A 114,785-nucleotide genomic window follows, 5' to 3' on the forward strand; every position below is an offset into this window, starting at 1 on the left:
ATATACATCGTGTCATGAAGGAAAATTTGATTTAGGGGGGAAAAACGCATTTGGCATTCTTTTTCACATGGAAAAGGTTTACATTTTTTAAATGATTAAACGATAATTGATCGTTAACATTTCCAAAGATCGATCAAGGAGAATACTTGAAATTTACATCCCTAATTTAATGAGTTTTACCTTATTTGTTTTAAGATTTAATACTTTCATTTGGGAATCATTCACTTTCCATTTCTCTATAATTGTTCTGAAAATGTTCCAGCAAGGTATTTTTGTACAGTCATTTTTAGTTTTTTTGCAAGGTACTGAAAAAAAGTGTGCCATGGTTTTATTTGAGTTACAACACACCTTAAAAATGAAAAAGGAATATTTTGTTTACAAGGAGATATAAGAGAAAAAATATATATATATTGCAACTCTCCATATCTGAGAATTGAAATAAAATAATAGTTATTCAAATTTTGAGTTCAATCCGGTTTTCTTGAAAATCATGAGAGAATTGTGAGTGAATCATATCGTAAAGCAAAAATCAGGATTCAAATCGAATCGTGGGTTGAGTGTATGTTACATCCCTACTCCCTATATATCAGGGGTTCCCAAAGTGTGGGTCGGGACCCCCTGAGGGGTCGTGGGACACCAATGGAGGGTCACAAGATGTCTTCCAGTTCTTTCTTTTTTTTTAAGTAATCTAAATGTGCTTATTTTACCCATTATTGTAAAATTATTGACAAAAATTGTAGTTACATTAGAAATAAAACCCTGCAAATAAGTAATCTATTAGTTTTCTGCCTTTCTTTGTTGCCAGATTACTCCTAAAGGTAGGGTTAGGGTTAGCTAACAGCTAATTAAGGTAGGTAAACTAATTTTGAAGTTGAGGTAAATTAAGTAAGAAGCAACATTTAATCACTTTGAGGGACAGTAGGGGTCACAAGTCTTTAGTACCTATATTTTGGGGGTTGTGGGCTGAAAAGTTTGGGTACCCCTGCTTTACATGATATATAAGTGACACAGCATCTCTCCTGGTGTTGTTAAATAAAAATGATGCAACTTATCATTACATTGTGTCATCTTTAAACACTAAAAAAACACAGCAGTTCATAAAAATATTCATTTTAATGTGACTCAACAGAGAGTAATGTAATGTAAGGCTGTTACATAACAGGCTGATCTGGTCTCTGTTGGTACCTGATCAACTGGATCTGAGAACCAGGGTTACATCAGTCCTCTGTGCCCTCTCACTGATGAACACATTATTAAACAAATACAGAAAATATAACATTTAAAACTTAGCAGATCCTGCTAGCAAGCTAAAGCTAAAGTTAGCAGGGTCCTGAGAACTTGAGAGTCTTCGGCCAGCGTGGACATAAGGCTGACACGTTCCCAGAAAGGATCATGTTTAGAGTCAACCAAAATCAGGATGAGTGACAGCTGTCAGACTAGCTGTAGGAAAAGAATGGATCCACGCAGTGAGTTAAAAACATGGAGGCACACAGAGATAAATATCAGCTAACTGGATGTCTTGACCGAGCTGAGGAGGAGGCGGTCGGTCGGTCGCTAGCTGCTAGCTAAGCACTGAGAGGTCGCAAACTTACCTGCGTCCGTCGCAGCTGGTGCCCCGATAAGAGCCACCACCACAGTGAAAAACACCACCTTCAGGAACATGACTGCTGCCAAGTTGTTGCTCTATCTGCTCCAAATGGGAAAGAGTTATCTGCCTAAGAGACGTCGAGAGTCAGAGTTAGGAGATTTGAACGCTTCCTCTCGTCTTGTGTTTCTGGCCGCTGCTGGCTGCTCCTCGCTAGCTCTCTCCACTTCCTATTTGACAGGTCATGTGGCACTTTTTCTGGGAGGAGTGAGAGAAAACTAAGAGTATGGACTGTTCGTACTTTACATGCTTTAGATTGGAAGAAACTCAAAACTGACGGCTGTCACTTCTTCTTGGTGGAGACACACGGCGCTCAAAAATACATGTCATGAAATGCACAGTCTGGATGTTAAACAGGCTAAAAATAACCTGTACTATCCATGGCCTGATTTATGATATGAAGAGCCCAGAGGCAACATTTCACAATGCCCCCACCCAGGGGCGTCGTGGTGGGACTGACTACCTAGGGCAGGGGTGTCCAAACTTTTTTCAAAGAGGGCCACATATGATGTTGTCAGAATACCTCAGGGCCAGTGACTCCTACTGAGACTTAGGAATCATAAAAGTTCTACATGAAATATCTATTTAATAACAATTATTTTAAATGTTTTCTCAATATAACAGTAACTAGGAAGTACCATGTAAAGATTAGAAAACGTTATCTTCTTCTGGGGGAAAATGTTTTTCATTAGGGTCGGGCAATGTTGGAAAAAATATTGCATCAGTATTTTCCTATGGCAGGATCACAATCTGTATTTCATCACACTTCTTTTTCATGTTAAGAAAAAGAACATATTAAGAACAAAATATTTATTTACCTGAGTTCTGAAGATTTTTTATGCACCACATTTTGCCTTCTCTGTACAATTTCAAATTTTTGATCTTGTCTTGTGTCCTCTTTTGTGTCTTCTGAACGTTTAATGTTCATCAAGAACATTTTCACATCTTGATAAAAACATTAATTTGAAAACCTGTCCACTTTAAGAGTTCTTGTGTTTCTTCTTTATTTCCGTCTTGCAGAATTCCCAGAGCTTTGGCTTTAGACAGGTAGTCCATATGAAGCTTTTTGAGACGTTTCTGGATTGACTTTAGTTTTGTTTGTGCACTTGAAAGAAACTGCAAATGTACAGATGATTCAGAATGTGATTAATTTCTTTGCTATGAATAACACATCTTAAGATGGAAGCTTGGGGCCATAAATAAATGGACCTTGGGCCGCAATTGGCCCCCAGGCCATACTTTGGACGTGCCTGACCTAGGGCCAGTGGTGGACAAAGTACACAGCTTCATTACTCAAGTCAAAGTATAGATACTTCAGGTCAAATATTACTCCAATACAAGTGAAGTTGTTCAGTCAGATTATTACTTGAGTTAAAGTAGTCAAGAATACATAGGAGTACATTCTGTTACATCATGTTTATTTAGAAACCATTACTTGAAATCTCTAAAAACTATACCATGGAATAAAAACAGAAACTAAGTTACTCCAAGCACAGACAACTTAGTTTGAAATGTTCATCTGGAATTAAACAAATGTAACGTAGCTCAACACGCTTTCTCAGGTTGGACAGTGAATGTTTGTATGTTTGGGCGGAGTGGGAAACGGGAAGAACATTTCAAACGGTACGTATCATTCTTCATTTCAAAAACCTCTAACACGGGCTGAAGATATGGCCATGGGTGCTCAGGTGGAGAATTATAGCCATCATTACCACCTCTACATGAACTGCCTGATCTGAGTGAAATCTGCTAAGTGTTTGATATACAGGTATGACAAAACCACTGAGACAAACAGAACTACACAAACACATTTTACTGTCTTAGGGAGCAGATTTCAGAAAAGAGGAGGAAATTCATGAGCTGACTTCAAGGCAAAAGTAGTGAGTAACTAGAGCATTGATAGAAATGTACTGGAGTCAAAAGTAAAATTAATGTCTTATAAATGTAGTGGAGTTAAAGTAATAAGTTCTAGTAAAGTACAGATACTCCAAAAATTTACTTAAGTACAGTACTCAAGTAAATTTACTTTGTTAATGTCCACAACTGGTTGAGACACACAGCGCTCAAAAATACATGCAATGAAATGCACCTGGATGTTAAACACGCCAAAAATCACCTGTACTATCCATGGCCTGATTTATGATATGAAGTGCCCAGAGGCAAAGTTTCACAATGCCCCCACCCAAGGGCGTTGTAGTGGGGGGAAAAGTGGGACTGACTACCAGTGGTGGACAGTAACAGAGTAAATTTACTTGAGTACTGTACTTAAGTACATTTTTTGAGTATCTGTACTTTACTTGAGTTTAATTTTTTGGGGAACTTACTACTTTTACTCCACTACATTCAGCAGACAATCATTGTACTTTTGACTCCACTACATTTCTATCAATGCTCTAGTTCAGGGGTGTCAAACTCATTTCAGTTCAGGGGCCACATACAGCCCAATTTGATCTCAAGTGGGCCGGACCAGTAAAATCAATGCATAATAACCTATGGAGAAGGACAACTCTAAATGTTTCCGTTGTTTTAGTGCAAAAAGTGCAAGTACATCCTGAAAATGTTCACATTACATGAACTATCTTTTTAGAAAAACAGCTGTTGCATTTTTCGCCATGATGAGTCTCATAGTGGGACCTATGACGTACACACATGTATGGTAAGCATGTGCACGACATGTGGCTCCTTTTTTCGAAAAAGGTGGATCCACCACTCCCTACTCCCTACATTTCCTGTCTCTTTTCAGCTGTCCTATAAAAAAAATAAAGGCAAAAAGGCCCAAAAAATATAATTAAAAAAAAAAAAAAAGGTTATGAATTTCCACTGGATTATGCAAACTGCAAATATTCTCCCAGAGCGGCATTCAAGTGCGCTCCATCAGCACTATGATTTTATGTGACCCCCAGAGAACAAATCTGAAATAGTAGTTACTATTATTGAAATATTGTAGCTATTGCTCTAGTTACTCACTACTTTATCTTTGAAGTCAGCTCGCGAATGTCCTTCTCTTTTCTGAAATCTGAGTCCAAAGACAGTAAAATGTGATTGTGTAGTTCTGTTTGTCTCAGTGGTTTAGTCGTACCTGTATGTTGTGCATCTCCACGGTTGAACGTGGAACAAGCAGAGCTAATTTCACTCAGATCAGGCAGTTCATTTAGAGGTGGTAATGATGGCTATAATTCTCCACCTGAGCACCCATGGTCATATCTTTAGCCCGTTCTAGAGGTTTTTGAAATGCAGAATGATACATATAGTTTGAAATGTTCTCCCTATTTCCTACTCTGCCCAAACATACAAAAATTCACTGTCCAACCTGAGAAAGCTTGTTGAGCTACGTAATTCTGTTTCATTCAAGATGAACATTTCAAACTAAGTTGTCTGTGCTTGGAGTAAATTGGTTTCTGTTTTTATTCCATGGTATAGTTTTCAGAGATTTCAAGTAATGGTTTCTAAATAAACATGATGTAACAGAATGTACTCCTATGTATTCTTGGCTGCAATCATGCTTTGTGAAAATACAAAGTTTTGAGATATTTTAAAAAGTAATTTGAATACTTAAGTATTTTTAAAAGCAATTACTTCAGTACTTTAACTCAAGTAATAATCTGACTGAACAACTTTCACTTGTATTGGAGTAATATTTGACATGGAGGATCTATACTTTGACTTAAGTAATGAAGCTGTATACTTTGTGCACCACTGCATACAGGGGAGAGTTGCTTTAGATTTGATGTAAACTCAAAACTAATGGCTGTCACTTCTTCTTGGTTGAGACACACAGCGCTCAAAAATACAAGTAATGACATGCACCTGGATGTTAAACACGCTAAAAAATAACCTAAATTATCCATGGCCTGATTTATGATATGAAGAGCCCAGAGGCAAAATTTCACAATGCCCCCACTCCCCCACAGCCGGGAGTGCTGCCAACACAGTTACCACACTTCCGCCTTACATATGGCCCATCATAGTATTAAATGACTTTATTGCATGCTGTTAAATATTTGACTCTGATTGATCAATAGACATCCTGTAAAAGCTGTGTGTTATTCCTCACAGTAAACTATTGCTACATTGCCAGGAACAACCCAACCCCCCACATACAGAGTAATATAGGACTCTCTTTAGACACCCTATTAACCCCATAATCTCTACATAATGTTGTGTTACAGCCTGAAAGTTGGGGATCAATAGTTACAAGAAGCATTTCCCCATCAGCAGCTGCAGTCACGTTTGTTTTTACAAACACTTCCCATTTTACACCTCAAAATATGAACAGGAAGGTAGAGAGAAGTACACACTCTATTTCAGACTGACTGCCTTATACTCTCTGCTAAACGTGTCCCTCATCTATAGAAGTTACCTCAACACTCTGTTGTCACTATTCACAGCTAAATAAGGTATTAAAGCCAAGTCATTTTGTTTAAAGTCAACAACATACTTATTTACTGCACTTTACATTAATCAATGAAGAATAAATTAAATGTAATTTTTGCACCTTTATGCATTTGAAGTGTTTTTAAGCATTTAGCAGATTTTTTAGTCCTATATGGAGAGGTTTTGATTGGAAGGTTAATGTTCGATACCTCAGAACTCCCTTAAGTTGTGTTTGGTTTGCTGGAGGCTCATCACCTTTGTGTTGTAGAGGGGATGATTGGTTGTTATGCACACATTTTCTGGGATGCCCAAACTGCATTAGAGGAAGGTTTACAGAGGTTTTATAAGATAAGATAAGATAAGATACTTTTATTTATCCCCCATTGGGGAACCTTATTTTGTTACACCAGCGTACAACAATTGACAGTAATCATAGACTTGCCGTTGAGTCCACTACATGATATGCTGGGAAGTATTCTAACAGCTTAACTTAACAGGGATTAACTGTAAACCCTGAAAATATTATTGTTTATAGTAAAGAAAATTATAAGTGTGTGCTGAATGCAAAATAAGTCTCCTACAGTGGAACAATGGACTAACAGACTGAGACATGTATTCATAATGGAAGAAGTCACCACACAGCTGTAAGTGAAAGAGGACGTATTTGAGCAAAGGTGGGAAACTGTAAGTCTGTCTGGCTGACGAGACACGGTTTGAATGTTTGTACATACTTGATTTTGATGTGAAGCAAATATGGGCTGTTTTTAATTGTTGATTTTCTCTTTTAACTTTTTTTATTGAGTTTTCCATAGACTTAATCATGATACATTTTGCTTGCAGCATACATTGCTGGTAAACACATACAAACCCCCCCCCCCAAAAAACAGAGAATAGCTGCTGCAGTATTTAAGGTTGCCATTCCCCTTCCATGCCCCATGTCTCATCCCTTCCCACCCCAGCCCTCCCTTCAACCCCACATCCCAGATTTTACATAATATGTAAGAAAGCAAAAGGGGAAATAAGATAATTCATTACTAAAAATATAGATAACAATAATAAATAAGTAAACACACAAAAAAATAAAAAATAAAAATAATAAAAATAAAAAGTAATAAGAAATTGGAATTTGATTTGAAATTGGAAAAGGAAGAGAAAATAAATAAACTAATCAAATTAAATTAAATTAAATAAAAAAAAATTAAAAAAGAGTAACATCAATTCTTCTACTCTGCTATTTTTCATTTTTATTCTGAGGGACTTGTAAGCTATCATAATATTTCAAAAAGGGGGTCCAAGTCTAATTGTTTACTTTCAACTTTGATTCTTACTGTCATTTTTCATCTGATCTTCAAACATGAAATTTTGTTTCACCGTGTTTATTCTGAGAGAGGAGCTTTAAGGTCGAGGAACGTTCAAGAGTGTGTGTTGTCAGTTTATTATCATGACAAACAATACACTTTAAAAAATTAAAAAATAAGTTTTAGGGGCAAAAAAAAAGATGATTCAAATGTTTATTTTCTGCTCATTGAACATTTTTTTAAATCTCAATTTTAAATGTACAGGTGTTAACTCTTAAACACTCCACAATCTGTAACTTTACATTCATACTTCGGTCTTTCATTGCAGGTCAAAACCACTTCTAATCTCCTGAGGATGTCCACACCCTCAACCACCTGACTGTGAAGGAAATAAAAGATATCAGCTTAACCATTCATCATTGGCGCATGAAAAGTACACAAAGGACAATATTAATACACACCCAAAGGCAACATAGGTCCTGTCCATCCAGGTTGTTGGCTGCAGGGTGATGTAGAACTGGGATCCGTTGCTATGAGGGCCCTTATTGGCCATTCCTAGAGTTCCTCGTTTAGAGTGAGACACAGCAAAGCTCTCATCTAAAGAAGAAAGGATGCATTCAGGTACACTTGCAGACAGTACAAGAAATTCACCCATAGTGTGTTCTGATGGAAAAACGGTTTACGTCCTAGACTGTTTTCAAAGGTTTTACCAGCAAAAGTTGGACCAAAGATCGACTCCCCTCCATCTCCTTTTCTTTCTGGAGAAATATCTGCAAAATTAAAAACAGTACAGTTACCACATGACTAAACCAAAGTGACTCTGATTCAAAAACAGAAGATAGTTTTAATTTATTTTCCATCCTGACAATAATTTGAAAATGTTTACTACCCGGTCAGTGCTAATTAGTCACACGAACAGCTCTCATACTAAAATGGTGTCACAGATTACATGTATTCATATTATACCTGTGTTTAAATCATACCTCCACCTTGAACCCAGCCATTGGGCACCACACGATGAAACACAGAGCCCTTGTAGCAAAGAGGGATGCCGCTTTCTGACAGACCTCTCTCTCCTGTGCACAGAGCCTCAAAATTCTTTGATGTCTTTGGACAAATATCTGAGAACAGCTGAGGAGAGGAGGAAGAAGGTGTATTGTTTACATGCTGCTATTCTGTAACAGATATTACAAGATATTACAACATCATCCATGTTTTTCTGCTGGATTAATGTGTGTTAAGTGTCAGAGTTGTCTCACCTCAAACAATAACTTCCCGACTGCTTCTCCTGCTATCTGAATGTCCATGAAGACAAACTGGTGCTATAATAAAAAGACAGATATATGTAGGATTTAATGTTAATAGTTTCATGTCTTATGACATTTTTTTTACAGCAGCTAGATGATTCACTGTTAGCCATGACTGGGGCGTGTTGGTTTAGGAAAAGGTCAGGCAAAGACGTCAAATATCAGCTTCCTGCTTCCCCATCATAAACTGTAAAATGTGTGGATTCTGTCTCTGTGGTGCTGACTTGCCCCAGTTTTCTTCAGGTGTTTGGTGAAGCAGGCTTCAGCTCCAGCCATGAAGGAGGCCGCTGGCTGCGTGAAAGTGAAACTCCACTGATTCTCGGCCCAGCCAGCGAGATCCTTCTCATCACCGAGGGGGATACCGTTGAGAAGGCACATCAGGCTGCTGGAGTACTGCCACACTTCACCACGCAGCTCCTTGAATCACAAGTGAGGGGAAGCAAATGTTTGTGATTCATTCAGCGAGTCACAATAACACGCAAAGTCAAACTACAGCTGGGTTTGTTGTGTGGGTGAGATTAGCTGTTCATAAATTTGCTTCTATTGTTTATAACAGCATCATTAATTTCAGATGAGGTCATCCAGGGTAGAACAATGGGGAATATTACACAATGACTGTACAGCTGATCTTATATGTGCTTATATTTCATTTATGAATTTAATTTGTATGACATGTTATCTTTTATTGTGTATACATAATTTAATATTATTACCTTATGCTTGGAAGCAGCACAAAGAAGCTATGTTATCATATTACAGACCCAACACTATTTACTGTGTATTTAAAGTTATATAAGTAGAGAGAGAGAGAGAGAGAGAGAGAGAGAGAGAGAGAGAGAGAGAGAGAGAGAGAGAGAGAGAGAGAGAGAGAGCGTATTAAATATAATTGGCTGAACAAATCGAACATTGTCTGAGTTAAACGAGATGATGTAATTGAAATACATAAAATGTTTTAAAAGCACTTTGAATTGCTCTTTGTATGAATGGTGTTTTATAAATGAACTTGCCATGCATATTATACATTTTAATACAACCCTGTATGAATATACTGCACTTACATGGGCCATACTGCTTCCTAACAGGTAATTCTACTTGATAATTTAAGAATAATGAAATAAGATTCTCTTGTTAGCTTTACTTGATGCCTGAGGCCTTCATGGTAAATCCACTCAGCCTTACTTAATGTTTATTTTGTTTTATCAGAACCCTACTTAGAACTACCCGTTTCCCTGCAGAGCTCAAAATCAGGTTTACTGGTTTTGAGTTGCTTTCCATGCACTTAAAGAGAATAAAATAATTGTTTAATTTAGCTATTAAACAGTCAAAAACAATGAAGGAGAAGCACAATAAAAGAAAAGAATAAGAGGCAACATAAATAATCAGATTTTATCAAACTACTTAAAGCTGCTATTGGTAGGAATGGTGTGAAAAATGTTACTTTTTTTCTGCTGTGTTTGGAGAAAAGGTCATAATGCCCATCCCTACTCATCGGTAAGTAAATCTCTGCGTTTCCAATGCCTTTATATCAAGGAATTTTATTATTCCCCTCATTCCCGTTATGACGGACCAATCATAGCTAATCTCCAATCCTCTGTCTTGATTGGTTAAGGGGCGGCCTCTACTACGTCCTCCGATTGGTTATGAGTCCAGCACTATCATGACTGCATACGCAGATCTGTGTTGGAGGTCTGAGAGGAAATCTGGTTGGGAGGGATAGTGTTGACATTCGAGGTCCCTCTCTCTGAACAGATGTTTACTCTGTGACTACGAACAGCAACTTTAATTCTGAATTAAATCAATCAATCTTTATTTATATAGCACCTTTCATACAAATCAAATGCAACCCAAAGTGCTTTACAGCGATTGAAAAACAAGAAAGAAGCAGAAAACAATGACAAGACATATTAGGGGAAGAAAATAATAATAATAATAAAAATTTAAAATAAGAATAACATAAAATAAAATAGAGACTGACGCACACCAAAAATAAAATATGTGTAATTAAAATAAGTTAAAGCATCAAAATTAAGAATACAAATATTTAAAATAAATAGATTTAAAAAGGGTAAGGATAAGAGTTGAAAATAAAACTAAGGCTAAAAATATAAATACAACTGAGTAGATCAATTAAAATAAATAAATGAATGAATAAATACATAAAAATAGAATAAGATAACAGTGAAAATTACTAAAATGATAACGAAGCATTTAAATCAATATTACAGTAAAAGGTAAGTAATAAAATTGTTAAACTCTACATAAAAGCCAGACTGAATAAATACGTTTTTAGTTACTTTTAAAAGTCTCAATATCTCTGTCAGCTCCTCTCAGATCCGCATAATAATTTTATTATTATCATTCCATAACTAGGACAACATAATTCGTTCAACATATAAGTACATTTTTTAGTCACATATGAATGAATGAGTTTCACCACAGAGGCTTAGCTGCTATTGTTCATCTTACTAAATCATGACCTCCATCACCAACTCTTGATATTTGGAATGCATAGCAGCTTTTCTTCTTCTTATGAACACTTTGCTGTAAAAGTATGAAATCGGGTGACTTACCATTTTCTTGTTACAAAGATATTCATGCCAGTCGAACTCAAGCAGTGGTTGAACTTTTGGATCCAGAAATTCCTCAGGGAACTTTTGTTTTAGCCCCTGTGGATTAGAGTCAAAACAGAAAACATCATTATAATAAATAAATAAATAAATATCGATCTAAGAAACTGCAGAAAACAACGCCTCACCTCTGCAATACTTTTGGCAACATGAAAATTAGGGTCTTTAATCAATCCAACAATTTCTAACTTTATTTTTGAGTCCATTTCTGTAATAGTTATCTAAAGAAAAGAGAGCAAAAAAAGGAAAAAAAAAACCCTCCACAGTCTGCAAACATGAGCCTCGTATCCATAGCAACAAGCATTTGAAGGCGCTTTAAGATGACGTATTTGTAAAAATGGACGGCTTCGTTCAAATTCGTTGAACATGCTCCCTTCCTGTGGACTTTACTCTGGTATAATCATTAATACGCAGAGTATTAGGGCCCTAACTAATACACAGAAAGCTCATTGAAGTTTTTAATCAAATTCAAACCCACAATTCATTTTGTGTTCGATGTTAATCCAGTTAATAGAGCGACATCGATGTGTAGTGCTGAGATGTCCAGCGGGTTGGGACACGGCCCAACGGCGCCACTGTTTGAAATCTCTGGGTTGTTGTTCCGTGTTTGTTGTGTAGAGTCAAAGTTTTCGACACATTTCCCCGGATAAAATTAATCACAAACCCATTTGTGGGCAGCCATGGGTGTTCAGGATTTGTGGTCTATCGTCGAACCTGTTCGTGAGTCGGTGCCGCTTTACAGTCTGACTGGAAAGACTCTGGCAGTGGACCTGAGTTTATGGGTGTGCGAGGCCCAGCATGTCCAGGCAATGATGGGGAGAGTAACCAAGCCCCACCTGAGGTAAGCATTCTTTAGGTAATTCAAAGTGACGTTAGCTTCATCATGTCGCATATTGTGTTTATTTTCACCATGGTCTTTTGTGTCCAGAAATTTATTTTTCAGGGTGTCATCCCTCACCCTCATGGGGGTAAAGCTGGTCTTTGTGATGGAAGGTGAAGCCCCCAAGATTAAAGCAGAAACCATGAACAAGAGGACAGAAACAAGATATGGAGGATTCAAAAAGGCTCCTGCGTCCAAACCTAAACCCTCAAGAAACCCCAGCAGAGGGCGCTTTAATGCTGTGCTGAGAGAGGTCGGCTGGTTCTCACCTCTTATATTTTTCTTTTTTTATTTCATTTATTTGTTTATTGAGTTGGGACAATGCACATTAATCAACATTATTCCAATGATCATCAATGTTAATGCGCCGGACTTAGCACAGATGCTAAATTTCATCCCTATTCCCAAGGCAGGTATCGACACAACACAGTAGTACTTTCAAACCTCATATCTATAAATGATACGATAGACAATTACAAAACAAAAGACGCGCAGACAAAATCAAGACTAACAAAACACAGGCAGACAAAATCAACACTAACAAAACACAAGCAGACAAATCAAGATTAACAAAACACAAGCAGACAAATCAAGATTAACAAAACACAGGCAGACAATATCAAGACTAACAAAACACAGGCAGACAATATCAAGACTAACAAAACACAAGCAGACAAATCAAGATTAACAAAACACAAGCAGACAAATCAAGATTAACAAAACACAGGCAGACAATATCAAGACTAACAAAACACAGGCAGACAAAATCAAGACTAACAAAACACAGGCAGACAACATCAAGACTAATAAAACAAAAGCAGACAATATCAAGACTAACAAAACACAAGCAGACAAATCAAGACTAACAAAACACAGGCAGACAATAACAACACTTACAAAACACAAGCAGACAAATCAAGACTACCAAAACACAGGCAGACAAATCAAGACTACCAAAACACAGGCAGACAATATTAAGACTAACAAAACACAGGCAGACAAATCAAGATTAACAAAACACAGGCAGACAATATCAAGACTAACAAAACACAGGCAGACAACATCAAGACTAACAAAATATGTCCTATTAAAAGTCACTCATGAAAGACTGCTGATTTTTTTTTTTTATCACTCTTGTCCTGTACCCTTCTTGTCTATGTAGTGTGCAGAGATGTTGGACAATATGGGTATGCCGTGGTTGACAGCAGCTGGAGAGGCTGAGGCCATGTGTGCCTACCTGGACTCTCAGGGTCTGGTGGATGGCTGCATCACTAATGATGGAGATGCATTCTTGTATGGAGCACAGACTGTGTACAGGAACTTCAACATGAACAGTAAAGTATGTTTGAGGTACTTTTTCTAAGAGTGAGTTTGAACACACATGATTCATTCATGGTTATATGTTTGTGTGTAGTTACATCCCTATAAGTCACATGGATGCACAGGTGGAGGAAATAAGTAACACTTACCACGATGACCTGATATTTTACTAACATTTAACAATCATTTTGTAGCTAACTTCAGCTGTAAATATTTAATACAACTCCATGTGTGTGTTTTTGATCATTTTTATCATTCTGCTCATGTCTTAATTTATAAAAAGCTTTTAAATCTTTGAGGTATCCTTTCTCCCTTTCCCCTCCAGGACCCCCAGGTTGAGTGTTACAGGACCTCCAGGATACAAACAGAGTTACACCTCTCCAGAGAGAACCTTGTTGGTCTAGCCATCCTCCTCGGCTGTGATTATATTCCCAAAGTACAAATTGCAGCTTAATCTAAAATTCTCAACATTAAAAATCGACTGCATGAATTCCTTCTATTGACTTTTCACATTATTCTGTATTAGGGGATATTAGGTGTTGGTAAAGAGCATGCGCTGAGGCTTATCCAGATGCTGAAAGGACAATCACTTCTGCAGAGGTAGAAACACACACACACACACACACACACACACACACACACACACGCACGCACGCACGCACACACTTATTTTCAAAGTTTTGTGTTCTTACTCGAGTAACCTTTCCTGATGACCTCAGGTTCATCCAGTGGAAGGAGGAGAATACAGAGGTGTTTGAGGGAGTTGTGAAGAAGGTCGCTCACTGCCACATATGTCGACATCCTGGTGAGTGGTGCAAAAGGAGGAGAGGACATGTTTCACACATGGCTGATTCACAGCTACTGAACCTGTCATGTTGAAACATACACATATGTGAGAGATGAGTTAGTCAGGATACTCCTTCTGACTTTACACCCAGGTGTGTTTAAAAATGTAAAGCTACTTCTCTTAAATGAAATACTTTTTTTTTTTTTTTAACAGAGTTTTATTGTTTTTTGTTTCTACAAACAGAGGAGAATTAAATCAAATCATACATCTTGCCTTCAAACCACATTACACATTTAAAATGATTAAATACTTATTCTGATTCATGCTCCATTTTTTCCAGGTTCAGCAAAAGCACATGAGCGAGGCGGCTGCCTGCTTTGTAACAGTAAACACTTCTGTCAACCTCAGGACTTTGACTACCAGTGTCCCTGTGACTGGCATCGCAATGAACAGACCCGCCAGGCCTTGTCTCTAGAGACAAATATCAGGAAGTAGGTGACTTTCTAAAAGAGAAATAACACTTTACTTTATTGACAAAAAAGTGAATGTTATTGCAGATAATAAAAATGATCAAAAGATGAAAAGCAAAAGGGGAATGTTATGAGAATGCAAGAACATGAAAAGACAGCGGAGACTAGTAGGATCATTGGAAGTCTGTTAATGATTTCATGTCTGTCCAAAGAACTGACTCAGAATTTCTAAGAGTAAGGTAGCAACAAAAAAATAATACTTGCTCATGGATGTGAAAAATGTTAGGTTCTCTTTATTGCCATCATATCAAAGCTGATTTCTTAGGGTTTCAGGCAGGTATTCTGATATGAGCAAGATTTATATAGGCGAAACATTTGGAAACAAATAACTTAAAGAGAAGGCTTTCTTTCATGTGTGTTTTTTTCTTTGTGTATTTTCATTTTCAGAAAAACTCTGGCAAGCCAAAAATTCCCTTTCACAGAGGTACAGCTGTTCATCTTATTGTTTCATATCAGCTATCGAGATCCACAGCATATGCTTTAAGATAATTGAACTTCATTTTGCAGATCATTCAAGAGTTTCTAATCTCCAAGGATAAGCCTGTGTCACATTTCAAGAGGAGGCAGCCAAACATGCTCTTAATGCAGGTAATATTTTTCTTTAAAAGTGAGATTGTTCTTTAAGTTTTCTTTTCATTACATTTAAGGAAAAAACTTTTGTGTTCTTCAGAAATTTGCCCTCCAAAAGATGGAGTGGCCGAAGCACTACACCAGTGAGAAGGTTTTAGTCTTGATGACCTATGCAGAGCTGATGAACAGAAAGTATGGGAGAGAATCCTCCTCCCAAATCAAGCCTCTCAGGTAAGTCCAACAAGTTTAAGTTCAGATTTTACATCCTAGGAAATGTTTGTCTTAAGTGATGTGAAAATGTTGTACCTGTACTTCATTAACACTCCTTTTTCCCCCACAAGAATTTTAAAACCAAGAGTGAGGAGTTCAGTTGCCTGCTTTGAGATCATCTGGAGCACACCAGGTCAGTTTAAATCTTTAACAAGGAAAGCTGCTCACATCAGTTTAATCAGTGACGCCCTCGTTCCTGTTGTCTTTTTCTTCCTCACATTAAAAGATCAGAATAAAGAGTTAGATTTCAGAATGCATGCCCCGGTTTGAGTGACATGACTGCTGCAGTGGGCGGAGGTTGGGCTGCGGGGTGCTCGTCACCGGCTTGTCTGTTAGTGACTTGCTGTGAGGTGAGTTCAGAGGTGACAGATCACTCACAACAGCCACAAGGTGCTAAACTGGCTTCCTCCTTAGGCTGAGAAATCTGCCATATCAAGTCTGCTTCACTAACAAGCCTGCCTGAAGAGACGGCCCCGGGAAAGTCTCAATCAACTCAATCAGTGCGGGGTCACTCATGTTTTAACAGACAAAATATCCCTGATCAGCCTTTTTTGGCAAATATTATTTAAACGGCAGGAAATTCCCTGAATCAAGGCAATGGTTGAAATGTTAAGATAATATGTTGGCTCTACAATGATAAAACATTAAATGCATTTGCATATACTGTATTTAGACTAGTATCTACTGAAAAGTGAGCACCTTGCAATCATGCAGGATTGAATGTAAAGGTCTTAAAATGTATGTCAGGAAATATTTGGCAGATATTTTGCTCATTAAAAAACTAAAGCAGCTTTTAGTGGAGAAGCTGGTCCTCAAAGCTGAGAATGTAATGATTGTACACTGAACTAGCTGGCATGTTTTTTGTATTGTTTGTCTGACAAAATAAGATATTTGGTTCTCAGGGCTCTCTCAGACTTACTTCTTGTGTTTTTTCCCCCCAAACGTTTATTGATGAAAATGACAGTTTTAGTAAACCAGTTGAGGAAGCCCCCCATACTGGAATCTAAGTAAGATTGAATATCTGAGATAAGGATGAAATTTTCTTATTTTTTGCCTGATAAGATAGTTTGTCTCACTAAGCAGTTTTTATGTTAGAGTGATTCACTTGTTTTGAGTGTTTTGGTCCTAAATGATCTCAGTAAGATATTACAGCTTGTTACTGAGATTTTATGACCTATATTGAGTAACACATGCTTGAAACTAGATAACAACTGTTACAAAGCTGTTTCATCAACACTCACAAGTATAAAACTGCTTTTTCAAAGTAATATTTTCTTATTTCAAGCATGAAATAAGAAATCATGACTGACACAATTGTATCTCTTCACACAATTAAAACAAATGACTGCCAAATGTAATCCACTGTTTTATTTTCAATGAAACAATAGAACATATGTACTACTATATATTTGTACAGTTGGCACAGTACTGTAAACTGACACCTAATATTTAAACATTTAACATTTCAAACTGTTTCAAACAGAAATAATTACATTCAGATAAGTTATTCCAAATTACAAGGCAGATAATGATCCTACATAATGAGAAAAATATTCTTAACTTTTGTCTTTCCATCAAGAAAACTAAATTAGTTTTAAGTATAACTTTAGTGGTTTAAAGAAATTGAATGCCTAGTGCATGTCAATATGTCAAGATAATGGCACTAGCATTTACTTAATTTAAGAATATTTTTCAACATATTGAGATAAGAAGTCTCACATATTTTTATTTCTATCAAGAAAAATGCACTTGTTATTAGTGAAAATACACTAATGTTAAGGTATTTCAGGGTTCATTGAGGTTAGATATTTTCACTTGTTTTGGAAAGTCTTGACAGCCCAAATTTTCTTGTTCTGTTGGCAGATCATTTTGCTTAGTTTAACAAATATAACCCCATTTTTTGTATATGTTTTCTTGTTTTAGAAGGCTGGTTTTTTGCAGTGTACTTATTGCACCGGTTGAAGGTTTGACTCCAGATCTTGTTGCTATTTGGTTCATATCATACACAAGGTCAAGGGCAGTACACCCCCAAAAAATTACTTTAAATAATAAAATACTTAGAATAAAAAAGGGAATATAAAAATAATGAAAATAATAATAAAAAAATAATAATGAAAATAATAATAATAATAATAATAATAATAAATCTGCTTTTAAAAAGTCAGCTAACCAGGGCCAGCATTTTTTTTTACCATCAGTGAAGAAAAAAATAAAAGCTTTTTTCTGACTGTGACCCCACTCAGACCCTACCTTGACATTTTGTCCTGCAGATCATTTCGTGTTTCCTGAGGATCGGCCTGCAGACGATCAACACGAGGTGAGGACGGTGGAGGAAGAGTCTCTATTCTGCGTGGCCTTCCCTGAGGTGGTGGAAAAATACCTGAGAGACAAAGCTCAGGCTGAAGAGAACAAGACCAAGAGTAAGACGTGCATAAGAAAAACAACACATACAATAAAAAAGTAGATTAGACGTATTCTGGGGAGAGGTGCAGTAAATGGATCTATCTCTGACAGTAGTTCACATTTTCTAAACAAAAACAAAAGCCTCCCTAAAGTCTCTACAACCTCTAAGACTTCCTATGCTGCTGACAAGACGAGCTGATCAAAGGCTCCTGAAGCTTTGACTTGTTTTTCTGAGGCTGTCTATTGCAGAAGCTCTGACACCTGAAATGTAGTTTGGCAGCTCGACTGTTTCACACTAAAGGCTTTGATGCAGCAGAGAGGCGTCTGGCTCTCAGGCTTAGCTGTCACTTTAAGCAGGTTGTTCTTTGCTCACTACCTCCCTGCTCTTAACTGCTGCAGGGATTCACTTCCTCATGTGTAGGAAAGACTTAATGAAGAGAGTGAATATGTTCAAAAGTGTACAGATTTTGAACACTAACATCAAGCGTTTTTCCTGTTTCCAGAGAGGAAGCCTAGGAGCAAAAAGGAGAAGCCAGCTGCCGTCTCTGATGGTATTTCGGACCTCTTGGCTCAGATGACTCTCCAGAGTTCCTCCAACTCTCCTCCACAAACGCTACCCCCTGTCAGTTCCAACCCAGAGGAAGCAGAAATGCTGGTTTTGGACACTCCAGTAAAACATGATCAGCAACAAAAGTCAATAGACGGCCACAGCGCCATGATTGATTTAACCCAAACTCCTGTTTCTCATGCTGAACCAGAGGCTGCTGCTTCTCCTTCCGTCTCTGTGCTTATTGACGCTCTACACCTGAGCGATATAAACTGGGACGCCACGTCCTTCACGTCCTCTCCGACTCCACAATCGGCTGCAAACCACAAGACAGAGCCTGAGCCAAGCAAAACCACAGACGGAAATGTGAAGGAGGAGGAGAAGAGCCAGAACAACAATAGTGATGTCAAAGAAACTGAGTTCAGATCTGCTCCAGACTCGAGCTACACAGAGTGTTCTCTCAGGGAGAGGCTTTTAATGAGGAACATCGCTAAAGAGTTAGCCCCTCTGAAGCATGTTTCTTCTTTTATCTCTAAATCCAATGGACAGATCACCAGCAAAGAAAGCAACAACAGTAAAATACCCAGGAAGGAATCTGTTGTTTACAAAAAGGAGCCGCTTACTGCATCAAACAAGACTGAAACAGAAACCCACAACTCAAAAGAGCAGCTGGTTTCCACCGTACAAACTCAAATTAGGACAAAAGACTCATGTAATGTCTCCCTAAAGCCTCCTCAGAAGTATAAATTTGTCAAAAAAGCTGCTTCATCATCAGCTGTTCAAAAACAGAGGTGCCAGTCTGACCTCAGTGAAAGGGACAAGGACAAGGGCATGCCAGAAACCACAAAGAAGAGTGTGTGCATGCGTGTGTGCTCATCCAGCGAGGACAGTGATGCAGAGAACCAGAAGTCTGGACCTCAAAGAAAATCCAAGATCAAGACTGTGAACAAGATTATGAGCTGGGCCCTCTCTGACGTCTCCCTGAAACCTGTTTCTGGACCCAAAACAGCCAAAACAGCTCACAGCGTCTATTCATCGCTAATACCAAAACCCAGGAGCCACAGTGTAGACACTGAAATAAACAACCAACCTTTGCCAGCAAGAAGCAAATGTCCGCTTGTATCTCCAGTTAACGTGGATGCTGATATTTTCTCTCCATCTCCGGCTTCACCTGCTGCTCTGTCAGAAAGTGATGACTCGGTTATTTGTAATGAAAGTCCGCTGCCACTCGCTGAGAGGCTGAGACTGAAATTTCTGAAGTAAGCTGCATGATGACAAAAACCTGAGGAGTTTTGTGTCTGGCTGTAAAGGCTTATTCTTAACACTGGAAGCAAAGAATAATGAGCTGAAAACTAACTCTAGATTTCTACAGAGGACCCAAACCTGAAAAATTATGAAGTGTTGTTTTTCCAACAAATGTGCCACCTGTGAATGTCTCTGTTTCTCAAGCATATCATTTCTGCTTTTCTGTGTTTTAATATTAAAATAAATAGAATGTCTTTGTGCGTTGGACTGTTCATCAAACAAATATAAGATGACATTAGTTCAGTTTTCCATTTTGGTTATAACTCTTTCCCAATGATTTTAAGCTGGTCTTAGATTTTCTTGGTGGAAACCATAGACTGTATAAATAATAGACGTAGTATCCGGGACGTCACCCATCTGTTCCTGAGCACTGTTTTGAAGCCAATCGAAGGCGGCAGCCATATTGGAAATGTGGAACTCAACCAGTCAAAGTGTGATGTAAAGGGGCGGAGTTTGAGCCTCCTAGCCAACAGCTGTGTTCCTGTCCGGGAGTCAAGTCAGTCATGTCCTTATTTGGGCAAAAACTCGTAATCTTAATATCTTCTGAACCGTCGCGTTAGAAAAAAATTCACCCCCCGTACAGTGTGTGCCCATAGAGAAATTAGCTACGTAGAGCCAAGCCGTTTTTTTGAACAAGGCTGTAAACATGTTTATTAATGCTGCAAAGATCGTCTTTTTTTGAATTGGTGTCTAAGTGGTTTCCGGTGTTTCTGCAGCCAGCCTCAAGCGGATTCTCGATGAATTGCAGTTTATAACACTTCAGCATTGGCTTCATCGTTTGAGACCGAAGGTTGCCGCTTGGTGGAGACCTTTTCTGTTAATGTAACTAACTTTTTGTTTGTATTGTTTTTGGCGCCCCCTGTGGACAAAGGGACACCTTGTGTCCTGTACATTTATAAATGCTGTTTTTAAAAGAAAAACCTCATCCTGCTTTCTTTAACCAGTCAGATGTCTCACTCTTGGATAGTATTTGCTGTGAAAGAGGAAAGATGCTTTTTCTTAAGCGTAATGTCAGTCCTCTGGTCTGACACCTACCCCTTATAGTGGTTATAAGAATTAAAGACTACAGCTTTAGCAACTGTCAATCTTATTGTTGATGGTCTTGTTTCCATTTTTAGGTCATAAAAAGGCATCAGTGTTAATTTAAGCCTTCCTCATATTCAGTGAAAAACTCCTCACATGAGCTTTAAATAGAGGGAAGAGTTGTTGTCTGAGGGAAAAGACATTGTTATTTATCCCGGGGGGAAATTCAGTTGTTACAGAATGCTCTTATACACAGTATGAAAAAGTCAAAATATTAATAGAAAGAAGGAATAAAATAAGATTTAAATACAAATGAAATAATATAAATTGGATTAATAATACGTATATACAGAAACGCAGAATAGTTACAGTTCGCTTTGTACAAAAGCACTGGAAATGAAGGTATTATATACAGGATGTTGAAGTGGCAGGGATATTGCACAGTGTATTGCACAGTACAGAATATAGAATATAGTTCAGTCATCAGAGGGACAATTATGTGTAAGATGGTGTTTAAAAACTCTGGAAAAAAGCTTCTAAATTGACTTTAAAAAATGTAATCTGCTGAATTGAAAGACAATTTATTTACTGATTCTACTTGCAATGCGTTTTTTAAAGTTCAAAGACTATACTTACGCTTCAAACATGACGTTCAAATAAACAAGTGTTGTGATTTGCCAAAACCTGCTGTGCGACCCTGTAAGGATCAGCTTATGTAAGTCAGGGGACAAGGTTGTGGATTAGCACTGTTTTTAGTATTAAATGCCACCTTAAAATCACAACATGTGCTCGCTTTCTCCCATTGCTGTTTGACAGGCTACATGTCACTTAACATAGACACACACACACACACACACACACACACACACACACACACACACACAAAGTGAGCTCTGGATCTGAACAGGACACACAGAGAGGACACTGAGCTGCTGGTTTTACAACCTGCCAGTGTTGGTCCCCTTGATCATGAGTGAGGCCTTACACACCTTTTCAGACATGAAAGGTCTGGCAGGAGCTTGGTGACAGCTGCATCCTCTGCCCAAATAACAGCTAAGTCCTACTGCTGCCTCCTAAATCTTATTAAACCTCACTTTGTTTAGAGAAATCAGCTGCTTTATCCCTTGCAAATCAACCTGTCTTGTATATCTTGTGAATAAAAATGATGGAAAACAGAGTACATGTAAGTGGAAAGAAATGGTGAGAAGACGATTTTGTGCACAAAGGCATGAAAGATTCAGTAGAAGGACAGTTTTATTACATATTTCAAGCCGTTCTCTGAAGATTTGTACCCTTGAGTGATTAAATCAAACCAAAAACACAGATAAAAAACGCAATGGCTCTAAAGGCATTACTCAGACAGTTTTTACTTGTGTTTTTTCTACTCCAACGTCCAGACTGCAGACACACGCAAGCCTGACTTGGCAGAGAGGTGTGAAGCTCTCAGGTGAAGCAGCATCCTCTCAATCCTTCATTAGACACATCACATCAAACTGATAATTGTCGCCGTGCAGACTTTAAAGAGTGATTCCTCACAAAAGGAATCTAATTATTTTTCTTTCTATCACATTATCCGTCTATTTAGCCTTATTCACACCCCAGTGATAACGAACGACGTCCTTCGGGAAGGTCGCATTTTGGCACTTGAGGATTTCTTTGAACTTTTTTTTAGCCTGAGCTGTGAACCCATAAACCTCCGGAGATCTGCTTCTGTATAAAAACTCGTTGGCTAAAATCACCTTCACACATTCTGTCCGTCTTCCACCCCTCATGTCATCCTTTCTGCGCCTGGGTGTCTCTGGAGATTTCTAACATGGACCTGGACTCTGTTACGGCTAAGATACTTTCTGAGTGGGGCCATGGGGGCGCTTTTGGTGAAGATCAGGACTCGCTTCAGTCCACATCGCCGGAATCCTCCATGGACTCCATGTGCTCCTCACCGGAGATGTGCTACACCAGCGGGTATCAGGAGATGAACGACTTTACCTTTGGCCTCTCGAGACGCAGGGCGACATCGGGTACGCAGAGGCAGGGCAAACCCAAGATGTCCACGAAAAGACGCATGAAGGCCAGCGAGAGGGAGAAGATGCGGATGAGAAGTCTTGCAGAGGCCCTGCATCAGCTCCGGGACTACCTGCCGCCGGACTACAGCAAGAGAGGCCAACCGCTGACCAAAATACAAACCCTGAAATACACCATTGAATACATCAACCAGCTCTCAGACATCCTGAGCCGTGCGTAAAGGACGCACATGGACCATTTTTACGCACCAGGTTTACTCTAATCAGGACACGTGATGGTATAAGAAGGAGTTAGTTTTATTTCTGATGAGTTGAGCAACATCTTCATGATAACTTAATCATTCACTTCTTTGTCATGTTTTGAATTCTCTTTTGCCCCTCCCCTGATGTAAATATTGTTTCTGGGCACTTGGCATTTATTTTTGTATATGAGGCTGCCTTTGTTGAGAATATGAATTAAATGTTTGAAAATAGAGTTTGATGTTTGTTTATATGTTTTCTTCGCTCATGGAACCTTGGTGTGTATGAAATACTGCATTTCTTATATAAAAAAAAATACTGCCAAAGTTCCAATTATTGTTTTACAGGTCATGGTTATTCTATCATAGGATCCTTTGTTTTTTTGGGTTGTTTTTTTTTTACATACATGATTCATATGATTCAACCCAGGTGCTATTCTCAAACACACTTAACAGTATTTCTCAATTACTAAAACTTGTAAACCCTATTGTCTGAACCAAATTCCTTAACGGTCTGAATGTATTGAATCAGTCACTCTTTTGTCAAAACCATAAGCAATTTTCACCTGTCAGACACAACTTTAAACACATTCTCACACACTAAAACACAGTTTGCACTGTGATGCACTTGTGTTGCATAATAGTAAGCACAGGTAGCAAAAGTTCAACACATTTGAAGCACAAGTGTCACAACTTAAACACAACCACTCAAAACTGACCACACTTGTGGCTATTATGTGAGGAAACCAATATACACTAGTTCAGAGAGCACTGGTTGTTGAAGGTTGTACAATGGACAGAAATAATCTAAGAGACAGAGGAAGAGTGCATGAGGTGGTCGAGGAGGAAGAGAAGGGGAGAGAAATCGAGAAAGACAAATAAACAGTAACTTCTGATGAAATCCGAGCTACTCTGATAGACCATGTTCTTCTCATCTATATTAGTTTTTACTTTATTTTTTACTGTATACAGGTGCTACATTCAAAGAAGAGCTTTTCCTTTTTTGCAAAATTCATTTAGCCCTACTATGAATAATAAACATTATTGTTATTTCTACAGCTTCATGTCCTGAGCATTGTGTTTTCCGTTTTTTTGATGTAGTGTGTAATGACTGCTCAGCATTGTTTTAATTTTGATTGACTTGGGGTATGATCTGACAACATCGTTTGGTTTTGCAGGAGAAGTCAGAGGTTTGGTGAATGTAGATTGAAAATTGTGTTTTGTGCTTATAGTGTTGAGAAAAGCGTGGTGGATGTCAAGAAATGTGTTTTAGCAATTGAGAAATACTCTAAATAGCCTAATTCATCCTTTTTAAAAAAAACATTTTTACATATGATTCGTTCAACAAATCAATATAATTCAAGTGTGGTAAATCCAGGTGCTATTCACAACCACACTTTAATATTATCCACGGTTAATTAGCATTCTTATGTGTTGAACTTGTGGCCTAGTTACCCAATGAACCGTCTTTAAGACGAACAGTACAATTGGAACAGTACGTCAACATCCCTAACCAATCAGAGAACCAGAATTCAGGAAGTAGGTTGAGTAAATGCAACAAGTAGCCAATCAGGCACGAGCATTCCTCCTTGTGGGCGTCACTTCCACGTAGTGTTATTCTCACAAAGAAATCTCGACCTGGGTTGAGTCTGTTCAGAAGAAGCCGCCATTTCAAAACGCGAAGAAGCCAAACAAGCTTGCAGGAAATTTTGTACATTTTTATTTTTTTAAAACATATTTTTATTTTCTTAGCAAACAGGACACCTGTGAATCTACCTCGCGTGCATCACCAGCTGCAGTAAGTAACCCGTCTCTACATTTCACCAAACGTTTGAATAACACAGAAACGCCCCTTTTGTATATGACCCACACTTTAATACACGCATGAACGTTTTTAATTCATGTTTTCCTGGAGAGAGAGCGAACATACATTCGTTTTTTAGACACTTTTTGTGCAGAAGCAATTGTTTGGACATAAATAACACCCTCCCTGTCAGGGTGTTTAATCCAGGAATTAGACGGGGCCCTTCCAGCATTTTAATTGAACCATACTCCCATATGCTTAACCGTGTTGAAAAGTATAATGAATGACTAGAAGTGCATTTATCTCATGGGGCCTTTCTGTTGGTCCTGGCTTTACAGTTCAGAGCTCTCTCATCTCCAAACGCCTCTCAGGATAAGGATATAAATGTTTCCATGACGCTCGACGTGCCTTTGGCTCTGCAGGCTTTATTTGATATCACTCTGTGGTGATGGATGTAGAAGTGCAGGTTGTAGGGTTAATGAAGAGGAGCATGAACACAGACATGATTTGAAACATGGGTGTTAAAATTGTCTTCTTTTTTTGTTTTAATCAGCACACTACAGAATACAGAACAACAGACAAACATTTGTATTCTAAACATTCATTCATTCATTCATGAGAATTTGATATGCTCACTTCAGTGTTTGACAACACAACATATTTGTTACTCGTCTTCACAAAATAGAGTATACACTGTCCATTAACAAACAGGAGCAGGAAGAAGAACAATTTATAGTACCTGCCCCTACCCTTAATCACAACATAATCTACCACTAAACCAGATGGCTAACCCGTTAGTAATCACCTTCTCTTTTCACAAAACATCAAATTTAACAATAAACTCTGAAACAATCAAATACAGATTTACTGGATGAGTTTGTAGTTCCCCATTACTTCACCTTTTAACATTCTTTTAAACTGTAAAATATTAGAGCAGCATTTTATATCATCATCCAGAGAATTCAAAAGTTTAACTCTACAAACTGAAACACACATTTACTCTAATGTAGTGCGCGCTTATGGACTTTTTAAAATTAAATTTCCGTCTATGAGCCTCCTCATGAGATGTAAACACAAACAACTTCTGTACGTTTTCAGTTAATAATACGTTTGATGGCTCTTTTCTGTAACACATACAAAGGGTTAATATTAGTCATGTATGTGTTGACCCATACCTACAGCAATAACTAAAATATTAGTGCAAGGAGAACCTTTATAAACTGCAAACAGAATATAAAAAAAGAATCAATTGTAGTTATAAACAAACGATATAAAGCACACATGCATGAATACTGCAGAGCTCATGCTTTAGAAGATTACACACAATCCAACTAACTTAAATTAAAGTGGTTTTGGACAATTTCATTTTATTTGTATTTATTTTTTATTCTATTTTTATACACATGAATCGTTCATTTGAAAAAACAGATAACTCAGTTTTAATACATTTTCAAAAAACACATTTCTTTTTTATATAGATTCCTAAAAAAGTTACATTTTCAAGACACCTCTGATTAGTAAAGTCATTTTGACTCAGTCAAAGCCATCCAAACTCAGTTGATTGATAATACCAACAGCTGGTAATAGAAAAACTGAGTTTTTTTAAATGTTTTTTAATTTTTTTAAAAGTGAGTTCACTCTTCATATATATTTTATTTTTAAAATGTGTTTAAATGTATTTATTTTATGCATTATAGCTTCTTTCTAATTCATGAGTCGTTCCTGTTTTCTTATTTTTAAGATTACTTATTTCAGAACACATTGGATTGGACTCTAGTGGTTGTCATTGTACGATGTGTTCCTGTTTGTTTGTTTATTTATATATATATATATATATATATATATATATATATATATATATATATATATATATATATATATATATATATATAATGGTTTTGGATTTTGAGATTTGCTGAAATGACCAAAAATGGTTAAATAATACAGCAGCAGTAGGAACTCTTAACAAGGACCTCATGTTCACTGTATGATTTATGTCACTGTTATCTTCTCTGCTCCTTTCACAGGAATTCACTCCTAAAGAGATGTATAGTTAATTGTTATGTTTAGATAACTTAGATTACAGATGATTTTAAAGGGGTATTAAGCAAGTTTCTTGGCTTAAATTTTAAAGTCTTAAATAAAATCCTGATTCCCCACATGTTCAATGGGAGGTCCTCCAGTGTGCTCCCGTTATCCTCTTCTATATCACAGAAACATACTCGGCACAGCTGCAGCATTTTATGGAAGTGATCTGAGCAATTTCTCACTATCAGCTCTGACTTCCAGTTGTCTGTGCTAATCCTCCAACCTGCTTCAGTGTGACACATGCACACAGCCTGTCACACCCAGTGATCCAGCAGTGCAGAGAATTCAACACCGAAGTGTCACGTTTCAAAGATCTGCTCAGGGAGAGTTTGAACTGCTGTGGGTCGTATAATGGAAACTCAAATATGTTGTTCATCAGTATCCCAATCAGAGATTATCTCATGAAAAATCAAAGAGTTAGTGTAGGAAACCAGCTGCTTATTCTACATTTAATCTGATAGTAGCGGTTACATCTTTGCATCACTTTATGAAGACACTGTAGGCTTCCTTAGAAATTCACAATCTGTAACAATTGAGGAAGGATCAATGGGAAGTATTTCACTTCAGACCTTACAATTCATTTGAACATGCTTCCCTTCAAAATGCATAGACATGAGAAATAGATTTATCAGGGTAATAATATTCAAAATAATAAACAAACAACATCTTCCAACAGAAACAGGAGTAGCAGTCTTGTGTAAAACATGTCAGCTTAGATTTTGCAGGATATATTTTTTCTACACACCAGGTAGATCTTTGGAAATGAGGTTACCATTTGTTAGAATCATGCTTAATTAACTTTCAGCTGCAGGGAGCGTTTGGCTTATTTCTGCATGAATATATTTTTACACTGGCAAAGAGACCCATTCTGTACGGAAGAGGGTTAGGGCCACTAAAGTAAGAATTCAGACTTTAATCTCAGGATTCTGACTTAAATCTCAGAATTCAGACTTTTTCCTTAGAATAAAAATAGTATTAAAAAATTTGACCTTCATTTTTTCCCCTTTCATTGGCCCCATTTCTTTTCTTTTTTTTCTCGTTGAAGTATTTTTCTTTAAGTGTAAATCATTTCTTCATGGAAAGTTAAAGTGCTTTATTTCCATTCTTATAAAGATGGGTCATGGTTACGTTGTGTTGTATATTAATATTGACCTTTGTCCTTGCAGATGGATGCAGACACAGAAGAAAAGATGACAGAAACTTCAAAAACTTCCAAGGAGGAACCTGAGAAACCAGTCATGGACAACAAAGCTAGGTGGGTCTCCTGGTTCCTCATAGTCCACTCTTCTATTCATAGAAATGATGCTATAACACATAATGACAGAATCAACTGTATCAGCTGGAAACAAAGACTGCTCAACGGCATTTAATGAGGAGTATCTCTAATGTTCAGACTTTTTCTAGGTCTCGTCACACTAATATCTTTTTCTAAATGAGGAAGTCCTGGAGAGTTTTGATTGGTTGACGCAGGGCTCATAGATGCCATGTTTACATCAGATAATTTCTTGGTTTTATATCACTCTGATGAGATAGTGTAAGATAAACAATTATGAACTTGACTTTGTTTCTGTCTCAGGGGTCGTGGGTTTAGAGGCCGCGGTCGAGGGGGTCGGATGATTCGAGGAAGTATGCGTGGAGGGCGTGGGATGATGAAAGGGTTCGGTCCACCTGGGCATGAGAGGGGTCGTTTCAAACAGGGACCAATGAATGGATTTGCACCCATGAGGTACGGATATTAGTAATGAGCTTTATTTAAAGTTCGCTGACATTATAAGAGTAGTACATAGATGAATGTTTGGTTTGAAAAGCTAAAGCCTCACTGTGTTCTATTTTACTTTTCAAATGCTCCATTCTCTTGGTAAAATATCCTGCTCTTCAGAGGAATGAGGAGGATGCGACCTTACCCAGACATGAGAGGTCATAGAGGCAGGGGCAGACCAATGGGCATGGGCCCTCCTCCTCCCCCTCCACCCCACCTACCCCCCATGCACATGAGAAGCCCCTTCCCACCCATGCCAAGGTAACCTTCTAAAACTCAACTGGTTGCATGTTTAGGTGTTTTTTTGACCGCAGGAACTTTACCCCTGAACTACATGCATTTCGACTGGAGGAACCAGGGTCTAAATTTAGTTCAGGGATAGATAAACTCCCCCCCTGTAAAGCCCATGCTTGGGGGCAGTACTTTCCAAAGGTCCTGGGACTTTCGGTTGAACTTCACAGTGTTTACGGTGTTTGCACAGTTGTTGAAACACAGAGGGAGTTCCTGGGAGTGCATACTAGTTTAGTTTTTTATTAAGATTTCAAAATGTTATTTAATATTATTTTTTTTTCCTCCATACGTTACTGGCCTGATTTGCACAATCTACCCGGGACTTCATCTCCCGGTTGAAATGCAGACAACAATGGGGGCACAGGAACCTTTTAGTTCCGGGGAAAGTAGTTCTGGGGGCTAAAAGACCCCGGAACTCTTGGTTGAAATGCACCTTCTTTTGTCTGAGGACTTCAGAAGGATCCAGGGCCGACATTTAATAACTTTCTTTCAACTATTAAGACTTGTATTCATTGACCAGACTTTATCTATGTAGATGTGTGAAGTTACTTAACCCAACCAAACTGTTCTGTATTGATGTGTCTCTGTAGGCACAGACTCCCTCCACCCCCTCCTCGAGGTCATCCTGGGTTCAGAGGGCGTCCACAGCACCCTCGAGGCCGTGGCATGCCACCCCCACATGGACCCCCACACCACTTCCAGCCGCCAGGGCCGAGAGGGTAAGTGCTTTCTTTTTAAATATCGACATCAAACCTACGCTCTGCACGTCACAATTTCTCGGCACTTTCCTTGCACACTTCTTAGAATCCTAAATGGATTTAAATACTTCTGCTAAGCTGTTTAAACGTGCTGACACCGGCTGCATTCCTCTAAATCTGTGATACAAACACACAGCGAGCCAAAAGACTGAGGGTTGTGACGCCATGTACAGTCCTCTTTGCTCCTTTCCTCCTAAGCCTCTTTATAGCTTGACCTCCGTCACGTTAGTGTGAACACTTTTCCTCTTTTTTTCTGTCCAATAGAAGATATAAATTAGCCGTTTGTCCTGGTTACACAAATGTAAGCTCACTAATTTATAAAGATTACACTTACTGCTCATATACTTGAGGGAGCTCATTAAATAGTGCATGAAATGATAAAACTGCAAAAGACATAACTGTATTTTGCCATTAAAAGATTCACTGTAACTGAGAGGGGATAACACCCCTGAGTAGAATACTTCAGCTGGCTGCTCTAATCAGAGTGTGCCCCCTATTGGCCAAAGCCAAGAAATCCAATGTGTGATTTTATCCTTTTACACAGCTACCACAATGGACCCTTCTCTCATCCGCCTCACCCCCCACCTGGCAGAGGCCAGAGGTGGCCAGGGCCCCCTGGTGGCCGACGCTTTTAACACAGCCTGCCCTAAAAACCAATTAACAAAGCCCTTGTTAATGTAGAAGGGGCTTAAAACTGGTGCAGTGAAAGGAATGCCCCTCAATTATGTGTTACTCTAAGTCTCTGAGTACCCTCATGACATGCTCTGTGGCCAAATGTCTGCTTATTGATACTGTCTACTGGCTAAGAAACAATGTGAAACAGAGGAAACAGCTGATAACATTGTAAAAGGCATCCTCACACTCTGTTACAGATGTTAAAACATACTGTTGGTACTGTAGGAACTATTTGACATGGGGGTTAATATTTGTCAAAGTTCATGACGTGTTCTGTGGTTCTTGTTAATGTCACCCTGTGAGCCTTAAAGCTGATCCTGATTCTTCTTAATAACAGTAAAAGTGGGTGACAGTTTGGAGGTGGGGGAAAGTTAAAGAAAGAGTGCAGCCCTCAAGCACTACTGTTATCGTTTAGTTCACCTTGGACCTCCCTAATCTTTCCTTTTGTTACTTTGAAATACATATGTATTATAACCTCACCGAGCAGTGCAGCAAACCCTGTTTGACACATTTTACAAGAGAACAATATTCCACTTGTCAAGTATTCATGAATATTTAATTTTATATTATATATATCGTTAATGTGCAGCTAATTTAAGTTACGAGTACTGCTGTTTGGAACATTCATGTTTGTCTACAGCAATCTTTGTGTAATGACATAAAGGCGAAGGCATTATTAATGAATAGTGTACTGAGATATATCTAGTAGCTTTTATAAAAGAAAGCACATTTCAGTAGTATTTGCTTCAGTTAAGGATAAGACACTACTCTTTACTGTGTTACATTTGTTTGAAGTGTTATAAAAGCTTAATTCACTGTAATTAACATAACTTTTGTGAACCTGTGAATGTGTTATGAAAACCGTCGAGACATGACGTAGCCGTGGAGAACGAAAAATAAAACAAACAAAGAAAAACTCAACTGTTCTTTTTTTGTTCATTTACAAACAAGTTTGAGAGTTTCATTACAGTTATCAACACATCTGTAATTATTAATGAAAGAGATTGAGCTGCAGTGTTCACAAAGCCATTCACACAGTGGCACAGTAACAGGCTTTATCTGATATCTGCAAGATTATTTTAGATTAGATTAGATAACTTTATTGATCCCCTGTAGGGGGAAATTCATATCCCACAAGGGTCTGTTCACAGAATCAACAAACAATAAACAATACAGTCACAAAACACAACAAATAAATAAACAAATAACACAGTCACACCATTTGAGGCATAATAGTTGTTCAAAAGGGGACATCTAGTTCATGTGAAGACCTCTGTAAAGATGCACCAGTCTAAAAAAGAGTGGAGGACCAGGAGCCCCCACACAGTGTACAACTCAGTGGATATTGTTACATGATTTCTGTAATCTTGCTGAGGGCTGAATAAAGTAAAAAGGCTTTAAAGAGTGAACCTTGAAAACAGAATGTGACTTTCTTAGTTTTCATATATTTAATCATAAGTCACAGATCAAATAGAGTGGTAGCATGTCTAAAAGGAGGACATCATCTGCAAAGGATAAAAACTCTGATATAACCGAGGACTGAGGAAATATTTGTGTCAGTAATTCAGATTTCAGGGGAGGAGTTTGATGAATTTTAACACAAAGGGTTCAGACCTTTGTCTTATCCTCTTCATCTAATTATCATACTTTAATATTTGTACACTTAAATAAAAGGTTTACTACGTATGAAGCAGCCAAGACTTGTCATGAATTAAATGGACGATTGTGCAAAATGCTGTGGATTACAATCATGGCACCATTGGAGGGTCACTTGAGTCAAGTTGACTCCAGTTTAAAAGTTTAGCTTCTCAGGTTTTATAACTACAATTAGCCTCTTTTTTCAGGGATGCACCGCTTCATCTTTATCAGTCCTTATACCCTTCATACTTAATACTCTGGCTCATTTTATTGGCTCAAGTGTTTCATGTGTGGAGAAGATTTGGTTTATTCTCTTATACAGTATGCTGGGCAACAAGAGGACTGACTTTAAGGATGCTTAGCTCACTTTGTAACAGAGCCATTTAAAAGTAGGGATGCATGATATTGGATTATTTGCCGATATTCGAAATGCCGATATTTTACAACTCATTTAGCCGATTACCGAGATCATCAATTCTCTTCTGTATTGGAATTAGCGTATAGTATTATGGTGATACTCATCACGTTTTTTTTTCAATATTATTTTTATTATTTTCTTTTTGAATGCAAAACGCTCACACAAAAAAAACACTTTTTACTTCCCTTTAACCCCCCACCCCCTACATCTCTTTGCACATAAATAGAGTAAAAGAATAAAATAAAATAAAATAAAAACAGGCAAAAGAATAGAGGAACAAATAAAATAAAAAAAAATAGGCCAAAGGAGATAATGTGTTCATACAACTGCAAATTTCACATTTCATGTGTATCCTTTTTTTAAAATAAATAAGCATTACATTTTATAAAGCGATAAGCAGCCTGTAAACTACATGATGAAAAAGAAGACTTGGTAAAATGAAAAATAAGAATAACCAAGTAAGAAAAGTTGATCAACATATACACATATATACACATACATACATATATATATACATATACATATACATATATATATATATATATATACACATACATATATATATGTGTATACACATGTACACATATTTATACATATACACACGCATGCACGATATTGTGCCGATTATATCGTGCATCCCTAATTAAACGTATTCAGAGTGAACTACTATGAAAAATTTGGGAAAATCACTTTTACATGAAATCACAATCCAGTCACAAACTGGTGAAACATTTTAACCTTTAGTTCCTACTTGGTTGCAGGGGAGCTTCTTCCTGCCTTCATTGAGCAAAATGGGGGTCTGGCATGCTGTTCATGCATGATGCAGTAAGAACCGGTTAACATAAACAGAATTGAATTGAACAGCTAGGCCAAGGCCCTATGTTTATAATACCTGATCCATCTTTTTTAGCCAGTATCAGGTCGGTGCATCCCTTACTTTAATTTAAGCTTACTGAATATAAAAACTTGGCTGTAATGCAATAGCTAAGTTGTTCAAAGAGGCTGTTATTATCCGTACTGTATGTTTTATGTTCTGCTTGCACAAACAGATTTGTTAATAAAGTTTATCAGTACAAATGCTCCGCAGACCATTCAAACATGGCTGCAGACTACAGCTAGCTTCTGTCATAGAGTCACCCCCGTCAGGTGTTGCCCTCTGCCTCTCCTCTGTCTGTCTTACTCCCTCTCTTCAGCCCTCTCAGTACATTCTGCTGCCTTCTCAGTCTCTGCAGTCCCTTCTTGTTTTGTCCCGTCTATGGTTGATTGTAACAGACTGACTGTTGTTGTCTCCTGAAGGGGGGCACATAGTACAGTTAACCTCCCAGGCCCCAGGAACCCAGGTCCTCCTCCCTCACATCTCTCCCCTCCTTCGCCAGCGGCGTGACAGACACCTGAGGGGCCCGGCACATCACTTGAAAAGGTGAGCTCCCTCTTGTGTCTCACATCCCTAAACTCCCCCCATCTCTGATGCCTGGAGATTCTCTCTTTCAGGACAGAAGTCGCTGAGACACAGAGGACTACAAGTTAAGAGGGTATGGCACTCTTATCCTTTCTTATATTTACGATCCCAAACAATGACATTATAGCTAACACCAGCCAGAACAGTGAAAGAGTGAAAGGTACGGTGGCCCTCAGAGCTCACAGCACTGCAACTTAAGAAAACATATGCAAAAAGACAAAACACAAGCAAATTAAGAAAACATCTTCGTCAATTTGAAAAACACATGTGCAGCATTTAGAAAACACAATGCAAAGACCACAACACAGCACATTTGAAAAACTTGCTGCAAATAGACCGCAACACAATGGAAGTGTTTCCAGAGGGCACTTAAAAGTGATGCACATGTCCGGACACACTTGTTGATGCAGATTGTGAGTCACAGCGCTATTAAGGTTCTCTTACAGTCAGTGGTGTTGGAAAATGAGATTAAAAAAGTAAGTGTTTTTGATTTATTTTAACATTGTGATCACATGATTCAGCCTATTGCAGTGATCTGCTGTTAAACTACAAGCGTGTCCGGACGTGTGCATCACTTTTAAGTGTCCCCTGGAAACACTTGCGTTGTGTTGTGGTCTTTGCAGTGTGTTTTCTAAATGCTATGCATATGTCTTCAAATTGATGAAGATGTTTTCTTAATTTGCTTGTGTTTTGTCTTTTTGCATGTGTTTTCTTTAGTTGCAGTGCTGTGAGCTCTCAGGGCCACCATAGAAAGGAGCACCCTGGTTCATGTTAGAAAAGGTCTATAAACCAGTCTCACTGCATTTATGAGGAAGAAATGTGGACACATCATGACATGAAAGCACAGCTGTAAATATTAATATAGAGGATGTCTGAACTCCTTTTAGATACTTAGGTTCAGAGTATTGCGCATGCTTGCTCACTGGATCCCTGGAGTATAATAGTCATTAATGTCAGCTCTTTAAAGCTGGGCTGAAGTACCAGTCATGTCTGTGCAATAGGAGCGGCAAAGGCCTGCTTGTTATTTTATGTTGATAAATTCATCTAGAGCAGCAAAACGGCAAATTATTACACTAAGTGTTTTCTTCTTCTGCTCAGAGTAAGCTACAGTTCAACCAGTTTCTCAACCATTATCACCTGAGAGGAAAAAATTGATGGCAACAATTTGGTGAGTGAGGATTGATATATCAGTGCTATGCTTTTAATAAGTGAAAATGACTCATTTAAAAGTCCTACTTATACTACAAGAGGACCTTTAGTTCTCTCTTAACTTGCTTAAAAGTTGAAGAGGACAAGCTTCATATTTAAACAAATGTGGTGACCAAAATAAAACTGGAGTTCTGTGCATTTAGACATTTTCTGTCATGCTCTAGACTTTAGACTTTAGACTTTTAGACTTTATTGTCCCCTTGGGGAAATTCTTTTCAACAGCACCTTTCTGCATTTCCACAGACATAGACAATCACAAGAACATACACTGTAAGCTCAACAAACTAAAGTCGTATCATTCAGTGAGGCCTTTCGTTCAGGCTCGCTATAACAGCAGGGATCAGGCTCTTGCCAAGGCGAGCCCTTCTGCACCTCAGTGTTCTGTACCTGCCTCCTGAGGGGAGTGGGATGAGGTGGGTGTTTAGTGAATGTGTGATGTCCTGTTGTATTGAGGTTGTATGATGGCCCTGTTGTTTAAGTCTGTGAGGTTTGGTGTGGGGAGACCGATTATTTTAGAGGCTGTGGTGGTTATGCGTGTGTGTTTGGCCTTGTTTTTAACAGATAACATGTTGTAGAAGCAACCCAAACTAACACATAAGAAAATGTGTACATTTTGTATTAACAATTAGAGTAAGGTAATTTCTAGCTCACTTTAACATGAGGAGCACAGTCAAGTTTACAGAGTTGGCGGTTAGAATTGGACAGGAAAAATGACAGCATGCTGAATGATTTATGCCAGAGGTTCACCTTTGTGACCTTTCTGATTTTAACAGAATAGATGGGGAGAGTCCTCAGCAGTCTTTAAAGGTAAATAGAGAAGTGTCAGTCATGATACATACAAAGAAAAGAATACAAGAATCTATAGAAATGACCGGAAGTATTTGCTTTCAATAATTCCACTTAACTCAATGTTGTTTTCAATGTTGCAGGAGACCGATCATTTTTGCCATGCCACAGATTTTTGTATACAAACTCTTCAATAAAAGGCAATAAAACATGTATTTGTGTGTTGCTCTTGTGTCCTTTGAAAGAAACATGTTCATAATGAGAAAAAATTCCATGTTACTGGAAACAGCCCCATAGAAACGTTTAAGTATTTAGTAGAGGAACTTTGAACTTCAATTCTGGCTTAATAACAGAAAAAAATGTGAGTTAGAGTTGTCATTGAGTGTATTTATTGAAAAAAAAAAAAACATTTACAGTTTGTTTTTGTTTAAATTTCACAGCCATAGGGTTAAACAGATAAAACTGCTAAATAAGATGGTGACATAACATTAAATGCCAAAAACACTAACCCAAGTGACAGCCACATGTGAATATAGCATTTCTACACAGCATTTATCCCATATAATCACTCATGTCCGAGTCCATCTGATGATCACTGGCTGGGCTTGTCATCAGCAGGGTTCTCTTTCCACATGGGTTCAAGGATGTGATCTGGAACCTTCTCCATGGCAGTCTGAGGATTAACCAATGTAATAGAGAGAGACATATACTCAGGGTACTTGAATACAGAGATAAATTAAGCAGATGGTGGGACTGCTGCTGGTGTATTACCTTTGTCACCTCCATGGCTACACCTTCAGGGAGGTTCCTCTGGACGTATTCGATGTACACCCGTGCTGTGGAGCCTGTTAAATGAGACAGCTACCAAACAAGGACAAGAGTCGTGATCCAAGCACCACAAACCACTGTTTGTTCAAGTATATGGGTAGTTCTGTTTCAAATTAGTTATTTATTATATCGTCACCCTATTAAAATAATGGCCTAAGTCATTTTTTTAAGTTTTTGGGAAAACACAAAAAACCTTACCAAATGCAGAGCATATGATATTTATTCATTATTTCAATCAAAAAGGCCTTGACAATGGATGACTGTCAACATACATAGAACGTTGTGTGTCCATTATGTAACATTAAATAATAAAGTGCCTTAGGCCAATCTTCAAACATTCTAGTGTGACTTAGGCAACTTTAAACCCGGCTTAAACTGCCCTTTCATTCCATAGTGCAAACTCAAAACTGAAATGACCCTGAGTTAAATTAAACAAATGTCAGGTAAATCAAATTGGTCAGGAGGCAGTCCCTTTCCTCACTTCTACGGGTCTTCTTTGCTGTGTTTTTATTGAACTTAACCCATTTCCAACATCCAGTTTTGACAACTGTCAGGTTGATAGTAAACTTTATCACTCACTGGTAGAAACTGATTCAAGAATCATGTTTAGAGCTTCTTCTGCACTATAGATTATGTTGCTTCTTGAAGCAGCTGCCATCATGAAAGCTTGTTAAATTGCCCAAGTCAGGCATTTTATCCTATAGAATCAAAAATGCTGATTTAGGACAAGAATAAAATGGCCTAAGTCACCCTCTTGACATAGGCCATTGTCCTATAAGGCATAAAGAGCATAATCCTTTCAACTAAGGATTAAGGCGATTTTACCAGAGTTGGACAGAATCATCAAGAGATGATTTAGGCCAAAAACTCATTTTTGTCAAAAAATTACTTAGGCCTTTATTTTAATAGGGTGACGATATTGGTTTTGGTACCCAAGACAAAATACATTTTATATATTTTGGCTGAACATTATTATTTTTACACCCAGTAAAAACATCTTTTGCATGAAGCCATTTTGAGGTTTAATATCTTCCAACATATAAGTCTTACAGTGGTGAAGTTTAGAAGGGGCACAGATTAAACGGTGTACAATAGATCAAACATTTTAAAAGGCACATGCCAATGTCATGTTTTTCATTTCAATCATTTGAAAATAGGAGGAAACCCTCTCAGAAATTCCACTATGATGGAAATCCCCACACATGTTGGTGGAACTGCTGTAGCCAGAATGCAAACCACTACCATGTTATGTGGGACTGCCTTATTATCAATGACTACTGGAGAGATGTACACAATGCCCTACAAGATATTTTTGAAGATGTGCTGCCTCTTGAGATCAAGATGTTGTATTTTGGGATTATACCTCAAGATTGGTTGAAAAAAGGCTAGTAGCTAATGAACATTCTGCTGGTTGCGACTAAAAAGGCGTTAACCAGGAAATGGTTGACACATGAGAGCACAACTCTAAATGGATGGATGGACAGTTACAACCACATGGAAAAGACTACAGCACTTGTTAATCACAGGTCAGAGCGGTTCACTGCTAACTGGAGGAAATGGGTTTATTTTGTAACCCTCCACAGACCAAATTTTATTTTCACTCCTTTTTAGTTTTATAGTATATTTTAAGTAAAGAAAAGACTACTCCCTTTTTGTAAATAGTTTCCTTTTAGTTTCTGTTATGTTATTTAATTCTGTTGGTATATTTGTGATTTTGAATTATTATTTTAAAGCTTATGTGGAGAATGTAGAGATGATGTATATACCATGGAAATATTCAATGCAAAATTTCAATAAAAAATAAATTATAAAAGAAAAGAAAATAGGAGTAAAAAAAAGGGGCAGGGGGTCCCCAAAATATTCTATTCGATACATATGGATGTTTCTAGTTCCTACTAAAATCAACGATTTCATGTAAAAATTCAGAGGCTACAACATTAATCCCAATCCAATAAATTCTATGAGTAACACGTTTAAGGTTACAATTTGTTGCCTTTTGAAAACTATAAGAAGACACTTTTAAAGTCTAGGTAGCCAGGATCAGACTTTACCTCAATGCAGCGGTAGTGTGTCCTCATTTCATACTGGACTCTGTGCTTTTTGAAGATATGAACTGACTTCAGGAGTGTAAGCCTTTCAATGTCCTTGGTAGGTTCAAAACTGTAGAATCGAAATAAAAAATATATATTGACAGTGAATAAAGGTGATTTATGATGTAGCATTATTACTTAACGGTAGCTCTCCTCCATAAGTACCCACACTTTGTTGATGGTGATGCCCAGTTCCTTGGCTGCCATTGTGGCGAAGAATTCATAGCTGTCCAACACTGCCTTGTCATGACATTTGACCAGCAGTGACACCCTCTGAAACAGTGTATCTGGCTCCTCTGTGACAGTGATCTGACAGGAAACAAATGTAAGCAGACACAAGCACATGAGTTTGTGTGTTTTTTTTATTCTAGGCAGTTAAAAAAAGCAGGTAAAGGCGTTTTTCGACCGCTGGAACTTTACCCCGGAGGAACCAGGATCTAAATTTAGTTCAGGGGTAGATAATCTCCCCACTGAAAAGCCCCTGTTTTGGGGGGTAGCACTTTTCAAAGGTCCTGGGACTTTCAGTTGAATGTAACTGTGTTTTGTGGAGTTTACACAGTTGTTGAAACACAGAGGGAGTTCCTGGGAATGCATACTAGTTTAGTTTTTTATTAAGATTTCAAAATATTATTTAATATTATTTTTTTTTCTCCATACATCACTGGTCTGATTTGCACAATCTACCCGGGACTTCAGCTCGCGGTCGAAACGCAGACAACAATTGGGGCACAGGAACCTTTTAGTTACAGGGAAAGTAGTTCTGGGGGCTAAAAGACCCCGAAACGCTTGGTCGAAATGCACCTTAAGACTATTAATAAGATCTGTACTGATGACTTACTGATGAAGGTGCTGATAAAAACACTGCTGCTGTGTGGAAGGAAGTGCTGGATGTCAGCGGGAGATGAGACCTGCAGATGGATAAATAACAAATAAATAAACATTTCTGCCTGTGTTATCATTGATAACTTAGAACAGTCAATTTCCAGAATCTTAAAAGGTTCAAGTGAAAACGGGCAGTGTGGTAAAATTGTTAGAAAGAAGAAAAAACAGTTGCATACCTGATAATATTACATTTCCGATGAGCTGAACAAGCACCTAGAGCTCTCAATCCCTGTAAATGAATAGTAAAGAATATATAAACATTAGGAAATGACATTTACAGGACAACCATCGTGCTACAACTGCCTTCAGTCATCCAATGGGTACGTTTTCTGATGATTAATCCCAAACTTAAACAGTCACGGTAGTCAATCGTTCATGCGTGTTATTAAAATATATAAAAGGTTAGATAATGTACCGAATGAGAGACTCCGGTGAATATCCTTGCCAGAGAACATAATTCACGTCTGAGAGACACGGAGGCAGCCATGTTTTTGAGAAGGTGGGAATCAAGGGAAAATGAAGATTCAGTGCTGCCCTCGTGTGCACTGGAAGGTAAATGACTGATGTGTTTCATCCACAGATTGTTTAAAGATTTAATTAACTGTAACTATGAAATACTGGACCATTTTCACCATAAACAGATTTATCAGAATACATACATTCAATATATTTGTTATGTCGCAATCATGTACAAATAACACACTTCAGTAACAGCTTTAATGGCAATTGAATACATGAATAATTAGAACTCACAATAAGTTTGTTTTGCCTATTGGTAACACTCTGATTCTGTGCGTAATATTTTAAACTGGAGTAACTGCATGCAGGACTACGGTGGCCCTGAAGGCCAATAGTAATAAATATTTCAAAGGGGCGAAATATATTTCACAGAACAAAAATACATTTTACAGATCACAAAATACATTTCAGAGCCACAAAATACATTTCAGAGATCACAAAATAAATTTCAGAGATCACAAAATACATTTCAGAGTCACAAAATATATTTCAGAGATCATAAAATACATTTCAGAGATCACAAAATACATTTCAGAGTCATAAAATACATTTCAGAGTCACAAAATACATTTCAGAGATCACAAAATACATTTCAGAGTCACAAAATATATTTCAGATCACAAAATACATTTCAGAGTCACAAAATATATTTCAGAGATCACAAAATACATTTCAGATCTCAAAATACATTTCAGGGATCACAAAATATATTTGATTTCCTGATTTTTAATTTATAAAACCAGGAATGGAAGGCTTATATTTTCTCCACTTTGCACAATGGATATGTATTGAAAAGGATTAGGGCCACTTGAAATAATAAATTATGGTCGAACATTTTTTTGATTATTATTATTCTGAGTGAAAAGTCCGAATTATGAGAAAAAAAAGTCCGAATTATGAGAAAAAAGTCAGAATTCTTAGAAAAAAGTTAGAATTCTGAGATTAAAGTCAAAATTAGTCTTAGAATTCAAACGTTTTTCTCAGAATAATAATATTAATAATAAAAAATTGGCCTTATTTTTTTTTTCCAGTGGCCCTAATCCTCTTCCGTAGATATAAGTATTTACCCAGTAATGAAATAATATTCATAATATCTGAAACTGAAATATCCAATCATCCATGTAATTAACAATATAATGTAATTCAAAAGATGGAACAATAGTTATTTTTAATGAAACCCAATATTTTATATCTGACCAAACAGACTGAGAGATAGGACATATGAAATAGATGTTCCAGAGTTTCCTCTTCGTTATTGCAGAAGGAACATAGATCCACCGCAAACAACTCTTCTTCTCTTTATTGATGTGAGCTGAGAAGATGTAATTGGTCTGATCACGTGTCCGTCACGTGACGCAGCTGTCGGGGCCCTGGTTCAGAGTCAGGCTGCAGGCGGAGGGAGAAGCAGCAGATCAGAGACGAGGTAACTATCGCTGCTCATTCAGGGCTCTCCGGCTTTGTTGACGACAGGTTGGATGTTTTTCTGCCCGTTGGTCCATTATGTCATCGACATGGGGTTATTTAAAACAGCTAGAAGCGAATATTGAAAAAAAACAACGTAAGGATAAAATGTTAGCTAGCTGTTAGCTGTAGCGACAAGTGCCAGCGGCGGATGGACGGAGCCTGGATCCGGATCCGATCAGGAGCGTTCGGGTTCAGCTAGTTAGCTGGTCGGTTAGCCGGTCAGCTAACACGGGCTGTTAATCTGTATGAGACAACACAGGCAGGGACAAGCGTTAGCAGGCATCTCTGCTCAGCATTACTCCACAAAGAGAAAAAGGAGGAAAGCTTAATCCTAGTTTGATCCATGGAGCCCACACAGCTCTGGATCTCTATCCAACATCCAGGAGGAAGCTAGTCGGAGCTAGCAGGCGGCTCACAGTGATTCGGTTTTTGTGCAACATCTCTCGGGCTTCAGCAGATTCTGAGACCTGCTAGTGTCTCTGGATCTTTCTTTTTCATCAGACTGGTTTTAATTAAATTTAATGTAACTCAACATTGATGTAGGTACATTTGTTCTGATGGAGGATGAGTTTAAATATGTGATGCACCTCTTTCTGTCTGTCTTCTTTAAACTGGAGTACAGATCATTTCAGTATTTTGGTGACACTGTAATCTAAATGTTGATTTTTATCCAAATTGTTCATTTTGTCTCATTTTATTATCAGTGACAGCATCACGAATCAAACGGTCCGTCGGTATCTACAGGTCTGCCTCAGCCGACCTCGCTCGATTCCATGAGAAAACATTATTTCTTCAATTATTTGATGACGAAATGTTAAATTACCTCTCTTAGGTTGTCTTTTTTGGGTTATTATTCAAAGGTAACCTTGGGTGGCCGGTTGTCTAAATCAGTTTAGCATAATAAAACGGTGTTAGATGATTTATTTAATCTTGATATATGGTTCTTTTCAATAATTCAACAATTAGTTAAATATCCTTCCGCTGAGCAGCATAGTCCTGAAGTGATGGCTCAGTGAGAGGTAATTTTAGGCTCTCTTATTAATATTTAAATTCACGGCTGTGGGTGGCATTGAGAGCTTTGTGTCGTGAGATCCTCCGCCTTAATATCCTCATTTAAAGAAAACATGTTTATTTCATAGTGGTCAGTTTCTGCGTGACAATGACATCCTCTCTTTTCCATTTTTATTATCATCCAGCAGTCCTCCATGGGATCCTCGCAGTGGGTTGAAAAGGCAGACAGGCTGACGTGATGACGTTACCGGGAGAAGCCGCTCTCCTGCTGGCTCACAGCTGATGGAGAGGAGTCCCTGCTCCTCCTCTCACACAGACGGCCGGGGTCGTATGAGGAGGACGCGGAGCCCAGGACTGATACACTGAACTGGACAGTAAACGTTTCTCGCATCAACTGGAAGGAAGCCCTGACCCGGTTTGATAGTTTGATGGAAATGGATGCCTTGCCTGTTGATGAGTTTACAAGATAAAGCTTTTTTGGTTTCACGGATGTTTCTGTTTTGATCAACTGGAGCGAGCGAGTCTTGGATCTGCCACAAAAAAAGGATTTCTAAATATTTTCCGATACTCTCATCTGTTGCCTTGTCATTGATTCAGCATCAACGAGGTAGTTCACAGATCAAAAGCATCAAAATGACTTGAATGAGTGCCTTTTAGTTGTGTATGCAGCCCATTGGCTATATAACACCTTCAGTCCAGCAATGTTAAAACCCACCGTTTTGTGACCTCAAGTTTTTCACCTTTTATTACTGCGAATAACCAGTTAACCGAGGGAAAACGCAAGAACTATGCACCGTTGTCTCTCATCTGACACAGAACCAGTAACCTCAGCGGAGGAGAGGCGCTCGTAAAGGTACCGACCCCTCTGAAAAACCTCCGACCTCCCTCTGGGTGACATTTCATTTTTGGTTTTATACCCACGGGCTGTGTAGAGTGCTGCAGGGATGTTCGCCGCCGTGGAGCATGGTCCGGTCCTCTGCAGCGACTCCAACATCCTGTGCCTGTCCTGGAAGGGCCGCGTGCCCAAGAGCGAGAAGGAGAAGCCAGTGTGTAGGAAGCGCTACTACGAGGAGGGCTGGCTCGCTACCGGCAACGGGAGAGGGGTTGTCGGGGTTACGTTCACGTCCAGCCACTGTCGACGGGACCGGCCCACCCCGCAGAGAGTCAACTTCAACCTCAGAGGACACAACAGCGAGGTAAGAGGACATGGATGAGGATGTAGGGAGAAATCGCAATGTGGAGTCCTAACAGTCTACTAACCAACATTTAAGAGTGTCAATATTGTGTTTTTCAAAAGAAACATATATTTTATAGATTCAAATAATTGAATGGAGTAACCTCCTAGTTTTAGGATTTTTAATTCCCTGTTGTTATTCTTGATTATCTAGAAGTAGGTCACTGATTAAGCAAAAGTAGAGTTTCTTGGGTATCTTTATGACAATAATTAGGGGTGTAACATTCATCCACGGCATCGATGTATCAATTTTATATTCCTATGATCCGACTACATCGATCTGTGCTCGGCAAGTTGGCCTTCCGGACAATTATATGATCTAACATCGTTTTAAAAAGTAATAAATAGGGATGCACCGATCCTGGTATCGGATATCGGCCAGATCGGACTCAAAAAGCTAGATCGGATGGAGCATGATGGAGGATAACTACAAGGCTCTGCAGCTTAGGTGCATGTCACACTTCTTTTGCTAAAAACTCTGCCGTAAACTTGCAGCATGTGCAACGCTAATGTTTCGACGGGTTGGCTAGTATCGGTATCGGCAGATACCAAAGCCCAGGTATCGATATTGGGACCTAAAAAGTAGGATCGATATTGGGACCTAAAAAGTAGGATCGGTGCATCCCTAGTTATAAATCGATTGTACCGATACTAGGAAATAACGCATTGGATTTAAGACTATGTGGATGTGGTTTTTTTGCACTTTTAATGATAAAGACGTTAAACGTTATTCAATTCAGGCTGCCTGTCTGTGATGTCATCCCCACGCGCCAGCAGACAACAAAAAAACATAGCATGGCGGATGGCAGAGGAGAAGCCGGCGAGCGAGAAATTATCAAGCCACCATTCTCATCTCGTCTCATCCCTATCACTTCCCTCTCTTACTCCCCTCTATCCCTCTTTCAAGACCCAACTCGGTCGAGGCATGATGGCTGTCTAACATGAGTCTGGTTCTGCCCGAGGTTTCTGCCTGTTAAAAGAAAGTTTTTCCTTACCACTTTAACTAGCTAAATATTGCGAGGTGCAATGCTCATGATTGATTAAGGTGGGGTCAGACTGAGTCTTATCCTGTCTTGAAGTTGGGTCTCTGTTCATAATTTGACATAGAGTGGTCTAGACCTCCTATGTTTGTAAAAGCATCTTGAGATAACGTTTGTTGTGATTTGGCGCTATACAAATAAAGATTGATGATGATGACCATTGCGGTCCAGTGTGTGGAAACACTTTGGCTTTTGCAAAAAGCGGAGATGTTCTAAATAAGTCGCTCGCTGTTTGTTGGATATGTAAAGGTCAAGTAAAGTACCACAGCAACACAACATATCCATAATGAATTTATACCTGATTTTCTTACAAGAAACAACAGGAATCTAAAACTGTCCAGTATCAAGGTATTTATTTCACAGTCACACTGGTGGAAATTTTTGGCTGAAAAGTTACTGAATCGATTTCAAGTCACTGAATCGTTTTTGATCGTATCGTTCTAAATGAACCAATATCGTCCTTTAATCGTATCGGCAACAACGAATCGTGAATCGAATCAAATCGTTGTTAAAAGAATCGTTATACCCCTAATAAGAATGTATTAAAACACTTGTTATGCTCCACTTCTCCTAGATTTTAATACATCTGTTCTTTAATGATACATAATTGATCTCCTCAATCCTTCTCACCAAGGATGAGCTGATTGCAAATATCCAAGTAATATCTTTTTTAATTTTTACGGTACAGCCTCTGTTGTGTTGCTGTTACTTCACTACTAAACTGCACACTCTCTGGTTCTGGTTAAACACCATTAAGCCTTCCAACTTGTCCTAGTTGTACCACATCAGTGTGTCCTCCAATGATCTCCACCTAAGGCCATTTTTCCAGTACAAATACCAGTTGAGCAATGTCGATGTCCATTGCCCTCCATGTGTATGAATATTCCCCCTCAGTGTGTAGCAGTGCTGCTGGCACCAGTGGAGATTGCACACAGGTTGCGTTTTCTCCTCTAGTGGGTGTAGCTGTTGGTCAGATGGAGCAAGGTGCTGTGTCAGCATCCCATAAGGCAGCTGAGGGGAGAGTGGATGAGTCCCTACAGAGAGTGACTGGAGCGCAGCAGAGATGTCATTTAACTCTGCCCACTTGAATTCGGTCCAAGCAGTGAAATTTCCTCGAGCATCTTTGTTATGATCAGTGCAGTGTGGAGGAGGTTAAAGCTACTGAGGCTCTGATTTAGCAGATAGGAGAAGTGAACTTGTTCTGCCTATTTAAGTACACACGTTTCTATAATCCCATTTTTTTTTTAATCTTTCAAAGATCATAAAGATTGATTGATTGATTGATTGATTGATTGATTGATTGATTGATTGATTGATTGAAAAGTAAATGCAGTAACAATAATAGCTAGTTAAAAAACTGTAGACTAACAAGCAAATGTTTACATAATAAACATTGTAAACAAAAAATAAACCAATACATAAAATAACAAATTCTCCTTTACATTCATAGACATGATAATGAAACATGAAGAATTACATTACAAAAAACAAAAATAGTTTCATGATGGACTCAGGTTTGCTCAAGTGATGTTTTTTTTAATAAGAAAACAAAATAAGTGAATGAATGAATGAATGAAAAAAAACATTAATGAAAATAATTTCAAATAAAATATAAATAAATAAGAAAATAAATAATAGTGAAAAAACAATACAATAAATAGGTTAATATCTAAAAAGTAAGAGGTAAAAAACAACAATTATAAAAATAAACAATAATTATGATACAAAAACAAACTGAGAAATAAAAAGATAAACTCAAATTCCCAGTTATAGTGGTTATAAGTATTGCACCAGTGCATGTCTTTGTATCTGGATCCTCCTGATTGATTTACTTAAAAGATAACACATCTTCTTAAGCTGTAGTATTCTATGTATTTCATCATCACTTTTTTTTGCCTGTATTACCATCAAATACATTTGAAAAAGTGTATCTAAATCTGATTACCAACCCCAGATTTACCTCATAGCTTTGTGTTTTGAACTTTACTGTAAAGCTAGTTAGAAACATATTTCTGGGATGACTCCCCTGAAACCGAGAATGTACACACTTTGCTCAGGTTGAATACAAATGCATCTGTTTGAAAAATACCAGAACAATAATGAAAATGATAACCATCATCTCCACTTCCACTCTAGATTTCAAAGAAAGCAATAAACTGAAGCTTTGAGATATTCAGAATCCACCATTCGTCTTCCCTATGCATAATTTGGGGATCCTGAGAGTGGTGAATATCACACAGACTAATAAATTCTGTCAAGTTCTGACAGATCTGTTCACTTACTCGCGTCATTTTCCATCCCAGTGCTATTGAACAGAGTTGAAAAGAGATTGCTTTTTGCATTATATACTCCAACACAAACTCAAATTTACCCAAGAGTTTGTGCTTTACTTTTTCCATTCCTCTTAAGAACAGGAAAAACTCCACTCAAGCCTTTTTAATATTCAATTCTGAAAGAGCTTTGTCAATACATTTGGGTGACCTTTCCTTGTCTTGAAAAGCGACACACTCAGCAGTAAACGCAGTCGTGTCCCTAGACATTCCTGTCCTTTTAAATATCCGTCCCGTCATTGAGTACTTGTCGTTATTAGTGATGAGTGTCCTCTCACGTAAATTCGCTCCACTCAAGCTATGAAAGAGCCCCCCCCACAAACACACACACACTCACACACACACGCGCATAAAAAATCGCAACATGAACTCAGCGTGTAGGAGTATAGGTCTGCCAAGATCAATACTCATGCCAGCATCCTTAAGTTTGGCCATTATTCCTGGTGATGTATGGACCCAAGTGTCCTGTGATCATTCTAATGTAAGCCAGCCTCTGAACTTATGTGTCTTTTGGACTCGGCCCAATACGTGCTCTAGTAGAGTAAAGGAAAGGATAGATCTTAAGCTGGCAGATCACTGTTGAGAAAAGGGCAGACATGTTGAAGACTATTGTTTATTCAAGGAGCTGCAACGCCGCGCGGCCTGGATAACAGGGTTTGTTTACACACGGTAAACAAAAAAACAGCCCTCATGGCGCTACAGGTTATTACGGATAAAAACATCTTGTGTTGTGGTGAAGCTCAGCTCTCGCCCCGTTCTTGCCCCTCTCAGGATGTTCTTCAGATAATTAAAAGGCTTTTTAGGTCCAAGGTTTGTAGTACAATCTCTGATGAAGGTCCATCCTCCTCCCTGTGTCTCATTCCCTGTCATCCTGGGTAAAAGATAATTACAAGGTAACAGCTTCAAAGGGAGCAAGGTGTATGTATGCAGAGCCAAGCTCCTTTTGTTCTGTCTCACACGGCCATTTTTTCACAGAGGGGAGTGAACTACTTTGTATTCTGTGCTTTTCGTAGAGCTTTGTTGCTTAGCAGAAATGCTAATAACCATATCTCATAATCATGTCAGCACACGTTTGTGACATACAGTATGATATATACATATGTAAATCAAAATGTGAGATGTTTTTTTTGTATTCATTTCAACTGGATCGACCTTTAATTATTTTGCTAAATGATTATTTACAGTATGTGGGCCTGTTAGATTGAGATGTGGTATTTCCAAATAGTTGTTATTATGGCTTCGACTTTTATTATCAATGATTCTGTTTTCAGAGGTTTCCCAATATCATATTTTAATTGAAAACTTAACTGAGCTTTTCTTCTTCAAGTTATATTTTTTGGGGCATTTTCACATTTTTATTAGATGGGAAGCTTGAGATAGAGCCAGGAAATGAAGGGCGTAGAGAGCGGGGGGAAGACATGCAGCAAATGGTCGAGGCCGGGAGTCAATGTGACCGCTGCAACAAGGACTATATAGCCTCTGTATGTGGGGCACACGCTGAAACCGCTAGGCCAACGGCGCCAAGAAAACTTCACAGAGCTAGAGTTTAATTTTCAGTCACTGATATCAAAAGCTACATCTGCTTTCTTTAAAACACCATGAAAGTACAGTAAAATAGCTCCAATGTTTATATTTTCTTGTGCTTTTGATGTCTTTATTCAGAGGACAGGACGATGAATGAAACTATAAGAGGGAAGAGAGTGGGGAATGGGTCAGGGGATGCAGTTAAACCATAGACTGTAAATAAGAATGGACAGCGTTGCTCCGCCTCTTCCCGTTGTACGGTTCTGAAGCCAAAAAATCCCGCTCCTGGGCGCAGCCATTGTGCAGCCAGAGCCTGTGAAGCCACTGTAACGAGCTCTGCCCTACAGCGTAGCGTCACAAGACACAGCCGCCGTAGTTTCCTTCTACGGCGGCTGTGAATCAAAGGAAACCCGGACGTAAAACCCTGTTTTTTAAACTCAAATAATTAACGAAAAAGAAACTTTTCAGGAAAGAGAGGCCTTGAACACAAAACAGTCAAGTACTAACAATATATCACCACAGCATACGGATGTGAGAAACATTTGTACCACGTGTATTTATTTGTTAAAGTTTGACTGCTCCCCAGACAGATTTTTTGACATATAACGCAGCCATCCACCAAGGAGCTTACACTCTGCTGAAAGCTACACCACCAGGGGAGGATCCGGCTCGCTTGAGTAATAGTGGAGCCGCCACTTTTACCCCTTTTTGACCGAGGCAGTTTCAGGGCCGGTTCGGAGCCGGCACTCAATTGAGAACTGTTTTTTCATGTTTTGACTGTGGTACCTCTTCTCGACCAATGTGAACCGGGTTGTATTTTCGGGCTGGTACTCGCGCTGTTTCGGAGCTGGTTGAACTTGCAAACCAATACGGCACCCGTTTGGCCGGTTCACTCAAAGACGAAACACGAAAAAAACGGTTCTCAATTGAGCATCGGCTCCGAAACGGCCCTGAAACTGCCTCAGGCTTAAAGGGGTATGAGTTGAGTGGCTCCCGGCCGGGAAAACCTGTTCAAGAGTGGCTCCAACTCTTTGCCGGTCTAGAACCGAGAACCACTTACGTCAGGGGCGGGGTTGCCATGATCAAAGACACAAACCAATCGTGTTGGTTGAGGAGACAAGCTGTCGTTGTTTGGCCATCGTTGTTGCTGTGAGTGAAAGTTTGCGCTAGCGCTGCTTGGAAAAGCGGTCACATAAATCTGACTTCATGACGTGCCTCTTCCACGGGCCCCGGTGGGCAGAAAAACAAACTGGTGCCGTGTTGGTTCGCAACTTCAACCAGCGCAAGCACCAGCCCGAAAATACAACCCGGTTCTCGTGGTTGAAAAGAGGTATTTGAGGACTTTAGCCTCTACACATGAGGCACAATAAGCCAAACCAGCGTCCCTAACAGACCTAATGATGAATTCACTGCTGATTAAATTTTAAATTTAATGTTAAATGTTGGAATATTTGAAATGTCATGTTAAATGGCTTCTCGGTGTGAGCCCAGCGTGTGATCATCAACAGCTTCTTTCAAATCAGCTGATCAAGACTACAGACAAATAATAATAGCATCAAATTACAAGAGCAGCAAACATGCATACACTGAAATAGCTGGAACCAGTTGATGTATTGCTTATTAGTTTTCTAAAGATCGACTTCTCATGTTATCTTTTGTTCTGTTGTTGTCTTTACACGACCACTCTGTTTGTAACTGTGTTTTTTAAACAGGCTAAAGGTGATTAATCATTGCGTTGATGGGATTGATGTTAACGCTCTGTTCCTTGGACAGTTTTCCCGGAACAAACAACCTTTATCTTACAACATAGACCAACATTTGAAGTCTATTTGCTTGAATAATAGTTCTTTAAAGGCTAAAAATAAACTGATCAGTCAGGTAAAAATAGTAGTATTGAAAGAAATTTGCCCTCAAATGTCCTAATTCTATTTTTATGTCGTTATCTCAACAGAGCTGTTGACCTTGTCATTTCACCTCAAAAAAAAAAAAAATCAAAAATAGATGAAAGCAGTAAGTTTTTCGTCTTTTTATGTACCTGTACATGTGATGCTGCAGAGAACTCCCAACGGGACATGCATCAGAATAGATCAACGCTTCTTTTGACAACCCAATGCTGAACAGACTGAGCAGCTAGTCACTAGGAGTCCATTCATTCTCTGTGAGAGCTGAACAGCTGAGACAGGCTTGACAATATCTGTCAGGATGTTGACATGAAATGTTGGCTGCAGCAAAGGTTTCGGGAAAATTGTCTGTCAGGATCCTGTCAACTGATAGCTGCGTTATTTATTTGCTTGCATATTGAACTATATGCTTAGAATGATGAAAGCACTGTAACACTGCAGAAGGAGTAAATGCAGCGTATTTAAGCAAAGTGATGTCTCCTTTCTCCTCCCTTATGTAAGGAAGTTTAAAGTATAGGTTTGATTCAAATAGAGCAGACATTGTGAAAAACGTCGGTTTAAAAAAAACATATTTTCATTCCTCTAAAATATTTTCTCCACAGTTTAGCTAATGTGTTTCTAGCTGTATGTTCCCGGCATAACTTTCCTAAATTGCTGCCTCATAACACGCAGGCAGGTGTCATTTTGCTCCAGTAAGTAGTAGTTACTAACAGCTGGAGTACACAGTGTCTCCTTCTTCATGAGCGTAGACTTTGTGAGAGAAAGTAGAACATAAAGTGACAGTCTCAAGGGGGGATGTTTTCCTTGTTACTAAAAATATCTAACCTTATAAAGTCATAAGACTTTGTGGTCATGAATTTGCAGTTTTGCTGTGCCTGAAACTCTTTCTAAGTGACCGATGAGACGCTCGGATTGAAGGCAGAATGACTTCACACACCTTACTTCTATGCCCACAAGTCTCTGAGGTGGTTTATCGCCTAAAGAGTCAATCAATCAGACTTTATTTATAAAGCGCTTTTCATACAATGACATTGTAACACAAAGTGCTGTACATAAAAACTACCTGAAATAGAATAAATTAAGGAAAAGATCCCACCCGAAACCCACCCCAGAAAACCTAAGATTAAGAACACAATATATGCAACAATAGTAATAAAAACGTAAAAATAAAATAAATAAATAAAAGATGGAAAAGAAGTTGCTGAATGAACTGAGGAAACGCTCTCATGATGTCTTAATGAGGAACGATGGAGGTAGAATAAGATGTTAAAACTCAACTCAAAATATTAAACCATTTAAAGAAAAAAAGATGATATAATTAAAATAATAAAATAAGTACATAAATAAATAAAGTAGAATAAAAGTGACTAAAATTTGAACTACATAATAAGTAAATAAATAAATAAAACTGTTAAGAATAAAAATGAAACTCAGTTAAAAGCAGGACTTATAAGGTAGGTCTTGAGTTTGCTTTTAAAGATGTTTATGCTCTGTGCAGCCCTCAGATCTTCAGGTAGGGTGCTCCACAGGCGTGGGCCATGATAATAAAAAGCTGCCTCACCATGGATCTTTGATCTTACTTTTGGTACAATTAAAAGTCCACTACCTAAAGACCTGATGGCTCTCACGGGCTCATGATAAAAGCAAATCTGATAAATAAGAAGGGCCAAGACCATTAAGAGATTTAAAACCAATAAAATAATCTTAAAATCTATTCTAAAAGTACTGGAAGCCAATACAGAGACTTTAAAATTGGTGTGATGTGGGCTCTCTTTCTGGTCTTCTTTCTGTTTGTTTTCTCTTTTGAGGCCAGATCCAGGCTCTTCATGAAGGCTTAAACTGTGCACAGACTCAATCCAACAGACACCAATGATCCCAGGACACCAGCACCTGTTTGCCTGTTCACAATGAACTCCTCCTCATGTAGCTTAAGTGCAAACTGATCAGCACTTTAGAGTTGTATTATTAAGACTAGACCATGAACATTCAAAGATTTCTCTCCAGAAGTTATGATTCAGTAAATAAGTGTGGCAGAAACTTTAATTGGATTTGTAAGTCATTGCATCTCTCATGTGTTTTTGTTTCTGAAAATGCTTGACTTCCAGACTTCAAACTTTCCCTTCAATGTGGCTGATCTTCCCAGATCAGAGGGAATTAATTACTCTCTTAGATGAACGCATCCAGCTCATTTCTCATGTGTGATGTGTGACGCTCCTATGCCTTAAAAGTTGTTTCTTGGCAAAGCTTTATAAATAAATCAGTTGGTATTCCTGGTAGAGGGTCTTTGAATAAACCAGCACTGATGTGGAACGTCTTTTTTTTTTAAATGAGCAGAGAGAATTGGGATACTTGATGACTGAGTAACTAAATGTCTGTTCAAACCAAGCGGCAACCTCCAGTCTCAGAATATGAAGCCCATGCAGAAGTGTTATGAAGTGCAGTTCATTGAGCTTCCGCTTGCGGCTTGCTGCAGAAACACCGGAAACCACATACACACCCATTCAAAAAAAGACAATATTTGCAGCAATAATAAACATGTTTACAGCCTGGTTAAAAAAAAATGGCTCAAATCAGCACACACTGTACAAGGGGTGAATTTTACTGACCTAACATGACTGGCTTGACTGACAGGTGGGAGCACTGTAGCTGTTGGCTAGGAGGCTCAAAGCCCACCTCTTTTCCTCACACTGGCTCATCAGCTGTTAGGTTGCGTTCAGCATTTACAATATGGCTCCTGCCGACGATTGGCTTCAAAACAGTGCTTCAGAAACAGATGGGTGACATCACGGATACTACGTTCATTTAGGGGTGGGCGATATGACCTAAAATTTATATCACGGTATTTTTCCTTTATATTGCGATAACGGCATTATATCACGGTTTTCCAACATGAAATGGGGTAGTCTTTTCAAAACATGATTCTGGAAATGTTTGTTCTGTGTTATAAGTGTACACATCCTAGCAGGTGGAAAATGTCTACTAATGTGTAAGAAAAAGGCCTTGGCCACAATGTGCTATTGAAAGAGTAGCTAGTAGGCATTAGGCTTTGAGGTTTGACCATAGACACTTATCTATAGCGATGCGCAGCCTGTGTCCAAAACAGGGTAGCCTGCACCACCTGTTGAGCTGCAGTGCTCTAACCATGTTTGCACCACTGTCCGTCGTCATGCACACCAGATGAGCCTCGTCTAAGCCCCAGGCAGACAGTGCTTTCTTTAGCCATTTTGCAATTATTTCGCCAGTGTGCTCGTCGGGGGAAAATGATGTTTGGAGGCATGTGCTGCGCAGATTCCAGTCATTAGCAACATTGTGTATTGTGAGGCTGATATAGGGCTTTCGGGCATGCTCCTGTTGCGGAGCTGCCGGCTGCAGCAAAACCACGGGCACTTTTAGCTCTCGTAGCTTCCTCATACTCACAGACATGCATGGTTCGGAGGTGATGAAACAAATTACTGGTGTTACTGCCTTTGGCTGACACAGCACGATGGCCCATCTTGCAAATAACAGTAGTTTGCTCTGTGTCAGACGGTTTAAAGCCAAACCAGTTCCAAATAACGGAAGAGGTATTTCCTTTTTTCGGCACCAGTTTTTCCAAGCCAGTCTCCCCATCTGGTTTGGTAACTTAACTTTGCTCATTGGGTTTCTGATAACAGTATCCCCTCTCAGCGGTGTTTTGGCTGTTTCGCTTTCTGCACGCCGGTAAATGTTTACTTCCTTTTAGTAAGCAACATCACTGACTCGGAGTCAACGGCCTCAAAGGTGTATGCGTGTTTGTTTACTTTTAAGAATGGCTGTTGCAAAGCAAAAAGGTGATCTCTCACTATGTTGGGAGAAATAAATCTCCCACATACAACTACTTGGCCCAAATTATGCATAACAACGCTTTACTGCAGTAATTACGGTATTGCAAAATCCATTTTGTGGCAACATATTATACCAGTGACGGTAATGACACCAGTTTACCGCCCACCTCTACATCCATTATTTATAAAGCCTATGGTTCATACTTAAAGCTGGGGTTGGTAGTCTCGGAAAAATAGCATGAATTTGAAAGTAGCATTTCCTCATGACTCCGTCTAACCCCTCCCCCCTCCCCTCAGAACTCCTCAAAAACAACCCCCCCCCCCCCCCCCCACACACACACACACACACACACACACACACACACACACTCAAATGGTTGGTGTTTTCCCAGCTTTACTCCGGCTGTAGATAGCAGATTTTTTTCACTCTTTTTTAGGAACACATTATGTATTTATTGCCATCAGGACATAAAGATCATTTTAACCAGTATAACAATAAGTGTATCTACATCTGACAACCAACCCCAGCTTTAATAAAGAAAATATTGTTACATTTAAGACGGGGTAGAATGCAGCACCATTTCCCTTCAATATAAGACCTGAGGACAAGTTTCCCTCCGTCTCACCTAACACTGCTTCCTGGTCTCGTTATAATGTCTTTCTAATTCCTTCCCTTACACCACAATCCCCCACCTCCTCTTCCTCCTCTTCCTCACTCCCTCCAATGTGCTCGTCACTACCTTCACACGTTTCTTTTCGTGAGCATCTTCATTGGCTTTCTCCTTACCTGGCCTCCTGACTTAAGAAGCCCTGCACAGGATTGAGAGTACATGACCCATTCACTGCGTTAAAGTCTTCCCACTAAATGTGCTTAGTGGAAATGGCTTTGGTGTGCTAATCCATCCTTTGAGAGGATATATTGCATAACACTCATGTCTGCTTATTCCTCAGACCCAGGTGGACTCGCCTGTTCTTGTGGCCTTTGATACTGTGCAGATTCTTTATGCTATGAGAAGAGTTTGTAGTCGAGGATCAGACAGAGATACCTGCACACTTGTGGGTGGAACTTTACAGACGCAGAATTAAACTCCTCAGTCCAGGATCTGCCAAAGACTTTTCTATATGACACATTAAGCCACTCTGATTCAGCTCAGCCTATGATGTTTGATTGTTTAATGAGGTTTAACATTATATAAGGATTGGTAAAAGCGGAAAAAATGCGAAAGGCAGCATGAAAAATTGAATTGTCATGCTGTGAGGGGACATAATATTGTTTTCCAGGGTTGAACTGAAGACTGAGCCATCTTGCATTTATCTCCTCGGAGAGTTGTACATGCAAAACAGTGACAGGGAGTGACAGGTAAACAAAACATGGCCATATGTTGGCAGCAGATGCAGCAGTATCATGTCTTAAAACCCCATAAGCCATGGAACATCTCACCGTCAATGCTGCAAAGAAAATGGATGTCTGCAGGATTCATAAAATCAGACTTTGTTTATCACGGGAGCACGTCGGTAATGCACGAGCATCTAGAGGGAAAGCACATTAGATAAACTTCATATGAATTATGAAGTTTATTTTTGTCCGTATATCAATGATCGATGACTATTCAGGTATCAAATTACTTATTAGTTGCAGCCTTGCTACCGATGTATTTAAGCCATAAATAATAGACGTAGTATCCGTGACGTCACCCATCTGTTCCTGAAGCCAATCAAGCTAGTGTGAGGTAAAGAGGTGGGCTTCGAGCCTCCTAGCCAACAGCTACAGTGTTCCCTCCTGTCAGTCAAGTCAGCTGTGCCTCTCATAATCGAAAAATCGGGATCTTAATATCATTGAAATCGTCGCGTTATGAAAAAATTCACCCCCCGTACAGTGTGTGCCACTCAAGAATTGAGCTATCCAGACTTCACTCGTTTCTTCTACCAGGCTGTAACCATGTTCATTTCTGCTTTTTTGAATTGGTGTGTAAGTGGTATCCGGTACTTACCAGCTCCGAGCGGACACTCGAGAAACACTTCAGCATTGGCTTCAATTCTCACGGCTGGAGGTTGCCACTTGGTTGCAGCATGGCATGATCATTTCCCCATGAGGTCATATGGCATCACAACTTTGACTCTGTTTGTAAACATTTTTTTAGTTTAAGCCAAGCGGCAACCTTCGGTCTAAAAATATGAGTCCAATGCGGAAGTGCTAAAAACTGCAGTTCATCGAGGATCCGCTTGAGGCTGGCTTCAGAAGTACCGGAAACCACATACACACCAATTCAAAAAAGCCAATCTTTACAGCAGAAGTAAACATGTTTACAGCCTGGTACAAAAGACGAGTGTAGTCTGGATAGATCATTACTCGATCGGCACTCACTGTACGGGGGGTGATTTTTTTTCTAACGTGGTACTTTCAAAGATAATGACATTACAAGTCTTCCAGTGAGAGGCACAGCTGACTTGACTAACAGGCGGGAACACTGTAGCTGTTGGCTAGGAGGCTCAAAGCCCGCCTCTTTACCTCACACTAGCTCGACAGCAGCAGTATGGCGGCCGCCGACGATTGGCCTCAAAACAGCGCTTCAGAAACAGATGGGTGACGTCACGGATACTACGTCCGTATTTTATATAGTCTATGGTTTAAGCTGCAAAATTTGAATTTCAGAGTCTCTTTCATCCTCTGCATTATTGGAAATGACTGTAAGTCTCCGTACAATGATTTTATTTGTGAATGTATCATATCATCTGTATACAGTAGGATACAGTAGATCATGATCATCCAAGCATTAATACTGGACCTTGAAATTCAAGTTTCAATCCATTATACACACGTTTTCAACATTTTACCTCTAATTTCTAGAAATGTTTGACATTAAGTCGGTAAAATATTGCCATTGTTCTCAACAGCTGTCGAGGTATCACACTGTAGGATAAAATATAACTTAATGAATAACAAGATTATCAAAATTCTTCTGTTTACCTAGGTATTAAAGTGCACAAAAACACATGGAGAACAAATGCTTTGCATTAGAGCCAGAGATAACAAGTTAAATACTATTATCAGATACTGATTAAAGTTTGATCACATGCTTGCTCTACTTTCTAACAGTTCAGACTCCCCTGAAGGTCCTGTCCCATTGCCCTTTCAGTCACACTGCAGAGCACTCGGGCACTATTCATCTCAATTTTACCTTCTTGCTTTTCTATCAGCACGAGGCAGCGCTTTTCTTTAATTGAATTTGATTTAATATCTTGTCAGATCCTGAATCTGACAAGATATTAAAGGAGGGTAGAGAAGGTTGCTGAGGGAAAGGTCAGCTTTTTCCCCCTCTTGCTTGGTCTTACTGTATCTGATTTTATTGTCTGCCACATAGTCCTGACCTTTCAATGTTTCTCTCAACATTAGTCAGCATCAGCAGTCTTTTTTTCGACTGCTACAAATGCAGTTTTCTGTATTTTCTAAAATTTGGCTGAAGAGAGGGATAACTATTTTAAAGAGTCTTGACTGATGTGATTTGATCCTAATTTTCCAATAATATAGAATTTAATGTAGGTGAATTTTTCAGTTTGTACCCTGTCTTTACTTAAGGCAGGTGCACATGTACTTCAAGTATTGTCTTGATTTTTAAGGAAGGAACAAAAGTAGTGTTTCTTAATGTACGTGAACACTCAGAGTTCCCGCTCTCTGGTCTGGCTTGCTCATGACCTTCTTACCAAAAAAAAAGTTGCTCGTGCCGGGGACCAGTGATGCTATGGACCCATGTGCTCTTGACTGCATCACCGTGACTGTGCACTGTCACGGTGTCCTCTCACTTCTGCTGACTCCAACGCAACCCAAAGCTGTCCCTTGATTTGATTTGGTCTTCTCAGTGAAACTGCTAGGGTCAGCTCAGCTCCCAGGCTCTAAGTCCCAGCAAGAGGGCCAGGGCTGCAATGACAACAGCATGGCACCACGGGAGAGAAAATGGTGCCAATTTCCTGAGCAGAAGTTGTCAATGGCCTTGTACTGGCCAAAGGACAGCATTAAAGGGATCGCAAACATGTAGTCTCCTCTTCTCTTTCCTGGTATTTGGCTTTGACGGGATGAAGATAAGCTTGAAAGCATGTGCCGTTAGGCTTTCATATTCATGCTTCAGCTGTTCCCTTTCACTCTTTGGGTTTTGTTTTTTTTAACCATCAAGTTCTCTTACATTTTGTCCACCCAAGGATCCATCGTCACTTATTCCTGCTACAGTGATAACATCGGCTGACAAGCTACTTACGTTTGTGCATGTTTCTATTTGTCACGCAGCCAAGGAATTAGCAGTCTGTTGACTTTGTAGTTTTGTAGTTTGCTGTACTTTTCTAAGGCCCGTTTGTGTTTTGCATATGTGCACATGCACGTGTGATCCCTTTGACCCTTGCCGTCCTGTGGCTTCCCACACTTATCCTGTCTGCCTGTCTCCCTGCATGTGACGTCTGATCTCCCAGATCGCTGCGTCACACTGAGGTGCTCAGCTGTCCCCTCGTGGGATGCCTGACCAGCCTACACTAATCTCCGGACTGAGCTAAATTTACACACACTAACACAGATTATTCTCACCTTTCTGGAGCTTCTGATGAGTGTGCACACGTGCAAACCAAACCAAAAAGTCTTCTTTTGTTGTCGTCTGTTAGATTTATGATGCACAGTGTATGCATGATGTCAGAATAATGCAAACTTGATCTTCTTGCTAATCCAAAGCCTTGTTTATACACCGGCTGGAACTGAATTAGGATGTATAATGCTATCCAGAAAATCCTTTTTGCTCCTGAGAGGTTGCAGACAGTGCATGAGTGTTGTAACAACATGGTTTTATATTCCTCCAGTGAGGTCCTTCAATATCCAAATTAGGGATGCACCGATCCTACTTTTTAGGTCCCCATACCGATATCGATACCTGGGCTTTGGTATCTGCCGATACGGATACTAGCCGATCCGATCCTGGTATTGATTTAACAATCTCTATTCCTCAATGTGAGGATAGAATCATGTTTTGGCAACTTCAGGCTTTTCTGACTTGATGGTGAACTGTACCTGGGCTCCAAGTGCTAAACCAGAGGCTGGAATTCCTTAATTTCAAGGATCCGGAACAATTCAATCCAATAATGTCCGTTTTTTCACACTTTGAATCCATCAATAGAAGGTTTCTTACTTCTTTGCAGTAGGCTACAGCAGACGCAAATGCCATCCGTCGAAACATTACCGCTGCACATGTTGCAAGTTTCTGGTGGAGTTGCTAGCAAAAGAAGAGTGACATGCACCTAAACTGCAGAGCCTCTGTAGCTATCCTCCATCATGCTCCACCTCGCAAAAATGCACAGACCGGCAGCATGTGTCTTCTTTAACATTTCCTCATTGCTGCTTCCTGATTGTCTTGCTCCATGTATTTTATGTCCATGGACACTTTCTCAAAGTCTGTCACATTATGTCCTTATGTAGCTTTTAGTCATTTTCAATCGTTAGGGTTCTATTTGTACTTTTCTTTTCTTCTCTTTTTGTTTGTTTGTGTTTTGGTTTCTAAGTCTACCTTCTTATTCTGATCTTGTTTTATCTTTGTTTAATCTTGATCTTTTTAGGGAGCCTTTTTAACCTTTCTGGAAAGGGACTACGGATGTAAACTAGCCTTTTGGCTAACTCTGGCATATTTACAGAAGTGTTAATTAATATGCATGGTCCTTTTTTAAATAAAATATGAAATAAATAAAATGACGTAGGAGATGCACATAGCAATTGTAAACACAGAAAAGCATAGAATTGAGATGAATAGAACTGCCATATGGATCGGCACTATATATCGGCCCTTTGTCACCAATATCCGATCTAGCTTTTTGAGGCTGATATCCGATATCAGGACCGGATCGGTGCACCCCTAATCCAAATGCGCTTTTTTTTTTTTTTTACAACCCTATGACAGAAGCTTGTCAGTTTTGACCAGTGAACACTGCTGCATCAGGTGACTGCTGTGGCTAAATGATAGATGGCAGGATGGTATGTGAATATGGACAACTCAGCCAGAATGATACATAGAGACCTAAGCTATAGGCCTGCAATGGGCCCACATCTCTTTGTGTCCTTTTTTCCTGCAGCCTGCCAGCTGAGACACACCTATGGAGCAACATTAGGATTTATACCACTGGGAGTGGGAGTAAAAGCATGGTAAATCTGGCCTAGTGGACACCTTATTGCTGAGAGAGCCAAGAGAGCGATGAGTCCTACTGTAGACTCATTATCCTACAGGGCTGCACACAGTGTATTCATATAAACATGTTTTGTGAGGTAGATTGCTGTTCACTCACCGAGGATAATCCTGTCTTGAATCAGTGTATAACAATACACAAGGCGGTGACCAAGACGAAGTTGTCGGGCAGAAGTAGTTGGGTTTGAATCTGAAGTCACCCCAGGGTAGCAACTGAAAATTCATAGAATATCCTTTGACCTAGCATTAGTCATTCACACCACATCAAAAATACCTGGACTATAACTTCATTTGTCATTAAAACCTGTGATTTCTTCTGCCACACAGTGGTGAATATCACATCCAGCATGGCTGACCACTTACAGGGTAGTCATGTTTTTATCCCCCACACATCAACCAGGTTGTGGCATTTTGGGCTGTTGGTCTTTGAAAACACTCAATGTGTTTTTTTTAACTGGGAAGAGAACAGTGTTCATTTTGTTAACGAAATTATGACGATAAATGTCCGTCAACGATTCATTTTTTCATGACGAAAACGAGACTATGACGAGCTAAACTGCATCAGTGATAATAAAAACTCTGACAAAAATACGTTTTGATTTTGTTGACGAGACGATAACGAGACAAAAACATTAGTGGCGGACCGTCGGACATTAAGAATCCATGTTTCCCCGCTGTGCGTCTAATCTTTAGAAATAAAAGTGATGCATTCCTGTGACAGGCTGAGTTATAATCTGAGGGGCTCAGTGTTAGCTTGGTCTCTACCTGCAGCAGGTGTGCTTTATGAACCAGCTCTCCTCACCTCCATGCATCTGTCTCATCTTCATTGAGGATTTTTACCCCCGGTGTGCTTTAGTGACACAATCAGGGGACGTCTGTTTAATATTTGATGTTTGCCGTTTTTGCCGCTATTACCGTAAAAAGCTCTGCGTCTAGGGCTTGATTTAATCCAGTTTGGTGATACATCAGAGACCTTCAGTAAGTTTTGATCAACTCCTTGTTGAAAGATGCAGACGCATTTCAGAGTGCCGTGAACTGACTTTCTGTCCAGTGTGCCTGTCACTGAAGGTACATTCAAGGACTGTCGTAAATGTGCACTACAGCCACATTTTTCTGTGAGTCAAGAGAAACTAAATACAGTCACATTGGTCACATCAAGAATGTTTTCTTTTGATTTTTTGCAGGGCCTTGCTGAATTATTTAACTTAAGATATGACACAAGCAAAAGTGTTAAAAGGGTGAAATGTTGACGATTTTAACACTTGGCACAACCCTGATACTGATATCTGATTGACTACATGAATTTTTAAAGAGTGAAAATGTTTCGGCAAAAGTCAAAGAATAAAATGTTTTGAGTTTTCGTCGAATAAAACTAGACTAAAACTATAAAGGGCTGAAAAGACTAAAATGCGACTAAAACTAACAGGCATTTTCGTCTAAAGACTAAGACTGAATCTAAAATAGTCGCCAAAATAACACTGGAAGAGACGGTTTAATGTGATCCATCAGTCACTAAATGAGCTCAACTTGTCAACAAACCGTGCCACTCTTCAGTTCAGATCAGCTACAAAGTCTTTTAAAACAACCTTGTAGGAAACTGAAATAATGTGCACTGAAAGACGGATGTGTGCTTCAAAAGATCAAAATTCATAGAGTTGCATATTTAAGTTTAGTGCATAATATTTCTGCAGAAGAAGTCTCATTTTCTAAAACAGATTTTAATTCAAACGCATTTCACATCTCAAGTGTCTTTACAGGGGAGCGCATACTTTTTTTCACTGTTTTCATACCTCTTTCTCTCTCTCTCAAGAATAAATAGATGCCGTATGAGCACAGAATGATTGACACCTGCTCCATAGGACCCAGGGTAGATTGAACTGTGTGAAAGTAGCAGGGGGTGAGAATGGGATGATTTTCTTTGGGGGTGAAAGAGCGAGACTGGCAGGCTTATCCAACTCTCAGCTACTGATCTGTTGGACTTTCCCTCAGAGAGCGTAAGCTCTGCTAAAACCAGCTCTGTGCTGTGTGTTTGAGCGTGTTCAGCCCACGTGCTGCGCCCAGCGAGAGCAGAGCTGCACCCTGCTAAGGATTATTTTCCCCTGGGAATAGGCTGAGTCACGCTACAGAGGACCAGACAGATAGAGACACAGGCAGAGGAGGAATCCAGATGGATATTGTAATGTGTGACAATTATAAAGAAAGAGGTTATGAAGAGTTTGATTTATACTATTCCATGCCAGTGATCAACACCTTCCTCCTCTCATGCCTTTGGCTAATTAGGTGCTTTTTCTCTCTTCAGTCACCTCCTAGGTAAAAAAAAAGGAACCCAGGCACTATGAGTCACCATGTCAGAGGCAGCTCACTCGAATGTATCTCTCCTATTTGGACCGATTTCATGCTTAAGATATTACAAATAGAATATAAAAAGGGCGTTGAAACAGATCACCATTGTTCTCTCACTCCGACACGCTGACGGTATGATTTCATCTCATCGTCTGTCATACAATCAGCATATTTGCAGCTCCTTTGCGACTTTTTCAAAATGAGGTTAACCCACTTTGTGATATTTTCATCTGGTTCCATGCTAAATTTAGCTCATTGAAATATGGGATCTTGGTTCCTTGCTTTCTGCATTTCAGGCATTTCAGCTGACGCTCCAGTTTAGAGCAACTTGCAGTGAGTGTGCAGGCAAGAGTGCAGAGTGTAGATCAAGGGCACTCTGACAAGACACTGTGATCATCTCATGTTATTTGTTGTAGCTTATGGAAGGGGAGCTCGGTCACAGAGGGGCTACTGCTCCCTTCTTTAACCTCAAGACCTCTCCAAACACAATCTTGACTGAATTTATACATTGATTTGTCTAAAAACTCTTGTTTCACAGGAGGACACTGTCAGAGTCTAAGACAGTGGCTCGGAAAAAAGACAAATGCCAGTCCCTTCATTCATTGGATTTTTTCTGTGTTTGTCTTTGAAGGTGGTGTTGGTGCGGTGGAATGAACCCTTCCAAAAGCTGGCCACCTGTGATACGGACGGAGGGATCTTTGTTTGGATCCAGTATGAGGGCCGCTGGTCTGTGGAGCTGGTCAATGATCGTGGAGCACAGGTAAAGTCACAAGACATGACGTGGACATGATAGAGCTGAACTCCAGTGAACCCACTGAATTCAATGAATTATCAGAAAGGGTTTCTTTGTGGTTATGCCCTTTTTTACGGACAGAATTGAATACACAGAAAAGAAAATTCTATTAACAAGTACATTTGTATATCTTGCAGAGATGCAGTATAGTACTGAAGCATTCACTGGAGAATAGAGGGTCTGTTTATCTACGGAGATACTGGTGCTTAAAAATCCTCATTTAGGCCACTTGAGGAAACAAACATGCCCAAACCGCAAAGTTTAATCCATTCTTATTTTAGTTTGGTTCATAAGTTTGTCCACTTTGCAATTGTTCAGACGTAAAGCACAGTCTGATCTGCTGGACATTTCTCCTTCGTCTAGTTTGGTATCTTTACCAACTTTTGAAAGTTCAAAATGATAATAGTTGTGTTCTGTACCGAACTGAACCGACCACTTGGTGGAAACACAGCTTTAGTAGCCATTACAGAATCATGTTGAAGGCCCATGAACCTCAGTGATTTTTCAGTGTGGCCCAGCAGAGTAATTAGCCCCTGTTTATGAGTTGTTTGGCTGCCTGGTCAAGTTGGCCTACGAACAGTATCTATGCAATATAATCATGCAGGGGCGGTTGCAAATATGTTAAATGAACCATTTTAATTTTTATATGTTGATTACGCTAATTAAGCCAAGCAGAATAAGTTTTATACCAAAATATACTTTTAACAAATTTTTTTTTTTTTTTTACCTTTTGAAATGGGTCAATCTGACCCAGAACATAACAGGAGGATTGATGTGTTTGCCACAAAAACGCACCTTATTATTTTTGTTAAAATATGATTTGCTGGTAGATTTTTTGTATCTACCTGACAGCTCTGTGAGTCAAAAAGTTGATTTCAGTCCCTGTTTAAAGATTTAAGATAATGCATCAAAAAGCATTCCATGGAGAGAGCAGATTATGTAGAAATGCATCTTCCCACAGGTGAATGCAGCAGCCTTTCACAGCCTAGAACAGTAATGCTAGCAAAACTAGCAGCTGGGATTATGAATATTTTAACAGACTCTCAACTCTCTACTCAACTTTATTTATATAGCACCTTTCATACATAAAAACATGCAGCCCAAAGTGCTTCACAGAATAACAGAGAGACAGAAAACAACTGCAGTGGTAAAATTATAAAAGGCAGGATTAAAAATAAAATAAAATCAATAAAGTAAAATTAATAAAACACGTAATAGTGGAAAGAAAAGTTAGAAATAAGGTAGTGTTAACAAGATCAGATGAATACAAGAAATAAATAATTAAATAAGATAAATATATGTTAAAGCAATGATTAAAATAGTAATTAAAATAATTTTAAAAATAATGCAGTCCAGGTCTAAAATAAACTGCTCCAAATTAAAAGCTAGATAAAAAAGGTAAGTCTTAAGTTTACTTTTAAAAACACCCAGAGAGCTCGCCGTTTCAATGTCCAGAGGCAGAGAGTTCCACAGCCTAGGGGCGTAAAAACAGACAGCTCTCTCTCTCTTTGTGCGAGACACACGAGGAACATTTAAAAAGGAAGCATTCGAGGACCTCAGTGATCAGACTGGAACATAAAATGACAGGAGATCAGTGATGTATGGAGGAGGAGGGCTGTTTAAAAACAAGTAAAATAACTTTCAAATCAATTCTAAAAGAAACAGGGAGCCAGTGCAGAGTTTTAAGAAGAGGGGTTATGTGATCAGTTTTCTTTTTTAGTGTTAAAACTCTGGCAGCAGCGTTTTGAACAAGCTGCAGTTTCTTGAGAGACTTTTTGGGCAAACCAGTAAAAAGGGAGTTGCAGTAGTCAATGTGGTTTGTAATAAAAGCGTGAATTCAGATTTCGGCATCTTTCTGCAATAAAGAAGCTCTGACTTTTGCAATGTTTCTGAGATGAAAAAATGAAGTACTTACGACCTTGTTAAAATGAGGAGAACAGAGAAAGTATTTATTTAGGAAAGCATCTCAATGGATGAGTTTTTTTTGTACATTCTTCCCATGTTTCACCAAGGCATTCTTTTGCATGGAAAATGTCCTTACTTTGAAGAATTGAAACCTTTCACTTGCTGATTTTAATCCAAACTGCCAAGCAAAGACGTGATGGATAGACTCAATCCATCAGTCACTGTCAGCTGCTGAGCTGAGCCTGGTACAACCTGACAGCATCTTATCTTTTGTGATCAGTTTAGTTAGTTGATGACAGTCTAAACAACAGCCTCGCTCTGAAAACACAAAGCTTGTAATATTTGGATTAGCTCCTTCTTCTCGCATAAAGGTCAAGGTTTTAATGTAAGCACAAATGTAGAAATTTAATGTGACTTTCAAAGTAGCGGTAGACCCCATACTTTGGCATGTAGGGTATATAGGGTACAGATATTGCATTTTATAGAGTTGAATTATTGATAGTGATGTTTTAAAAGCTGCTTTTAGTGTAACAACAAAATCCCAAATTTACATACACACAAAGGTGGATATTTTCCCAAAACTCTTTTATAAGTGAAGCCAGAATCCTATCACTCTATCATCCTTAACTGAGTCGTCTCCTCTCCTGCAGGTCAGTGACTTCACCTGGTCCCACGATGGCACCCAGGCCCTCATCTCATATCGTGACGGCTTCGTCTTGGTGGGATCAGTGAGCGGACAGAGACACTGGTCCTCAGAGATCAACTTGGAAAGCCAGATTACCTGCGGCATCTGGACCCCTGATGACCAGCAGGTAACACACACACACACACACACACACTCGGACACATTCTGCAGAGCTAAGGTGCTGATGAGATTTCAGCTCAGCACCTATCATTCAAATAGATCTTATGAGAAGTTTGAGGTTGTCCCTTGCCATCTGTAGTATGCTGGCTTGTCATTCAGAAGGCATTGAAAGGCCCTGAGGGGGATCATCTGTGAGTGACAGCAAACAGCCTCTGTTTTGAATGTGTCATGGTTTTACATAGCTATGTTTTTGCTTGCATGCTATTAAAATGTCAGCTCAGGTTGGACAACACAAAACTTTCTGTCAGCGTATTTGTCTCAGTTCTTTACCTTAACCTAATTTATATCTCGTTCTACAAGTTAATTCTCCCTTCCTTGCTCTCAATATGTCATCTCTTGCCCTCTTCCTTGTGTATGTCTTTGTTCTTCTTTATTCTTCTCCTCTCTTATAACTCATACCTATTTCTCTCCAGGTGTTGTTTGGTACTGCCGATGGACAGGTGATCGTGATGGACTGCCACGGGCGCATGCTGGCCCACATTCTACTGCACGAGTCGGATGGCATCGTCAGCATGTCTTGGAACTATCCCAGCTTCCTGGTGGAGGACAGCAGTGAGAGCGACACTGACTCTGACGACTACTCCCCACCGCAAGGTAAGCTGCCCGAGACTTTTAGCAGCTTCTTTGGGCACATGACGGAAACATTAGCCGATGTAGACATGATGCAGGAGTATAATCCGGTGTAGAATTGAAGGGCGATAAAGAATGGCCTAAAGGGGGTGTTTTACAGATGTAGAAGAGACCAGCTGTTTCATTCACAGACATTTTAGTGAGATGGAGCCAGATTTGGGACCATCTGTGAGCTTCTAACCCCTCCCTCCATTTACCTCCATCATTCATTGCTCCATTAACTCCTCCCCACACTCTCAGTCCAGCGGGAAGGGGAAAGATTTTCAACTGGGGGCACCGGGTGGGGGCACTGCTGGATGTGCCCTGCACTATCATTCATATCCGCAGTCTCTCCTGTCTTCTCTTGAATATTATAGACTCAGGGACATGTATGGGTGGGAATCGAAAACCGGATCCGACTTAGAACTGGTTCCACTTGATGAATTCCATCGGTATTGTACACCTCAAATGTTATCAGTTCTTCTTACCGATTCATTTCCCAGAATGGCGTCACGTCACGTCGTTATGCATTATGTCACACACTCTGCGACGCAGAACTCCTTCAACCAAGAGGAAACATGGAGAGTAAGAAGCGGTCTAAAGCGTGGCTCCATTTTAGTAAAAGAGATGAGAACAATGCCGTGTGCAATCAGTGCAACGCTGTCATCTCTTGTGAAGGTGCAAATACCTCAAATATGCTGAAGCATTTGTCGACTAGGCCTCGAAGCTTGGGGTTCGCGTCTGGCTGAAGTGGAGAAGGGTTCCATGTGAACATGTTCGCGTCAGGGAGGCGGAACCCCAACCTACCTCTCCCCTTTCGGAGTCGGGACGCTTTCCCTCAGGCTCCAGGGGCCATGTCCAGACTCACCCAGCCGAAAATGAGGCACTGATAGCGGTCCGTGATGACCCCCGGAGGAAAAGCGTTTATCCTCTCCAAATTCAAAGTCTTTTCATCCAGGCTCGAGGGGACACGTCCGGACTCACGCAGCCAAGAATGAGGTCAACCTATTGTTCAGTATGTTCAAGTTGAATATGTTCATGTTCATTCTTGTGCAGACATAATTTTGGAAAAAAATAAATGGTTCCTTTTGGTATGGAAGACTGTGTGGAACTACTTTTTTTCCCCTCAAAAAAATACTCAGGAATCATTAGGAGAATTGATAAGGAAGTGGATTGATAAGCAGAATCAAAAATGGCATTGACATTGATAAAATCTTATCAATTCCCACCCCTATGGACATAAGTCATAAGTCTTCATTCAATATCAAGGCCATAGAAACTATGACTGAGATCTAAAAGGGACAAAAACACAACTGATGAACTCAAATCATGAAAGGGAACACATCAGACAACCTATTCAGATGTGTCGTTCTGAGCTATGAATAGAGCTGAACATTATCACTCATTCTTTGTCTTTATCAGCACATCAGCTCACGTACTTGAGGTTTTAATGGTATGATTATAGTCTGGGGAATGATCATGGTTTCACAGTTATCACAAGAGGGGCTTCAGTCAGCGACCCTTTTTGTCTGCCATAGACAGCACGCCACTTTACTGTGGTTTGTTTACACTGCACTGGAGGAGACATGTTTATTTAATTCCCTACCAACTCATTGTTTATTAAAGCAACGTTCCACTCACATAATACCACTCAGTTATTATGTATTAACTTTACTTTTGCGAGTAGTGTTTTGGGTGTTGAGGCTGCAGATGCCGTTGTTCTTGGTGTCTCTGAAACGCCCCCGCACTGCTGACTTCACCGGTTACAAAGCTTTGCTGCTTCATCCCTCTGCCATAGTGAAAGCAAAGTAAAGTGAGTGAACATAACAAAAACAAGCAGTGTTCTGGCGTCTTCATGGTTTCATAATCCTGATCTTTTACCTTCATATTTCTTTGTATTGATTTTTTTTTTAATTACAGCGCATATAAGCAATGGCAGTGTAAAAAAGGAGAGACAAACAAGAGTGTGTGCACCAGTGGCAGTACTGAACAACAAAAAGTGTCCTGTCATTATCATAACCCCAAGCCCCTCCAACAAGAAGAATACAAAGAAAAACAAAAAACGATAGGTAATTAAATAATAATAATAATAATAATAATAATAATAATAAAAAAAGACATATAAATATTAAATACAAATATAATGAGGCCTAATTTTTAAGATGCACGCCCTTTTTAGAAGTTGGGCCAACTGATTTTATGTTTGTTTGTGTTTGAATTCATTTTCTTGGACTTCAGTGTGAGAGTTTCCAAAGGAACAGTTTTTTTGTCTCTTTTATGATAGGACAGCTGTAGAGAGACAGGAAATGTGGGGAGCAGAGAGGGGAGAAGACATGCAGTACATGGTTGCGGTCGGGAGTCAAACCAGCAACCTCTGCCATGAGGACTGTAGCCTCTGTGTGGGGCGCTTAGACCGCTAGGCCACCAGCGCCCCCAAAGGAACAGTTTTTGATCATTGTCAGTTCTCCATCCTGATGTAACATGTACAATGAGAGCTCTCAGGTCTTGCTTCACGGTCAGACAGTGCAGTGTGAGAACTTCACTCAAAAGTTTAGTTGTAGCATCTCAAATAGGGATAGAGCGATTATCGGCGCCAATATTCGGCATTTTGGCGCATACCGGCATCAGCTTTTTTTTAAAATCCAACGGCCGATAAAAGATCTATTTAAAACTGTGTTATTTTGGCTCAAAATTCACTAAATCAGGTGGCAGAAATGACACCGTCTGCAGAAACCGTAGCCTAGCTTGCGTTCCATTTCTCCCTGCAGTTTCTCATTACAGGGCCCGAGCTGAGCAGCATCCGTTGTGGTCCCTACAATTACTAGTGATTTAAAACTCATACAACCCCACTTCACAAAGATAAGTGAAAGATTAACATTTAAGTTATATTGACATTTTGGAAAACTTTATTTACTGTAGAAAACTTTAGGGAGCTATTTATTTGTTTAGGTTTTCATTGAACTTTATAAGACATGGTGCTGAGCCTGGGAGCTCCCTGCACTTTGTGTTAGAATGTTAAAACAAAGATGTCTATTGTCTAAGATAAAAAAAAAAACTTTGACATGTTGCAAATCTGAAAAGCTGTTTAATAAACATATGCTTAAAGGCATTTAAACAAAGTTAAGTGTTGGAGTTTGTATTATTAAAAATTTTGACACCAATATTTTCCCTTTTACTGCAAATTAATATCGGCTCCAAGTATCGGTTATCAGCCTCCTTGACTACTAATAATCAGTATCGGCCCTGAAAAAATCTGTCTATCACTAATCTCAAATGATTCACTCGTAGAGAGTTAGCTCCCTTTCCTCTTGTACCGTGTGTGCTTGGTCTAAGACTGTGAACATGTATGTTTATTTTTTCAGTTTTTATTGACTTTGCAGATTGAAGTTCAGTTGATACACAAAATCTATTTGAGCTTGTAGTCAGATCAGCACCACTATCTCTCTGACAGACAATATGAGGCATATAGGGAGGTGGGAAGGTGACCACTGAACTTAGTTATTATGCAGCCAGCTGTAAAATGAGGAGAGGAATATGCATTAAAGCTAAAGAGTGTGACCAAGTGGAAGGTTGATGGGGAGCTGCAGTTAAAGAGCTGCGAGTTGAAGGAGAAGCATACTGAACGCTCCTGACATTGGCGTATTCACTGAAACTCTTGATTGCTCTTAATGGTTAATTCGCTGTTGTCATAACAGCAGCAGCAGCAGCAGCAGCAGCGGTCACCGTGTAAGGGTGTGCGTCACCACACTTCTTATGTGTTTTCACACCTACATTAAGCACAAGTGCACAATCAGAGCCTTGAATGGAAATTAGATTTATTTTCTTTGCCAAAAAAGACCTGAGTGGAAAAATCTGTGAATTCTTTTTTGTTTTTCAATTTTATTCAGACTGTCTCAAACCAAATCATCTTACCTGCAAATTTCAGGAGAGCCCAGTATTCATGTCACAGAGGACTTCCATTTGGCAATTGGGGCGTGTTTTGTCCATTGCAGGCTTCATTATAGGAATCTAAAGCCCAGAGAAAAAATATAAAACATCTGGATGATAAAGACTTACACCGTCTCAGATTTCACTCACACCAAACGTTATCCAGGATGTCATGATTCAGAGAATTTGTTATCCTCTAATGATTTCAAGCCGTATCAATCACTGATGTGAACAGTGGCAGAATTAATCAACAGTGAGCCTGAGCCTGTATGTGCTGGGTTTACCGTCCAAAGCCGATATATAGATGTCCGATGTGTATCTGGGGCAGTGGGACTCAAGCAGCCAGAAAAGGGAAGATCTGCATGTGGTTAGCTTTCCCGACCCTCCTGCTGCGTTCTCTGTGAACACCAGCCCACGGAACGACCTCATTTTTATTGTTCCTGTTTCCTCTTTTTTTTCCCTTCTCTCCAGCTTAATTAGTCCCGGTTGCTACGGCTGCATCTGCGAGGGTCTGTCCTCCTCCTGCTGTGCTATTTTGTTCCCCTCACCTCACTGTGGGCCAAGTGGTTACGCTGAAAAGTGCTTGCCTTAGCTGGAACACTGATTATGCTCTAACTCACTAATTAAAGCGGTCAATAGTAATTGATCGGTCCCCCGGTTGAAAATATCTCTCAAGTGGACAACCTGGCCGAGGCACCCGGCCCTCCTCATCCTCTGCCTGCCAGGTCTCTGTGTCCTGATGTACGATGATGACCCATTATCACTGCACTGCACAACACTGACTTTACAGCAGTGTCACACGTCAGCACGCCTGATTCAACGCATTGTACACTATTGTTCCTATTTTGGTCTTAAAGTCAGGGGAATAGGTTGATAATTCCTTTGTGCTGGTATTTGGGTCACAGCAGGAAATACTCACGGATGTTTTAACAGAAAAGAAGGTATCAGTGATTGTTTAGAGTCGTGAGATGTGTGTGAATTATGATGAGCAGCACACACACGCTGAAAGTGAATTACAGCTGCTGAGGTTGAGGAACAACCTTTGCCTTTCTTCATTATAGCCTCATACTACCTCGACATAAAACCCAGACAGCCTCTCTAATAAGAACACACACCCTGTTTTATAGCCCACTGTGGAAATGCATATGAATCACGCCATCTTTGTAGGTTACCAGTAACGACACTCATTAAACCTGCAGGTTATTTTCTAGATGAATTGTTTGGTGTGCCATGTTTGTTTTTGTTTTTTTAAACCAATATGACAAAACATGGAGACACTGAGTTTGAAAAACTGGACTTGAGCCAACATAGAAAATCCATCTCTTTTAAAGACAAAATACCAAACAGTCCTGATGAACCTTTCTGCTGATCAACACATTCATTAATATTATTTCCCCTTTCTTGTTTCATGTGTCACTAGAATGTCTTATATAAGCCCACATTTCTCTTTCTATTTCTCTCGTTCTCTCTCTTTTCTGTTTTTTCTGTCTTTTTCTCTCTTTTCTTTTTTTACTCTCTTTTGCCCTCTTCTGTTTTGCTCTTTTTCTCTCTATCTTTCTTTTGCATTCTTTTTCTCTTCTGTTTTGCTCTCTTTTTTGCTCTCTTTTTTCTTTTGCATTCTTTTTCTCTTCTGTTTTTCTCCTTTTTTCTCTTCTGTTTTTACTCTCCATTTCTCTCTCTTTCTTTTTCCTCTATCTCTCTCTCTTCTGTTTTGATCTCCTTTTCTCTCTTTTTTGTTTTTACTCTCTTTTTCTCTCTCTCTTTCTTTTTTCTCTTTTTCGATCTCTTCTGTTTTGCTCTCTTTTTCGCTCTCTCCTTTTTTTGCTCTTTTTCTCTCTCTTTCTCTTTTGCATCCTTTTTCTCTTCTGTTTTGCTCTCTTTTTCTCTTTTGCTTTTTTTCCTCTCTTTCTCATTTTCTCCCTTTTCTGTTTTGCACTCTTTTTTTCTCTCTCTCTTTTCTGACTTTCTCTCTTTTTCTCTATCGTTTCCTCCCTTTCTCTCTGTTTTGCGATGCATAAAATCAATTATTGCATTTAAAATAGTGCAGAGGTGGATATATATATTTAAGTGTTCATACAGATTGACACCCACTATCTTTGCTTGTTAGGGCCGTTCATAGTTTTTTTTGGAGGTGTGCTCAGTTAAAAGTCTGCAGAGGATTTCCTGTGTTAATAATCTAAGACTCAATGATGTTTCCCCTCACACTACCTGCCTAACGTGTGTGCTCCTCCTGTAACTCTCCTCAGTGCACAGTCAGAAACCACTGCTGACCGTCAGCTTCACCTCCGGAGACATCAGCCTGATGAACAACTATGACGACCTCTCACCTACCCTCATCCGCACCGGTCTGAAAGGTGTGTGGGTGTCTTCTTTTGAACGCACATTCAACTCTTTCTTTGTTTAGTTGCTTTTCTCCTTCTGCATGAGTAAACACGGCTTTATGTATGTAAACGAATGATTCATGTCAGTGTTTTTCCTGTGACATGTGCTGTAGATGTGGTGGTCCAGTGGTGCGCACAGGGGGACCTCCTTGCAGTGGCAGGAATGGAGAGGACCCTCCTCTCCCCTGACCCCACCTGTCCTAACCCCACCAGGAACGCTATTGTCAAGTTCTACAACGTTCAAGGAGAACACATCTACACTCTGGACACACCAGCACAGGTGATGAACTGAAACAAGGCCAAACTTCGATTACAACCCTCATATGATATATATGGGTCAGCTTTTTTGGCCCCCGATTCATATCAGACTTTTTTTTTTTAAACGTTTTTATTAGACTCAGCCAACATCACTAAACAACAATGCAGCCATCAGACTCAGAGACAAAAAAACAAACAAGATTTTTGAAAACACCTAGTCCATAGTCTGAAAGTAAAGATAAATTAATAAATAAATATATAGTACACAATTAAAAATAAGGAAATACATTCATACATAATAATAATATTATTAAGTTTGTAATGATTAACACAAAAATAAAAAATAGTAATAATAATAATAAAAACAATGAATATAAATAATTGGATAAATAGTGATTAGGATAATAATAATAATAAATAATAATAATAATGATAATAATAATAAATAATAATGATAATAATAATAATAACAACAACAATAACAATAATAGTAATAATAAAAAAAATCCTCACAGTAAACTTCAAAGAAAAATAAGTCAATAAAATGAAATAATAATGTTTATGTATATCACAAATCAGCCTATATCCGATTTTTAATATTGAATATCTGCCAAAATCGAGTCCCCTTCCGAAACTTGTGTTTGCACAAGAGTTAAGAGTTGGGCTGCACATTTTATTTGTATTCTTCTTATTTTACAAAATAAATGAAGTAAATAAAATAGATATGAAAGATGTCTTCAGCTTATTCCATTTAACTTAGTCCAGTTTATGTTTATTTATTTGCACAATTAAAAGAAAATACACACAAAAAAAGAGCAAAGATAAATAATATACTGTGCAGGAAGAGGCAGAAAACTCAGAGAGCTTATTTGAAGCCTCCACCCAAATAATGTTCTAATATCAAAATGAATTAAAAAATACAAAATTGACACATATAAAGACAATAGTTAAAATAACATAAGAATATACAAAATTAACAATTAATATAAATACAGTTATTACCTCAACAGAATTCAAAAGTACAAAATATGAATATGATGTGTGTGCACACCTACTCTATGAGTATGTGGTTGAGCATGATGAGTATAATTAAGTAACAATGGTTAAAAGTTTTTTCAAGCATCCTTTATAACATTTTAAAGATAAACAGTTTTTCGCTACATTGGAAAAAATATTCCAGAATTTGGTGCCCCTGAAACATGTTTAGAATTTACTTCTACAGGTGAAACATTTAGGAGGATGAAGAAATGATGTTTGAGTAGTTGAGTAAGAGTCAAATTCAATTTGAAGTAAGACTTGAAGTGATCAGGGATATTCCCTTCACGCCAAATTTGAAAGATATTGATGTTATAGATATTAAGAAGCTGGAGTTTCAGAAACAAAGGAGCAGATGAGACGTGTGGCTTCGATCAACTTGCCATCCTGACAAAACATTTCTGAAGGAGCAACGTTTTATGGAGAGTCGTAGGAAAAGTACAAACCCAAAATGTATTACAATATGAAAGATATGGATAAATTAGGCTGTAATAAAGAATGAGAAGACAATTTGTGGTAACGAGATGACTAATCCTTCTTATAATACCAAGAGATTTATTCGTTTTTCTGCTAACCCAATCGATTTGTTCTTTCCAACTCAGATCCTCATCAACAGTTAGCATTACTATAAAACTTAGAATCTGTATTACATGCTCTGCTGCATGAAACCCAAGAAACTGGTGTGGATGTAAAACGAAAGGCTTGAATCAACCAACAAATCATTTAATTTTGACAAGCAGTGTACGCCGTCAAGTAATCTCTTAGCAATGTACACTTCAATCCGCTCCCCTCTCCCATGGGTCTTATTTTTAATACACCATATGAGCAAGATGTTTCTACCAGACTTCCCAAGAAGATCAAAAGTATTCAGATGATTTGAAACCAACTTTTAACAAGAATCAGCAGTTAGAAGCTCTGTGACAAAATAGTCTTCACCTGTCACTGACATGCTTCTCCACCCTCCCCGCAGCGCCCCATTACCACGCTGTGCTGGGGTCACCGTGACTCACGCCTGTTTCTGGCATGCGGCCCGGCACTCTATGTTGTACGAGTGGAGCACCGCGTTGCCAACCTGCAGCTCCTGTGCCAGCAGGGCATTGCCACCGCAGTGAAGGAGGAAAAAGATGTCGCCAAGCTCACCATGCCTTCCCGCCTCTGTTCCTACGTCACCGCTGCGTTCGTCCCCACCATCAAGGTAACGCAGAGCAGGAGGTGTTGCATCCATTAGTCATATAAATACATGTGGAGGGCCTCCTGTTAATGTACTTGACACATATCGGTCGTAGATGTCACCTTCTGACATAGCATGATGGAGTATTATCTAACTTTATAAGCAGTTTACTCAAGCTAAAACTGCATCTATATATTCTCTCTTCCAGCCCCCCATCCCTGATCCCAACAACATGCGTGATTTTGTGAGCTACCCAACGGCTGGAAACGAGCGTCTGCACTGCACCATGAAGCGAACAGAGGATAACCCTGAGGTGGGAGGGCCGTGCTACACTTTGTACCTGGAATATCTAGGAGGTCTGGTGCCCATCCTGAAAGGCAGAAGGATAAGCAAACTGCGTCCAGAGTTTGTCATCATGGATCCCAAGACAGATGGGAAAACAGGTAACAAATGAGCTTGATATTTGTCCCAAAGCAGGGCGTAAAGATCCCAAATGATGTTTCATGATTGTACGATCTTGACAGTGAGACCTGGAAGCAGCTAACCAGCTAATCAACACAACATTGGCATCCACTGCAGGTGCTATTATATAGAAGATGTATAGATTTAGTTGATGAATGGTATGAGGGGATGATGAAGATGCATTTAATAATTTTTCATATCCTCTTTTTTCATTTTGTTCCATTCAATTATCCAACTTAATTAACAGTGAAGTTAGGGCTGGGCGATAATACGATAAAAATATTTATTGTGATGTAATTTTTCTCGATATAAATATAAAAAATGTTTATAAAAAATCGATATAAATAAACATGTAATTGCACCCCCCCAGCGACTTAAACTGGAGGGGGTGCTAATGAGCTTTAAACGCTAGTTGCCACCCAACATTAGACAGGAGAAGAAGACAGCATTGAACAGTTAATCATGTGAGAGGTAGGCGGGGCTTAAAGACGTCAGGAGCAGAATGTAAACACAGCTGAAAGAGTGACACTGAAGAAAACTCAAAACCTACCAGCTCAAAGCAGAGTCGTTAGTCTGACACTGTGTCAACTCTGCATTGACTATTAACTTAATACACTTCATTAAATATACTATCAGGATGTGGGTAAAGGCAGAGCACAGAGACAACTTCTGCTGCTAGTTCTAACACGTTTAATGACCACCGCAACGACCGTGATGCATTCACTGCACTGTGGGAAACGATATCACTCTGCTTGTAACCCATAGTAATCTTAAAGGGGAGAGCACAACTCAAAACAATACTCTACTAAACTGATACACAGTACATCATTTAATATATATTTGTTCTAAATTTAAATCAAATTATGGAAATAACCTCAATCTGAGAAAAATAAGAATCTACAAACTAAAACTTCACAAAAATCTCATCTTACATTAAAGACCTGCTTCCTGTTAGCACCATCAGAAATGATGGATTCAAGAAGTTCCACAGAAAACTAAATCCAGATACAAACTAACAAACTGTCTGGTTTCTTCAACTTTAACTCAGGACCAAAAATCTGACTTTAAATTTAAATGAAATATTGATTTGATATTTATTGTGAGAATTATCGATATCGACTGATAAGAAATATTTTATCGTGATAACATAATTTTCAATAACGCCCAGCACTAAGTATATTAGAATGTGTTACTCCAGTCCAATGTGTTACTCTTGTTCAGTAACTTGTTATTGTCCTCTATGTAAGTGACCTGGATGAAAAATGTTGTTTATAAACAAAATGTGTTTCATTTGTCAAAACAGTCAAATTGGTGTTATCAAAAACAAAACGCTTTTGTTAAAACAGACACTTAAATCGGACTGTTAAATATATGTTTCTCTGAGACTTATTTCCCTGCTGCGTTACTTTTCTTGTTATTTGACTTTCTGGAGCTGGTACCCAGAAAGTGAGAGTGTGTTTTAGTCACAAAGAGCAGACTGAGCCCATGTTAATTAAAAGCTGCTTAATGTGGGCTCTGATGGCCCCTGGGTTCCTCATAAATCAACTTGCACCCTCCCCATGCAGTGATAAATGAAGCCAGCCATGAAATGGTTCCAGCCCATCCACACTTTAATGTCCATCAAATAAATGAGCTTGACCTAAACTGGAGCAGCAGTGGTCCACAGACGCTGCTTTTCTGAGTTTAAATCTTGCTTTTTTTCTCCCAATCATACAATCCTCTGAACTGATTGGTTCCAAATGTTTATCTGTTTAAATTCTGGAACATTGCTGTTTCTATTGAGCTCTTTAAACCCTCTTTTAGTTCCCTGCCTCTGTGTTATTAAAGTGTTGCTCCTGCAATGCAAAAACTGCCCCATGATTTCTAAAGTCTGACATTTTGTGAAGTATTTTATATAAGAAGAAGAGGGCACAAACTGGGGTACAACATTGGTTCCTCTCTGATTAAAGTTAAACCATGTGAAACAGCAAAACTGCAAATAATGCTGCCTTTTAGATTTATAAAATACACATGTACCATCTTATATTTTCTCAAAGTTAACCACCTTGTTTGTGTCTTTCGTGTTTCTTTCTCTCTTCAGACGAGATTTATGGCAACAGTCTGATATCTGCCATGATTGACAGCTGTAACTGCTCAGACTCCAGCGATATTGAGCTCAGTGATGACTGGGTGGGCAAGAAATCTCCAAAGATATCCAGAGGCAGCAAATCCCCCAAACTGCCCAGGTAACCAAACACTTGACCTGTGTGGAGAATATCTCTCTCTGATATTTCAGTTTGCACGAGTGTGACTCTTCATTTTTATCCCTGCAGCAGCTAATGTTTCAGTCCAATGTGAAATGGACACGACACAGAATATGAGTTAAATCATGAACAAGAAGTTTGGTGTAAATACTGCGAAGTTAATCAGTTTGAATAATAAAAAAAAACATGCTTATGTGCCAGTTTAGATGTATTTTAAAGCATCCAGTTTCCCACATGAATCCCAGTTCAGCATGAACAAAGATGCTTCTGTTACAGCAGAGCGCCAAAGGAGACTTCAGATTAGTCACTCACTCCTCCGACAGCATGAAACCTAAGAATGAAGCTTCGGATAAATGTGCAGTAATAATTCTGGTTAATACTTCTTCCAAACACATCACAAGAAAGCTGGACCGATCATCTTAGTGAGGAGTTAATCCTTGTTCTGCAGACAATGAGATCTTCCCTCTCCTTCCTGTTTTAACCGTTTTTCCAAAAGTTCAGATTCTCATTTGTGTTTCATTTTTCTTACTGCATGCCTAAACCTTCTTCTTTTATTCGCTACCTTCTCTGTAGAGACTTAGTTTGTCCCTTTACCAACAGGATCAATATTGATCCCAGGAAGTCACCCAAACTGTCTCGAGCTACACAAGAGATCTCCAGGTCACCGCGGTTACCAATACGGAAACCCTCGATCGGATCGCCCAGTCTGACGCGGAGGGAGTTTCCTTTGGACGACATCACTCAGGTAAAGATCAGTTTGTTGCCCCATGGATGACTGATGCTTAATAATAATGTTTGCACTGGAGGATTACTGACTTCAGATTTTTTCAGATCGACTTATCTGTCAATAATGAACAACACAGACACGCAGCCGTTCAACAATGAGCAACTTGTATTAAAGTTCACTGTAACACAAACAATGTAAAGTAAGATGCACCAAAACAAAACGTAGGCTAACACCTTGAACTTTCTTTTAAATTAAAGCCTTCAGAACCTCAAACTGGCATCACTCAGAAACAACTTCGGCTTGCAATAGAAATAAATCATAGTCTTGGCCTTGTGCTCCGTGTTTTCATGCAGAAAGATGAGAGTATTGACATGCGCTGGATGAAGGCTTGCGCACTGTCGGGTGATGGGTTTACACGCCAAGTAACGTCACCTCCCATTTTATGAAGTGACTAAGGCTGTTTTCGAAACCACCTACTATACTAGCAGTACGTACTGATTTGGCCAAAATTCAGTAAGCAGTATGTGAACAAGAGCAAAATCTGCAGTATGCCCAAACTCCCCGGATGTCTACTGATTCGGGAAAATTTCCCAGTATGCATCGGACCAGTCTGCCTCAGTACTGTTTCCCACAATGCACAGCGCTTGTTCCACTTTTTTCTTTCTTTGACGGGGGGAACTCAGTTTTTAGGTGCTGTGAAAATTATTAAATTCCATATAAACCACTTCCGAACTTTTTAAATCATATGTGATGCTAAAGAAGCAGTTTCTCTATCAGCTTGGCCGTTGTTTACTTCAGAATTCCGAAACCTGAAATTCAGTGACGTCTGGTCCAGCGTACTGCAACACAGATCGAACAGAACAGTCATACTACAGACTAAATTCAAACGCAGTATGTAGTAGGCAGTACCTACTGTCTACTACATCAGTAGGTAGTATGTAGCAGGTCGTTTTGAAAACAGCCTAAGACTATTGGTTAAATCAAGGATAAGATATCTGCTTAAGCCAATCAGAGTCTGCACTCACTACACAACTGCATAGGGAGGGAGAGAGAGAGAATAACACACGACTTGTCGACTCCTCCAAAGTTACGTTGACTTGTGCCACAGATGTGGGCACGTCGCCAAACCGGCTTTTCTGTTAATGCCCGAGTTTGCACCTACAGATTGCAGGTTGCATGTGTAGGTGTTTTGTGGAGTTTCTCTTTGCATTTGAAAATAATATATTTCCTTTTCCTCTCAAATAGCAAAATTACCTCGCTCAGGTCACATCCAATATTTGGGGGACAAAGTTCAAAATTGTTGGGCTGGCCACATTCTTGCCAACCAATCTTGGTGCAGGTAACCAATCAACACCTTTACTAAATAATATCTATCACTCTTTATAAAAAAGTAACTGTCATTTTAATTAATTTTCCTTTCTGTCCGTCTCTCTTCAGTCATCTATAAGACCAGCCTCCTCCATCTGCAGCCCAGACAGATGACCATCTACCTGCCAGAGGTGCGCAAGATCTCCATGGATTACATCAACCTGCCTGTCTTCAGCCCCAACGTCTTCAGCGAGGATGAGGACGACCTGCCTGTCACGGGCCCTGCTTGTGGAGCCGAAGACAACAACCCACCCTGCACTGTCAACATCCCTATTGCACCCATCCATAGCCCCGCCCAGGCCATGTCACCTGCCCAAAGCATCGGTCTGGTTCAGTCACTCCTAGCCAATCAAAATGTTCAGCTGGATGTCCTAACCAATCCCACGGCAACTCCTTCAGGGGCGGCTGCCAGTGGGTCAGACCAAAGCCAAGACACCATCCTGACAGCCCAGTACACAGTCCCCACCCGGTACTCCAGTCCTGGTCAGGTCATCTTTGGGGGCCTAGAAATGAGTCGCCTCATGGTGGGACCTCCACCCTCTCATCATCCCTCACAACAACAACAACAACAACAACAACAACAACAGCAACAGAGTCACCATCAACAACAACAACAGCAGCAACACCACCAACTGCAACAGCAACAACTGCAACACCACCAACAACAAATTCAGCATCACCAACAACAACTTCAGCAGCAGCAGCAGCAGCTCCATCAACAGCAGCAGCAACAGATGCTTCAGCACCAACACTTACAACAGCAACAGCAACTTCAGCAACAACACATCCAGCAGCAGCTCCAACACTTACAGCAACAGCAGCAGCATCAACATCAGCTTCAGCAGCACATCCAGCAACAGCAACAGCTTCAACAGCAGCATCAACAAATGCAGCAGCACCTCCAGCAGCAGCAGCAACAAATGCATCACCAACAGCAATCACAACAGCAGCCACAAATGCAACATCCACAGCAATCACAGCAACAAATGCATCATCCACAGCAATCACAGCAGCAGCAACAAATGCATCATCAACAGCAATCACAGCAACAAATGCATTATCAACAGCAATCACAGCAACAGCAACAAATGCATCACCAACAGCAGTCACAGCAGCAGCAGCACCAGATGCAACAACAACAGCACCACCATCATATTCAACAGCAGCTCCAAATTCAAATACCTGTTCCCTCTTTGTCCTCAAGTCAGCCTCCAGGTCCAGCTGTGCTCCCACCAGGGGCGTTGCAGATTCAGATCCCTCACCCATCCGGTGAGTTAGTGGTGGAGAGAACAGCAGGTGGTGAACATGAGCACCTGCTTAAGATCAAAAGCCCACGGCCAATCCCACAGTTGGCTGAGGGAGACACTGTGGTGTTCAGTTCCCCTCCAGAGCTCAGCAAGATGAACCCCCCACCCCCCTACCCTGGGACAGTGGCTGCCGCTGTGGCTGCCGCAGCTGCTGCTGCTGCTGCTTCAGCCTCAGCCTCCGCCTCAGCCTCGAACGCTGCATCTGGACTAGGAGGAGGTACAAGCGGAACTCCACCACCCGGGGACCCTTGCCTAAAGAAAGGCGAGTTCCCTCTGCATCCTTCAGGTCAGCAGCAAGCGCAGTACCCCACACCACTGGGATATGAAAGGATAACAACCTTTGACAGCAGTGGGAATGTGGAGGAAGTGTGTCGGCCTCGAACACGCCTTGTCTGCAATCAGAATGTCTACACACTCCAGGGACCTGGCAGCTCCGCCACTCTCAGGGTCACCTCCTCATCATCATCCTCAGCTGACAAGAAGATCCAGCTGCCCTATGCCTCTGCAACCCTCAACAGACTCACTGCTCCTCGCTACTCCATACCCAGTGGGGACCCGCCCCCCTACCCTGATCCAGCCAATCAGAACAATACCATAGGCAGGAACCCCGGACAGAGGCTGGACAGCAGTCTCATCCACGCCACTCTCAGGAGGAACAGCCGAGAGGCCGCTCTCAAAGTTTCACAGATGCTGGAACCACCTAGACCACTGCCTCCTAAGGCCAAAAATAGTAGTGCACTAGCAGCCTCATTCCAGCAGAGGGTGCCAACAGCCTTATACACCTGCAGTCAGTGTAGCACTGGATCCAGTGCTGGAAGCACTGCCCCAGGAAGTGCTAATGGAATAGCAGGAGGAACTATTATCAGGCAGGATTTCCCTCCAGGGACTGGAGCACCACATAGCACAGTTATTGTTCACTCTAACAGCGCCACTGCTCTGGCCTCCCAGTCCTCGTACAACCTGCTGAGCTCTCTCGAAGGACCTGGGAGTGCAATAGGAGGAGTGAGTACCAGAGACAGGGCTGATTATGTAAACTCAGCGTTTACTGAGGATGAAACACTGAACCAGTCACTGAGGCATCTAGCACTAGGAGGAACCGATGCGTCAGGGCTGGTTGTCAAACGCCCACCTCCTTATCAGTGGGATCCCGCAGCCACAGAGGAGGTGTGGGTTCCTCAGGAACGGACAGCAACACTGAATCCCACTGGCCCTCCTGGACCCCACAAACCACCCCCACTTATTCTTAGCCCAGCTCAGCACTTGGATGTGTCCAGACTGCCTTTTGTCCTTTCCCCTAAGTCCCCCACAAGCCCCAGTGCTGCTTCTTTTCAAGCTGCTGCAGCAGCTGCAGGCTACCAAATCTCTCTCCAGTACCCTCCAGCTACTGCCTATCCTGGAGCCCAGCTCCAGCCCATCCAAGGATCACCCCGCCCCTGCTCCTCTCCAAAAGAGATGGTGGCACCAGTACCCTACTCACAGCAGGATGCCACCCTTGTCTTACCGCCAGGATACCCTGCTAACTTGGCAAACCTCGCCTGCTGCCCCCTCCCACCTTTGTATACTGGAGGGGGGGCTTGTTCCGGGCTTCCTATTCCCCCAATTGCCCTTCACACTCCTTGGGGTACCTATAACTCTTGCCCACCTATGCCCAGTCCTGCAGTGCCACTACCACCCAAAGCCTCCCACATGGCAGTTGACAAAAATGTTCTCTCACCTCCACCTCCTCCCCCACCACCGCCTCCCCCACCACCAGCAGAACTCCAGAATCATGGAGGATTACAGGATGCCATGGCCGAGGCTGGGGAAGGTTTTCAGGAGGTGCTCTCCCTGACCGAAAGCCCGGTTCCACAGCGGTCTGATAAGTTCAGCAAGAAGAACCGTAAGCGTGTGGATGGGCGCACAGAGGAGGCTAACGTGCCACCACTAGCAGAAGGGAGCAAGTCGAAAAAGGAGGGCAGAGCTTTAGGTGATTTCAACTCACTTATCTCAAGTCCACGGCTGGGGGGAAGGGACAAGAAGAAGCTGAAGGGACAGAAAGAGCAGCAGTTGAAGGCTAAGAAGCTGAGTAAAGCCACTGCCAACAGTGAGTTCCAGGACAGTTCAGAAAGTGAGCCGGAGCTGTTCATCAGCGGGGACGAGCTGCTCAATCAGTGCCAGAGCGGCAAGAAGGGCTGGAAGAGTAAGAGGAACCTGAGGGCTGCCAGTGAACTGGACGAGATCAAATGTCGAAAGGCCAATGAGAAGGAGGACAGAGGACTGGGCAGCCAGGGATTTGTGTACGTCATGGCCAACAAGCAGCCTCTGTGGAATGAAGCCACGCAGGTGTACCAGCTGGACTTCGGTGGGCGTGTCACGCAGGAATCTGCCAAGAACTTTCAGATAGAACTGGAGGGCAGACAGGTTAGAACTATTCCCCAGTGTGTTATCTCTCTCTCTTTTTTCTCTATTTTTACTTCCAGTCTGTTAACTTTCCTTGTTTGTTTCTCTACACAGGTGATGCAGTTCGGCAGGATCGATGGCAATGCCTACATCCTGGACTTCCAGTATCCCTTCTCTGCTGTGCAGGCCTTTGCTGTGGCTTTAGCCAATGTTACACAACGCCTCAAATGAGATGTCCCACTCCTTATTTACCCTGAGTTATATCTGGGATTAAAATGCAATCTGTTGAAGGGGCACAGTTGTTTGGTTTGGGATTATCAAACTTTGATTTTTGGAGAGAAGACTAAAATCAGCCCTGGTCATAGAGAAACAATCACGCTGCACTACACAATGCTGCCACTAGATTTGGTGCAATAAGCATTGGCTGCATTTGCCAAGGATGCCCTCAGATCAGATCTACCCTGTTTGACAGTCTGTGGTACCTTGCAATGCATGTAGGGCCAAAGAGCTGAGCTTTAGGTAATCATCATGCAAATAAATGCTGCTTTAGCTAGAAGAAGCTCATAGTTACATAGTAACCGATGGGTTATTAACTGAGTGGAAAAGTCATGGTGCAGTTTTCAGATGAAGCAGCAGTAATACTTGAAAACAACACTCTGGAGATCAAAGTTTCTTCTCAGAGTGCACAGGTACTACTGGGCACTGAAATCCATTGCTGTACAAAAGTTCAGTGAAACAGTTACCACTTTATTACACTGCTTTTGCTTTTAGGGTTTTATTAAACGACTAAACATAGTGGAGAGTCGTTTTTTGTTTTTGCTCTCCGCCATTCCTTTTGTTACTATTTCAGTCTGTCTCAGCTGGAATCAAGGCTTAGATACACGTGTCATTTTTGAGCACTACTAAGGGTTCATACTTCTCAGTGTTGTGAAAGGTGTGTCACTGATGTAACACTTGGGAGTACAGATAGTTACGGTGATCTACAGTCTTTTTTCACATGGTTTCCTGGGACTTTGAAGGAAAAAAGAAATGTTACTCTGCTACACAGATTAATTTATATGTAAATTTGTTGTTTATCTATTCAGATATGAATTTGAATATTATTGTCATTGTTTGTGATATACAATCTTTGTACCCTGTCTACATGGTTTTCAAAGTACCTGCTTTATTTGGGAGACTGTTGGCTGAATCTGAAATATGCTGTGCTGTCTGGTGTGAGGGGGCTTACAGAATAGCTTTGACTGACATATCCTGTACTTGGAGGAAAAAATCTACATATGGTGACATAGGCCGCCAATTAAGTCGCCAGGGCCCTGATTGAATAACTCTGGCGTGAAGTGATGCGTCACCTGCTGTCACTTCTGTGAAGTGAGTGTGTAGTTTGAAGGGGGGGAGGGGGAGCTTTCCCCTGCTCTGAAAAGACCACACTATAAAAACATATAAGCAAGGTACAGGAAATATTTTTGTATATTTCTCCTATGCCATTTCATACTCTCTCCAGAAGTCATGTAAATACATATCAGTTATATGTAAATGTTGTTAAGAGACTTGGGGTGACTTTGACAGATGTTTGTTTACACCTGTCTCCACTGTGTTTTTAATGTAACTTCAGGCGTGGAGCCAAGGTGTAGTTCTGTTACTCAACAGCTACAAAAAAAAAAAACACACAAAAAAACTACAAAAAAAAAAAAGGAAACAAGCTGAAATCATTGTCACTGAATCTTTGAAGTCAGAACTCCAATGAAGGATGAAGCTATATAAATCTTTTCATTAATTAAGCAGACACTGAAGTCTTTGTTTTCATTCAGGCAGTCAAGCTTGTGTTCATGTTGAACTGAGGACACTGTGTAGGGCCAGCTGATAGGAGGGTAAGCTATTAGGCACATTGCTTATATCTGCAGTAGGTTTAACTTGAATAAGATATTAGCTGAAATCAGTAAAAAGGACAGCTGTATTTGGGCTGAATAACATTAAGTAGGTAGGTGTGATTAGGGTCCCTTCTAACATTTGTGCCAAACTATGTGTTAGCTACAATTTCTAGTTGAAAAAATGGGCCTAGACGGACGTTAAAGATTCTTGATGAGAGAATAAAGCTGTCACTTTGGATCAGCTCTATTCTGGTCCCTGAATTGATGAGATTATTTCATTTTGTAGTGTGATCTTTCGACATCACAATGTAATGCATGTCTGTCAAAGGGGATTGAAGGGGGGGGCTGATAAGGAATTTTTTTTTAAAGTCTCTGCGGATTGTAAAAAAAATGAAAAGTTCATGAGCATGTCAGAGAGAAAAAAACCCATGTTTTGTGTTAGTTGTGCAATATTTTCTTATGGAAAAGTCTTTTGTCATCACTTTTTTGACCACAGTTTGCTCTGTTCTTTTAGTTCTTCAGCATCTCCGTTGCTGGTCTGTACATTTTATTTATGAGATTATTTCCCAAAGGAGATAAAGTATCTATACATACTGTATATTGTGGAGTTTTTCCTGAACATTTCTTTTGTGTTTGATGAAAAAAATGTAGCCCAGATTGTGAGATGGGAAGGTTTGAAAAGGGCTTTTTTTTCTTGTGAAGTTTGATTTGGATGGAAAAGATGTGAATGAGTAAGTGCCCGGTTTAGTGTAGTCGGTAGACTAGTCATGTCGAGTGTAACTGTCAAGTCGAGGTGTGTCTGTATTCAACTGTGCAGTCTATCAATCCCATCAGTGTTAAATCTATTCTCTTTAACCATGTGTGGTCATGCTTCTTACACACACATAAACACACATCCCTCACATAAGTTCATGAGTGTAAGCCACTGAGTTCATGTTGAGAGCTGCCTACGGACTTAGGTTGAGGATTCTCTTTAAGCTGATTTGATGAGATGACCTGTTGTAGATATTGTAGGATTGGACTTTTCTTTAGAAAAGACGTGCTTTGTATTCGTAGATGTAGACTTCAATGACAAAAACACTTGAAAAGAATCTGAGTCTGATTTGGTGACTGAACGTTTATAGTGAATGGATAGTAAGGCATGCCATGTAAATTATTTTATAATTGTATATGTCACGCATCTTTTGAATAAAACGTCATTGTTTCAGAAAAATGCTGTCTTTGTCTTAATGCATGTCATGATTAAGATAGTTCTTTATTTGTCCAACAACGAGGAAATGTAAGTGTTACAGCAGCAAAGTAGACAGTGCAAAACAGTATAAAGTAAACAATAGCATATATAGCAATTATTTAAAAAATATTAGCAATTCAAAATAAAGAAGTAAAAATATGCATATCTTATTGACACAACTAAATCAGTGAATTTACAAATATTTACAAAACCAGTGATGCAGTGAAAAATGTGCACAGACTTGTTGCGTAGTATAAAACAATGTACAGAACAGAACTGAGAAGATGAGTAGAAAAACATATTGCACATGTAAGAAGAGAAGAGATTGAGTTCAAGGATGGAATGGGTCAACATAACCAGCTACTGGATTAGAGTTAAACAAGGTGACTCCATTGTCTTAAAGCAGGAACAGCACAGGTGGAACTATAAGCGGTGAGAATGAACAATACCAGGTCCTGTTTCTCAGTTTGGAGCATTTTTTTGTGATTTATTTAGGAAGAATGATTAACTGGTTTAACTTTGGTATCCTGCAAATTCAACTCCCTTTTTCCCATACTTGTAAAAGAAACATGAAAATCATTACAACAAATCTAATTTTAAAATTCCGTAAAAAAATTTTAAAAAAGTCATGCTGTCTGTGAATCATATAGAATAAATAATTGCCTTGAATTGCAGTCATTGAAGTTTTGTAAGAAATTATCCACATCTTGATTAAAATATGCTGTACGCCACATACACACACACGCACACCAGTGGTGGACAGTAACAACGTACATTTACTTGAGTACAGTACTTAAATACACTTTTTAAGTATCTGTACTTTACTTGAGTAAAATATATTTTTGGGGGAACTTATTACTTTCACTCCACTACATTCAGAAGACAATTATTGTACTTTCAATGCTCTAGTTACTCACTACTTTTGCTTTAAAGTCAACTCATGAATTTTCTTCTCTTTTCTGAAATCTGCTCCCTAAGACAGTAAAATGTGTTTGTGTAGTTCTGTTTGTATCAGTGGTTTAGTCGTACCTGTATATCTTGCGTCTTCACGGTTGAACGTGGAGCAAACACAGAGCAAATTTCACTCAGATCAGGTAGTTCATTTAGAGGTGGTAATGATGGCTATAATTCTCCACTTGAGCACCTATGGTCATATCTTCAGCCCTTGTTAGAGGTTTTTGAAATGAATGATACGTATCGTTTGAAATGTTCACTTTGTTTCCCACTCAGCCCAAACATACAAACATTCACTGTCCAACCTGAGAAAGCGTGTTGAGCTACGTAACATTTGTTTCATTCCAGATGAACATTTCAAACTAAGTTGTCTGTGCTTGGAGTAACTTAGTGTCTGTTTTTATTCCATGGTATAGTTTTTAGAGATTTCAAATAATGGCTTCTAAATAAACATAATGTAACAGAATGTACTCTTATGTATTCCTGACTGCATTTATGTATTTCAAAAATACAACGTTTTGAGATTTTCTAAGAAGTTCTTTGAATACTTAAGTATTTTTAAAATCAAGTACTTCAGTTCTTTAACTCAAGTACTGAACAACTTTCACTTGTATTGGAGTAATATTTGACCTTGAGTATCTATACTTTGACTTAAGTAATGAAGCTGTGTGCTTTGTCCACCACTGTAGAGCATAGACTGTAGCTGTAGAGGTGTCCCTGCTGTCATCATATGTCTGTCTCTGTCCGTGGTGCTGAACCCGGATCACGTGACCCCCCTCCCGTGTGTTGCCTCGGTGCTTCCGCCCCCTCTTCATTTTTTACGGCGTTTTTTTCTGTCTTTAGGCCGACACAAACAAAACAGCTTCGGCAGCATTTTCAATTCTAAGCGGTGGAATACAACGGACGGACCATTGTTGTGTCCTGTGGAGGCTGCGGATTGTTTCAGCATCGCCATTTTTCCATGTAATCATGGACAACGACTACTCGTCCGGCTTGGAGAACCCTCTGTACAGCGAGCTGAAATACTTCTGTAGGAAGATCCAGGAGGCCTACAATGAGCTGAAGGAGGATCTGACCCCTTACCGAGATGATCGGTTTTACAGGTGAGTCTCTGTTTATATAGTAACACAAAGAAAAATCCGCATATTCGCTGCTTTACGCACTTCGACTATCTATGCGCAATATGCAGTAATTCATAAATTAGCAATTTGCTCAGTAGGGAAGACCATTTGCTGTGCATCATTGGCCTGTTGTGATTTAATAGCAAAAGCAGCAACAGTTTTTTTTTTATAATATAAAATAATGCATTGTATTTAATATCATTACACTGCAGATGGTGCTAGATCAGTGCAAAGAAAACCATTCCGACCAATAAATCAAATATGGAACTGATCAAAGATGCATTGAATGATATTTTTACTTATTTCCCCCAAGTGTACACGCTATATTCACTAAAATGACTAAATATAAGGTACTCCCATCATTTTCATGAGGACGCGGCCTCTTCTGCTTCATTAGGCAACAAGTGATGCCTATAAAAGGAGGTTTAACCAAATCAGCATTAAATGTCTCCTTTGATATTACATGTTGTTGTTAACATTGTGTTTAATCTATTAATATCCCTGAGATGCATGATCAGTTTTGATATGGGCTCATTAGAAATTAAAAGTCAATGTTGACGTGTGACGTACTGCGCGTGCGCACGTCTCCTCATGCATGGGAGGCTCACCAGTAAAAAATAATAATACATTAATCAGACTTTATTTGTAAAGCGCTTTTCATACAATGACATTGTAACACAAAGTGATGTACATAAAAACAAACTAAAATAGAATAAATTATCACTATTATCTGGCATTATACTAGTGCACTCCCACAAGTCAAATCTTCATATTTACACCGACAATCATAAGTAAACCCCTCGTGATTATCAACACTTGTCTTCCTCCTTGTACCTCATGAAAATCATTTCTTTAAACCCTTTCGGAACTGGATTATATTCTGACAATGCTGTAGCTCCATGTTGAGACTGTTCCACAGTTGTACTCCCCAGATTGAGGAAACACTTGAGGTAGAATAAGATGATAAAAATTCAACACAGGAAATTAAACTCACCAAAATAAAATACATTTCTAAATAAAATACAAATACTAAAGTATTAAACCATTAAAAAAAAAAACAAGATGATATCCTTAAAATAAATAAATAAGTACATAAATAAATAAAGTAGAATAAAAGTGACTGCAATTTTAACTAGATAATAAATAAATAGATAAAACTGTTAAGAGCAAAACAGCCGTTAACTTCAAAACCACCCCACAATCCTAAGGTTAAGAACACAATACATGCAACAATAGTAATAAAAACAATAAAATAAATTAATTAATTAAAAATAAAAAAGAAGTTGCTGAACGAACTGAGGAAACGCTCTCATGATATTTTAATGAGGAAACACTGGAGGTAGAATAAGATGTTAAAACTCAACACAGGAAATTAAAATCAACAAAATAAGATACATTTCTAAGATAATAAAACACTAAAATATTAAAACCATTAAAACAATATAAGACGCTATACTTAAAATAAATAAATAAGTACATACATAAATAAAATATAATACAAGTGACTAAAATATAAGATAAGATAAGATAATCCTTTATTTATCCCACAGCGGGGAAATGTAAGTGCAAAAGTAGACAGTGCAAAACAGTATAAAGCAAACAAGAGCATGTAAAATAGCAATTATTAAAAATGTATTAGAAATTAAAATTAAAGAAGTCAAAATAAGCATATCTTACGACGTATACAACTAAATAAGTAAATTTAAAAATATTTGAAATAGGTAATAAATAAATAAATAAATAAATAAATAAATACAACTGTTAAGAATAAAACAGCTGTTAACTTCAGACGTTACCCTCCAATCTAACGATAAATGAATCAAATTATCAACATGTTCACTCTGTTGTGTATTTGCTAAGTCCAGACCATAGAGGTCTAGACCATAGACTGTATAAAATGGTCCAGACACCATGCCAGACACTCAATAAGTAGGTAATGTTACAGAAACCCGGAAGTACAACCCTTTCTGCTGCTCCGTCACGTGACCACGGTGATTCGATGACGTAGCTCTCCAGTTGTCGCAGAGTGATGTTGATACACGGATGTGGATTCACTGCGATATCTTAACGCTTTTTCTCGGTACCGAGACTGAGACCCGCAAGAAATGGAGCTGTAAGTGTTCGATTTAATCAGCGAGATCTGTCAGGGGTTTAAAATGTGTATAAAATGTGCTAAATAGCCTTGTGTTGCTCGTTTCTCCCATCTGTTAATGCTAACACAAGCTAGCATGGACGGCAGCAGTGTTGACATATCCGCCACTCTCCTCTGGTCTAACAGCAGTTACCACTGAGCAAATATTGAGCATGTCGGATTATCCCTGCTTCTCTTTCAGTTGGACAGGTCGTTAAGCTTGTGTGTGCTTCAGCTCTTAATGTCTCTCTTTAACAGATCGGCCCCCATGCGGCTCTACACCTTGTCCAAAAGACACTTCGTCTTGGTGTTCGTGTTGTTCCTGATCTGCTTTGGCCTCACAGTGTTCATTGGGATTGCAGGTATGCATTACAGACATGTACTCAGGCTGAGTGTTGTCTCTATAGACACTTTTATCAAGCAGATACAATTTACAACGAGGAAGAGATGGATGTGTTTTGCAGTATTCTCTGAAGAGCAGTTCTGCTGATGTGGAGGATCTATGGAGCTAAAACGATGACTTTAATGTTTGGCATTGAAAATACACACTGAAACTGAAAAAAGAGACATTGGCATTGAAACACTCAAATAAATATAATATGATTGTCATTCAAAAACATAACAAAATGCAAACATTTCTAGAAATGAGATAATATAACATTTGATGTCTGTGAACCTAACTTTTTCAATGCCAACACCAGTTTTGATGCCGTTACAATTTTTTACAATACAAGTATTTCAATGCTAATGTTTCTTTTTTCAGTTTCAGGGTGTTTTTTCAATGCCAAATTTTATTTTCAATATCAAACATTAAAATCATCGTTCTGGCTCCATAAGGATCACCCTTTTGTCTGTCTTACTCTATCATGAGGAGTATTTAGTATGAGGCTGTCTTCATAATGTTTTCCTTATTTCTACAGGTCCTAAGATTATTTCAGAGCAGGAGCACAATGGTGATCAGCTACTTGTCAAAAATGCCTCAATCAAGGTAAGATGAGAAGGTGTGGGTTGCCATTATAGTGAGCAGTGTCTACTTTGCTACTGCGACACTTGATTTCCCCGTTGTGGGACGAGTAAAGGAGTATCTTATCTTATCAGTGCACATCAGTGCTGCCTGGCATACTTGTTAATTGACTGGTGCAGTACTCCTAGATTTACTGCTGTATGCTGGATTTACCCTTTGTCCTTTTCTGTCAGCCTTCCACTGGATTACACGTCTTGCTGTCATGTGTCATTTGTGTAAGAAAACTGCATTGTTTTATCACTTTGAATAAAAAGCAAAAAGAGGATGCTATGCATTGTAGACACAGATGTATGGCTTTTCCCTGAAGTGAGTGTGTGCCACTATTGAGAAGTATCACCAGTAAATAGTGGTGGACAGTAACAAAGTAAAATGACTTGAGTACTTAAGTACATGTTTTGAGTATCTGTACTTTAATTGAGTATTATTTATTTGGGGAAGTTATTACTTTTACTCCACTACATTCAGAAGAAAATTATTGTACTTTTTACTACACTACATTTCTATCAGTGCTCTAGTTACTCACTACTTTTGCTTTGAAGTCAGCTCATGAATTTCCTTCTCTTTTCTGAAATCTGATCCCACGGTTGAACGTGGAGCAAACACAGAGCAGATTTCACTCAGATCAGGCAGTTCATTTAGAGGTGGTAATGATGGCTATAATTCTCCACTTGAGCACCCATGTCCATATCTTCAGCCCGTGTTAGAGGTTTTTGAAATGAAGAATGATACGTATTGTTTGAAATGTTCTCCCTGTTTCCCACTCTGCCCAAACATACAAACATTCACTGTCCAACCTGAGAAAGCGTGTTGAGCTACGTAACATTTGTTTCATTCCAGATGAACATTTCAAACTAAGTTGTCTGTGCTTGGAGTAACTTGGTGTCTGTTTTTATTCCATGGTATAGTTTTTAGAGATTTCAAGTAATGGTTTCTAGACAAACATAATATCACTGAAGATACTCCTTTGTTTTCATGACTGCACTCATGCTTTGTGAAAATACAATGTTTTAAGATATTTTAAGAAGAACTTAGAATACTTAAGTATTTTTAAAAGCAAGCACTTCAGTACTTTAACTCAAGTAATAATCTGACTAAACAACTTTCACTTGTATTGGAGTAATATTTGACATGGAGTATCTATACTTTGACTTAAGTAATGAAGACGTGTACTTTGTCCACCACCGACATTAAGCCAGTGTTGTCATTTGTTGTTTGTTTTCAGACGGGGCCCTTTAATCTAGTTTCTACTCCCCTCACCACTTACAACCAGCAGCTATGGCTCACCTGTGTGATGCAGGCTGAACACAGCAACAGTAAGACCATGAAAGATTAACACTAAATGTCACTTCATGAATATACCTGTCTTCAGTTAACAGTGTGTTTGTACTCCTGTCTGTGTCAGTGGGAGACTTCCAACAGCCTTTTGAGATCTTTGTTGAGCTGAAGGGAGTGATGGCAGATGCCAGCGTGATGCACATCAACAAGGTGCACCAGAAATCCCGAACATTGCACTGCGGAGATGTAAGTGTCAGTCAACAACACAGCTGCTTTTTTTTCTTTTCCCTGTATGCTGGATTGTTACAAATAACTGCGTCAGGTAGCACAGGGTTGAATTTGATTGTTATGTTGATTTCCTTTTTGTTGACACTTTTTATTTCTCGTGACAGAAATGTGATGAGATCATTGTGCTCCACCTGGGCTACCTGAACTACACCCAGTATCAGGTTATGGTCAGCTTCAAAGGCCTTGAAAATATCACATATGAAATCAAGGTCAAGTTTGCGGTAAGTGACGAATACCTGTGGGATTTTACATCTAGCAACATAAAACAAAAAATCTGCTTTCATTTTCTTTGTGATGCTGCTTGGATCATGACATTAGCCTGAGCTCACAGATCTTTCACAGCCTTTTCTCTCTCTCTCTCTCTCTCTCTCTCTCTCCCTGTCCCTCAGTGGAAAACATACAACCCCACATTCTCACAGGTGGAGATCTGGTTCCGGTTCGTCTTTGTGGTGCTGACTTTTATGGTGACGGTAAGAGCACAGATACTATTTAAGTCTCTACCTGAACACTCACTATCACTAAACATGACAAAAAGTAACAATGGTTTGATTGTTCAAACTGCCTTTAACTGCAGGACTGACATTGTTCTCTGCTTTTTTTTCATTTCAAATATCTTTATTGAGTGTTCATCACATATGAAAATACAAATCACAACACACAAAAATACAAAAAATAATAAGACATAAAAAACACCAGGGTTGGGCGATAATATTCTACATTGCCACAGATAGTACAGTATTGTACAAAACAAGGAAGATGAACAGGTCTCTGCAGCAGTGATAGTAATACCTGATATAGTGCAATAGCCCTTCCCACCCTCCCATCCCCACCCCCCATCCCCAGCTGTCCTGAAAAAATTAAGGCGTAACATATAAGAGTTAGTTTGCAGCGCACCACACAGAGTCAGATCTAACTTCTTATGCCAAGGGCCGGATCAAAGCTCATCTCATGATGTTTTAGTTTGGGTGTCATGAAAGTAGGATAAGAAAGGTTCCCATGTCTCATAAAATTTCCTCTTTGAGCTACTGACAGAAAAACATAGCATCTTGAGTTTGAGACAGGACATTACATCCTGACGCCACTGGTCAAGCGTGGGCAGGGCAGCACCCTTTCATTTAAGCAGGATTGCACGTCTAGCCAAGAGCAAGGCAAAGGCAACCATGCGGTGTTCTGTAGGAGTGAAGTGAGGGTTATCCCCACCAGCAATACCAAACAGGGCAAGGGTAGGGCTTAGATTTAGATCTTCTGTTATATTTTAGATAAAGTGTGGAAAATGTCATGCCAGAATTTAGGACACAGTCAATACATATGTATCATGGAACCATCACTATAATTGCACTTGTCACAGGTGGGAGTTATATCGGGGTTCTCTGCTTTGTATTGCAGTGTATGTTTGCACACTCACTGAGGAAGTTTTCAATGAGGGACTGGGGCATCGAGCAGAAGTGGATGTCCGTCCTGCTCCCCTTGCTGTTACTCTACAACGGTTAGTTTCCTGATTTTTAAACCCACACCTCAAGACATGTCCTTTTTAAGACCAGGTATATTGATGATCTGTATATTTCTTCTCTTCCTTTTGTCGTTCAGATCCATTCTTCCCGCTGTCGTTCCTGGTGAACAGCTGGTTTCCAGGGACATTAGATGCTTTCTTCCAGGCTCTGTTCCTTTGCGCCCTGCTGCTCTTCTGGCTCTGTGTTTACCACGGCATCAGGGTTCAGGTGGGCACAGTACCCAAACTTTATTTTTAAATGTATATTTTTGTAAAGATTCTCCTGTTTTAGCTCATGTGAATCTTATTTAATGAGTTTTCTGTCGTTTCCACAGGGGGAGAGGAAATGTCTGACGTTCTACCTGCCTAAGCTGATCATCGTAGGTCTCCTGTGGCTCTCAGCGGTCACACTGGGCATATGGCAAACGTAAGACTGTCTTCACTCACTGATAGCTTCCTAATTTGAACCTTGAATTACATCAAGACTTTAAATATTAACTCTCTTTTTCTGAACTTCCAGGGTCAATGAACTGCAAGACCCTACTTATCTGTATAAAGTGGACATAGCAAACTTCCAGGTGAGTGCTGTACCTTTTAAATAGAAATATGTACAAAGTATTTTTTTTACCAGCAGCTTCATGAGTGTCATGTTTTTCCTCCAGGGCATGAAGGTCTTCTTCCTGATTGTTGTCGCCTTCTACATCCTCTACCTGATCTTCCTGATTGTCAGAGCTTGCTCTGAACTCAAAAACATGCCTTACTCAGGTACTAAACTACACAAACTACAATATATCCAGAACTCTGCCGCCCGCCTACTCACCCACACCCACACCCATGACCACATCACCCCTGTCCTCCAAAACCTCCACTGGCTCCCTATAATAATAATAATAATAATAATAATAATAATAATAATAATAATGATAATAATAATAATAATAATGCATTTTATTTACAGGCACCCTTCTTGACACTCAAGGTCACCTTACAACATTAAAACAAACAGAGTTTAAATAACAAACAGTAAATAAAATACAATTTAAAAAGTTTTAAGTGAATGAACTGTGGAGTTGTGGTCAGATGGAGTCAGCCAGTTTAAACAGATGAGTTTTGAGTTTGGATTTAAAATGTGGGAGTGTGTCAGTATTAATGAGGTCAGGTGGGAGAGAGTTCCAGAGCTGGGGAGCAGAGCGGCTGAAGGCTCTGCTCCCCATAGTAACAAGGTGAGCAGGGGGGACAGTGAGGTGGATGGAAGAGGAGGATCTGAGGGTGCAGACGGGTGTGGCAGTATGTAGGAGGTCAGAGAGATATGGAAGGGCAAGGTTGTGTATGGATTTGAAGGTGAGGAGAAGTATTTTGTAGTTGATCCAGTCTGTGATGGGGAGCCAGTGGAGCTGTTGCAGGACGGGTGTGATGTGGTGGATGGAGGCGGTGCGTGTGATGATACGGGCGGCTGAGTTTTGAACCAGTTGTAGTTTATTGAGGGTTTTGCAAAGCCCTCTATAACCAGCCCCCCTCTTACCTCACTGACCTGCTCCACCACCACCTCCAATCCTCCAAGGCCCACCTCCTCTCCCTATCACCTGACACCAAGCACCGAATCTGGGGGGACAGAGCTTTCTCTGTCGCCGCCCCCACCCTCTGGAACACCTTACCACTTAACATTCGAATCTGCCCCAAACTGTCCACCTTCAAAACACTCACCAAAACCCACCTATTTAGAACTGCTTTTAACATATGATTGCTTTTAAATTTATTTTATTCATGTTTTTATTATTCTGTTGTTTTATATGATTTTTTATCCTTTGTGCAGCGTCTCTGAGTTTTAGAAAAGCACTTTATAAATAAAATGTATTATTATTATTATTATTATTATTATTGTTACTATTATTATTGTTACTATTATTATTGTTACTATTATTACTGCAGCACACCACACCTCTCTGTATTTGATTCACGTTTCTTTTACTGTGCTGGCAGTAGTTACTGATGTTTTCTGCTCACCAGATCTCCGGCTCAGGTTTCTGACAGCGCTGACGTTTGTGGTCCTCGTTATAAGGTGTGTTTACAGAAAAATATGCAAACCTAAAAATGACTATTTGATCCGATCAATGTTGGTTTCTAAAGAGTAATGTGATCCTGTTGTTCTTGTTCCTCCTACAGCATGGTCATTCTCTACCTGAGGTTTGGAGCCAAGGCTCTCCAAGACAACTTTGTGGCTGAACTGTCCACTCACTACCAGAACTATATCCTTTCAAACTATGTCTCTTTTGACTAGAATATCCCTGAATCATAACCACCTGAGAAAGCATATTGTAATAATCTTAAACACTTCGAATGTTTTTCTTAACTCCAGACTTACCAGCTGAATTTCTGTCATTCTACGGCCTCCTCAACTTTTACTTGTACACGTTAGCATTTGTGTATTCCCCCTCCAAGAATGCTCTATATGGTAAGCTAAATCACACCGCTGTGACTCAGTTTATAATAAACTCACGTGATAATCTATAACATGTTTTTGTTTAATTTCCCAGACTCCCAGCTGAAAGATAATCCAGCTTTCTCCATGCTCAATGACTCGGATGATGAAGTAATTTATGGGTGAGTGTGTAGGGTTACAAAGAGGTGGAACATTTCCGGTAAATTTCCATGGGAAGTTAAGCTAAGGAATTTTGCAGAAATTGGAAATTATGGGAATTTATGGGAATTAACTGGGAATTGAGGGTAATTTAATGGAACGGTATCATATCCAAGCATGAATATTTGTTTTGTTATAAGCAGACATCCATCCAAAATAATACAATTAAAACAGATTTATTTGTAAGTAGAACTTTATCAAGTGTTAAATATTTTATTGAACAATCAATTCTCTCATTGAAGAACAAAAACATGAATGTTGAGTTAAATATTACTTATCCCTCCGACCCAACCCATTCAAAAATTAACAAAAATGCAATCCCAACAAAGTCCCATTCAAAATGTTAAATGAAAAGAGCCCCTCTCCCTCCAAAAAAGTCTCATTCAACATGCAAATAAAAAAGCATCTTCCCTCAAGCTTCTCAAGCCTAGCCTCTGCAGGATTCTAGAAATCATCTGTGCATGTGATGGAGGACTGCACAGTGCATGTAGGGGGCGTGGTCTCAATAGCCCTGCAGTAAGCAGTGTGCTATGTGCATGTGATGGAGGAATAGCATAGATATTCAACTGTACTTGCATGAAATCTGGTTGTTTTAGACAGGATTATACTAAAATATACTTTAAGATAAGATAATATACGTCTTTATTCATCCCACTATGGGGAAATTCATGGAGTTACAACAGCAAACAAGAAGGTGTACAGTACAAGAATTTCAACAAGAATATATATAGAAAAAAAATGTCCATCAGAGACAACAGCTTGGCCATAATTCTCCTGTCAGCCACCACCTCCACAGGGTCCAGGACTGAGCAGACCTTCTTCACCAGTGTGTTCAATCTTACTCACCTGTATCCTGTCCGCCCACAGCAGCTGAAATCCTGCCAATGTGGCGTTTGTTTCCCCAACTATATTTAAGTTCCCTATTAAGAGCCAACCTTCCATTTAGTAAATTCCTGGTTTATTCCTGTTAATTCCCATGGAAAGTTTCCACCTTTGAAAATTCCCTGAATTTTGCAACGCTTTGAGTGTGCTTACTCTGTGGATTTGCGAACTCCTGCTTGTGAACGAAATGAACCCAACCATGTGTTTCTTTCTCTTCATAAAGGAGTGATTACGAGGACATGCCTTTACAAAACGGACGCGCCATTAAAGCTACCGCCAAGTATCAGGACGAGAGTGACAGCGACTGATGCCGTCTCCTCCGTCCCGTGTGACATTCCCCTTTTGTGTCCCCACGTCTCTACACATTGCCACAGACTGCTGTATTGTGTGTGTAAATAAGGAGTATTTGCTTAGGTGAAGAGAACTGATTAAGTGTACATAAATATATTTTTAAAAAAGGAGAAGCTCCACGTCTACTGAATGTACTGTACTTTTACTAAAAGCTGGGGCAGGTAACCACTCAGACTATTCCTTCATTGTTTTTGCTTCGGTCTCAAAGACGACAAGGGAAACAAACACTTGTGTACAATAATTTTTTAACCAGTTTGTGAACATTCATCAACCAGCATTTCTTTACCACGCCAGAGTTCAAACTGAACGGGAGAAGTGCTAATATCAGTTGGGATTAATGTCTCGTAGTGTGAGATCATTGTGACTTTATATGCTTTGAACCCATCTTTTCTCTAAACTTGCACTGGGTTCTTTGACACGTCTCTCCACTGAGTCTGAGATGAACGAGACTTTGACTTATCCGGCCAAAGCTGAGCGGTGTTAGACTCTAGGTACAAAGATGAAGAAGCTTCTGCTGCGTTGCACTCCTGAGCGGTACATTGAGACTCTTAAACTCTTACAGGATTGAGAAAAGAGGGAATTCAAGTGCCATAGCATTGTTGGCCAAATCGTGTAGTTTAAAGACTTCTTAATGAAAATACAGAGAGAGCCTTAAATTGATGAAACACCACTGATCTCTAACCACTCCTTCTTTCCTTTGAAAGCAGCTCTTTAATTGCACTTGCTTAATAATTGTATTTATTTTGCCAAAAAGCTGAAACATTTGATACTCTATCTGACTACCTGGATGGATGACTTTAGTAGAATATTGTACACTTTCAACAACTTTGTGTAAAATAACTTCTGAAACATTTCTTATTCCAGTGTATAAAGTAGTTGTATCATTTAACAAACATTTTGCCTTATGTAAATTATTTTACGTCATGTTATCATGTTTCACCTCCTTATATTGCCAGCAATGCAGAGCCCTCTCTGCTGTTTTATATCTGACTGGCGCTCATGGACAAAAACATCTGTTCTTCTGTTATTTACAAACAATTATCTCCTCATGTATTCCAATCAAGATGGTGCCTTGTCTTTACAGCGCTCTGTTCGATGCTAAATGGGCAGCAGCCTCAGATTTGTAAATGCTTCATGGTTAAAGTACATTTTTAATTGTTTCTGTGTGAATGTATCTGAGGATCACTTGAGGTGGTTACATGAGATTGTTGTGGGGAGAGGATGTGTTAGAAGACGCTATTTCTGTTGCTTTATGACATGAAAGCTGTACATGTAGCGCTCTGTCATGTTGCGTGTAAATAAAGCAAAGTTTACACAGTATTGCAAAGTTTTATTATTACACTTCATTTGATATAAAATACAACAGATCCTCAAAAATACACAAATATCTCACACTTTTCATTCAGTTTATGCACACTGATGTTTTTCAGATGGCCAGCCCGAAGACACTGACGATACAGTACATGGACTTGTTCTCCCATCTCACTGCACAGCTCCCTGTAGAGTCAAATAATGAAATCAGTGATGGTGTTACAATCCAGTAGAACACTCCACTTGGAGAGAAGAAGACACACTTTGAAAGATAAACTACTGCAATTCAACAAGACTTGGATGCCTCAGTATACATGAGAAAATTTTAAATAACTAGAGAGTGAAAGGGGAACAAGGGAAGGGAAAGGTTAGAAGTTTCCGTACAACTCAAGCTTTTTATCAATTTAATTTAATTTATATATTTATTTTTAATGTTTTAATTTATTTTTCTTTTATTGATTTATTTGTTTATTTTGGCTCTTATTTTTCTTCATGGTTATGGGGAATGAATGTATATAGATAGCAATGTTTTCTTCTATTAACACATTACATTAGTTTCTGTTTGTTTATTGTCAGTACCCCTTTTATTACTCTCCCTTTCCTTCCTTTTGTTATTGTTCTATAATATAATTTGATAAAATAAAATATAATATAATATAATAAAATATAATATAGTTAATAAAATATGATACAATAAAATACAATGTAATATAATATAATATGATCAAATATAATATAATATAATTTATAAAATAAGATAAAATAAAATAAAACAATACAATATAATGTAATATAATATAAAATATAATATAATGTAACATAATATAATATAATAAAATATAATATAATGTAATAAAATAAAATATAACATAACATAATATAATATAATATAATATAATATAATATAACATAATATAATATAATATAATATAATATAATATAATATAATATAATATAATATAATATAATACAATATAATATAAAGTTCATATTTAAATCAGTAACTCATTATTTGTTTTGATGTACAATCACATTAATTAAATCAAACAATCACTCAACCAAAAGTTATAAATGAGCCCTGAATATATACCTGTTACATATTTGCTCAATAAAAACATAAATCCGGGGACAAAAGCTCCCAGTGTCTTAAACTTGACAGAAGGAATTTGATGTGGATGCTTTTCTGAACAGAACAAAGAAACTTTCTGACTGAAGTGAGGATATTACCTCTCAGCTTCACATTTCTACTGCTTTTGACACAAACTCTGCTCATCAGTTTCAAGGTTTACTTTTGTTGTGGAGTTCAGTGAGAGAAACAACTCATGCAGCACATTCTCATACCACAAAAGCTGCATACATACAAAATATATTTAAAAACACAGGTTTAACTTACCATCAGTTGAGTTGTCCCAGAAGCATGTACTGGCTGTTTGCAAACCTGCGCCATTTTTTTGCATGATGATACAGGTCACTGAGAGAAAAGAGCACAATGACACAATTTTTAATACTAACAACAGAGCCTAGGAACAAAGCGGATGTTTGTTTCACTTCTTAATATCCCTGAGCCAGGAGAGGATATAGGATACTGTACCGATGTATTTGAAAGGCTTCCCTAGTTTGCTGAGTTGACTGAGGCACTGCTCCACAACACTGGTGGTCCACTGATTCACTCTGCTGTGCTGGTATGAATTTCCCCCAATTGCTGCTTCCACTGACTATTGACAGGATCAAGACAAAGTGATGCTTAGTTCAAAACTGACCGACATAAACAGTCTCTTATATTTCAAAAGATCTACTATAACACTGCCAAACAAGTCAGATATGTACAGAAGAGGATTAGGGACACTGAAAAAAAATTATCAAAAATTAAGGTCCGATTTCTTTACTTAGTAATAATCTGAGAAAAAAGTCAGAATTCTGACTTTAATCTCATAATTCTGACTTTAATCGCATAATTCTGACTTTAATCTCAGATTTCAGACTTTAGAATTCGAAATCTTAATCTTAGAATATTGACTTTAATCTCAGAATTCTGATTTTTATCTCAGATTTCTGACTTTAATCCCATAATTCTGACTTGAATCTAAGATTTCAGACTTTAGAATTCTGATTTTAATCTTAGAATTCTTACTGTAATCTCAGAATTTGGATTTTAATCTCAGAATTGTGACTTTAATCTCAGATTTCTGACTTTTTTCTCAGAATTGTGACTTTAATCTCAGAATTCGGATTTTATCTAAGAATTCTGACTTTTTTCTCAGAATTCTTACTTTAATCTCAGAATTGTGATTTTAATTTCAGAATTGTGACTTTAATCTAAAAATTCTGACTTTTTTCTCAGAATTCTTACTTTAATCTCAGAATTCTTACTTTAATCTCAGAATTCTTACTTTAATCTCAGAATTCTGATTTGTATCTCAGAATTCAGACTTTAATCTCCTAATAATAATAATAATAATCATCATCATAATAATAATAATAAAACATTGACCTTATTTTTTTTCCCAGTTGCCCTTATCCTATATATAAGCTTTAACAACCATAGACTGTATAAATAAGGTAGTCATGGAGCGTCCCTAGCAACCGAGACAGTGTCGTTAGCAACCGAGATATCACCCAAACATTGCTTCTAACTCTCCCCAAAACTTTCATATTTAATGGATGAGCAGATTAGTTTTTGCTTCTTCCCTTACCTCTTTGATGATTTTGCTCACTTCTTCGTTGATGAATGCAGTCTGTGTGTTGAGAGAGAAAACACTTTAATTTTAGCTAGCCAGCTGACACTGCTGCTCGCCTTCTATAGTCAGACCACAGCCGTTACAGCTTCAAAGACACGTTAACATGTAAAGTTTTACTGTAATGTATATTTACAGAGAAATAAAAACTCGAAAGAAAAATGTGAAGTTCCAAACCAACCTCCTCTTCTGTGTGATAATCGTCCATGGTTGATGCTCCACACGTCAAGTACTATATGTACACAGGGAGTACGACTTCCGGTTATGTTCCTTCAGAATAAGATATTGAGAAGAAGAAAATGGAAAAAAAAAAAACGTTTTTACAACATTCCAACAGCAGCTTTAATACTTGATTACTTTTTTAATAAATATTTCAAAAAAACTGTGAAAAGCTGACTCATTAAACTTAGCTTTTAATGTTTAGTTTCTCCACAAACAGAGAGACTTGGATGAATATTATTTAAAACGAAAATATTCTGCCTGGATAAATAAACTAGCAGCTAGAAGTATTAGTATAGGACAGGTAATCACCGGCCCTCCCCCTCAGCTGCTCATTGGTTGCAGGTATTCTGTCACACATCTTGGACTGTCGAGGAGTCTTGCTGTCTGGAGGACAATTTCGGGTAAGCTCGTGGTTTATTAATGCATTTCTATACACGTCTTCCATTTTAAATGACTCAAACTAGACGTTTTGACTATTGTTTATGGTTCAAGGTAACACTGTGTCGTTTATTTATAGCCTAATGTGTGGAGGGAAGGTTAGCTCACTGATAGACAAAGTTTCGACGGCAAAGGGTTATGAAAGGCTTTATGGATGTAGACATTTAAAAAACTTTAATGCTGTATTTAACCTAATTAGTGAATTTTCTCTTCTTTTTTTTAGCATCAGTAGGTCTGCGAACCAAATTACCGGAGTTAGGGGGAAGTGTCTAAAATATACATGACAGTCTGTGGCCTACCTCTACATCAACCTGTGTAGACTAACCCAAATTACAAAACCTTCCTAACTATGATATTTATTGTCATATGTGCATAATATTATATAACAATATATTAGAACTGAACTTTAATCACTTATTGAAATAATTGTTACTTTTTTGATAACTTGAGATAACAGGTTAAAGTGGGCGGGGTTTAGGCGAAACTTCAATAAGATAAGATATTATTTTATTGATCCCCGGGGGGAAATTCGGTTGTTGCAGCATCCCAGACATAAGTACAATCGAGAATAAGTTTAAATAAGTAAAAATAAAAATTTAAATAAAAAATAAAAATAAGATTAATAAAGATAGAATGTAAATTTAAGATGTATCCAAATGTTATACATGGTTTAAAGTGTGAATATTTATTACGAAATAAATATCTAACCAATCACAAAGAAAACAATTTCATTAAACACAATTCTATTTGACTGTAACATTGAATTGATTTAATTGAATGTATCATTTACAATTCATATAAACACCCTGCAAATGAAGAGAGGGAGTGGTTCTTTTAAAGTCTCTGTCTGATATGAAGATCTTGTTCACGTTTAAGTTCACACAAAAAAGTAAAAACACAAGTTATAATATTAGCTTAAATGACAAGTCTTCAAATATGTCTCACAATGTTACATTTTCCAGAAAACAGTACTGTAAAAATGATCCTGTTTTTATTTTGAAAAGGAAACACCGGAAGTGTAGACAGTTCTGTTGTATTGGCAGCGTTGGGAGACAGCGGTTCTCTTTTCTTGTTTGTTTTCATCCACACATCAATCTTATCATTAGAGACAACCATACAAATCCCTTTTTACGTAAATCAACCTAATCGGCAAACGTGTTAATGCACATCGGAGCTAAAACTATCATTTTTATGGCGCACTTTCATTAATGATCGCTGATTGGTCAGAGGCTTCTCACGTGACCACAAATAGCACTTCGACGTGTTCGCGGACAAAACATTTCGTGTTTAAAATGTGCTTTGCGACTTTATTTTTGTTTCCAACCTGTCGTAAATCCTCAGACTGTGTGTTTACATTTTAATCCCTGTCTTTGATAGTTTTCGTAAAATGTCACCACCGTGATAGAGAGGCAGGGTACGAGGAACTACACCCTCACTTCTCCTATTTACAGTTATCGCTTCTCGGCCTTTTGGCTAAGATCAAGTGTAGTATCTGTTCTTATCAGTTTAATATCTGATACGTCCCCTACCCGGGGACCATATATTAAATTGATTTTTGGAACTGGGAGATGGAATAGGGGCTTGCTCCGTCCACTCCACGCATCGACCTGGTATTGCAGTACCTCCAGGAACGGTGCACCCCCCTCTCTATGTCAAGAAAAACTTAGCTATATATTAGGGATATTGAGTGAGTGTGCACGAATGTATTTAAGTGGAAATGAAATACCTGATACCCTGCATGAATTGAACATATATGTATGGAGTGCTGATACAAATTGTGGTGCTAGGTTGCTTGCAAGAGTTTAAAAATGTCACTTGGATAATTAGCTTGGAGCTTATCTGGGGTTCTTTTTTTTTAATTTTTTTTTCAATAAACATTTCTATTCCATACATGAACAGGACATAAATCCTAAACATACATTATCTACAGCAGGGCTATTACATTACATTTTTGGTAGGGCCAGATTTTCAGACTAAGGACATGAGCTTGGGACATATTCAGCAGATAGCAAGCCAAGTTAACCTTTTAAAGGAAAAACAAATTGATAAGAAATCAAACACACTGGATGTTTATTAACATATTGTCACATCCAATAGGGCATAAACACAATAACAGAGCAGTACTTAAACTAAACCTATGCTGAAATACTGCTTCTTTAAATTTTACATTTCAAACACAAACCTTCAACACATTTTGACAGGTAAATTCGCGCACATGTTAAGGTGCATATGGAACAAAAAAAAACCAAAGTGTAGATTAGGAACACCATCTTTTGTTTTGGTCACATCTGAAAGTGCATAAAAAAGTAACTTGCTTGACAGCAACTTTTCAAAACTTGAGGTATTTTTCTTCTTTTGAAATAACAAAAAAACACAGTTTGTCCCTGTCCATATTTGGTCCCATCTAAGACAGTCACAACTTCAGTGCATATAATCAAAAAAAAAAAATAGTGGGTTTTTCTGGACTGAACAAAAGACAGAAAAATCTGTTGTCTTGTTGCATACTGACCATTTGAATCAACCAGCTTTTCTTATTTTTTGCCTTCAAATGATGTACATTTATTTCTAATGTGACTGAGAGACAGTGCTGTCTTTTTCTCCTCTGACATGTGACAGTATGGCTAACATCAAGCTCACAACCTTTAGCATCATTTTTTGAGTTATACAGTTTTCCAATCGCCCTGAAACAAAGTAAATGTCAGATCGAGCCCGGCTTGGCTTAATTATATTAAATTAAATTAGATCAAATTTTTCTTTATTTTTATTCATATTTATATCTTATTTAATTCCTTCTTTCTATTAATATTTGGACTTTCTTATATACTTTGTATAAGAGCACACTCTAATGACTGAATTTCCCCCGGGATAAATAAAGTATTTCTGATTCTGAATCTAAATCTCATATATAGGGAAATCAACGTTACTTTAGGGTGATGTTCCGACACTTGCAGGGAACTCTCCATACCACAATCTCTGTGAGCATCCCTCAGAGTCTGGCCCTTAAAATCGCTCTTGATATCAACTTTGAAATAGATGTGTATCTGATGTGGGTTGTTTACTATCAAGTGCAGTTCCCACTGTAGACCGGTAGGTGGCAGCAGCTGAGAACGAGCAGGGAACCCGGAAGTGGATGAAACGGGGGAAAGAAAGGGGCAGTTCGTGTGTTTTTGGTTAATTATTTTCGAATTTAAATCCCGATTAGATGAGACAGCTTTCGATAGCAGTATTATTTATTTGTGACTCATTCAGGCTCACTGTTGGTCTGTTGTTTATATGCTGTATGTATTTTTGCCACAGCTAATGTGTTTCATGTACGCTTCTGACGTGATGCAGCGTTGCATGATGGGATATAACTACTCTTCATTTCCCAACTCTAAGACAAAATAAAAATAAATAAAATAATTAAATAAATTATAAATTTTAAAAAATGTAAATGTAAATTAACATTTTCATTCGGAATTAGGTGTTTACATGGTCATTTTAAATCTTTTAAAAGAAGATTTAATCTTAATTCGGAATTAAAAGTGTCATGTAAACGTAGCCAGTGTAGTCTAATGTTGGAATCGCATTAATGTGGTCACCGTCAGTCAGCATGTTGTGTCTCAGATTTAAGACCTGGGCTCTCTTTTGTGCAATTCATACTTACCTGGCAGGGGGGACACCATGATCATGAAGGTGGTTCACCCAGGGCGAGGCTCAACCATTGCACTCCGGTTGTGCTGACACTCTGCGAATTCCCCAAATGTGGGAATCTCGACTGCATCATTTGTGGAAGTGGGGGACTGCGTTCGCGCTCTCCCCTGATACCTTGTCGAATAAAGAATATTAAGTAGTATTATCCTATGCTGCAGTATATGGAAACAGTTAAACGGAGAGGCATCCTACATGTCAAAGCCAATGACAGGATCGTGCCAAATACGTCAAACTCCAAGAACTCAGACTCTATAAAATCAGAGGTGTCAATAGTATTCACATTTATTACTCAAGTAGAAGTATAAATACTAGGGTTTTAAAAGACGTCTGTAGAAGTTGAAGGATCAACTCAAGCTTTTTACTCAAATAAAAGTGTTAAAGTACTGGTTTCAAAATTACTTAAAGTATAAAAGTAATGTAAGGGAAAAAATGTCATTACGGACAAAAGCTTAGGCTGCGCCACAGGGGCCTATAGTGCACTACCCCACCTCCTAAAAACAAACATGTTTCTAAAGGCCATAATGACTGTAATGTTATATTAATATATCAATGTTTAAATATTTGGGTTGCACCTGTTTTAGCCACATTTATGCCCATTGAAAATTAACACATTTTTGTACAAAGCAAATACATTAAAGAACCATTTATGTGTACTACTGAGCATTAACGTGTTTCATGGAGCGGAACATATGATGACTAGTGAAGTATTGCAATGGTGCAAAAAGTCAAACTTCACAGGCATGTTATCAAAAGCCTTTATTGGAATGTCAATGTACATAAATGTGTTTTTTTTTTTAAAGATGACAAGCCAAAATGAAATAAGAGTAACGAGGCTGTTTTCAAAATGTAAGGAGAAGAAGTAAAAAGTCATCTGAAAAATAATTACTCCAGTAAAGTATAGATACCCAAAATTTCTACTTGAGTAAGGTAACAAAGTATTTGTACTTCGTTACTTGACACCTCTGTATACAATCAAATGCCAAAACTGGCCCACCAGAGGTTCCAATCCGTCCTGGAACGATTTTGCTAAATGAAAAATTACAGAGAAGACATTAACTACAATTTTTCAATAAAAGTAACTACTATTTCAAATTTGTCCCCTGGGGGTCGAATGAAACATTATTACTGATGGAGCGCACCTGAACGGCACTTTTTTTCCAGGAGTTTTTTTCCCAAAGTGAGAATATAAAGATTACTTGCTGTTTGCATAATCCTGTTGAGATTCATAAAGACTTTTTAGAGCACTATAAGATGATCCACTAACTACTAACACTAGCACTACACCCCTGCGTACAACACTGTCCAGCAAGCACACTGTTCATCCTGGAGCTGAGGGGTCCAAAATAGTCAACTTTACCTTGTTCATTATTATAATCTATCTGTTCTTTCTCTGTAAACATGTGAATGGGTAACCTGTGTATTTGGTGTGTTCGCAGCAGATTTCAGGGCTTAAAGAGTGAAATATTCGGCCCACTATGAGACTTTTCATGGCAAAGAGAGTTGCCTCATGATGAGATGTCGTTGTCGTTATTTATAGGTTATTATGTTGTGATTTTACTGGTCCAACCCACTTCAGATCAACTTGGGCTGTGGAGAAATACTTCAAAGTAGAATAACGTCATTCTAGTTTGATAAACTATGAATTAGCATTTTCAAGCAAATATATTATTCAATAGTCACTGCTAATTATTCAATGATGCTAGTTAGATATCATAAAATCTAGCTTTACTAAGCAAAGTTTGCACCTAACCAACATGGATTTTTTTGTTTGTGGAAGTTCCTCCCAGAACAAGTGCAATTGGTACTTAAGCCTTCTTGTGTTATCTGGATTTTCTGTTACGTTCAATGTTATCAAAATAATCAAGAAAATCAAGTCCATAGAGGCTAAAATGTAGATATAAGTTTGCATTTAAAGAGCTCAGAAGAATGTTGTATGCTTGTTATGTACTTATGTCTTGAATATTGTGTAATTGTAATGACAATGTTCTTTGGCACAATAAAAAGTAAATTAAAAAAGAAAAGAAAAAAAAACTTTTAAAGATGAGATAACAGTCCCATGAACTATTTGATTTGTTATTAAATGACTATTCGAATATTCAAAAATTAGGACCCCTCCCTCCTATGAAGGATGAAACCTAGTCAGAGATGTATTAAAGAGATCTGTTTTTCATTGTAGGATGTTGGAGGACATCTCTGGTTGGGGTTATATAATGTATTATGGAGATATGGCAAAATGAGTAGAAGCACGTGGCAGTAAGAGGAACCCTTTATTTACAAAAAGATGACTCAATGCTTACACTCAGTTGCACCTTACAATGCGGCATGTGAATGTCACAATCCTGAGTTCAGTCATTTCTTAATTACTTATTGTTGGCCATGTTGTGTATTGTGGTTGTCAATCAAAAAAAAAAAGTGGGTTGAAAGGAACAAATGTTTTCATGGAACATTCAGCTGCACAGATAACTAAAAAAAAATTGAACATCTGAAAGCACAAATTCAAACTAATGCAACATAAAGAGGCTCAAAATGAGCTGTTTCAATTACACGCTGCGGTCTCACATTAAGAGACCTAAAGTTTATCAAACACTCCACACAGTCAAGGCCAACACTACAGCAGTCCATCGTCTGAGAGGAAAGAGTGTTATTTTTGCGTGATGGTGAATGAATTCTGGTCCATTAGTTCGCCCACTCTGTCCTGCAGCGTGTGGACCACCTCAGCCAGGATGAAGAGGTGTGTATCGTCCAGATCCTTGAGAATGAACTTCTTTCCAAGGGCCATTTTCTCATCCAGGTAGAGGAGAAACTGCTTCATGGCAGGATCACTGTCAGAGTGAGCAGAGGGGAACAAGTGTAAACAGCTCTGTTTATCATTCAGCACATGTTTCGATTGTACATTTGTCATCAGTTTAATTTAGTGTAAAGTTATGATGTTCATCAGACTTAAAGCTGCTTTTGGAAGTCCTGGAATAAGCATCAGTTCAGGGAGAGATTTCGAATGTCAACACTACCCCTCCACGCCAGATTTCACTCTCAGTACACCCCTCTCCCCCCCCTCTGCTCCTGTAAAGGCTGATTTATACTTCTGTGTCAAATCGACGGCGGAGCCTACGCCGTCCGTGAAGCTCCCGTACCTACGCAGAGGCCTACACACGTAGCTGATGTGCACCTCCTCCAAAATGTAACTACGTGTAGAATCAACGTGGACTGCAAGCCCTGTGATTGGTCCGCTCGGTGGCTTGTATTTTTCCGCATTTACAGCACTTCCGGGATCCCGGACATCGGCTGCTCCTACAAGCCGTGTATTTCATCTCCTCCTCTCTATTCTTCATGTAGTCATGTCTGTATGATAAACAGCAACACGTATCAGCTGTAGATTAACATAACACGCTCTGAATCCCTGTGGAAAAGTAAACAGGGATCGTAGCAGGGCCGGAAGCAGGCGACCGGCTATCAGAGAGACCACACTGTCACTGGTTACTTTATTTAACCACGACCAGGTCAACTCACTGGACAACCATCAGACATAAAAGGTATAACATGATGTGCGCATCCTGCTGGCACAAACTAGAATAACATACACTCTGTACGGTGGCTCTTGGAGGACAAACAGAATGATCATGAAGCAAATGATATACAGAATTTATAGATTGCTGGATACAGAGGCATGGGAAAATACAGAGATCTCGCCAATTATCTCAAAATACTACATATATTGATGGCTGTTTATTTATTTTATTTAACCTTTATTTAACCAGGTGAGTTAATTGAGAACCAATTCTCATTTGCAATAACGACCTGGGCGAGAAGGCAACACAGGTGGCATGACAATAAATAAAAGACAAAACAAAAAACAGAGATGACATACCTAGAGACAGAGCAATACAATACAACAATATGACAGCAGTGAACAACTGAAAAGTAATTTAAAAGCAAGCTGCAGTGATGTTGAGTTATGGGGTGTATTAGGTTTTTGAAAGTGGCGAGTGGAATGAGAGAACTTTGATGTGTGAGTGCAACTGCAGCTTTAAGCAGCTTTATTACTTACCACTCAACAAGAACTCCTTTGTGCACGTTGACCATCCTGACAGAGACACAGGCCTGTAAATAAAAACCTAGAGGATGAGAATGATATGTTACCTGTATTAGAAGCACTCATTTCACAAGTTTTAGCAAGGAAACATAAGGCTGCACCAACACATGTTTGATATATCCATCATTATGTTGTGAGGGACACAATTCATCATGGAGATTACTTCAGCAAACAGAGGAACGTGGACGCAAGTGTTAAAAGAACACAGATTATAGCCTTTTTAGCATGTTAGCGCTAACTTTACTTCAGATATAAACAACGCACATTTACGTAAAGGTGACGTGCTGCTAATACAAACGATGTCGAATTATGAAAGTGTAAAGAATACATTCAGACATTAACATACCGGTAAGTTATTGTAGTAATGAGTTCAAACCGACTTTCACTAACCTGATATCTGCTGTTTCTTCTAAACAATGCTAACTGTCTGAGAGAAACGTACTACGTAGTACGGTGAGTGCGAAGGGACAATTCGTCTGCGCGTTCGGTTCGTCCTTCTTCAATCAAGCTTTATTTATATAGCACTTGTCAAATGCAACCCAAAGTGCTTTACAACGATTGAAAAACAAAAAAAGGAGCAGAAGTAAAACAATGGCAAGACATATTAAGGGAAAATAATAATAATGATAATAATAAAAATAGTACTAATAAAATAAAAATAATAATAGAATAAAGTAGAGACTAAAATAGAGACCAATGCCCACCAACAATAAAATATGTGTTATCAAAATAAGTTAAAGCATCAAAATTAATTAAGAATACAAATAGTTAAAATAGTTTTTAAAAGGGTAAGGATAAGAGTTGCTTGTGCACAATGCAAATGGAAACTTCGTATTTAAATCCCTATTATAAAGATGTGTTTTAATTATTACATTTCCCTCAATGCTCTTTTCTTTAAGGATTTAATATCACTGTACTGTAAACACGACACAGTAAGTACTTAGAAAATCTTGTGAAAATTAAAGCAAGGCACAATATTAACATTCCTGTTACCCTCAAATTTACTAACATCTTTTATCAATTTGACCCCAGCAATTTAAACCTCCAGAAACTGATTGTGACCCAGGTTTATGAGTCAGGTACTTTGTGTTTATTTGTTGACTACCTATATAGCCCTTTAAATAAAATATATTTTAAGCATAAACATAATTTAAAGCATTTAGAAGGACTTTATTGTAAAACAGAACATCAAACTAGTCTGTATGGAAATATTGCCTTAAATCGAACATAAACGTCCTAGGAAGTACTAATGGCAAATACACAAACACAAAAAGTGCAATGATATAAATGCTGCATAGGCTTAAGTGTAATCTTGTATGGATGTAATATAAAAATGTATGTCTGATGAGAAATATGATGCCTAAATCACAACTATTGAATAAATATTTGACAAAGTTCCACATTGTGGAAGACTAGCAACCACAATGTGGAAGCTAATGGGGATCCTAATAAATAAAGAAATAAAGAAACTGCTGCAAGTTTGTCATGGTCTCTTCTGCCCTGTCTTGTTTCTATGTTATCAAAACGTATGACACAGGACACATCATTGAATGTCTTTAGAGACATGGTGGCTAGAAATATTATATCTCAATATGAAGGTTGAGGGAGGCTGTTTTAGTTTATAAAATTGTATGTTGCGGTGACTCAATATCATCCAAAACAACCAAAACAAATTTGTGTAAAATGTAGAAATTTCTTATGTTTTATACAAATAAAAAACAGCCTGGAGTCAAATCAATGTATACTTCTTTTTTTCACAGGAAATTGGAACATATCAACATTTTAATTTTATGTTTTCCCAGTCATTAAATTAGTTAAAGTCATGAAATAGGAAGCCAAAAAAATGATGTTATTCATTATCGAGTCCAATTGACCCAAAGCAGTCAAACAAAACAAAAATGCTTAAAAATAAACAGATGAATAAGTATATGGATGAAGTATAAATTATTAATTAAGATGAGATTTCACTCAGATTTACTTGAATTGGGGCTTGTTGAGGTTGAAATGTTTTGGGATGTTGTTTCTTCTTTGTAAGTTTGTTTCTGAATGAAATGTTTAAAGGTTGCTTTGTTATAATAGGCAAGGCAAGGCTTGTTTCTGAATGAAATGTTTAAAGATTGCTTTGTTAGGCAAGGCAAGGCAAGGCAAGGCAAGGCAAGGCAAGGCAAGGCAAGGCAAGGCAAGGCAAGGCAAGGCAAGGCAAGGCAAGGCAAGGCAAGGCAAGGCAAGGCAAGGCAAGGCAACGCAAGGCAAGGCAAGGCAAGGCAAGGCAAGGCAAGGCAAGGCAAGGCAAGTTTATTTATAGAGCACCATTCATACAAAGGGCAATTCAAAGTGCTTTACAGACGGCTCAGACCTCTTGACACCCCGGCAGGGTGCCCGTATGCCCAACATTTAATTGTAGATCC

The 114,785-nt window shown here is 39.0% G+C and overlaps 10 protein-coding genes, 1 long non-coding RNA gene and 2 other non-coding genes across 23 annotated transcripts in view; 8 read left to right on the plus strand and 5 right to left on the minus strand.

Annotated features, from left to right (window-relative positions):
• cd164 (CD164 molecule, sialomucin) overlaps window positions 1–2,067 on the minus strand; it is an 18,172-nt gene extending 16,105 nt beyond the window's left edge. Inside the window, exon 1 of the mRNA XM_034699025.1 lies at window positions 1,593–2,067. Within this exon, the coding sequence (XP_034554916.1) occupies window positions 1,593–1,662 (70 nt within the window). The 5' untranslated portion in view covers window positions 1,663–2,067. The remainder of the gene's footprint in view (window positions 1–1,592) is intronic.
• Window positions 2,068–7,516: 5,449 nt separating this feature from the next.
• Window positions 7,517–11,559, minus strand: ppil6 (peptidylprolyl isomerase (cyclophilin)-like 6). The gene is made up of 8 exons (XM_034699587.1): window positions 11,380–11,559; window positions 11,195–11,290; window positions 8,853–9,041; window positions 8,577–8,639; window positions 8,301–8,448; window positions 8,028–8,087; window positions 7,779–7,914; window positions 7,517–7,696 (listed from the first exon to the last, which is right to left on the minus strand). Exons 1-8 carry the CDS (start codon window positions 11,455–11,457, stop codon window positions 7,585–7,587), a joined length of 882 nt encoding a protein of 293 aa, XP_034555478.1. The 5' UTR covers window positions 11,458–11,559; the 3' UTR covers window positions 7,517–7,584.
• A 14-nt stretch (window positions 11,560–11,573) lies between these two features.
• Window positions 11,574–20,173, plus strand: LOC117824175 (flap endonuclease GEN homolog 1). The gene is made up of 13 exons (XM_034699586.1): window positions 11,574–12,092; window positions 12,180–12,384; window positions 13,294–13,470; window positions 13,777–13,887; window positions 13,978–14,051; window positions 14,171–14,256; window positions 14,579–14,729; window positions 15,156–15,192; window positions 15,276–15,356; window positions 15,439–15,569; window positions 15,680–15,741; window positions 17,879–18,028; window positions 18,515–20,173. The coding sequence occupies exons 1-13, from the start codon at window positions 11,932–11,934 to the stop codon at window positions 19,819–19,821; spliced, it is 2,733 nt and encodes a 910-aa protein (XP_034555477.1). The 5' UTR covers window positions 11,574–11,931; the 3' UTR covers window positions 19,822–20,173.
• Window positions 20,174–22,171: 1,998 nt separating this feature from the next.
• Window positions 22,172–23,355, plus strand: msgn1 (mesogenin 1). Its single transcript, XM_034699913.1, has one exon. The coding sequence runs from the start codon at window positions 22,700–22,702 to the stop codon at window positions 23,126–23,128; it is 429 nt and encodes a 142-aa protein (XP_034555804.1). The 5' UTR covers window positions 22,172–22,699; the 3' UTR covers window positions 23,129–23,355.
• A 1,419-nt stretch (window positions 23,356–24,774) lies between these two features.
• On the plus strand, window positions 24,775–31,442 carry si:ch211-51e12.7 (uncharacterized protein LOC336335 homolog). Its single transcript, XM_034699835.1, has 6 exons — window positions 24,775–24,944; window positions 28,205–28,293; window positions 28,615–28,764; window positions 28,918–29,058; window positions 29,679–29,807; window positions 30,391–31,442. The coding sequence occupies exons 2-6, from the start codon at window positions 28,205–28,207 to the stop codon at window positions 30,479–30,481; spliced, it is 600 nt and encodes a 199-aa protein (XP_034555726.1). The 5' UTR covers window positions 24,775–24,944; the 3' UTR covers window positions 30,482–31,442.
• A 1,751-nt stretch (window positions 31,443–33,193) lies between these two features.
• Window positions 33,194–36,246, plus strand: LOC117824666. 3 transcript variants are annotated; one of them, XR_004633625.1, is made up of 4 exons: window positions 33,194–33,997; window positions 34,069–34,109; window positions 35,135–35,204; window positions 35,489–36,246. It is a non-coding gene; the product is annotated as an uncharacterized LOC117824666 (long non-coding RNA). The 3 variants fall into 3 exon arrangements; XR_004633623.1 differs by having other exon boundaries at window positions 35,135–36,246; XR_004633624.1 differs by having other exon boundaries at window positions 34,074–34,109; window positions 35,135–36,246.
• Window positions 36,247–36,397: 151 nt separating this feature from the next.
• On the minus strand, window positions 36,398–40,376 carry mrps10 (mitochondrial ribosomal protein S10). Its single transcript, XM_034700218.1, has 7 exons — window positions 40,247–40,376; window positions 40,008–40,060; window positions 39,788–39,857; window positions 39,119–39,258; window positions 38,911–39,019; window positions 36,803–36,892; window positions 36,398–36,704 (listed from the first exon to the last, which is right to left on the minus strand). Exons 1-7 carry the CDS (start codon window positions 40,316–40,318, stop codon window positions 36,624–36,626), a joined length of 615 nt encoding a protein of 204 aa, XP_034556109.1. The 5' UTR covers window positions 40,319–40,376; the 3' UTR covers window positions 36,398–36,623.
• Window positions 40,377–41,644: 1,268 nt separating this feature from the next.
• tulp4a (TUB like protein 4a) lies at window positions 41,645–86,327 on the plus strand. 5 transcript variants are annotated; one of them, XM_034699438.1, is made up of 16 exons: window positions 41,856–42,353; window positions 43,011–43,432; window positions 43,589–43,678; window positions 43,758–44,021; window positions 63,838–63,966; window positions 66,555–66,716; window positions 67,183–67,363; window positions 73,552–73,659; window positions 73,800–73,966; window positions 75,950–76,174; window positions 76,359–76,593; window positions 78,693–78,837; window positions 79,456–79,600; window positions 80,828–80,921; window positions 81,020–84,657; window positions 84,751–86,327. In XM_034699438.1, exons 4-16 carry the CDS (start codon window positions 43,770–43,772, stop codon window positions 84,865–84,867), a joined length of 5,598 nt encoding a protein of 1,865 aa, XP_034555329.1. In that variant the 5' UTR covers window positions 41,856–42,353; window positions 43,011–43,432; window positions 43,589–43,678; window positions 43,758–43,769; the 3' UTR covers window positions 84,868–86,327. The 5 variants fall into 5 exon arrangements, with proteins under 5 accessions (XP_034555332.1, XP_034555327.1, XP_034555331.1 ...); XM_034699441.1 differs by lacking the exon at window positions 41,856–42,353 and adding an exon at window positions 41,645–41,773 and having other exon boundaries at window positions 43,014–44,021; XM_034699436.1 differs by lacking the exon at window positions 41,856–42,353 and adding an exon at window positions 41,647–41,773 and having other exon boundaries at window positions 43,011–44,021.
• Window positions 86,328–89,513: 3,186 nt separating this feature from the next.
• On the plus strand, window positions 89,514–101,208 carry tmem181 (transmembrane protein 181). 2 transcript variants are annotated; one of them, XM_034699403.1, is made up of 17 exons: window positions 89,514–89,792; window positions 92,200–92,303; window positions 92,862–92,929; window positions 94,188–94,278; window positions 94,368–94,486; window positions 94,633–94,749; window positions 94,918–94,998; window positions 95,915–96,014; window positions 96,116–96,246; window positions 96,353–96,444; window positions 96,538–96,595; window positions 96,680–96,782; window positions 98,025–98,076; window positions 98,181–98,263; window positions 98,380–98,469; window positions 98,552–98,618; window positions 99,761–101,208. In XM_034699403.1, the coding sequence occupies exons 1-17, from the start codon at window positions 89,659–89,661 to the stop codon at window positions 99,843–99,845; spliced, it is 1,575 nt and encodes a 524-aa protein (XP_034555294.1). In that variant the 5' UTR covers window positions 89,514–89,658; the 3' UTR covers window positions 99,846–101,208. The 2 variants fall into 2 exon arrangements, with proteins under 2 accessions (XP_034555294.1, XP_034555295.1); XM_034699404.1 differs by lacking the exon at window positions 89,514–89,792 and adding an exon at window positions 91,775–91,923.
• dynlt1 (dynein, light chain, Tctex-type 1) lies at window positions 101,202–104,210 on the minus strand. The gene is made up of 5 exons (XM_034699405.1): window positions 104,116–104,210; window positions 103,893–103,934; window positions 102,791–102,914; window positions 102,593–102,670; window positions 101,202–101,385 (listed from the first exon to the last, which is right to left on the minus strand). Exons 1-5 carry the CDS (start codon window positions 104,140–104,142, stop codon window positions 101,315–101,317), a joined length of 342 nt encoding a protein of 113 aa, XP_034555296.1. The 5' UTR covers window positions 104,143–104,210; the 3' UTR covers window positions 101,202–101,314.
• A 1,837-nt stretch (window positions 104,211–106,047) lies between these two features.
• On the plus strand, window positions 106,048–106,238 carry LOC117824736. Its single transcript, XR_004633666.1, has one exon. It is a non-coding gene; the product is annotated as a U2 spliceosomal RNA (small nuclear RNA).
• Window positions 106,239–108,232: 1,994 nt separating this feature from the next.
• On the plus strand, window positions 108,233–108,397 carry LOC117824735. The gene has a single exon (XR_004633665.1). It is a non-coding gene; the product is annotated as a U1 spliceosomal RNA (small nuclear RNA).
• A 2,138-nt stretch (window positions 108,398–110,535) lies between these two features.
• On the minus strand, window positions 110,536–112,885 carry gtf2h5 (general transcription factor IIH, polypeptide 5). Of its 4 annotated transcripts, none has more exons than XM_034699442.1 (3): window positions 112,768–112,885; window positions 112,333–112,399; window positions 110,536–111,109 (listed from the first exon to the last, which is right to left on the minus strand). In XM_034699442.1, the coding sequence occupies exons 2-3, from the start codon at window positions 112,365–112,367 to the stop codon at window positions 110,929–110,931; spliced, it is 216 nt and encodes a 71-aa protein (XP_034555333.1). In that variant the 5' UTR covers window positions 112,368–112,399; window positions 112,768–112,885; the 3' UTR covers window positions 110,536–110,928. The 4 variants fall into 4 exon arrangements, with proteins under 4 accessions (XP_034555333.1, XP_034555335.1, XP_034555334.1 ...); XM_034699444.1 differs by having other exon boundaries at window positions 112,333–112,385; window positions 112,768–112,872; XM_034699443.1 differs by having other exon boundaries at window positions 112,724–112,853.
• Window positions 112,886–114,785: the final 1,900 nt, after the last annotated feature.

Source organism: Notolabrus celidotus, chromosome 13 (assembly GCF_009762535.1).
Source record: "Notolabrus celidotus isolate fNotCel1 chromosome 13, fNotCel1.pri, whole genome shotgun sequence".
NCBI classification, from domain to species: domain Eukaryota; kingdom Metazoa; phylum Chordata; class Actinopteri; order Labriformes; family Labridae; genus Notolabrus; species Notolabrus celidotus.

Bases quoted from the DNA above. Each gene is read 5' to 3' on its own strand.
- mrps10 (XM_034700218.1), bottom strand. From the start codon at position 40,318: ATGGCTGCCTCCGTGTCTCTCAGACGTGAATTATGTTCTCTGGCAAGG. The intron at 40,061-40,246 runs GTACATTATCTA...ATTCATTTACAG, and splicing joins TCACCGGAGTCTCTCATTCG to GGATTGAGAGCTCTAGGTGC. The intron at 39,858-40,007 runs GTATGCAACTGT...ATCCATCTGCAG, and splicing joins CGGAAATGTAATATTATCAG to GTCTCATCTCCCGCTGACAT.
- msgn1 (XM_034699913.1), top strand. From the start codon at position 22,700: ATGGACCTGGACTCTGTTACGGCTAAGATACTTTCTGAGTGGGGCCAT.
- gtf2h5 (XM_034699442.1), bottom strand. From the start codon at position 112,367: ATGGTCAACGTGCACAAAGGAGTTCTTGTTGAGTG. The intron at 111,110-112,332 runs GTAAGTAATAAA...TCACTCTGACAG, and splicing joins AAAGGAGTTCTTGTTGAGTG to TGATCCTGCCATGAAGCAGT.
- tmem181 (XM_034699403.1), top strand. From the start codon at position 89,659: ATGGACAACGACTACTCGTCCGGCTTGGAGAACCCTCTGTACAGCGAG. The intron at 94,487-94,632 runs GTAAGTGTCAGT...TTCTCGTGACAG, and splicing joins GAACATTGCACTGCGGAGAT to AAATGTGATGAGATCATTGT. The intron at 98,619-99,760 runs GTGAGTGTGTAG...CTCTTCATAAAG, and splicing joins GATGATGAAGTAATTTATGG to GAGTGATTACGAGGACATGC.
- LOC117824175 (XM_034699586.1), top strand. From the start codon at position 11,932: ATGGGTGTTCAGGATTTGTGGTCTATCGTCGAACCTGTTCGTGAGTCG. The intron at 13,471-13,776 runs GTATGTTTGAGG...TTTCCCCTCCAG, and splicing joins ACTTCAACATGAACAGTAAA to GACCCCCAGGTTGAGTGTTA. The intron at 15,193-15,275 runs GTACAGCTGTTC...TTCATTTTGCAG, and splicing joins AAAAATTCCCTTTCACAGAG to ATCATTCAAGAGTTTCTAAT.
- tulp4a (XM_034699441.1), top strand. From the start codon at position 43,770: ATGTTCGCCGCCGTGGAGCATGGTCCGGTCCTCTGCAGCGACTCCAAC. The intron at 78,838-79,455 runs GTAACCAAACAC...CTTTACCAACAG, and splicing joins AAATCCCCCAAACTGCCCAG to GATCAATATTGATCCCAGGA. The intron at 79,601-80,827 runs GTAAAGATCAGT...CCTCTCAAATAG, and splicing joins CTTTGGACGACATCACTCAG to CAAAATTACCTCGCTCAGGT.
- dynlt1 (XM_034699405.1), bottom strand. From the start codon at position 104,142: ATGGACGATTATCACACAGAAGAGGAG. The intron at 102,915-103,892 runs GTAAGGGAAGAA...TCCTGTCAATAG, and splicing joins TGAGCAAAATCATCAAAGAG to TCAGTGGAAGCAGCAATTGG. The intron at 101,386-102,592 runs GTAAGTTAAACC...TTGACTCTACAG, and splicing joins CTGGGACAACTCAACTGATG to GGAGCTGTGCAGTGAGATGG.
- si:ch211-51e12.7 (XM_034699835.1), top strand. From the start codon at position 28,205: ATGGATGCAGACACAGAAGAAAAGATGACAGAAACTTCAAAAACTTCC. The intron at 28,294-28,614 runs GTGGGTCTCCTG...TTTCTGTCTCAG, and splicing joins GTCATGGACAACAAAGCTAG to GGGTCGTGGGTTTAGAGGCC. The intron at 28,765-28,917 runs GTACGGATATTA...CCTGCTCTTCAG, and splicing joins AATGGATTTGCACCCATGAG to AGGAATGAGGAGGATGCGAC.
- ppil6 (XM_034699587.1), bottom strand. From the start codon at position 11,457: ATGGACTCAAAAATAAAGTTAGAAATTGTTGGATTGATTAAAGACCCT. The intron at 11,291-11,379 runs GTGAGGCGTTGT...TCTAATCCACAG, and splicing joins TTGCCAAAAGTATTGCAGAG to GGGCTAAAACAAAAGTTCCC. The intron at 8,088-8,300 runs GTATGATTTAAA...TTAATTTTGCAG, and splicing joins TGGCTGGGTTCAAGGTGGAG to ATATTTCTCCAGAAAGAAAA.